Source organism: Aquarana catesbeiana, linkage group LG12, assembly GCF_042186555.1.
Source record: "Aquarana catesbeiana isolate 2022-GZ linkage group LG12, ASM4218655v1, whole genome shotgun sequence".
Lineage (NCBI taxonomy): Eukaryota > Metazoa > Chordata > Amphibia > Anura > Ranidae > Aquarana > Aquarana catesbeiana.
This window is the reverse complement of record NC_133335.1, coordinates 227,495,168-227,639,346: the sequence shown is the minus strand read 5'-3', so window position 1 is coordinate 227,639,346 and position 144,179 is coordinate 227,495,168. Positions and strand designations below refer to the sequence as shown.

The window sequence follows — 144,179 nt, the reverse complement described above, 5'->3', positions numbered from 1 at the left end:
TGCTTCAATGCAGCACCCTTCCACAACGCATGGCTCGGCATCGCACACGAACCCTGCTCTGCAGTCATCCTTGCTGTGTGCTGCCTTCCTCCTCTTCCCATATGCTGGGAGGTGGGGGGGGGAGCCGGTCATGTCCGTCCTCTTCCTCCTCCTTCTTGGAAGCCGAGGGCTTTAAGGGAAGATGAGAATTGTAATTTCTGGAAGTGCTGCAGAGGCAGTTCTACTCGACGCTCTCCATGTATCCGACCTTCCAATCTTAACCCTCCGCCAACCAATCGGGAGGGATCGAGGTGAAGCTGAACTCCCACACCCCAAAGGGTTAAATGCTTCTAGTCCAGATGGGCAGGAGGAAGGTGCATTGCCCTATTCCTGGCTCCGACAGAGATACTGCTGCTCTGGGGCGAGTAATACACCCTACCCCCGCACCCCCTAGACTAAATATATATACTGTCAGTATGTGTATAGATATTTATATATACACTCACCGGCCACTTTATTAGGTACACCTGTTCAATCGCTTGGTAACACAAATTGCTAATCAGCCAATCACATGGCAGCAACTCTATGCATTTAGGCATCTAGAGGTGGCAAAGACGACTTGCTGAAGTTCAAACCGAGCATCAGAATGGGGAAGATGAGGGATTGAAGTGACTGTGAACGTGGCATGGTTGTTGGTGCCGGACGGGCCGGTCTGAGTATTTCTGAGATTTTCACACACAACCATCTCTCGGGGTTTACAGAGAATGGTGGGAAAAAAGAGAAAATATCCAGTGAGCGGCGGTTGTGTGAAGAAAATTGCCTTGTTGAGGTCAGAGGAGAATGGGCAGACTGGTTCCAGATCATAGAAAGGCAACAGTAACTCAAATAACCACTCGTTACATCCAAGGTATGCAGAATACCATCTCTGAACACACAACACATCCAACCTTGAAGCAGATGGGCTACAGCAGCAGAAGACCACACCGGGTGCCACTCCTGTCAGCTAAGAACAGGAAACTGAGGCTACAATTGGCACAGATCACCAAAATTGGACAATAGAAGATTGGAAAAACATTGCCTGCTCTGATGAGTCTGGATTTCAGCTGCGACATTCAGATGGTGGGGTCAGAATTTGGCGCATGGATCCATCCTGCCTTGTATCTCCGGTTCAGGCTGGTGGTGGGGGTGTAATGGTGGGGGGGATATTTTCTTGGCACACTTTGGGCCCCTTAGTACCGATTGATCATGGTTTATACACCACGTCCTACCTGAGTATTGTTGCTGACCATGTCCATCCCTTTATGACTACAGTGTCCCCATCTTCTGATGGCTCCTTCCAGCAGGATAATGCTCCATGTCACAAAGCTCCAATCATCTCACCACTGGACAATGAGGTCCCTGTCCTCCAATGGCCTCCACACTCACCACATCTCATCCAATAGAGCACCTCACATTATGTATGTGCAGCCGACAAATCGGCAGCAACTGCGTGATGTTATCATGTCACTATGGAGCAAAATCTCTGAGGAACGTTTCCAACACCTTGTTGTATCTATGCCACCAAGAATGAAGGCAAAAGGAGGTCCAACCCGGTACTAGCAAGGTGTACCTAATAAAGTGGATAGTGAGTTGTATACGGTATATAAAATATAATGTACTATCATCCAATAATGTGGTGGTGGAGTTATTGGGTTGGCAGATTCTACACCAAAAGATTTCCACGGTCACCTTGGGTCATGATATGGATGAGAGAGTTGAGAATTGAAGCTTCAAACTGTAATTTTTCAAGTCCAGATACAAGTTTATTCCAATGGCAGTCAGTAAAGCCGATGCGTTTTGGGTCCATAACAGTGCTTGTAAAAAATGAAGCCATCTACACTATATTACCAAAAGTATTGGGACGCCTGCCTTTATACGCACATGAACTTTAATGGCCTCCCAGTCTTAGTCCGTAGGGTTCAATATTGAGTTGGCCCACCCTTTGCAGCTATAACAGCTTCAACTCTTCTGGGAAGGCCGTCCACAAGGTTTAGGAGTGTGTCTATGGGAATGTTTGACCATTCTTTCAGAAGCGCACTTGTGAGGTCAGGCACTGATGTTGGACGAGAAGGCCTGGCTCACAGTCTCCGCTCTAATTCATCCCAAAAGGTGTTCTATCGGGTTGAGGTCAGGACTCTGTGCAGGTCAGTCAAGTTCCCCACCCCAAACTCGCTCATCCTTGTCTTCATGGACCTTACTTTGTGCACTGGTGTGCAGTCATGTTGGAACAAGAAGAGGCCATCCCCAAACTGTTCCCACAAAGTTGGGAGTATGAAATTGTCCAAAATGTCTTGGTATGCTGACGCCTTAAGAGTTCCCTTCACTGGAACTAAGGGGCCAAGCCCAACCCCCCACCATAATCCCCCCTCCACCAAATGATTTGGAGGGGTGGCCCAGTACATTTTGGCAATATAGTTTGTCCCCATTCTATACAGTGCCTTGAAAAACTATTCATATCCCTTGAAAATTTCCCCATTTTGTCATGTTACAACCAAAAACGTAAATGTATTTTATTGGGATTTTATGTGATAGACCAACACAAAGTGGCACATAATTGTGAAGTGGAAGGAAAATGATAAATGGTTTTCAACATTTGTTACAAATGAATATCTGAAAAATGTGGGTGGCATTTGTATTCAGCCCCCTTTACTCTGATACCCCTAACTAAAATCTAGTGGAACCAATTGCCTTCAGAGGTCACCTAGCTAGTAAATAGAGTCCACCTGTGTGTAATTTAATCTCAGTATAAATACAGCTGTTCTGTGAAGCCTTCAGAGGTTTGTTAGAGAACCTTAGTGAACAAACGGTATCATGAAGGCCAAGAACACACCAGACAGGTCAGAGATAAAGTTGTGGAGAAGTATAAAGCAGGGTTAGGTTATAACAAAAAAAAATCTCCCAAGCTTTGAACATCTCACGGAGCTCTGTTCAATCCATCATCCGAATATGGAAAGAGTATGGCACAACTGCACACCTACCAAGACATGGCCATCCACCTAAACTGACCGGCCGGGCAAGGAGAGCATTCATCAGAGAAGAGCCAAGAGGTCCATGGTAACTCTGGAGGAGCTGCAGAGATCCACAGCTCAGGTGGTAGAATCTGTCCACAGGACAACTATTAGTCGTGTTCTCCACAAATCTGATCTTTATGGAAGAGTGACAAGAAGAAAGATATTGGTGAAAGAAAGTCATAAGAAGTCCTGTTTGTGAGAAGTCATGTGGAGGACACAGCAAACATGTGGAAGAAGGTGCTCTGGTCAGTTGGGACCAACATTGAACTTTTTGGCCTAAAAGCAAAACGCTATGTGTGGAGGAAAACTAACGCTGCACATCACCCTGAACACATCATCCCTACCGTGAAACATGGTGGTGGCAGCATCATGTGGTGGGAATGCTTTTCTTCAGCAGGGACAGGGAAGCTGGTCAGAGTTGATGGGAAGATGGATGGAGCCACATACAGGGGAATCTTAGAAGAAAATCTGTTAGAGTCTGCAAAAGACTTGAGACTGGGGCGGAGGTTCACCTTCCAGCAGGACAACGATCCGAAACATACATCCAGAGCTACAATGGAATGGTTTAGATCAAAGCATATTCATGTGTTAGAATGGCCCAGTCAAAGTCCAGACCTAAATCCAATTGAGAATCTGTGGCAAGACTTGAAAATTGCTGTTCACAGACGTTCTCCATCCAATCTGACAGAGCTTGAGATATTTGGCAAAGAAGAAAAATGGGCAAAAATGTCCCTCTCTAGATGTGCAAAGCTGGTAGAGACATCCCCAAAAAGACTTGCAGCTGTAATTGCAGAGAAAGGAGGTTCTACAAAGTATTGCCTCCGGGGGGCGCCATACAAATGTCCCCCCCACACTTTTCACATATTTATTTGTAAAAAATGTTGAAAACCATTTATCATTTTCCTTCCACTTCACAATTATGAGCCACTTTGTGTTGGTCTATCACATAAAATCCCAATAAAATACATTTACCTTTTTGGTTGTAACATGACAAAATGTGGAAAATTTCAAGGGGTATGAATACTTTTTCAAGGCACTGTAGGTGACTATTTTGTAAAAAAAAAAAAAAAATCTTCCATCATCATTGCTACCCCGTATTCCTCACCCCCCCCCCCCCTCATCATTACACGTGAATCTGAATTCTTCACGTTATTAGCGGGATATCTTCCCTCTCTGGCGCGGTTTTTGGCACTCCATGTCCCTGGAATGGCGGAACACACCGCTTTTTATCGCTCTCAACCATCCCATATAAAAGGCAAGATCCGCCATTTGATTATTCCGAGTTGTTTTGTTCCGCCGGAGAATTCCAGAAGCGCGGCGTATCGGAACGCCATCTTCCTCAGCGCCCGGATAGTAGATCAGCATCGCCCCGGCCTTCCCGCTTTGCTGCTTTGAAATGCAATTCGCAGTTAATCTAATGACTGCGCAGCGGCCCATCACCACATGGCGGTGGGATTAATCCCTTTTATCTGCCGACGCAGGAGGAACGTCGTCCGAGAGCAGATTCATGAACCCGACCCCCGTTCTGTGGGGGAGGGGAGCTGTCCGCGGTGCTGAAACCGAGCTGGGAGTGCGATGGAGGAACCCGGAGAGGAGATTCGAACGTGGACCCTGCATGACAAATCACATTAATTAGCAGGGCGCCGGTCTGGGGTCACAAAAAATTTGAAAAAAATAGTTTTTTTTTTTCTTATAAATCGTAAACAAATCCGCCTCCTTCGGGTGACTTAAAGGGTATATTCACTTTCGCAGCCGGTTTGGGATCACAGCGACTTCCTATCGGTTACCTCTTCCCATTCACAGAGCACAACTTCTAGAAAATATTACAAATATGATTAACAATAAATTGTATATAAAAGTGCCGCACTTATTATGACAAAACCTAATGTCTATAATATGAAAGAAATGTGAAACGAATGTGAGAGACTCCGTGGGGGGGGGGATTTACTAAAACTGTAGAGTGTAAAATCTGGGGCATCTCTGCATAGAAACCAATCCGCTACCAGGATTTAGCCGAAACACAGCTACAACGCGGGCTTACTTTGCCGGGAGGGTGTACATGGATGTCCTCCTGTGATCACGCTGACCCGTGGTACTCTTTGTGATCGAGTCCTTCAGACATGATCAGCTGTGTTCAATGACAGCTGATTATGATGTAAGCGCAAGCCAGTTATTGGCACTCCTTTCCCCACACTGACAGCGTGAGGAGAGGAGAGCCGATAACCGGCTTGTGTTAAAGGGACATCGGCACTGATTGTCAGTGCAGTCCCAACAGTACCCACCAATGAAGCCAATCAGTGCTGCCAATCAGTGTCCTGATTGTCAGTGCAGTCTCAACAGTGCCCACCAGTGCTGCCAATCTGTGTCCATCAGTGCCATCTCATCTGTCTCACCTATCAGTGCTGCCTATCAGAGCCTGCCAGTTCCAAGTTATCAGTGCAGCCTCATCAGTGCCCATCAGTGCTGCCAACCCATTTTAATCTGTGCTGTCTATCATTGCAGCCTCATCAGTGCTGCCAATCAATGTTCATCAGTGCCCTCTCATCTTTGCTGCCTACCAGTGCTGCCTATCAGTGCCCATCAGTGCAGCCTCATCAGTGCCTCCTCATCTGTGCTGCCTATCAGTGCTGCTTACCAGTGCCGTCTATCAAAGCCCATCAGTGCTGCCAACCCATGTTCATCTGTGCTGCCTACCAGTGCTGCCAATCAATGTCCATCAGTGCCTCCTCATCTGTGCTGCCTACCAGTGTTGCCTATCAGTGCCCATCAGTGCAGTCTCATCAGTGCTGCCAATCAATGTCCATCAGTGCCTCCTCATCTGTGCTGCCTACCAGTGTTGCCTATCAGTGCCCATCAGTGCAGCCTCATCAGTGCTGCCAATCAATGTCCATCAGTGCCTCCTCATCTGTGCTGCCTATCATGGTGATTACCAGTGCCGTCTATCAGAGCCCATCAGTGGCAGTTATCAGTGCCCATCAGTGCTGCCAACCCATGTTCATCTGTGCTGCCTTCCAGTGCTGCCAATCAATGTCCATCAGTGCCTCCTCATCTGTGCTGCCTATCAGTGCCTATCAGTGCCCATCAGTGCAGCCTCATAAGTGCTGCCAATCAATGTCCATCAGTGCCTCCACATCTGTGCTGCCTATCAGTGCTGCTTACTAATGCCTTCTATCAGAGCCCATAAGTGCCACCTATCAGTGCCCATCAGTGCAACAAAAAAAACACACAGGAGGGCGCAACCACCTGATGAATTACCATAGATAATTTTTATTGAATCCACATAGACATATGGATACTCACATGCGAACAAAAGATAACGAGCCAAACTGATCCACTCCAGCCAGAATACAATAGTGGTGTGTTCTGAATGCAAATGACTAAACAGCTGACGTGTTTCGGGGGTCATGCCTCCTTCCCTCAGAGCTCCATCAGTGCCGCCTCATCAGTGCTCATCAGTGAAGGAGAACAATTACCGGTTTGCAAAATTTTATAACAAACTATGAAAAATGTTGGGTTTTTTTTTTGTTTTTTTTTAAATATCTTTTTTTCGTTTTAGCAAAGAATAAAAACCCCAGCAGTGATTAAATACCACCAAAAGAAAGCTCTGTTGTGTGAACAAAATGGTAAAAATGTCATTTGGGCACCGTGTTGCATGACCGCGCAATTGTCATTCAAAGCGTGAAAGCGGAAAATTTGGTCTGGGCAGGAAGGGGGTAAAAGTGTCCCGTGGGCAAGTGGTTAATTGAACAAACTGAATTTAGAAGCTGATTGGCTCCCACGCACAGCTGCACCAGGTTCTGTACTCTGCAGTAACTCTCCCCCACATTGGTATGAAAGATAGATTGGGCTAAATTACCCCCCCACACCTCCCAGGTCACTAACAATGATGAATAAACAATGTAACAGTGTGATCAAAATTCTCAAACACACAAAATATCAATATTATCATCATGATGTTTTGCTTTGCAGCATTGACACTTTTATTTGATAATATTGATATTTTGTGTGTTTGAGAATTCTGATCACACCGTTACATTGTTTATTCATCATTGTTACTGGACACACAGGGGGAGATTTAGCCCTCGTTCATACCAATGTGATTTGACAGTTCAAAATTGCATGACAAGTGGCGCGCCGGTTCTTGGGAACGGGACTGTACAAATCATTGTGACTCAAGTCGCAGCAACTTTGTTAAAAAGTTGTGACTTCTGTTAAATGAACTCTCAAGACACAATGATATCGGAGATCCAAATCGCAGTGGCTCTGCTTTGATGACCTGACATCACTTCCGGTTTACCTGGATGTCAACGGCGCCAGTTTAAAAAACAAAAAAAAACAAAAGCATTTTGAAAGCTTTTAACCAATTACGGTCCGCCGCACACCGATATACGTCCTAACTTTGAAGAGGAATATCGTTGTTATGGCAGCAGCTAGCTGCCATAACCCCGGTATCCTCTTCTTCGGCCGGTGGTCCGCTTTCAGATAAAAGTGGTCTCTGCGGCAGGTTCACAGCGCGATCACTTTTAACGGTGGTGGGAGAGGGCACCCCCCCCCCCCAGCGCGCCACACTCCGGTGCCCTCTGCCGCTTACCGGAGCCGTCGGCAGAGGCGATCGGATGTTGCTCCTTCCTTGGCATGGAGCTGAGTGAGGGGGAGATGGCCCCCACCCGTCTACATACATTGCAGGGCAGAAGCGACATCAAAACGTCACTTCCGCCCATAGCTCTTAAAGGGCCATTTTTATTTTTTATTTTTTGTTGCATTGACATTTTTTATTTTTTAACCACTTCAGCCCCGGACCATTTGGCTGCCTAAAGACCAGAGGACTTTTTACAATTTGGCACTGCGCTGCTTTAACTGATGATTGCGCGGTCATGCAATGCTGTACCCAAATAAAATTTGCGTCCTTTTCTTCCCACAAATAGAGCTTTCTTTTGATGGTATTTGATCACCTCTGCCGTTTTTATTTTTTGCACTATAAACGGAAAAAGACCAAAAATTTTGAAAAAAAATGATATTTTCTACTTTTTGTTATAAAAAAATCCAATAAACTCAATTTTAGTCATACATTTAGGCCAAAATGTATTCGGCCACATGTCTTTAGTAAAAAAAAATGTCAATAAGCATATATTTATTGGTTTGCGCAAAAGTTATAGCTTCTACAAACTAGGGTACATTTTCTGGAATTTACACAGCTTTTAGTTTATGACTGCCTATGTAATTTCTTGAGGTGATAAAATGGCAGGGCAGTACAAACCCCCCCCCCAAATGACCCCATTTTGGAAAGTAGACATCCCAAGGAAATTGCTGAGAGGCATGTTGAGCCCATTGAATATTTTTTTTGTCCCAAGTGATTGAATAATGACAACAAAAAAAAAAAGAAAATTACAAAAAGTTGTCACTAAATGATATATTGCTCACACAGGCCATGGGCATATGTGGAATTGCACCCCAAAATATATTCAGCTGCTTCTCCTGAGTACGGGGATACTACATGTGTGGGACTTTTTGGGAGCCTAGCCGCGTACGGGACCCCGAAAACCAATCACCGCCTTCAGGATTTCTAAGGGTGTAAATTTTTGATTTCACTCTTCACTGCCTATCACAGTTTCGGAGGCCATGGAATGCCCAGGTGGCACAAAACCCCCCCAAATGACCCCATTTTGGAAAGTAGACACGCCAAGCTATTTGCTGAGAGGCATGGTGAGTATTTTGCAGCTCTCATTTGTTTTTGAAAATGAAGAAAGACAAGAAAAAAATTTTTTTTTCTTTTTTCAATTTTCAAAACTTTGTGACAAAAAGTGGGGTTTTATTATATTATATATTTTTTTAAAGCAAATGCCCTACAGATTAAAATGATGGGTGTTTCATTTTTTTTTTTTCACACAGTATTTGCGCAGCGATTTTTCAAACACATTTTTTGGGGAAAAAACACACTTTTTTAAATTTTAATGCACTAAAACACACTATATTGCCCAAATGTTTGATGAAATAAAAAAGATGATCTTAGGCCGAGTACATGGATACCAAACATGACATGCTTTAAAATTGTGCACAAACGTGCAGTGGCAACAAAATAAATACATTTTTTAAAAGCCTTTAAAAGCCTTTACAGGTTACCACTTTAGATTTACAGAGGAGGTCTACTGCTAAAATTACTGCCCTCGATCTGACCTTTGTGGTGATACCTCACATGCATGGTGCAATTGCTGTTTACATTTGACTCCAGACCGACGCTTCCGTTCGCCTTAGCGCGAGAGCAGGGGGGGACAGGGGTGCTTTTTTTTTTTTTTTTTTTTTTTTTTTTCTTTATTATTTTTTTGCTTTTTTATCTTATTTTTAAACTGTTCCTTTCATTTTTTTTTTTTTAAATCATTTTTATTGTTATCTCAGGGAATGTAAATATCCCCTATGATAGCAATAGGTAGTGACAGGTACTCTTTTCTGAAAAAATTGGGGTCTATTAGACCCTAGATCTCTCCTCTGCCCTCAAAGCATCTGACGACACCAAGATCAGTGTGATAAAATGCTTTCCCAATTTCCCAATGGCGCTGATTACATCCGGCGAAATCTAAGTCATGAAATGCTCGTAGCTTCCGGTTTCTTAGGCCATAGAGATGTTTGGAGCCACTCTGGTCTGTGATCAGCTCTATGGTCAGCTGGCTGAATCACCGGCTGCATTCTCAGGTTCCCTGTTGGGACAGGAGAGCCAGAGAAAAACACGGAAGACGATGGGGGGGGGGGGGGCATTCTCTCCCACTGCTTGTAAAAGCAGTTTAGAGGCTAATTAGCCGCTAGGATTGCTTTTACATGAAAGCCGACCGCTGACTGAAAAGAATGATACCAAGATGATACCTAAACCTGCAGGTTCTTGTATATTCTGGTATAACCACTCAAAGTCGTGAATGGCATACCTGAAGACAAAAAAATGGTTAACAATAAAGCACAGTAACCAGTAAAGTATAAAAAATTGCATACCTGAAAAGCAAACATGATAAAACATAATAACAATAAAACATTGCAGAATAGAATAGAAAAGAGCAGAACAATAGAGAGAGAATAGTGAGAGAGAACAATAAAACGACAACTATTTTTTTTTATTTTATATCTTTTTTTTTTTTTTTTTTTTGTTTTTTTTTTTTTTTTTTACACTGTTTTTGTAACTGTAACTTTTATAACCGTAACCAGTTCCAGGTTCGGGTCTCTCAAAATGCGATGGCATCTTGGGAGACCCTGTGAAAGTGTGCCTAGTCTGTGCAATGCTGTACCCTACGCTAATACTCAACTAGTGAATGGTAGCGTTGAAAACATTCACCAATGCAAAGACCGGGATTGTCAGGACAGGAGGGACAATAATATTGGGTGTCACGTCTATATCTGCGCTTGCTGCAGACACGACATCTTTTTTGGGGGGGTTCGTTGGGTAGGGGTACTTGGGAGGACATAAAGAAAATGCCTCTCATGCAGCCGACTGCATTTGGTTGGGGATGTGAATGGGGGAATTACGGGCGCTGCAGAAGTGGTGGGTTCCCAATTAGGATTGGCGAATGCAGCAGGAAGGGCACTATGGGCACGACAGGCCTGTGTTTGTCGTCTTCTTGGTGGCAGCGGGACACTACTTGTGCTTGCCACCTCACCAGCTTGAACTGCACTTATGGGACTCGCCACGTCACCAAGTGTTACTGCAGTGCTGGTTTGACTACGACCGGGGTGTACTAGGCCGCTGGTGCTTGCCAGTTCACCAAAATGCTACCAAAAAAACTGTTAGCGATCGCAGGGATCAGGCCTGACTCTGCGAACGCTGCAGTTATGCGTTTAGTGTTTTGTAAGTGACAGTGATCGATCGATACTGCACTTGGGTGGGCTGGGCCGGGCCGGGCTGAGGGGAAAAACGCAGGTGCTAGCAGGTATCTGGGCTGATCCCGCTAACACTGCGTTTTTGGGAACCCTAAACTGCTGGGGACGCTAGTATAGATCTGATCGGATCAGATATTGAACTGTACAGATACTACACCACTAAGGGAGGCGTATGCTGCGTGCGTGGGTGTTAGTGGTACTGGCGCTAATCTGACGCTGCCTGGGGCGACGCATATCACCGCCGGGCGATCAAGGGGCTAAACCTTTATTCGGTAATAAACGGCGGGTGCCCTGACACTATAAAAAATAAACGAACTAACCAGCGTCACCCGTAACGGTTATACGGTCATCAGTGGTGAAAGGGTTAACTAGGGGGCAATCAAGGGGTTAAAACATTTATTAGGTAGTATATGGGGGTCCCTGTCGCTATAAAACGCTGACGGCGAACCTAAATATTTACGTCCCTAACTAGCGTCACCAGCGACACTAATACAGCGATCAGAAAAATGATCGCTTAGTGACACTGGCAACAGGGGGTGATCAAGGGGTTAAAACTTTATTGGGGGTGGTTAGGGGGTATCCTAGACCTACAGGGGGCTAATACTAACTGCCCTAAAACACTAACTGTCACAAACTGACACCAATGCAGTAATCAGAAAAAAAAAAAAAACTGCTTGGTGTCAGTGTGATGGGGGGGGGGGGGGAGGGGTGATTGGGGGGTGATCGGGGGGTGTTATGTGTGCCTGGCATGTTCTACTGTATGTGTGTGTGTTTGTGCACTCACAGTGATGTCTTCTCTCCTTGGCGCCGGAACGGAAAATGCCGAGCCGAGGAGAGATGACATCACATCCCCTGCCTCTGTGTACTATACAGAGGCAGGGAAAGAATCTCATTGGCTGGGAGCGATCGCGAGGGGGGGGGGCACGATCGGATGGCCTCCCGCTCATCTCTGATCGCTGCCAGACCAAAGGCGACCGCCTCAGGCACCGGGGGGGGGGGGTCCGAGTGGACCCACCGCCCGCAGGAAGGCAATCACGTACCAGGTACATGATTTTGCCTGCCCGTGCCATTCTGTTGACGTATATCAGCATGAGGCGGTCGTCAACTGGTTAAATGACAAATTTTTTTTTTATTGCATTTTAGTGTAAATATGACATCTCAGGTCTTTTTGACCCCCCCAGATCTCATATTTAAGAGGTCCTGTCATGCTTTCTTTCTATTACAAGTAGAGCTGGGCGATTTTCTCAAAAAGAAAAAAAAATCTGGGATTTAAAAAAAAAAAAAAAAAAAAACTCGATTCACGATTCGAATCTAGTGTGTGTTTTTTATTTTTTATTTTTTGGACACCGCGCCGGTCCTGAGGCGCTTCGGGCAGCAGATTTTAGGTGAGGCCGCAGGTTCGGCCTAGTCCACGGCGTCCAGTCCTCGTGAAAAAAATCTAAAAAAATCGATTTGCTTAAATTTTGAATCGATTTGACCTCTCGATTCGATTCAAGATTCAAAACGATTTTTTTCCCCAGCCCTAATTACAAGGGATGTTTACATTCCTTGTAATAGGAATAAAAGTGACAGAATAGTTTTTTTTTTAAAGAACAGTGTAAAAATAAAAAGGTAAAATAAATAAGAAAACATTTTTTTTTAAACGCACCCCGTCCCGCCAAGCTCACGTGCATAAGCAAAGGCATATGTGAGTAGCGCCCGCTCATGAAAACGGTGCTCAAACCACACACGTGAGGTGTCACCGCGATTGGTAGAGCGAGAGCAATAATTCTCGCCCTAGACCTCCTCTGTAACTCAAAACTTGCAACCTGTAGAATTTAAACGTCGCCTACGGAGGGTAAAACTTTGTCGCCATTCCACGAGCGGGCGCAATTTTGAAGCGTGACATGTTGGGTATCAATATACTCGGCGTAACATTATCTTTCACGATATTAAAAAAAAATTGGACTAACTTTACTGTTGTCTTATTTTTTAATTCAAAAAAGTGTATTTTTCTCCAAAAAAAACTGAGCTTGTAAAAGTGAGCTTGTGAGCTGCGCGTGTGACAGAAAGTATTGCAACGACCGCCATTTTATTCTCTAGGGTGTTAGAAAAAAAATGTATAATGTTTGGGGGTTCTAAGTAATTTTCTAAGAAAAAAAAAACAGTTTTTTAACTTGCAAACAACAAATCTCAAAAAGAGGCTCCGTCCTTAAGTGTTTAAAGCGTGACATGCTTGGTATCTATTTACTCGGCGTTACATCATCTTTTATATTTTACAAAAAAATTGGGTTACGTATTGCTAATTTATTTTTTCCTAAAAAATAAAAATTGCGTTTGAAAAACCACTAGTGCCATTTCAAAGCCACACCAGTATGAACCAGGGCTTAAGCCCCATACACACTATTAGATTTTCTGCAGATTTTTGTCTTCAGATTTACCAAAACCATGTAGTGCAAGGGCCTGCCTGATTGCATACAAATTGAAACTCTTAAGGTTTGACCTCATATTATATGGTTTTGGTAAATCTGAAGACAAAAATCTGCAGAAAATCTAAGTGTGTATGGGGCTTTAGTGTGAATATGTATCAAGAGACAGTCAAAAGCTGGAGACACAGAAAACAACCTCCCCTGGTTGGCCGGCTGGCAGCACCCCCAACCATACACCCCCCCGCTTGCTGTTGGTCGGGTCACCCGCACCCAACCCCCCCCCCCCCTCCCCCAGGGGTTCTCGCAGTTGGTCATCCAGGCACTTACCCCATCTAGGTTGCGGGCAGGCAGAGCTCCTACGGGCGACGGGCAGCAGCTTCTATTGCGTCCTCCTCTTTCTCTGCATCACGGCAGCTTCTGCCATGCGTCTCTTCCCTCCTTCTCCTATGCGTCCAATAGGATCGCATGTCCTCTCAGCCAATCGAATGACGGGTCTCAGGACCCGCTTTCTGTTTGGAGGATCGGTGTGAATATTAATTCGCTATTAAAGCCTCTGGCTCTAATCACGTGCCTCAAACCCCCCCCCCATTTGGAATCCATGCGTCTGGCACCCTGCATGTAGATTAGGGGACCGGACGCATGCATGGGGGGGGGCGCGGTGCCGCCACTGGTCTGCAGGGGCCCAAAGGGCCACACACAAGGCGCCAGGGACATAAAAAAATTCTGAGTTTTAAGTGTTTGTTGATTTTATTATAACATTTACACAACAAGAAACTTTTAATGCGATTATTTGCAGTCTTGCTGTATCATATTTCAGGATTCAGTTTCATCTACAATTGTGTTGATTTTCCCTCCGGTAGATATCTGCGTGTCTGACATCATTAATAAAAAAAGTGATTGTTGTACATCCCGGCCATCGGTATGGATTTATGTTTTTATCCTTTTTCATTGTTTTAGACCCTTTCTACTATAATGCTGTGGAGAAAACAACGGACGCACACAGCTGCAGGGATTCGAATCCAGCATGCGTACAGTGAAGGCAGAATTTGCAGTTTTTTGGATTTGCCTTCGCTGAATTTTTTTTTCTTTTTTTTTGTTTTCTGTGATCCTTGTGGAGAAAACGAGGCGATTTGTGGGATTCCGGGGGGAATTATTGCTGCTTTGCTGGCTCGGTGTAATGTTCTAATAGGATTTGAGGAGGAATTCTTTCTGTTCATGTTGACGGATTTTTATGGCAAGCGATTAAACGTTAAAATAAATGTTCGGTCTGGAAGCCGTTACTTTGTATCCCCGAGCTACTAAAGGGTGTTTTGTCCCTTGTAGACGGATCCGCAACTCTGTGTTTATTAGTAGATTATTAAATTGATACTTTTTTTTTAATCCAAGCCATGTATGTATCTGAATGTGACCTGGTGGGAACCCCTCATAATGGGCACAGCAGGTGTACAGACCCAGGAACTCAGCACAGGGATGGTGGGAACCCCTCATAATGGGCACAGCAGATGTACAGACCTGGGAACTCAGCACAGGGATGGTGGGAACCTCTCATAATGGGCACAGCAGGTGAACAGACCTGGGAACTCAGCACAGGGATGGTGGGAACCCCTCATAATGGGAACAGCAGGTGAACAGACCCGGGAACTCAGCACAGGGATGGTGGGAACCCCTCATAATGGGAACAGCAGGTGAACAGACCCGGGAACTCAGCACAGGGATGGTGGGAACCCCTCATAATGGGAACAGCAGGTGAACAGACCTGGGAACTCAGCACAGGGATGGTGCAATCCCCTCATAATGGGCACAACAGGTGAACAGACCCGGGAACTCAGCACAGGGATGGTGAGAACCCCTAATGTCACAAGTGGGTGATATGGGTAGCTCGGTATCCATCACTCGCTCTCTCCAGCTGTAATGTCACACATTCTGTCACGCTCCTCGCTATCAATGCGCTCTTTCTTGGTGCGTGGTACAATAATCGCAGTACTTGTTCCTGTTCTGAGATGGTAATGACACAGCTGTAGAATGGAGACCCCCTCCTCCCCCTCCCCCCCAAATCCCATTCACTGCCATCTCTGGAGAGGTGGATTCTCATTTCGGAGTACAAAGGATGCTCAGATGTTCGGCAGCACAAGCATGCGACGGCTTCACCCACCAACGGGCGCATTTTTCCCATTCCAGCCTCGGTGTGCTCTCCAGCTCATCACACGGCTCTGCAGGGAGCAAAGATGGAGCGCAAACCACCCTGATCCAGATCCAGTGTGCTGGGCAGTCAGGACCACAGAAGATGATTGTGTTATATGCTACCCAGAAGAATCATCTCTGTTATAGGTGGAGTCCTGGGGGAGGAGTCATTGAATGGCCCCCATACTGTTCACAGCAGGTGTGCAGAGATCTCTCCTTTAGAATCAGGGAAAGGTAGGAGACTCCTGGGGCGTTTAATGGGCAGTTTAAAATTTCAGACATGAAATTTGAACAAACAGGTGTTTGCACAAGGTGTGCTGGTTGTGCCTGGGCACACCTTAATCACCCTGTGCATTGCCGATTCCCCCTGCTTCCGGTCTCCCCCCTGCAATGCTGCCAGCCTCCCTCCCCTCTCAGAAGCATGGAAGGGGCTGGTAAATATATAATTAAATGGCCCTTTCCTTTTCTAAATGAACACACTGGGTGATCTGTACCGATCGCTCCTGTCTTCATTCTTAACTGAAGTATGGTAAATGATGTTTACTGCAGAGAAAGGGACTGCGGAATCTCTGCCCTCAGTTTCTTTCTCTGCCTCCCTCAAAAGTGAGACGTCGGGGGTCTGTTTAGAGCCCTGATATTTCACCAAAGCCCCCCCCAAGTAAAAAAAAATATATATAGTAAAAAAATAAATAATAATAATAATATTGTAAAAAATAGTAAAAATAAAAAATTACTGACACCGTTCACTGCCCTGCTAACACCAATCTTTGCTCTACTGACACCGTCCACTGCTCTGCTGATATACACGCATATGTGTTTGTGCTCTGGGGTGCACACCCTAATGAAACCCCAATGTGAACAAAGCATATCCCTCTATAGTGTGTACTTGTCTCAGTCCAGAGCACTAAGTGTTATTTGTGTCTGCTGCCGCCTTCCTCTGCTATCTGCATGAGTCACTTCTGACACATTTTCCTGATGCCAAGAGAGCACAGTCTGTGATTGACAGCCTCGGCTCTCTTCCTGTGTGCTGTGTAAAAGGGGATGGGGGTGTCCCTTACCTTTCCTTCGCTTCCCTCCAATCAGCTCTGAGAGTTCTCCCTGAGTTCTGCAGAGTGTATTTTCAGCTCCCCGGCCCCTTTGTTTCTGACAACTCAGACAAGCTTTATTACTTCCATACATTGATTGTAGAGAAAAGAAGGCTGCAGATAAACAGGTACAACTTATGTAGGAGGATTTGTTTCATCTCTGTGTATCTCATGAGGCCAGTCACTTCACTGGGTATATAGAGGGCTTACCCTTCCAACTACAGCGGGGTGTGAAGAGGACCGTGCAATCCCAATAGGTACTTAAGGCTGGTTATAGATTTTTCAGATTTTCTGTCCTTCCACCGCTGGGTTGCATGAAAGAAAATCGCTAAATTCCCCGATTAATGGGGGGAATCCCTTCCACTGTGCTATTCTATTGTGAGAGTGGGAAATTTCTCCACCTTCAGAATACAATGATCACTGCTGACGGCTATAACCCCCGGGAGTGATCACATGAAAAGCAACTTGACAGTCTGGTTGTACTGAAGTCGATGGATTGATCAGCTTCCAGCCTGCCGATTGATGGATCAAAATTCTGCCGGTTCCTGCTGAATTGTCTGAACTTTGATTAATCTACAGCCGTTTAAATTAGATTTAATGCTCTCAGTAATTAGCACTGGCCTGACACGCCCACCTCTCTGCTCTGACATGCCCACCTCTCTGCTCTGACACGCCCACCTCTCTGGCCTGACCCGCCCGCCTCTCTGGCCTGACACACCCACCTGTCTGGCCTGACATGCCCTGACGCGCCCACTTCTCTGGGCTGACGCGCCCGACTCTCTGGCCTGACCTTTCCATCTCTCTGGCCTGACACGCCCACCTCTCTGGCCTGACCCTCCCATCTCTCTGGCCTGACCCTCCCATCTCTCTGGCCTGACCCTCCCATCTCTCTGGCCTGACCCTGATGCGTCCACACCTCTCTGGCCTGACACGCCCACCTCTCTGGCCTGACCCTCCCATCTCTCTGGTCTGACACACCCACCACTCTGACCTGACGCGCCCACCTCTCTGGTCTGATGCACCCACCTCTTTGGACTGACATGACCCCATTCTCTTTCTCCTGTGGGGTGTGGCCATTACTCAGCTCTGCCAGCACAGAGCACTGCAGTTGGATTGTAGGAAGCAGCCGTTTCATTGAGATAAAGTGGTATTTTTAAGGCATTTCCTAGCAAAAATCAGCCACAACTTGTAAAATAGAGGGGGGGGGGGGGGCTAGAGATGAAAAAAAAAACTGAGTTCAGCTGGTTGTATGTAGTGATTCCTCTTCTCAGGTGAACAAAACTTTGAAATGCCGTCTTGTCCTTTCTATAGAATTCCAGCGCACCCGTGTCTGTCCATGTGTGACCTCACCCGGATAAGAAGACGATAAACGCCCGTTAAATTATCGCTTGAAAATTGCAGCAGTTGCTCCAAACTTTGCCTGCCAGGACGGTAGCGTAATGCGCCCATATCGGCGTCTTGCTTGGCCTGTAGCCCGGCACGGGAAGAGTTAATCCCGGTGAAGATGGCTGACCAACCTTGTCTGGAAGGAGAATCAGAATATTTTTATCTTCTGGCATTTCCTCCATTACCCATCCCTAGGTCACACCCCCCTCTAGTGGTGACAAGTGTCTATTGCCATGACCCACTTACAAGTGCAGAAATCCTGGGAACATTGTGACATCACATCCAGAAAATGACACCTTTTTTATATATAAAAAAAATGGCTACATATAAAAATAGCGACATTTTTATTGCACCGTTCACATGAGAAGATGTAAAACCAATCGCCAAAATCTCAGGGAAATGTTAGTCTTCAAAACTCATTTTTAATCTTTCTTAAATCTGCAGATTTCATTATAATAGTTCTTGGTGATCCCACCATGATTGTCCCTGTTCAGGCATTTCCTGTTCTAGGGTGACAACACTCCTTTCCCATCTCCCAGTTGGGCCCCTGCGTTGTCACACTTTCACACGGGTCCTGTTGGAGACTTCCTGTTTACAATAATTATATAGCTAAGCTTGATAAAAATAAAGATCTAAATATAAACTGCTGTATGTGACCTCCCCTTATTGCTTTCCGTGTCCCAACCGGGGAGTGTCCCCCAGAGCAGGGAGTGAGCGTTGGTTGTCACCAGAACAGGACGTGAGCGTTGGTTGTCACCAGAACAGGACGTGAGCGTTGGTTGTCCTAAGAACAGGACATGAGCGTTGGTTGTCACCAGAACAGGACGTGAGCGTTGGTTGTCACCAGAACAGGAGGTGAGTGTTGGTTGTCACCAGCACAGGACGTGAGCGTTGGTTGTCACCAGCACAGGACGTGAGCGTTGGTTGTCACCAGAACAGGACATGAACGTTGATTGTCACCAGAACAGGACATGAGCGTTGGTTGTCACCAGAAAAGGACATGAACATTGATTGTCACCAGAACAGGACATGAACGTTGATTGTCACCAGAACAGGACGTGAGCGTTGGTTGTCACCAGAACAGGACGTGAGCGTTGGTTGCCCCCAGAACAGGACATGAGCGTTGGTTGTCACCAGAACAGGACATGAACATTGATTGTCACCAGAACAGGACGTGAACATTGATTGTCACCAGAACAGGACGTGAATGTTGGTTGTCACCAGAACAGGATGTGAATGTTGGTTGTCACCAGAACAGGACGTGAATGTTGGTTGTCACCAGAACAGGACGTGAGCGTTGGTTGTCACCAGAACAGGACGTGAGCGTTGGTTGTCACCAGAACAGGACGTGAGCGTTGGTTGTCACCAGAACAGGGCGTGAGCGTTGGTTGCCCCCAGAACAGGACATGAACGTTGATTGTCACCAGAACAGGACGTGAATGTTGGTTGTCACCAGAACAGGACGTGAATGTTGGTTGTCACCAGAACAGGGTGTGAGCGTTGGTTGCCCCCAGAACAGGACGTGAATGTTGGTTGTCACCAGAACAGGACGTGAGCTTTGGTTGTCACCAGAACAGGACATGAATGTTGATTGTCACCAGAACAGGACGTGAGCGTTGGTTGTCACCAGAACAGGACGTGAATGTTGGTTGTCCCCAGAACAGGACGTGAGCGTTTGGTGTCCCCAGAACAGGACGTGAGCGTTTGGTGTCCCCAGAACAGGACGTGAGCGTTGGTTGTCCCCAGAACAGGACGTGAGCATTGGTTGTCCCCAGAACAGGACGTGAGCGTTTGGTGTCCCCAGAACAGGACGTGAGCGTTTGGTGTCCCCAGAACAGGACGTGAGCGTTGGTTGTCCCCAGAACAGGACGTGAGCGTTGGTTGTCCCCAGAACAGGACGTGAGCGTTTGGTGTCCCCAGAACAGGACGTGAGCGTTTGGTGTCCCCAGAACAGGACGTGAGCGTTTGGTGTCCCCAGAACAGGACGTGAGCGTTTGGTGTCCCCAGAACAGGACGTGAGCGTTGGTTGTCCCCAGAACAGGACGTGAGCGTTGGTTGTTCCCAGAACAGGACGTGAGCGTTAGTTGTCACCAGAACAGGACGTGAGCGTTAGTTGTCACCAGAACAGGACATGAAGGTTGGTTGTCCCCAGAACTGAACGTGAGCGTTGGTTGTCCCCAGAACAGGACGTGAGCGTTGGTTGTCCCCAGAACAGGACGTGAGCGTTGGTTGTTCCCAGAACAGGACGTGAGCGTTGGTTGTTCCCAGAACAGGACGTGAGCGTTAGTTGTCACCAGAACAGGACGTGAGCGTTAGTTGTCACCAGAACAGGACATGAAGGTTGGTTGTCCCCAGAACTGAACGTGAGCGTTGGTTGTCCCCAGAACAGGACGTGAGCGTTGGTTGTCCCCAGAACAGGACGTGAGCGTTGGTTGTCCCCAGAACAGGACGTGAGCGTTGGTTGTCCCCAGAACAGGACGTGAGCGTTGGTTGTTCCCAGAACAGGACGTGAGCGTTAGTTGTCACCAGAACAGGACGTGAGCGTTAGTTGTCACCAGAACAGGACATGAAGGTTAGTTGTCCCCAGAACTGAACGTGAGCGTTGGTTGTCCCCAGAACAGGACGTGAGCGTTGGTTTTCCCCAGAACAGGACGTAAGCGTTGGTTGTCCCCAGAACAGGACGTGAGCGTTGGTTGTCACCAGAACAGGACGTGAGCGTTGGTTGTCACCAGAACAGGACGTGAGCGTTGGTTGTCCCCAGAACAGGACGTGAGCGTTGGTTGTCCCCAGAACAGGACGTGAGCGTTGGTTGTCCCCAGAACAGGACGTGAGTGTTGGTTGTCACTAGAACAGGAGGTGAGCGTTGGTTGTCGCCAGAACAGGACGTGAGCATTGGTTGTCCCCAGAACAGGACGTGAGCGTTTGGTGTCCCCAGAACAGGACGTGAGCGTTTGGTGTCCCCAGAACAGGACGTGAGCGTTTGGTGTCCCCAGAACAGGACGTGAGCGTTTGGTGTCCCCAGCACAGGACGTGAGCGTTGGTTGTCCCCAGCACAGGACGTGAGCGTTGGTTGTCCCCAGCACAGGACGTGAGCGTTGGTTGTCCCCAGCACAGGACGTGAGCGTTGGTTGTCCCCAGCACAGGACGTGAGCGTTGGTTGTCCCCAGCACAGGACGTGAGCGTTGGTTGTCACCAGAACAGGACGTGAGCGTTGGTTGTCGCCCGAACAGGACGTGAGCGTTGGTTGTCACCAGAACAGGACGTGAGCATTGGTTGTCCCCAGAACAGGACGTGAGCGTTTGGTGTCCCCAGAACAGGACGTGAGCGTTTGGTGTCCCCAGAACAGGACGTGAGCGTTTGGTGTCCCCAGAACAGGACGTGAGCGTTTGGTGTCCCCAGCACAGGACGTGAGCGTTGGTTGTCCCCAGCACAGGACGTGAGCGTTGGTTGTCCCCAGCACAGGACGTGAGCGTTGGTTGTCCCCAGCACAGGACGTGAGCGTTGGTTGTCCCCAGCACAGGACGTGAGCGTTGGTTGTCCCCAGCACAGGACGTGAGCGTTGGTTGTCACCAGAACAGGACGTGAGCGTTGGTTGTCGCCCGAACAGGACGTGAGCGTTGGTTGTCACCAGAACAGGAGGTGAGCGTTGGTTGTCACCAGAACAGGAGGTGAGTGTTGGTTGTCACCAGAATAGAAGGTGAGCGTTGGTTGTCACCAGAACAGAAGGTGAGCGTTGGTTGCCTAAAAAAAAAAACAAAAAAAAGCTATAAACCATGCGCTTCTCCAAAAAAGGCATAGATGTAAGCAGCTAACACAACAAATAGAAAATTTGTAATAAATCATATGTAACCAAGTGTAGCGCTAAAAAATGAGAAAGAGAATATTGCTATACCACATATAATAGCAAAATGAATTGTGAAAAGATAGTGTTTTGTATACTTTGTGAACATTCATACATATAGAACACTTATGTTATAAAGCCTTAGGGTCACCAAAAGTGATAACAGGATGTAAAAATGGCAATAAAGTCCAAAACTGAATGTGCAGGTACGATGAACATAAATTTTGCAATGGTGATAAATTCCAAAACATATACTCGTGAGAGATTTCTGTATGTAATCCAACATGTGCTGACAAACACTTGTGCGAAACCGCCACCTAGGATGACTGGAGGCTTACCAGAAAGTTGGGACCCACCTAGCATACGCTATATGGGTCAAACAGGCTTGGATTGCTCACTGGCAATGAAGGTAGGGAACCAAGGGCTGGTGAATGGTGAAGTTGTAACGTTGCTATCCCAAAGAGGTCTTCTTCATATGGAAGCTCGGACACCAACGGACATTACCCACCTGTACTGTGTAGTGAAAATGGAGATGTGAGCGTTGGTTGCCCCCAGAACAGGACGTGAGCGTTGGTTGCCCCCAGAACAGGACGTGAGCGTTGGTTGCCCCCAGAACAGGACGTGAGCGTTGGTTGCCCCCAGAACAGGACGTGAGCGTTGGTTGTCCCCAGAACAGGACGTGAGCGTTGGTTGTCACCAGAACAGGACGTGAAGGTTGGTTTTCCCCAGAACTGAACGTGAGCGTTGGTTGTCCCCAGAACAGGACGTGAAGGTTGGTTTTCCCCAGAACTGAACGAGAGCGTTGGTTGTCCCCAGAACAGGACGTGAGCGTTGGTTTTCCCCAGAACAGGACGTGAGCGTTGGTTTTCCCCAGAACAGGACGTGAGCGTTGGTTGTCCCCAGAACAGGACGTGAGCGTTGGTTGTCCCCAGAACAGGACGTGAGCATTGGTTGTCCCCAGAACAGGACATGAGCGTTGGTTGCCCCCAGAACAGGACGTGAGCGTTGGTTTTCCCCAGAACAGGACGTGAGCGTTGGTTGTCCCCAGAACAGGACGTGAGCGTTGGTTGTCCCCAGAACAGGACGTGAGCGCTGGTTGTGACCAGAAAAGGAAGTGAGTGTTGGTTGTCCCCAGAACAGGACGTGAGCGTTGGTTGTCCCCAGAACAGGACGTGAGCGCTGGTTGTGACCAGAAAAGGAAGTGAGCGTTGGTTGTCCCCAGAACAGGACGTGAGCGTTGGTTGTCCCCAGAACAGGACGTGAACGTTGGTTGTCCCCAGAACAGGACGTGAGCGTTGGTTGTCCCCAGAACAGGACGTGAGCGTTGGTTGTCCCCAGAACAGGACGTGAGCGCTGGTTGTCGCCAGAACAGGACGTGAGCGTTGGTTGTCGCCAGAACAGGACGTGAGCGTTGGTTGTCACCAGAACAGGAGGTGAGCGTTGGTTGTCACTAGAACAGGAGGTGAGTGTTGGTTGTCGCCAGCACAGGACGTGAGCATTGGTTGTCACCAGAACAGGAGGTGAGCGTTGGTTGTCACCAGAACAGAAGGTGAGCATTGGTTGTCACCAGAACAGAAGGTTAGCGTTGGTTGTCGCCAGAACAGGATGTGAGCGTTGGTTGCCCCCAGAACAGGACGTGAGCGTTGGTTGTCCCCAGAACAGGACGTGAGCGTTGGTTGTCAGCAGAACAGAAGAAGTGAGGAGAAATCCTCCAATGGGAACACTTGTACTGGTGACAGGTAATTTAGGCCCCTTTCACACGGTGATTGGATCAGTTCGGTCTGTCCGTTTTTCAGGCGGGTACGATCCAGTCTCCTTTATGGAGCAGAAGAAGTCACAGAGGACACACGTCCGCTGACACCCGCCGCCATCCGGACCCGATCCTCTCCTCTCTGCCAAAAACAGATGGAGATCCTATTTCTCCATCTGTCTGGCAGATCGGATCTGATGACCTCGGTTGGAGATGGAGGCGGTCCGTTTCCATCTGATTGCCCCATAGAGGAGAGCGGGCTCTGTCTGCATAGCGGTAGCAGACACGGACCTGTCACCTGATTGCTCAGATTCCCCGCTGAGCCAGCGGATTCCGCTTACCAGAGACGCCTGTGTGAAAGAGGCCTGGGAGAGGATTTCCTCCCGTTTCCTGTTGTGTCTACAGGGCAGGAAGTGAGGGGAATCCTCCTAATGAGATATAGAAAAAAAACACTTGAAGTTTGTCTGCACTTTACATTCTGGCCCGTGTAGCAATTCCGTTCTACTTTGATCATTTCCCTTAATAAATACAATCATTCAATCATCATAACGGCTCATTCACAGCACACCGAGCGAAACGCACCGCACAGAGCGCACATTCCGTGTGAACATGCGCTGTTGCTGCGTTTATTGAAAAAAAAAAAAAATCTTATTGCAGTGTGTGATTTTTTTTCTTTCCTTCTTCTTTTTTAGGTTCAGAGCTTTGCGTGTTGGGAACTTGCACAAAATCACACACTTTCCTGAAACACGCAGAGAAACGCGCTGCCACTTAGCAGACGCGTGGCGGCGCCTCGCGCACACATACAGTGTTTTGAAAAAAGTATTCATACCCCATTTGAAATTGTCCCCATTTTGTCACATTACAACCAAAAAACCTAAATGTATTTTATTGGGATTTTATGTGATAGACCAACACAAAGTGGCACATAATTGTGAAGTGGAAGGAAAATGATAAATGGTTTTCAACATTTTTTTACAAATAAATATGTGAAAAGTGCGGGAGGGGGTGGGGGGGGGCATTTGTATTTAGCCCCCCTTTACTCTGATGCCCCTAACTAAAAAGCACTGTATTTGGATCCTTTTTGGAAAAGAGTTGGGGATTTCTCCTCCGGGGTTTTTATTGAGATGAAAGGGCTGCCCTGAGCGCCCCTGTGCCCGGTCTCACCTGTAGGTGTCAGCCAAGCCTAAGTCTATCCGCTACACCACGTCAGCATGCATCGCACCATAATGCTAAATGTTCTTATTTGCAGCGCACACCAACACCCCCTGAGATAAAAGGAGGCAAATTGCCCGACTCTCCGCTTTGCCACTGTGGGTGTGAACGAGCACCGCTTTTATTATTTTCGTTTGTGCTTGTTGCCCCCATAGGCCTGCCATACACCATGCAATCTGATTGTACAATCCTCTTTAGATTAACGATGATCCGAACTACAATAGTAGCTAAATCTGTCAAATCAGAAATGCCCATTTTTTTTTTTTTTTTTGTGTTGTGCTGTTGATAGCGACGGTTGCTAGGGACTCGGTGGGTACCAGCACCTTCCGCTTCCTTAGGAACCATTGACACTGGTGGAGAGAATTCTTCTACATATGAAGCTCGGCACCCGCAGAACAGGAGCCTGAACAGCACAAAATGCTCTTCCTCTCACTTTAGACCTTTGTAGTGCAAGGCTCTGCTTGCTGGGATACACACCGATTGAATAGTTTAGGTTTGTCCTCGGATCACGTGGTTTATTGTATGTCAGATCAGGACTGGGACAAGGGGCGGGCAGAAAGGGGAAGCTGCCCTGGGCACTGTGCTGTGGGGTACGCCACAAGGAGATTGGGGGGAGGGGATTTGTGCTGGGAGGGAGTATTTGGGGGTGGCAGGGGGTAAGAATTGTTCTAGGAGGGGAAATTTGGGGTGTGTTCTAGGAGTGGTGATTGAGGGAGATTTGTGTTTGGAGGGAGAATTTGGGGATTGCAGGGGTAAGAATTGTTCTAGGAGGGGACATTGGGGGAGGGGGGGCTAGGAGTGGTGGTTTAGGGGTAATTGTGTTGGGAGGGAGAATTTGGGGGTGGCAGGGGGTAAGAATTGTTCTAGGAGGGGAAATTTGGGGGGTGTGCTGGGAGTGGTGTTTTAAGGGAATTTGTGTTGGAATGGGGGGAGAGGATTTGTGGTAAACGAGGTGATATGGTAGAGGGGGGAATTTTTTTTTGGGGGGGGGGGGCAGTGGGGGGGGGGATTTGGGCTTTTTAAGGATGATTGGGGGGTATTTGTGCTAGGAGGGAAAACATTTTTTTGGTGGGGGGGGGGGGGGGGTAGGAGTGGGTGGAGAGAGGATGTTGGGGCAGAAATTTGAGTTGTAGAGGATTTATGCTGGGGGGGGGGGGGGTTTATTTTATTTTTAGGGGCGGGGGGCATTTGTGTTGAGAGAATTTGGGGGCTAGGGAGGCAAAGATTTGTGCTGGGAGGGGGGATTTCAGCTGGGGGGGTGGATCTGTACTGGGAGGAGGGGGGATTTATGCTTGGGGGGGCAAGCGCTCAATTTCTTTTTTTTTTTTTTTTTTTTTGGTAGGGGGGGAGTTTGACACATAATGCTCCGGGGGGGGGGGGCAGTTGTATGTCCGCCCTGGGCTCTAGATGACCTTGTCCCGGCACTGGGTCAGATTGTAACGTGTATGGTGGACTGTAGATGTACCTCAACTTTGTAATAGGCAGGCAAACATACAAATTCCATGTAATTTGTATCCATTCAGGCCGGCCCTTGCACTACATCATTGATTGTACAATTTCCATCAGATTGTACAGTGTATGGTCAGCTCAGTCCCACTCCTGGTCCTCTGTATATCGATCGATATGATGTGCAATGTGCGCGGCTCCATTTCTTAGCTCTTTTTGAAGCGATGTGACAGGAAACTGAGTTATTAATAATCTCGCTCTATTTCTGGCGCAGCGGCGGGAAGACTCGCAGACTCGGTTGGCTGTGAACCTTCGGGAATATTTTTGTTGTTTGCAGATTTCTGGTGATAGAAGGACGGCGGAGACTTTGGCTTTAGGCTGAGCAGATATAAACCTGTAAAGGTTCTTCTAGATCGGGAGGCCTCCAAACTCTCTAAACAAAGGGCCATTTTATTGTCTTTCAGACCTTGGGGGGGGGGGTTGGACTGTGGTCATCAGGAGTGGAAATTTTTCTGGCATCATTGGTGTAAACATCCCCACGTTTGGTATTGGGGGAGGAATAGCGCCCCATTGTTGGTGTCCGTGGGAGAAATGGTGCCCCATTGTGGGCGTCAGTGGAAGGAATAGTGCCCCATTGCTGGTGGTGTTGGGAAAAATGGAGCCCCATCGTTGGTGTCATTGGGAGAATAGTGTCTCGTATTAGTGGGAAGAATAGTGCCCCAAGGGCTGGAAAAAGGCAAGCAAAGGGCAGCATCCGGCCCCCAGGCCCCAGTCTTTAGACCCCTGTTCTAGACGAACGATTTCCAAAATCTGATACAAAATAACTCCCAACTAGAGATGAGATGAGATCAGAAGAAAGCCGAACCCAAACCTCATTATAATCAATGGGAGACGAATCTGTCACATCAAGGGACGTTTTTGGGGGGATTTAGATTTTTTTTTTTTGTAAAGGATTTGTCAGATGTTGGGGTGTCTTTATTTCTGGTTACATTCTTTCTTTTTTTTTTTTTTTTTTGAACAAGTAGGGACACTATGTAGGGGGGAGGGGGCAATATCTGGGGGCCCTGTTATTACTAAAAGGGGGCTTCCAGATTCTTATAAGCTCCTCACCCGTAGACCCCCACAACCACTGACCAGGATTGTGGGAAAGAGGCCCTTTTTTGGGGGAATAATAAGCAGGTAAGTAATCCCGTTTGTCAAGGGGTATCTCTGTGAATGTCAATGCTGCTGCAGCACTTCCTGTAGGGAAAAAAGTTTTTAAAATTGCAGATAAATTATCTTTTTCTTGCCAGCACAGAGCATCCCCCCCAGAACCCAAATACACCCCAGACCCCCTCAGCCTGCCATGGATTATAGAGGGGTGCCTCCCCCAGGAAATCCATACCAGACCTTTAATTCAAGCATGCAGCCCAGCTGGCCAGGAAAGAAGGGGGAAATGAGCCCTCCCCCACCAAAGCACCTTGCCCTCATGTTGATGAGTGTAAGGGCCTCTTCCCCACAACCCTGGCTAGTGGTTGTGGGGGTCTGCAGATGAAGAGCTTATAAGAATCTGAAAGCCCCCTTTAATAATAAGGGGACCCCCAGATATCGCCCCCCCCACATAGTACCCCTACTCAAATAAAAAAGTGTAACCAGAAATAGACACCTCAACATCTGATAAATCCTTTACAAAAAAATATAAATTCCCCCCAAAATTTCCCTCGTGCGAGTCGATTATATATCACAATGCCTGCTACCTGACGACCCGGCACAGACCACCCAACCCAACAGGACCCCTCACCCAGTGACAGCTCCCTGAGCCAAGGGACGGGGATGGTGGTGACATCATTGGCCAACAATGGACATTCATGTGACTGCTACCCCCACCCAATACCATGAAACCTAGAAGTGTTAACTGTCTTGTAATTTGTAACATCTTACTATAAGATAATCTGCGGTGATCCTCATCACCCCCATCACCCTCATCACCCCCATGATTCCCATCATCCTCATCACCTCCATCTCTCTCATCACCTCCATCTCTCCTATCATCTTCATGACCCCCATTATCCTTATCACCCCCCATCACCTGCATCTTTCTGTTGACCCCCATCATCCCCATTGCCCCCCATTACCCGCATCATCCTCTTGACCCCCGTCACCCCCATCATCCCCATCTTCCCCATCACCCTCATCGCCCTAATGACCACCATCACCCCCATCTCCCCATTCATCCCCATGACCCCCATCATCCTCATCATTCCCATCTCCCCGCATCATCCTCTTGACCCCCGTCACTTTCACCATCCCCATCTCCCCCATCTCCCCCATCACCCTCATCTCCCCCATCTTCCCCATCTCCCCCATCATCCTCATGACCACCATCACCCCCATCTCCCCCATCATCCCCGTGACCCCCATCATCCTCATCATTCCCATCTCCCTGCATCATCCTCTTGACCCCCATCACCCCATCATCCCCATGACCCCCATCACCCCATCATCCCCATCATCCTTATCATCCCCATCTTCCCACATCATCCTCTTGACCCCCCATCACCCAATCATCCCCATCTTCCCCATCATCCTCATCATTCCTGTCACCCCCATCTTCCCCATCACCCTCATCATTCCCATCTCCCCCATCATCCTCATGACCACCATCACCCCCATCTCCCCCATCATCCCCGTGTGACCCCCATCATCCTCATCATTCCCATCTCCCCGCATCATCCTCTTGACCCCCATCACCCCATCATCCCCATTACCTTTAGCATCCTCATCATCCCCATCTCCCCCATCATCCTTATCATTCCCATCTTCCCACATCATCCTCTTGACCCCCCATCACCCCATCATCCCCATCTTCCCCATCATCCTCATCATTCCTATCACCCCCATCCTCCCCATCACCCTCATCATTCCCATCTCCCCCATCATCCTCATGACCACCATCACCCCCATCTCCCTGAGCCAAGGGACGGGGATGGTGGTGACATCATTGGCCAACAATGGACATTCATGTGACTGCTACCCCCACCCAATACCATGAAACCTAGAAGTGTTAACTGTCTTGTAATTTGTAACATCTTACTATAAGATAATCTGCGGTGATCCTCATCACCCCCATCACCCTCATCACCCCCATGATTCCCATCATCCTCATCACCTCCATCTCTCTCATCACCTCCATCTCTGCCATCATCTTCATGACCCCCATTATCCTTATCACCCCCCATCACCTGCATCTTTCTGTTGACCCCCATCATCCCCATTGCCCCCCATTACCCGCATCATCCTCTTGACCCCCGTCACCCCCATCATCCCCATCTCCCCCATCTTCCCCATCACCCTCATCGCCCTAATGACCACCATCACCCCCATCTCCCCATTCATCCCCATGACCCCCATCATCCTCATCATTCCCATCTCCCCGCATCATCCTCTTGACCCCCGTCACTTTCACCATCCCCATCTCCCCCATCTCCCCCATCACCCTCATCATCCCCATCTCCCCCATCTTCCCCATCTCCCCCATCATCCTCATGACCACCATCACCCCCATCTCCCCCATCATCCCCGTGACCCCCATCATCCTCATCATTCCCATCTCCCTGCATCATCCTCTTGACCCCCATCACCCCATCATCCCCATGACCCCCATCACCCCATCATCCCCATCATCCTTATCATCCCCATCTTCCCACATCATCCTCTTGACCCCCCATCACCCAATCATCCCCATCTTCCCCATCATCCTCATCATTCCTGTCACCCCCATCTTCCCCATCACCCTCATCATTCCCATCTCCCCCATCATCCTCATGACCACCATCACCCCCATCTCCCCCATCATCCCCGTGTGACCCCCATCATCCTCATCATTCCCATCTCCCCGCATCATCCTCTTGACCCCCATCACCCCATCATCCCCATTACCTTTAGCATCCTCATCATCCCCATCTCCCCCATCATCCTTATCATTCCCATCTTCCCACATCATCCTCTTGACCCCCCATCACCCCATCATCCCCATCTTCCCCATCATCCTCATCATTCCTATCACCCCCATCCTCCCCATCACCCTCATCATTCCCATCTCCCCCATCATCCTCATGACCACCATCACCCCCATCTCCCCCATCATCCCAGTGACCCCCATCATCCTCATCATTCCCATCTCCCCGCATCATCCTCTTGACCCCCATCACCCCATCATCCCCATGACCCTTAGCATCCTCATCATCCCCATCTCCCCCATCATCCTCATCATCCCCATCTTCCCACATCATCCTCTTGACCCCCCATCACCCAATCTTCCCCATCATCCTCATCACCCCCATCATTCTGATCTCCCCCATCATTCTTATCTGCTGCCTTTGCAACCTGGGGGGGGTGGGGGGGTGGTGAAAATGCCGACCAACTGCGTGCTTTTACCACCCCCAAACCACAAGTGTAAAGGAGACTCCGGGGTTCACACATTATTTACAGGAAACCTAGCAAGCCATCATCGATCTCCTTTGGGAAATGCTGGTTGCCTGGTTGTCTCTGGAGTCAAGTGTTTTGAGTCACAGGCAAGGAAGAAGCATGCAGGAGGTGAAATACAGCATTGCCTTCTCTTCCCAGTCATTCAAGACTTTGCATCAGCATTTTCCCAAGAAGGGGACCACAGGGGGCAATGTCTGCATGTCTATAATGATGGGACCTTCTGGGGTTCCTGGGGTTTTGGGGGGAGAAAGTGTGCCGGGCGAGTAACAGATGTGCAGATATCTGTCTGTCTATGTCCTGAGAACGATTCCTATTGGTTGAGGGAGGATTCCTCCTCTCCATTCACCTCTCTGCTCTCTTTACAGATGGCCCCCTGCTGAGTGAGCTGTCCTGGCCGTCCTCGCTGGCCGTGGTGGCCGTATCCTTCTCCGGACTCATCACCATCATCTTCCTCATGCTGGCCTGTCTGTGCTGCAAGAAGGGCGACATCGGATTTAAGGTGAGCCTCAAAATTCACCGGAGAAGGGGACCGAAAATTCCACACAGTACAAGAGACAGTCAGAGACTGCAGACATAGTAAGGAGATGGTCAGAGACTGCAGACATGGTACAGGAGATGGTCAGAGACTGCAGACATAGTACAGGAGATGGTCAGAGACTGCAGACATGATACAGGAGATGGTCAGAGACTGCAGACATAGTACAGGAGATGGTCAGAGACTGCAGACATAGTACAGGAGATGGTCAGAGACTGCAGACATGGTACAGGAGATGGTCAGAGATTGCAGACATGATACAGGAGATGGTCAGAGACTGCAGACATAGTACAGGAGATGGTCAGAAACTGCAGACATAGTACAGGAGATGGTCAGAGACTGCAGACATGATACAGGAGATGGTCAGAGACTGCAGACATAGTACAGGAGATGGTCAGAGACTGCAGACATAGTACAGGAGATGGTCAGAGACTGCAGACATAGTACAGGAGATGGTCAGAGACTGCAGACATAGTACAGGAGATGATCAGAGACTGCAGACATAGTACAGGAGAAGGTCAGAGACTGCAGACATAGTACAGGAGACGGTCAGAGACTGCAGACATAGTACAGGAGATGGTCAGAGACTGCAGACATAGTACAGGAGATGATCAGAGACTGCAGACATAGTACAGGAGACGGTCAGAGACTGCAGACATAGTACAGGAGATGGTCAGAGACTGCAGACATAGTACAGGAGACAGTCAGAGACATTTTTCCTCATTGCGTATGTAGGCACCTAGTTATAGGAAATGCAGGCTGCTGTCTACAGGGGGCGGTACAATATCTGTCACATGCAGCTGCTGGGCAAAGTTGGCCTCCTGGGATTGAAGGTCAGAGACGGGATGAAGTTTGTTCTCATTGGTAGAACAGATTATTTATTTTATATTTTTATTTATTTGTGCAGTGTTGTGTTGATCCTGTTTGTGATTTATGTTTTGTTTTTTGGGGATATTTCTTATTGTTGATGAATAAAACTGACCATAAACTATACAATCTGATTGTAAAATTTCCATTAGATCTCCCATCTACTTTCTAGTACAAGTGCCGGTCTGATTGGATGCAAATTGAATAACTTGTTTTTGTTTAGTTTTGGAAAATGGAAAAGCAAATGTACAATCCGATACAACTCGTGTGTCCATACACTGTACATTTTCCTGCCTTCATTATTATTTCATAACTTAATATTCACATGACTTTTTTATAAGTTGAACTTTTTGTTATTTATTTATTTTTTTCATATAAAATGAACATTTCATTTAACCCATCATTCCTCATTTGTGTGTTTTTTTTTTTTTTTTTTTATTTCCAGAGATATATTTTTTCTTATTTCTGTCCAAGGACAGTTCCTCTTCTGTTTCCTCCATAAATATCTCAGTTATAGAAGCTCCACCCCAAAGTGATTTAGGGTATAGGTAGGGAATGGTGGGTGAAGCCATATATGATTCCGATACTTAAATAGCAAGGTCGCCCTACCAAAACATCCGGACTCTCCACCAATCATTGTTTCTTCCAGCACAGGGATGGTGGGAACCCCTCATAATGGGCACAGCGGGCGTACAGACCCAGGAACTCAGCACAGGGATGGTGGGAACCCCTCATAATGGGCACAGCAAGTGTACAGACCCGGGAACTCAGCACAGGGATGTGGGAACCCCTCATAATGGGCACAGCGGGTGTACAGACCTGGGAACTCAGCACAGGGATGGTGAGAACCCCTCATAATGGGCACAGCGGGTTACAGACCCGGGAACTCAGCAAAGGGATGGTGAGAACCCCTCATAATGGACACAGCGGGTGTACAGACCCAGGAACTCAGCACAGGGATGGTGAGAACCCCTCATAATGGGCACAGCGGGTTACAGACCCGGGAACTCAGCACAGGGATGGTGGGAACCCCTCATAATGGGCACAGCAGGTGTACAGAACTGGGAAGAGATACTATAAAGGGGATGGGATGGGAGTCTGGGGACATTATCAGTGGTAATGTATAATATAACGGGGATAGGAGGGTAGTCCGGGGACATTATCGGGGGTAATGTATAATATAATGGGGATAGGAGGGTAGTCCGGGGACATTATCGGGGGTAATGTATAATATAACGGGGATAGGAGGGTAGTCCGGGGACATTATCAGGGGTAAGGGATAATATAAGGGGAGAGGAGGGTAGTCCGGGGAGATCAGCGTGTTCCCTGTGCATGTCCGTGCTCCTGTAGGCAGCATTAACCTCCTGCATCCCAGTAAGCCAACAGTGCCAGTGCATTGAATGGGCAGAGAATGGTGGCATTGTAAGAGCACGTGTTGTTGGGGGGGCGGGGGGGTGTACACAGAGTGGGCAGTAAATGGAATGTCACCACTATGTAAGAAAAAAAAAAAAAAAGTCAAAAAGACCCGCCTCCCCCTTTCCAGCACAGTCCCTGGATTCTGATTCGGAGGGCAGCTGAGCGTTGTTAATGTGCCAGGCAGAGACGGGGAAGCCTGGCAGAGCAGCGCAAGATGAATCGCAGGGACGTGTAATGGCAGCGCCAGTCGCCTCTGGGTCCCGGTCACCCCACTCAGGACATGCTGACCCTTTCCTACTTAATCGCCGGTGCAGCTTTTGGGATTAAAGGCTTTTCGTGGCTACATGGAGAGGTAGGCATGAGATCGATCACTGCGTGCCACAATGCTGTGTGTGCTGCCCAGCCTGCGGCCATTATCCTTCTGGGCACCGTATCTCTGCAAGGTCTGCGCCTTCATCTGTGTCAGCGATAACCCGCCTCCAAAAAAAATGTAACCCTTTTAAGTGAAGGGCGTCTCTAAGGTACCCATTGGCACTACGTACCTGTATGTTGCCTGGGATTTCCCATATGGTTGTACCTTCGTCTCCATGTGTGTGGCGTCCTCCGACAATTGCACCAAGGGTTGAGCATGGGGCCTTAGGAATGTTTTGTTTTTGAAGTGTTGCATGCAATGTTGGCTTTAAATAGTTACTGTCAATCTTTCTTGCCATTGGCTGACCAGAGAAGAGGGTTACGGAAAATAGTTTGAGGCCATTGGAGATACAGCAATGCCATCACATGACTCCATTATGTTTTTATTGCCCCTCTGGCCAGTTCTGCGATGTGTATAATAGTGAGATCCAAATTTTTCATGCGTCATTTTTTTATGGTTAGTTATGCGTGTTGTTGTGTTCGATTTTTTGCAGTGTTGGGCAATTTCGGTGGCATGTGTATGAAATAACCTTTTGAGAGGTCTTCCCTCTTCAGTCGGTGGATCCTTTGACCTGTCTCTAGAGTATTCATCCATCCTTTGTGACCTAATTTTCCCAGAGGGAACAGCCCTTTTTGTGGGTATGCATCTGAAGGGTTACTAGTTCTCTATTGGTTGAAGACCATTCTCGGAGTGCAACTAAGTATCTGATTACATGTTTTTGGGTTTTGGGCTACTTTTTGAGAGGACATTTGGTCATCTGGGTGGCTTCAGGACTTGCATTGGAAACTACTTCTGGAAACCCTCAACACAGTTGACAGTTTGACTTCTGGGGGCCCCAGTGCTGTGCCAATGTATAATTGGCTATCCAAGCACCAAGACCATTCAAGAATACTCTTATATAGCTGAGGGATCATTTAGTATGATAGAATATTGGGCTGGCTGTTAACGTGAAGTTAAAAGCAAAGGTGGTGGTAGGTGCTGTGAGATGATTGTGCCATGTAAGGAATGTCTAGAGCACTGGTTCCCGACCTTAGTCCTTAAGTACCCCCAACAGGTCTTGTTTTTAGGATTTCCTTCACCTTGCACTGTTGCTTTGAATCCATATCAATGGTTTGGTACCTATGACCGCCATTTTTTATCTAAGGGAAATTCCCAAGCTATGGCCTCCCGGGGCTACTTGATTATACCTTGTAGGCATTGCCTTGAGCAATGGTCTAGAACAGTGATGGCGAACCTTGGCACCCCAGATGTTTTGGAGCTACATTTTCCATGATGCTCCACTGCAATGCAAAGTGCAGGAGCATCATGGGAAATTTAGTTCCAAAACATCTGTGGTGCCAAGGTTAGCCATCACTGGTCTAGAACCTCAGTCCTCAAATACCCCCAACAGGTCATGTTTTCAGGATTTCCTTCACCTTGCATGGGTGCTTTTGAAAAAAATGTAATGGTTTGGTACTTGTGAAAGCTGTTTTTATCTAAGGGAAATGTCCAAACCATGGCCTGCTGATTTTTTGTTTTTGTTTTATTGGTTGAACTAGATGGACTTTTGTCTTTTTTCAACCTGACTAACTATGTAATTATATGTACTTGATTGTACCATGTAGGTATTACCTACAGCAGCAATTCCCAACCTAAGGTACCCCCCAGCAGGTCATGTTTTCAGGTTTTGCGTCACCTTGCCAAGGTGCTGTATATCATGGTCAATGGCTTGGTATTCATGAGAGGCATTTTGTCTAAGGGCAATTCCCAAAACTTGGCCAGTTAGTGTTATTTAAGGACTGAGGAAACCCTGCCCTAGGGACCAGCAACAAGGCCATCCAAGTATTGGTGGAGCTCATGTTCACCAGCAGAGACTTGCTGATAGTTTGGGAGATTTTCTTTGTATGATAACGGATCCCACCACCCTTCTGTTTGTAGGGAAGGGAATGGTTGCTTTCCACTGTTCATGTGTCACATTGTAAGGCCATTCCCCCGCCAGCAGAGTTCTGAGGGCCATTTCTCCCATTTGAACCACCATCAGTCCTGCTTGGTGAGAAGTTTGTCTCCTCTCACCATCTATGGGGCTTTTGCAGACCGGGTGTCCGGTGTACAGAAATTGGCTGTTGCTTTGCATTGCACTCGAGTCCCTTCGTGAATAGAGGGGCAGTAAAATCTATTGCTGCTAACCGTGCCAACGCATCTGCTATTGAGACTGAAGAAGTAGTCTGTATGGTTCAGTTACAGGTGGAGTCTGGTGGGCTGATTGTAGCTTCTTACACTTGGGCCTCTTTGCACAGGACGGGGGAGGGTGGGGTGGTCTTTTGCGCTGAGGAAACTCAGACAGGAGAAGGGAATATGCAAACAAGGGGCTGGATTTATAGAGTGTTGGGGTTACAGGGAAGGGTTTCTGCTAGGGATATGGAGAGGTTTGGTTTTGGGGGGTTACATGAAGGGTCAGTGTGAGGGTTACATGCTAGGGTTACAGCAAGGGGGGAAGGGTTAGTATTAGGGTTCCAGGGTGGTTATGATATTAGGGTTACAGGGTGGGTTAGTGTTACGGAATAGGTACTTTTAGGATTACAGGAGGCTTGTTTTAGGGTTACTGGGAGGATTAGTGTTAGGGTTATAGGATGGATTGGTGTTACAGAATAGGTCAGTGTTAGGGTTACAGGGAGGGTTAGGGTTTTACTGGAGGTTTAGTTTTAGGGCTATATGGAAGATTAGTTATAGGGGGTACAAGGTGGTTTAATAGAAGGGTTACAGGAAGGGTCGGTGTGAAGGATAAAGGGAAGCTTAGTTTCGGGGTTATAGGGAGATGGCATGGGTCACTTTTAGGATTACAGAACAGGTCAGTGTTAGGGTTATAGGGAAAGGGAGGGTTAGTGTTGTAGGGAGGGGGAAGGTTAGTCTTAAGGTAATAGGGGAGGGGGGGGTTAGCATTAGGGTTACAGGGTGGTATGATATTAGGCTTCCAGGGAGGGGGTAGGTTTAGTGATAGGGGGTACAAGGTGGTTTAATATGAGAGTTACAGGAAGGGTCCCTGTGAAGGATAAAGGGAAGCTTAGTGTTGAAGGTTATGGGGGGGGGGAGGGGGGTGGCAGGGGTCACTTTTAGGATTACAGAACAGGTCAGTGTTAGGGTTATAGGGGGGGAAGGTTAGTGTTAGGGTAATAGGGAGGTGTTGGGGTTAGTGATAGGGGTACAAGATGGTTTAATATGAGGGTTACAGGAAGGGTCGGTGTGAAGGATAAAGGGAGGTGTTGGGGTTACAAGGGGGGAGCGGCGGTTAAGATTATACATTGTGAAGGTTACAGGAAGGGTCAAATAAATAGAAGCTTAGTGTTGGGGTTACGGAGGGGGGCAGGGATCATTGTTAGGATTACAGAACAGGTCAGTGTTAGGGTTATATGGAGGGGGAGGGTCAGTGTTAGGGTTATAAGAAGGGTGTTAGGGCTATAGGGGGGGAAAGGGTTAATATTAGGGTTAGAGGGTGGTTTAGTATAAGGGTAACATGAAGGGTCAGTGTAAGGATAAAGGGAGGCTTAGTGTTGAGGTTGGGGGGGGTGCTGTTAGGACCTGGGGGACATTGTGAAGGTTACAGGAAGGGTCAGTGTAAGGATAAAGGGAGGCTTAGTGTTGAAGTTATGTGGGGGGTGGGGGTGGGGGGTGCTGTTAGGACCTGGGGGTCATTGCAAAGGTTACAGGAAGGGTCAGTGTGAAGGATAAATAGAAGCTTAGTGTTGGGGTTAAGGAGGGGGGCAGGGATCACTGTTGGGATTACAGAACAGGTCGGGTCAGTGTTAGGGTTACATGGAGGGGGGGTCAGTGTTAGGGTTATATTGAGGAGGAAGGGTCAGTGTTAGGGTTATATGGAGAGGGGAGGGTCAGTGTTGGGGTTATAGGGAGAGTGTTGGGGCTATAGGGAGGGGGAAGGGTTAATATTAGGGTTAGAGGGTGATTTAGTATAGGGGTAACAGGACGGGTCAGTGTAAGGATAAAGGGAGGCTTAGTGTTGAGGTTATGGTTGGGGGGGGTGCTGTTAGGACCTGGGGGTCATTGTGAAGGTTACAGGAAGGGTCAGTGTGAAGGATAAAGGGAGGTGTTGGGGTTACGGGAGGTGGGCTGTTGGGATTATACATTGTGAAGGTTAGAGGAAGGGTCAGTGTTGGGGTTCCAGTGTGAGTTTGGGGGGGATCATCGTACATCTCACTGCTCCCACATCATACGATCTATAATCTTTCTGTCTATGTGAGTTCACCTTGCATTGCTTATCTCCGGTGGCAGAAATGTGCTGATTGGTTACCCTGGGGCGCTGATTTTCTTGCACGCCACATTTTGCCCTATTTATGAAGCATCTCTAGGCTGTGCATGCTGAGATCTGCGTGTCTTCCCGCGTCGGTGCACAGATCATCTTTGGGGGGGGGGGGGGGACCTGATGCTTGTGGAGGATTTTTGGGTGGAAATAGCGGATGATGTCATCGCTCTGTGCGCGGTACCTATCTGTGGTTATATAATCAGGCGGAATGCTGCAGTTCAGACAAGCGGAGGGGTTAAACCCCGGACAATGTTATATAATGGCGTAGCCGCATTGAGCTCTGCGGAGCTTTGCGTGCAGCGAATGGCCAACGGCCGCCGAGGGAATTGGACGCATTTGAAATCTGTTGATATCATTTTATTTTCACCCTTGGCTCCAGCTGAGGCTTGCTGATGAGTTGTTGGCACCCCCCTGGTGATCTGTATTTGGCACCCCCCTGGTGATCTGTGTTTGGCACCCCCCTGGTGATCTGTGTTTGGCACCCCCCTGGTGATCTGTATTTGGCACCCCCCTGGTGATCTGTATTTGGCACTCCCTGGTGATCTGTGTTTGGCACCCCCCTGGTGATCTGTATTTGGCACCCCCCTGGTGATCTGTTTTGGCACCCCCCTGGTGATCTGTATTTGGCACCCCCCTGGTGATCTGTATTTGGCACCCCCCATGGTGATCTGTATTTGGCACCCCCCATGGTGATCTGTATTTGGCACCCCCCATGGTGATCTGTATTTGGCACCCCCCATGGTGATCTGTATTTGGCACCCCCCATGGTGATCTGTATTTGGCACCCCCCATGGTGATCTGTATTTGGCACCCCCATAGTGATCTGTATTTGGCACCCCCAGTCTGCAGCTGAAGGGTGCTTTACGCTGCTAGGCATCTCACTGTCATGCTGATTCCCTTGCTTCAGAGTCGCTAATGCGTAACAAGCCTGGGGTTTCAGCAATGCTGACTTTACTGGCTAAATTATTACAAAGCGATGATGTCACACACAGCCAGGCAACTAGCATTTTTGGAAGCAATGGCTCTACTTCTCCTGCAGACTCTATATAACTTAGATAGGTCAGTGAATAAAGGGAGATGGTCAGCAGCCAATGTATGAATATATGTACAGCCACCTGTAGAGTGGAAGTGCAGCACAGACAGTCCGCGTTGCAGTCTCGTTCAGAAAAATAACTGTTGTCATTGATTTCAGATGGGGATGTGTACGCTCCCGTGGAACGTCTGTTCACATCTAAGATGACATGATTGCCCTGAGATGAAGGGGGGGGGCCCTCTGGGAGGGCACAGAGTACCCGGAGGGGGAGCAGGCCGCAGTTCAGGGGATGCCAGGGGGCATGCGTGTGCCACTCCTGCTCAGTAAACAAGGCAGCAGCTGGCATCTCTCATACTCTGAGCTGGGTAAGCCCTGTGCCAGCTGTAATGCCACAGAAAGTCACGCATGACTAATTTTATCATTGTGACTCCTGAACCGTGTTTTCTGTGCCAGTTCCCTGAGCTCTGGAGGGCTCACCGGGCAAATTTAACCCTTCCACCAAAAATAGTGGGGTCAACCGGGTACAGGGCCCCCCATTTGTGAATGTTGTGGATGGAGGAGCCAGAAGGGAAAAAAGTCATCTGACGCACATAGAAGTTAAACGGTTTTCACTTCTTAGATCTGTTTTATTCAGAAAAATACTACTTTCCAAAAAATCTATGTGGACTGCAGAAAATACATCTATATATCCCCCTCCCCCACCCCTTCTCTCTCTTCATTACTTTCTTTCTTTCTCTTCTCTTACTCTCTCCCTTCTCTCCCCCCCCCCCCCCCCCCTTTGTTGATGTGCCTTCCCTTTTCTTTTCCTTTTCTTTCTTTTCCTTCTTTACTCTTTTCTTTACTCTTTTTTGCTCCTGTTTCTCTCGTTTCTCTCTTTTCTTCTTTCTGTCTTTCTCTTTTTTCCCTCCATTTCTTTCCCATGCTCTTTATATCTCTCTCCCTCCCTCTATTTTCTCTTCCATCCCTTCTCTCTTTCGTTTTCTCGTTCTCTTCATTCTCTTACCTGGCAGTTTTTTTCACTCTCACTTTTTCTCCTAGTTCTTTCTCTCTTTGCTCCTCTTCTTCTCTCTTTGCCCTTCTCTTCTCTCTTCTCTACTCGTCTCTTTTCCCTTCTCTCCTCTCTTTTTTCCCTTCTTCTCCCTTCTGTCTTTTCCTTTCTTTTCTCTTGTCTCTTTTCCCTTCTATCTCTTCTCCTCTTCCTGCTCCTCTTCTCTCTTCTTCTCATCTTCTCTCTTCTCATCTTCTCTCTTCTCACCATCTCTCGTCTCACCATCTCTCGTCTCACCTTCTCTCGTCTCACCTTCTCTCGTCTCACCTTCTCTCCTTCGCTCTTCTCATCTTCGCTCTTCTCATCTTCGCTCTTCTCATCTTCACTCTTCTCATCTTCGCTCTTCTCATCTTCGCTCTTCTCATCTTCGCTCTTCTCATCTTCGCTCTTCTCTTCTTCTCTCTTCTCTTCTTCTCTCTTCTTTTCTCTCTTGTTCCCTCTCTCCTCTCTTCTTCTCTCTTTTCCCTTACTTTTTCCCTTCTATCCCTTCTCTTCTTCTCTCTTCTCCTCTTCTTCTCTTCTCTTCTTTTCTGCTCTTCTTTTCCCTATCACTCTTCTCTTCCCTTTCCCCTTTCCCTTCTCTTCTCTTCTTTTATCTTTTTCCTTCTTCTCTCTTTTCCCTTCTCTTCTTCTCTCTTTTCTTCTCTCTTTTCCCTTCTCTGCTCTCTTTTTCCCCTTCTCTTCTTCTCTCCTCTTTTCTCCTTTTCTTCCTTCATCTCTCTCTCTCTTAGCTCTCTTCTGTCTCTTCTCTTCTTCTCTCTTCTCCTTTCTCCCTTCATTTCTCTCTCCTTTTTTTCCTCTCTCTTTACTCTTTTCTCTCTTCTCTTCTCTTCCTTTCTCTTCTCTTCTCTTCCTCTCTCTTCTCTTCCTCTCTCTTCTCTTTTCTTTTCTGTCTCTGTTCTTCTTTCCTCTCTTCTTCGCTCCTCTCTTCTTCGCTCCTCTCTTCTTCTCTCCTCTCTTCTTCTCTCCTCTCTTCTTCTCTTCTTCTCTTCTCTCCCCCCCCCCTTTTTTTCTCTCTCTCTCTCTCTCCTTCTTTTGTCTGTAGAACTATAAACCAGACACTTTCCTCACACTGTAAGTGGACGTCCCCTTTAAATTCTGTTCCACATAACGCACCCAGGCACAATACGCAGACACATTTTATCCCATCGCTCACGTCATTGGAGTATTCTCAGCTCTCTTTTCCTCCATAGTTCCATTTCATATTGGGACATTGTGGGGTGATGGGTTCACATGTTGCTCCGGGCCCCCAGAGAACCTTCTCTTTCATGAAAGGTCAGGTTGGTTCATATTTCTGCTGACGCCCTTTCCCCAAGTCTGTGGCTGAAGGGGTTAAATGTTTTGGGTGGTGACTATGTGTTCATCCCACTTCATCTGTTATAATGGATGTCCCTTTGCTGACCGCAGGAGCTGGACAATGTGGAAGGAGAAGATTACACCACCGAGTTCTCTGTCCAGAGTTCCCCGGCGCCCCAGAATGGACCCGAGGTTTACGTCCTGCCGCTTACCGAGGTCTCTGTGCCGATGTCCAAGCAGCCCGGGAGATCAGGTAGGTCCGCTTCCTCCGAGAAATACGGGGACCTTGAAACAGAGGAGGCAACCAACCCACTAGATGACTCTAGATTGCCTTCTCAGTAGACATCATTATTGGGGGATTTTGTAGAACAGAACAGGCTTAGAACTGATCAGCAAAGGATTTCTGGGGGGCTCCTGGTGATCCAGAAGATCCCAGATCAGCCCAACTGCTGGTTCTCCAACATTTGGTAATCTCTAGGCTCTGACATGATGAGCTCCGTCTATAATAAAGACATATTGGGGTTGGTTTACTGACCATACACACATAGATTGTCCTTCCAACGTTTGTACAGAAATTCTGAAAAAATTGTCGGAACATTCATTCTTGGCATTGAGTCAATGAATTTTGTCCAAAAGCCCTTAAAATTTTGGCCTGACCTGCTATTTGAAATGAATCTCCGATGTAATAAACAGACATTGTTACAATATGTTAACAAAAACCACAAAAAAAATGTATCCTACTACTTCGAATTTTATCACCACTCCGGTCGAAAATGAACATCATTTTCACCCAGCTAAAGCCGACCATACACTATAAGAATTTTCCATCTTAAGAACATTCGTTTGATTTTCTAAGTTAGGTGAAATTGATGTCCATTTCCAACTGCAGAGACAAGAAAATTCGAAGAATCAGGATGGAAAATTATTTCTCCAACAAATTTCAACAAATTGGGAAAGTCCATTAATTTAAAAAACAAAAACATTAAAAGCAAAGGAAATCCTGAAGACTTTGGCCGTCAAGTCCTCGAATGTACTGAGAATATTCGTCCGAATTTTCAGAACATTTTTCAAAAATCTATTCATGTATTGCCAGCTTAACCATTAAAATAATTGAAAAGACATTCTGAAAAACAAAAACTGTTGAGAAAAAAAAAAAAATCTACTATTTTTGGCAAAGAGAATGTTGGCAAATAAAACGAATTTGTGTTTTAATGTATAAAATCTGTAATCTTTTGTAGGATGAAAAAGAAAAAGATTTTTGTTACCTAGTTAGTCAGGTTGAAAAAAGACACAAGTCCATCCAGTTCAACCAATAGAAGAAAAATATATATATAAATAAATAAACGTGAAAAAAAAACCAACAGAAAAAATAATATATATATATTTAAAAAAAATAAAATAAAATATATATTATATATATAGATAGATCTATATATATATAATATTTCTCTCTCTCTCTCTCTCTCTCTCTATAATATTTATATATATATATATATATATAGATAGATAGATAGATAGATAGATATTTTATTCACACAATCACATACCCACAGTTGATCCCGGGGAAGGCAGAAAACCACAATAAAGAAAAAAACTAAGAAAATTCCTTCCTGATCCCCCAAGAGGCAATCAGTTGGCATGTAATCGGTTGATTGAACTAGACCCAGCTTAGCCGTTATGTACGAAGTTCACTGAACATTCACTTAAAGTGAACACCCCCTACCAGTTGAAGCGGTGTCGGGATGCCAATTAGGTCTGTGTATGCCTCCCACACAGATCTGATTGGATGCCCAACGCTGCTACTAATTGGAAGGTGGTGACTGAGCGTTGTCAGCATGAAACGGGAAGTGCTGTCCCTGGCAGGATCTCCAGGAAAGAAACTTTGTAACATTCACAAAAGATGATTAATAAGGGGACTCCAAAATTTCCAAGCAAAGGGCCAGTTTGGTGTCCTTCAGGATTTGGGGGAGGGGGGGGGCGCAGACTGTGCCCAGTGGGAGTAGAAAATGCCCCGGCATCAGTGCCTCATCATTGGTTTTAATTTGAGGAATAGTGCCCCATTGATGGTATCAGGAAGGGTAAAGGTAATCATTGATGTGCGTTGGTGGAATAATGCTCCAAGGGCCAGATAAGGGCAAACAAAAGGCCACATCTGGCCCTCAGGCTGCGGTTTGGAGACCACTGCTCTACAGAGAGGAACAATACCGAATATACCGAAAAATAAGTTTTAGGTTTGCATGTAAGTGAAGGGCTTGTTGGCGCCAGGACGATTTTGCGCACGGAAGCATGCTGACTTTTGCAGATGCATATAATTCTTAAAGGCAGCCCCAGGTAGCTAGCAAACGTGGATGCATTTGCGCCCACCAAAATGCATTTAGTACCGTCCGTTTTGGTGCAGCAAGATTTAATTATTTTCTTTTGTGTTTGACGCACATAGGACAGCTGAAATGAACTCCCTAAAACACGACGCATGGGAACGTGCAAAAAAAAAAAAAAAATGGCACGTGTGTTCGGACGTACCTCCTGAGCCCTCAATGTTCTTAATGTTCGTGTTTAATTATTCTAGTGGCCTTAGGCTCACCGCACACATTATGGTGGCCACACACACTCCACTTGCCATACCTTCCATCCAAATAAATTTAGACTCAATTTCGATTGGGTCCTATGATTGGCCAGAGTGGAGAATTAGGGATCGTTTTGTATCAATCACTCTGTTCATGAATACGATCATATCCTCCCTGTGTGTGGCGTATCAATCAAATAGGTTGACTATAGATTAATTATTCCTGTTGAAGTGTGTTTGGCCACCATTGCCATCTCACCATACAATCTTTGTACAATCAACATTATGGTGGAGATATACACTTTGAAAAATGATCGATTTCTTTTGCAATCAATCTCTACTTATTTGAATAAGCAATCTCAAGTCGATTTATATACCACAACACAGGGAAGTGATTTTTGTTTGATCGTTGGAAGATATGATTGGTGGCTGTGCTGGTAACAAGTCCCCTTTAAATAGTGCAACTGTACAGGTGACAGGTCCCCATTAAATATAATGGCTGTGCTGGTGACCGGTCACCCCTTTAAATATAACGGCTGTGGTGGTGACAGGCCCCCTTTAAATATAAGGGCTGTGCTGGTGACAGGTCCCCTTTAAATATAAGGGCTGTGCTGGTGACAGGTCCCCTTTAAATATAAGGGTTGTGCTGGTGATAGGTCCCCTTTAAATATAAGGGCTGTGCTGGTAACTGGTCCCCTTTAAATATAACGGTTGTGCTGGTGACAGATCCCCTTTAAATATAACGATTGTGCAGGTGATAGGTCCCCTTTAAATATAAAGTCTGTGCTGGTAACTGGTCCCCTTTAAATATAAGGGCTGCGCAGGTGACAGGTCCCCATTAAATATTGCGGCTGTGCCAGCATTGACACAGAGTCCTGGCAGCGTTGGGCTGTATTTTTTATATTAAGGTTAATATCATTCCCTCTACTTCTCCACCATTAATAATTTACAGTCCTTCCAAGGACGACTCATCCTCAGCCGGTGTACGCTGGATGAACTACTCACCCCCCCCACCCTGCAGTCTTCTTCCTCCTGCTGAATTCCTCATAGCGGAAGGAATGAGACCTCTGGTGACGGCTGCAGTTGGGGGGAGACGAGGCCCCGGCACAGCATCAGTTATGTAAATGGTCTGCGGCATCCAATCAGAAGTCAGCGCAGGGGGGCACTGTGGAGGCTGAGAGCTCTCAGGGGGCTCTAGGGGAGTTTTTTTTTGGGGGTGGGCGCATTGTCAGGGCTGATCCCCTCAGTGGGGGACTGTGGGCCTCTAGGGGAGGTTAGGGGGCACTGTGGGAGCTGAGAGCTCTCAGGGGGGCTCTAGGGGAGCTTGGGGGGGGGGCACTGTGGGGGCTGAGAGCTTTCAGGGGGCTCTAAGGGAGTTTGGGGGACACCATGGGGGCTGGGAGCTCTCGGGGTTCTAGGGGAGTCGGGGGGGGGGGCACTGTGGGGGCTGGGAGCTTTCAGGGGGCTCTAAGGGAGTTTGGGGGGCATCATAGGGGCTGGGAGCTCTCAGGGGGTTCTAGTGGAGTCTGGGGGGGGGGCACTGTGGTGGCTGGGAGCTCTCAGGGGGCACTATCAAGGGCTGAAGACTCTGCAGTAAACTGTGTGTGGGGGGGGGGGGGTGTGAAGACTGAGGCCTCCTAGTGGGTCTAAGGGGACTGTGGGCCTATAGGGGAGGTTGAGGGGCACTGTGGAGGCTGAGAGCCCTCGGGGTGCCTCTAGGGGAGTTACAGGGGGGCACTGTGAAGGCTGACAGCCCTCGGGGGGCCTCTAGGGGAGTTCAGGGGGGCATGTGGAGGCTGAGAGCTCTTGGGGGGCCTCTAGGGGAGTTTGGGGGGGGCACTGTGGGGGCTGAGAGCTTTCAGGGGGCTTTAAGGGAGTTTGGGGGGGCATCATAGGGGCTGAGAGCTCTCAGGGGGTTCTAGGGGAGTCTGGGGGCTGGGAGCTCTCGGGGTTCTAGGGGAGTTGGGGGGGGCACTGTGGGGGCTGGGAGCTTTCATAGGGCTCTAAGGGAGTTTGGGGGGCATCATAGGGGCTGGGAGCTCTCAGGGGGTTCTAGTGGAGTCTGGGGGGGGGGCACTGTGGGGGCTGGGAGCTCTCAGGGGGCACTATCAAGGACTCTGCAGTAAACTGGGGGGGGTGTAAAGACTGAGGCCTTCTAGTGGGTCTAAGGGGACTGTGGGCCTCTAGGGGAGTTTGGGGGGGCACTGTGGAGGCTGAGAGCCCTCGGGGGGCCTCTAGGGGAGTTCGGGGGGGGCACTGGAGGCTGAGAGCCCTCGGGGGGCCTCTAGGGGAGTTTGGGGGGGCACTGTGGAGGCTGAGAGCTCTCGGGGGCCTCTAGGGGAGTTTGGGGGGGCACTGTGGGGGCTGAGCCCCCTCAGTGGGTCTAAGGGGACTGTGGGCCTCTAGGGGAGGTTAGGGGGCACTGTGTGAGCTGGGAGGATGGGGGCACTATGGAGAACTGGAGGCTCTGCAGTAGACTGGTGGACACTGTGGAGGCTAAGAGCCCTCAGGGGTCCTCTGGGGGAGTTTTTTTTTGGGGGGGGGGGCACTGGGGATGGCTGGAGGCTTTCAGGGGGCCTAGGGGGGACAGTAGCCACTATGGGAGGTTAGGGGGGATACTGTGCGCGGTTATGGGACCTGCAGCTGGCCTGGCTGTGGGCAATCTCTAAGTTTACCATCGGGCTTATAATTACTTAGGAGAAATGTTCAGATTTTTGCACAAAGCAGAACTTTTGTATATTGTGGATAGAGTAAGAGAGGGTTATAACCCCTGTCAGCTTTATTTGTTGCCATCTGTGTCCCATTGGGGAGATTTCCCTTCAATTCCTGGCCAAGCAGGAAGTGAGAGGACATCCTTCCAAAATGAGGGAATCCCAGAACTAGTGTCCCCATTGGAAGATTTCCCCTCTGTTCCTGTTCTGGTGGCAACTCAGAATTTGGGATTTTCTTTCACTCTCAGTGATGATGGTAAACAGGAGAAATATAGCGGTTGAATCACCCTGCTGGGAGTTATAACCTGTCTCCTGTGGTAGTCGGGTCCATCTAGTGGCCACGATGCTTTTTGTTTTTTTTGTTTTTTTTTGGGGGGGGGGGGGGGGGGGGGAGTTATTTCAGGAAAGTACCACATTATGGCCACTAGAGGGAGCTAAGGATCATTGGAGGTATTAGATATTACAAATTACAAAAATCTTACAATGTAGCAAACATTGATGGTGCCGGTCGGAATGGTGAAGCCGTTGGCGTGTTCTATTGATGAACACTTTGTATCTAGTTATGGATTCTGGTGATCTCCATCAGGACATGGATTTCTCGAGAGTTCAGGGTGAAGTTGTTGGCTGTAGACATCGCCCCGCGTTGGGCGCGTCATTGCGCCGTGCGTTGGGGTCTCGGTAGGTGTAGTCGGTGGGATTCCAGATATGAATTGGATGGACAATGGTTGCTGGCGATTTTTACCCTCCGGCGTGTAGGACTGGAATCTTCCCGGAATTCAGATTGTGATGAGAAGTCTCGGAGTCACAAAGGCCCTTCAGCCCTTCCCGGGGACAATGGGGCCTTTTCATGGGGGGGCCCCCTTGGAGTGGCGCTACAGAGCGGCAGCAGTGTCCAGCTTGGAGAAGGCGTGCTGGCCTGTGCCAGGCTCTGGACAATGGCGCCCTTTGTTGGTGGCCGGGGATTGGTATTCACCTCTGGAATTCAAGGGGCAGCCTGGTGGGCCGGGGGGCATGGGAGCCAGGAGGGGCCATAAAATGTCACACGAAGGAGGTGGGCGCCGTGGCGTCGCAAAGTGCGGCATGGTGGGCACCCGGAATCTTCCATCATGTCATGTGTGGAAGGATGGGACTGGATGTTCTCAGAGGGCCCCATTGTCAGGGGCCAAGAAAGAAGTCTTAGTCTGTGTTGCAGCCAATGATTGATCTCCCAGGAAAGGCGGAGTTACTTGTTATCACAATTGTCCGAATCGCTCCCGAAGCAGATCCAGATACTGAATTTCATTGTCAAAATACACTTTTCAATCGATGTCCAGCAACCAATCAGATTCTTCCTTGCAGTTAGATGCATCATAATGGATTCTGATTGGTTGCTTGTGACCACGGCATGTTCCTGTCCCCTTAAAGCAAATTATGGTGAATCTAAAGCCAAAATGTCTATCATTGGATGGTAAAAGGTGGTCCCCATAACTTCTCCTTTCCCTGAAATGTGAGATGAGAACTCTCCAAAGTGAGGGACACGTGTCCCCATTGGAGGATTTCCTCTCTTCCTGTTCTGATGACATCATAAAGCTGTACTAAACCCAAAAGCAAACCTTTCTCATATTACAGATTACCAACCCTTATATGGGACGGCTGCATTCATTTTCTTTCCCTCATTTTCACCTGGTGATCCTGCCAGTAAGTCTGTTGTTTTTCAACAGATCAGGCTGTCCTGCAGATGTATCAGTGAGAGGGTTGAGGCAAACCATTTACCACTGACAGGGGTGCTTACAGTGATCAGAAGGTGTGTTGCTGGCCAGATCACCAGGTAAAAACAGGCGTAAAAAAAGCCTAAAAAAAACAATGCACCCGCCACATCTATTGATTAAGCTGCAATATATTACGTTTCTGGTTTAATATCGCTTTAATGTGTTCTTTTTACTGAAGATCTGCGCTTGGGAAACTGTTACTCTAATATCGCGCGACATAAAAAAGTTGAACCCCCTGCCATTTTGTTCTCCAGGATCTCTCCTTTCAGAAAATATATCATATTTGGGGGTTTAAACTAATCTTCAGGCCTAAAATTATTTTTTAACCACTTTAATATCATGCTATAGCCTACACTGATAATCAGTGCAGCCTCATCAGTGCAGCCTCATCAGTGCAGGTTATCAGTGCCCATCAGCGCAGCCTCATCAGTGCAGGTTATCAGTGCCCATCGGTGTTCATCAGTGCAGGTTCAGTGCCCATCAGCGCAGCCTCATGAGTGCCTATCTGTGCAGCCTCATCAGTGCCCATCAGGGCAGCCTCATGAGTTCCCATCAGTGCAGGTTATCAGTGCCCATCAGCACAGCCTCATCAGTGCCCATTGGCGTTGATAAGTACAGGTTCAATGCCCATCAGCGCAGCCTCATGAGTGCCCATCAGTGCCCATCAGTGTAGCCTCATCAGTGCAGATTATCATTGCCCATCAGTGTAGCCTCATCAGTGCAGATTATCATTGCCCATCAGTGTAGCCTCATCAGTGCAGATTATCATTGCCCATCAGTGTAGCCTCATCAGTGCAGATTATCAGTGCCCATCATTTGCAGCCTCATCAGTGCAGATTATCATTGCCCATCAGTGTAGCCTCATCAGTGCAGATTATCAGTGCCCATCATTGCAGCCTCATCAGTGCAGATTATCATTGCCCATCAGTGTAGCCTCATCAGTGCAGATTATCATTGCCCATCAGTGTAGCCTCATCAGTGCAGATTATCATTGCCCATCAGTGTAGCTTCATCAGTGCAGATTTTCAGTGCCCATCAGTGTAGCCTCATCAGTGCAGATTATCAGTGCCCATCAGGGCAGCCTCATCAGTTCCCATCAGTGCAGGTTATCAGTGCCCATCAGCGCAGCCTCATGAGTACCCATCAGTGCAACCTTATCCGTACCCATCAGTGCAGCCTTATTGGTGCCCATCGGTACAGCCTCATCACAGCCCATCTATGAAGAAGAAAAATTACTTCTTTGCAAAATGTTATCACAGAAACTAAGAAAAGCTCTGTGTGAAAAAATAAAAAATAAAAATGTAATATGAGTACAGTGTTACAAGACCGTGCAATTGTCATTCAAAGTGTGACAGCTCTGAAAGCTGAAAATTGTCCTGGGCAAGCAGGAAGGGGGGGGGGCAGTATGGAAGAGGTTAAGGAGTGCAAAAAAACGCAAATAAGGGCTCTGGCAGTGAGAGGGTTGGAGGGGTTGGAGAGTGCCCAATGACATGGAGAAGGGAAGCCCAGAGAAGGGGGGGGGGGGGGCAGCACAGAAGAAGTCCTAAAGGCTGAGAGTGTAATGAGGAGCGTAGATCGGGGGGTTAAAGGGACTGTCAGAGTGTGAGGAGGAGGAGGAGGCGAGGGCCACAATGTATCATCATTTTTTCTTTTCTTTCCTCGCAGTGCAACTTCTCAAATCCACCGACCTGGGAAGACAGAGCTTGCTGTACCTGAAGGAGATTGGCCGAGGCTGGTTTGGCAAGGTGAGTGCGTATTTTGGGTGTTGCAGAGAGTTGATAATATTCCTGCCTCATCCGTCTCGCCCAATTTACTGGAATCGTTTCTTTTTCTGAAGCTCCTGGCAAAAATGAATATAAATAATAATGAATCCAATAATAAAATTGTTCCCCAGATTTACAGATCCAGTTGTCTTTGCTCAAGTTTTGTTTCGTGGGTCAGCGCCCCCCCCCATACAGAGGAGAAAATATATCGGTCGCTATTGTAACCATCGATTACTTTTTGCTGTAAATGTTTAAATTTTACCTGCAAACCAGAAGTAATTCCATCCAATTACAGGGGGAGCTCCACCAATAGTGCCATTGCAGTTATAGGTGGAATATGGGGGGGCGGAGTCACTTTTTCTGGCTTTTTGGAACACAGAGAGATCTCCCTATAATAGTTCTTTCCAAACCTACAGTATTCCAGCTCCTCCCACTACACCTTTGTTTATATTCTATATATACACTGTGTATTTATACTGTATGTATGTATGTGTGTGTGTGTGTGTGTATGTATGTATGTGTGTATGTGTGTGTGTGTATATATATATATATACACAGTATCTCACAAAAGTGAGTACACCCCTCACATTTCTGTAAATATTTTCTTCTATCTTTTCATGTGACAACACTGAAGAAATGACACTTTGCTACAATGTAAAGTAGTGAGTGTACAGCTTGTATAACAGTGTAAATTTGTTGTCCCCTCAAAATAACTCAACACACAGCCATTAATGTCTAAACCGCTGGCAACAAAAGTGAGTACACCCCTAAATGAAAATGTCCAAATTGGGCCCAAAGTGTCAATATTTTGTGTGGCCACCATTATTTTCCAGCACGGCCTTAACCCTCTTGGGTATGGAGATCACCAGAGCTTCACAGGTTGTCACTGGAGTCCTCTTCCCCTCCTCCATGATGACATCACAGAGCTGGTGGATGTTAGAGACCTTGCGCTCCTCCACCTTCCATTTGAGGATGTCCCACAGATGATCAATAGGGTTTAGGTCTGGAGACATGCTTGGCCAGTCCATCACCTTTACCCTCAGCTTCTTTAGCAAGGCAGTGGTCATCTTGGAGGTGTGTTTGGGGTCATTATCATGTTGGAATACTGCCCTGCGGCCCAGTCTCTGAAGGGAGGGGATCATGCTCTGCTTCAGTATGTCACAGGACATGTTGGCATTCATGGTTTCCTCAATGATCTGTAGCTCCCCAGTGCCGGCAGCACTCATGCAGCCCCAGACCATGACACTCCCACCACCATGCTTGACTGTAGGCAAAACACACTTGTCTTTGTCCTCCTCACCTGGTTGCCGCCACACACGCCTGACACCATCTGAACCAAATAAGTTTATCTTGGTCTCATCAGACCACAGGACATGGTTCCAGTAATCCATGTCCTTAGTCTGCTTGTCTTCAGCAAACTATTTGCGGGCTTTCTTGTACATCATCTTTAGAAGAGGCTTCCTTCTGGGATGACAGCCATGCAGACCAATTTGATGCAGTGTGCGGCGTATGGTCTGAGCACTGACAGGCTGACCCCCCCCCACCCCTACAACCTCTGCAGCAATGCTGGCAGCACTCATACGTCTATTTCCCAAAGACAACCTCTGGATATGACGCTGAGCACGTGCACTCCACTTCTTTGGTGGACCATGGCGAGGCCTGTTCTGAGTGGAACCTGTCCTGTTATACCTCTGTATGGTCTTGGCCACCGTGCTTCAGCTCAGTTTCAGGGTCTTGGCAATCTTCTTATAGCCTAGGCCATCTTTATGTAGAGCAACAATTCTTTTTTTCAGATCCTCAGAGAGTTCTTTGCCATGAGGTGCCATGTTGAACTTCCAGTGACCAGTATGAGAGAGTGAGAGCGATAACACCAAATTTAACACACCTGCTCCCCATTCACACCTGAGACCTTGTAACACTAACGAGTCACATGACACCGGGGAGGGAAAATGGCTAATTGGGCCCAATTTGGACATTTTCACTTAGGGGTGTACTCACTTTTGTTGCCAGCGGTTTAGACATTGATGGCTGTGTGTTGAGTTATTTTGAGGGGACAGCAAATTTACACTGTTATACAAGCTGTACACTCACTACTTTACATTGTAGCAAAGTGTCATTTCTTCAGTGTTGTCACATGAAAAGATAGAAGAAAATATTTAAAAAATGTGAAGGGTGTACTTACTTTTGTGAGATACTTTGTGTGTGTGTGTGTGTGTGTATATATATGTATATGGTGGGGAAAATTTATATATATATACATGTGTGTGTGTGTGTATATATATATATATATATATATATATTTTATTTTATTTATTTATTTCAGGTACTTATATAGCGCCGTCAATTTACGCAGCGCTTTACATACACATTTTACATTCACATCAGTCCCTACCCTCAAGGAGCTTACAATCTAAGGTCCCTAACTCACATTCATACATACTAGGGACAATTTAGACAGGATCCAATTAACCTACCAGCATGTCTTTGGAGTGTGGGAGGAAACCGGAGTACCCGGAGGAAACCCACGCAGGCACAGGGAGAACATGCAAACTCCAGGCAGGTAGTGTCGTGGTTGGGATTCGAACCAGCAACCCTTCTTACTGCTAGGCGAGAGTGCTACCACTACACCACTGTGTGTATATATATATATATATATATATATATATATATATATATATATATATATATATATATATATATATATATATATATATATATATATATATATATATATATATATATATATATATATATATATATATATATATATATATATACACACACACATTTTTTTTTTCCCCCACCAACTGTACACACATAGATGCGAGCGCTGGGTGGTGGGCTTTAAGGCCAATCAGCTGTATATATGCATCTATATAATTATTATTATTATACAGGATTTATATAGCGGCAATAATTTACACAGGGTTTTTATCTATAGGGACTGTCTTTCTGTGCTGGGAGCGCGCTCACTGTGCGCTCCCAGCACAACAAGTAAAAGCTGCAGATGCATACTTGCCATTAGAAGCTTGTGATTATTTAAACGCTGTGACAGCCAATCACAGTGGTCACATGATTGTAATGCCCGCCTCCACCCCCTGGTATTTAAATTCTATTAAAGAGCCAGGGGCGGAGGTGGCGGGAAGGTGTTAATATATGTAAGGAGAGTAAGCACTGAAACTTGTTATCAGCCTCTTGCAATCCCTATACAGCAGAGCTCTGACAGGGAGAGGGAGCAGCAGCACAAGAAACCAGTTGGTTTACAAGGGACATGCTGATAGGAGGAGAGAGCAGAGTGACACAGTGACTAGTTTTTGCTTTTACTGTCCAATCACAGACGGAGAGAGGGAGGACACCTGTAAGTGTTAAGGCTTGTTCAGGGGCAGTAAAGGCAGGCTGCTGAGCTGTGATTTTACTGCCCCTCTGACCACACACCTAAACACAAGAATGCAGCAACTCAGGGCTTTACATGGCTAAAGCAATACATCACAGGCGTGATAAAAATTAAACCGTCACATTCAGCAGGTGGTACCACCAAACGCCACCAATTCAAGTAAATGGGGCCACGCTGCAACCATTCTCAGCATTTTTTTGTGTGAACAAACCCTTACTGATCTGCAGCAGGGACAAATCAGGTCTCCTGTCTTTGCTAGGTGGGGTTGCGCTGTCTGGCAGAGCAGTGTAAATCTCAGGACTGGATGGACAGAATTGCAAATCTATGGGAGGTAAAACATATTCCAAGATAAGGGTCTGGTATAAACTTTTAAGGGGGACCCATACAAAAAGTCATTTGGGTAAGCCCAACAGACCCCCCCCCAGCACCAGGCCAGGATTGTGTGGAAGAGGCCCTTGGGAGTGACCCCCCCCCCAGTCCCCAGAAAACCTTTGTAAACCTTCATGTTTACCGCTTTCTATGTCTCTCTGCTGTGCAGGTGCTGCTGGGGGAGGTAAATTCGGGGCTCGCCAGCACCCAGGTGGTGGTGAAGGAGCTGAAAGTCAGTGCCAGCGTCCAGGAGCAGATGCTGTTCCTAGAGGAGACTCAGCCCTACCGGTAAGTAGGCAGTGTTTCCTTCCCATAATCCTCTGCAGTTTCCACCTTTCTGCGTACTCCGCTCCATCCTATGAATTGTTGTGACCTGACGTGTGTTATGTAACCCGCTGTAAAGTAATACATTGTAATAAGTGAGATGGAGACGTCCAGGTTCGGGCAGGTCAACAACAAATTCCTGACGCATTACCATGTTTTTGTTTTCACTCCTCCCCTCGATCTCCGCCTTGGCTGCGGGTGAAAATTTCCAGGTTTGCAGCGTGAAAATCACGATTATAGACAAACAGTCCTGATGGGGTAATAGGACCCAGACACCAAATATTACAGCCGTGTTCCTGCTTGTAGTATTGCATCACCTAAAGAGGACCTATCCCCTTTAAAGAACATTGACTAACTGCCTTACCTTCGGTCTTTTACTACCAGAAGTCCACCCAGAAGGATTCAGTATGTGGTGGGGTGGAGTCCTCTCCTCTTTTGTTGGGTGGAGTCTTCTCCTCTTTTTTGGATGGAGTCCTCTCCTCTATTGTTGGGTGGAGCCCCCTCCTCTATTGTTGGGTGGAGCCCCCTCCTCTATTGTTGGGTGGAGCCCCCTCCTCTATTGTTGGGTGGAGCCCCCTCCTCTATTGTTGGGTGGAGCCCCCTCCTCTATTGTTGGGTGGAGCCCCCTCCTCTATTGTTGGGTGGAGCCCCCTCCTCTATTGTTGGGTGGAGCCCCCTCCTCTATTGTTGGGTGGACCCCCCTCCTCTATTGTTGGGTGGACCACCCTCCTCTATTGTTGGGTGGATCCCCCTTCTCTATTGTTGGATGGAGCCCTCTCCCCTATTGTTGGGTGGAGCCCTCTCCCTTATTGTTGGGTGGAGCCCTCTCCCCTATTGTTGGATGGATCCCCCTCTTCTATTGGATGGAGCCCTCTCTCCTCTATTGTTGGATGGAGCCCTCTCCCCTATTGTTGGGTGGAGCCCCCTCCTCTATTGTTGGGTGGAGCCCCCTCCTCTATTGTTGGGTGGAGCCCCCTCCTCTATTGTTGGGTGGAGCCCCCTCCTCTATTGTTGGGTGGAGCCCCCTCCTCTATTGTTGGGTGGAGCCCCCTCCTCTATTGTTGGGTGGACCCCCCTCCTCTATTGTTGGGTGGACCCCCCTCCTCTATTGTTGGGTGGACCCCCCTCCTCTATTGTTGGGTGGACCCCCCTCCTCTATTGTTGGGTGGACCACCCTCCTCTATTGTTGGGTGGACCATCCTCCTCTATTGTTGCTCTATTGTTGGGTTGACCCCCCTCCTCTATTGTTGGATGGAGCCCTCTTCTCTATTGTTGGATGGATCCCCCTCTTCTATTGTTGGGTGGAGCCCCCTCCTCTATTGTTGGGTGGAGCCCCCTCCTCTATTGTTGGGTGGACCCCCCTCCTCTATTGTTGGGTGGACCCCCCTCCTCTATTGTTGGGTGGACCCCCCTCCTCTATTGTTGGGTGGACCCCCCTCCTCTATTGTTGGGTGGACCACCCTCCTCTATTGTTGGGTGGACCATCCTCCTCTATTGTTGCTCTATTGTTGGGTTGACCCCCCTCCTCTATTGTTGGATGGAGCCCTCTTCTCTATTGTTGGATGGATCCCCCTCTTCTATTGGGTGGAGCCCTCTCTCCTCTATTGTTGGATGGAGCCCTCTCCCCTATTGTTGGGGGGAGCCCTCTCCTCTATTGTTGGGTGGACCCCCCTCCTTTATTGTTGGGTGGACCCCCCTCCTCTATTGTTGGGTGGACCACCCTCCTCTATTGTTGGGTGGACCATCCTCCTCTATTGTTGCTCTATTGTTGGGTTGACCCCCCTCCTCTATTGTTGGATGGAGCCCTCTTCTCTATTGTTGGATGGATCCCCCTCTTCTATTGGGTGGAGCCCTCTCTCCTCTATTGTTGGATGGAGCCCTCTCCCCTATTGTTGGGGGGAGCCCTCTCCTCTATTGTTGGGTGGAGCCCCCTCCTCTATTGTTGGGTGGAGCCCCCTCCTCTATTGTTGGGTGGAGCCCCCTCCTCTATTGTTGGGTGGAGCCCCCTCCTCTATTGTTGGGTGGAGCCCCCTCCTCTATTGTTGGGTGGAGCCCCCTCCTCTGTTGGTGGATGGAGCCCTCTCCTCTGTTGTTGGGTGGAGCCCTCTCCTCTACTGTTGGGTGGATCGGAGCCCTCTTCTCTATGGTTGGGTGGAGCCCTCTTCTCTATGGTTGGGTGGAGCCCTCTCCTCTCCTTGCAATTGGCACACCCTATAACACGCTACACATCTGGGCTGCATCATCTGTTGGGAAGAGCCTCCAGAAAGAGAGGAAATAATTCACTCTCACTTGAGCTGCAGAGAGTCATCCGACTCCTCTCCATAGCCTCAGAAACATATAGGTCATCCACACCAAGCATGCTCCAAAGAAGCTTGCAATCTAATCTCCCAGCTGCAGTCATGCACATGCCAGGGACATTTTAGTGGAGCTTGAGAAAAGAACACAAACCAACCCATTGCTGTGCAGCCAGGGCTGCTGGTGAAAAATTAGAAAATTGAGAACTCAAGACCTGAAAGGCAGGGATGTAACTGCTAATCAGGTTGTCCCATATTTACAGTGTAGGATATAACTATTTTCCACCCTGCCACAGAACAAATACTGTGGCATGGTGCCATATGCAGGCACAGTCGTGTACAGGTACATCATTGTGCCCTCTTAGGTTTGGGGTTCAGCAGCCAGGGGTTCATGTGATCGCTATGCAAATTCATTCATAACCGCTCTGCTTCCTTTAGCAGTGAGCTGTGATTGGCCCACAGCTATCACATAGTACCTGGGCCAATCACAGCACCCTGTACCATGTGATTAGCTGTAGCCATGGCACTGGACTATGCTGATGAAAGTATTAAAAAAAACTGCACAAAAAGTTAAAAAAAAGATAAAAAATTTTATATAATTTTTACATTTTTTTTTTTTTTTTTAGGATTTCTTTTTTACAACCTATCACCAGTCAGTGTCCCTGATCACTCCCACACCAGGCATTTGATGACGCTGTTACAGTATGAAAAAAAAAAAAATTGTTACAAAAAATTACAACTTCAGAAAACTCACCATGCCTTCTACTAAATACCTCGGACTGTCTACTTTGCAAAAGGGGGTCATTTGGGGGTTATTTGTACTGTCCTGGCATTTTCAGGCCTCAAGAAATGAGATCAGCCATCAGTACATCAGGATTGATCGATTTTCAGATATTTAGATTTTTTAGATAGATTTTTTACAGTTTTTTTTTTTTTTTTTAATTGGATGTTTTTATAGCAGAAAGTAAAAAATATTGTTTTTTTTTTCTTCCAAATTTTTGGTCTTTTTTCCTTTATATAATAAAAAACAAACACCCCAGTGGTGATCAAATACCCCCCAAAAAAAGCTTGATTTGTGTGAAAAAAATGATATAAATTTCATTTGGGTGCAGCATTGTATGACCGCGCAATTACCAGTTAAACTAGCGCAGTGCTGATACGCCAGGGCACAGGTGGCTGCTTGTCTCCTACCAACCAAAGACGTTTGTGGTCCGAACGAGGGGGCGGTAATAGTGACACCCTATTTAGTTCACCCGAACACCCACCAGAATCTTGGGCAGCCACAAGCCCCACCTCTAGTGTCCAAAGAGGATGACACTCGATGTCTACTGGACCCCAATGTGAATTTATAGGGATGGAGCATTTGGCCCTCCTTGAACCCTGTAGTAATCAATGATCCTCTATACTCGTTCCTGTGGACGGACTCGCTCTCTCCTGGCTGGATGATGGCAGCTCTGACCCAGACTGGACTGCCCTCTGTGGAGTCTCTGCCCCAGGTTGGGTATTTTCGGTTCCTGCCCTGCAGACTCTGATCCTGACTATCTGCATAGTTTAGAATAATAGGCGCATACCAGACGGCGAGACGCGTCACCTCCCCCGCTCTGTGTTTATAAGGCTGCAGGTTATAGAAAGCAGAGACAGGTAAAGGTGAGGGAATCCCTGAGACTCATGACTGACCTGTCAGTGACTGAAAACAACAACTGGCATTGTGCGCAGACTGCAACCTGATTCAACAGCACAGACTACCTACCAACCTACCTACCTTATATGTCAGTGCTTGCTGGAGGATTAAACCCCCAACAGTCTCTTTTGCAACTTCCAGGGTCTGTACATCTGCTGTGCCCATTATGAGAGGTTCCCACCATCCCTGTGCTGAGTTCCTGTCTATGTACATTTGGGGTGCCCATTATGAGGGGTTCCCACCATCCCTTTGCTGAGTTCCGAGGTCTGTACACCTGCTGTGCCCATTATGAGGGGTTCCTACCATCTCTGTGCTGAGTTGCCGGGTCTGTACACCTGCTGTGCCCATTATGAGGGGTTCCCACCATCCCTGTGCTGAATTCCCGGGTCTGTACACCCGCTGTTCCCATTATGAGGGGTTCCCACCATCCCTGTGTGAAGTTCCCAGGTCTGTACCCCAACTATGCCCAATATGAGGAGTTCCCACCATCCCTGTTTGGAGTTCGCAGGTCTGTACCCTAACTGTGCCCATTATGAGGGGTTCCCACCATCCATGCACTGAGTTCCTGGGTATGTACACCTGCTGTGCCCATTATGAGGGGTTCCCACCATCCCTGTGTGAAGTTCCCAGGTCTGTACCCCAACTATGCCCAATATGAGGAGTTCCCACCATCCCTGTTTGGAGTTCGCAGGTCTGTACCCTAACTGTGCCCATTATGAGGGGTTCCCACCATCCATGCACTGAGTTCCTGGGTATGTACACCTGCTGTGCCCATTATGAGGGGTTCTCACCATCCCTGTGCTGAGTTCCCAGGTCTGTACCCCAACTGTGCCTATTATGAGGGGTTCTCACCATCCCTGTGCTGAGTTCCTGGGTCTGTACACCTGCTGTGCCCATTATGAGGGGTTCCCACCATCCCTGTGCTGAGTTCCCAGGTCTGTACCCCAACTGTGCCTATTATGAGGGGTTCCCACCATCTCTCTGCCGAGTTCCTGGATCTGTAATCCACTGTGCCCATTATGAGGGGTTCCCACCATCCATGCACTGAGTTCCCGGGTCTGTACACCCGCTGTGCCCATTATGAGGGGTTCCCACCATCCTTCTTGAATACCCAAAGCTTGAGGTGGAGGGGCGGAGTCAGACGTTGTGGCCAGGACATCTTGCTGTTGGAGTATCTGGGGCTCCACCTATAAATTATCACTTTTTGGTGGAGCGATCCTTTAATAAAAAAAAATACAATTTCTCTTAGGGGAACCATTTACACATTTCGATGCATTAACGTGCTGCGTTCGGCGGCCTTTAAAAAATTAACGCAATGTACACCGACGTTAAAAAAATAGGTGTGGTTTTCATTGCTCGAAGTAACATGCGTTGTGCGCTCCGATGCACAGAATGAGTTGCCGTTCGTTTAGCTCGCGTTACCGCAGCGCCAGTGATGTGAATGAGCCCCAATTATGGATCGGTTTTATATAAATTGTATCTTTTCTGTCCTCAGAGTCCTCCAGCACCCCAACCTTGTTCAGTGCCTGGTGCAATGTACGGAGATCACCCCCTACCTGCTGGTGATGGAGTTCTGCCCCCTGGTAAGTGGCGAGCACCCATTGGTGAAGAGACCTAGGCGCCGATATACAGGTAAAAGCCAGTAAATTAGAATATTTTGAAAAACTTGATTTATTTCAGTAATTGCATTCAAAAGGTGTAACTTGTACATTATATTTATTCATTGCACACAGACTGATGCATTCAAATGTTTATTTCATTTAATTTTGATGATTTGAAGTGGCAACAAATGAAAATCCAAAATTCCGTGTGTCACAAAATTAGAATATTACTTAAGGCTAATACAAAAAAGGGATTTTTTAGAAATGTTGGCCAACTGAAAAGTATGAAAATGAAAAATATGAGCATGTACAATACTCAATACTTGGTTGGAGCTCCTTTTGCCTCAATTACTGCATTAATGCGGCGTGGCATGGAGTCGATGAGTTTCTGGCACTGCTCAGGTGTTATGAGAGCCCAGGTTGCTCTGATAGTGGCCTTCAACTCTTCTGCGTTGTTGGGTCTGGCATTCTGCATCTTCCTTTTCACAATACCCCACAGATTTTCTATGGGGCTAAGGTCAGGGGAGTTGGCTGGCCAATTTAGAACAGAAATACCATGGTCCGTAAACCAGGCACGGGTAGATTTTGCGCTGTGTGCAGGCGCCAAGTCCTGTTGGAACCTGAAATCTCCATCTCCATAGAGCAGGTCAGCAGCAGGAAGCATGAAGTGCTCTAAAACTTGCTGGTAGACGGCTGCGTTGACCCTGGATCTCAGGAAACAGAGTGGACCGACACCAGCAGATGACATGGCACCCCAAACCATCACTGATGGTGGAAACTTTACACTAGACTTCAGGCAACGTGGATCCTGTGCCTCTCCTGTCTTCCTCCAGACTCTGGGACCTCGATTTCCAAAGGAAATGCAAAATTTGCTTTCGTCAGAAAACATGACTTTGGACCACTCAGCAGCAGTCCAGCTCTTTTTTTCCTTAGCCCAGGTGAGACGCTTTTCGCGCTGTTTCTTGGTCAACAGTGGCTTGACACGAGGTATGCGGCAGTTGAAACCCATGTCTTTCAAGCGTCTCTTGGTGGTGGATCTTGAAGCACTGACTCCAGCAGCTGTCCACTCCTTGTGAATCTCCCCCACATTTTTGAATGGGTTTTTTTTCACAATCTTGACCCTTACACAATATTTTGTGACACACGGAATTTTGGATTTTCATTTGTTGCCACTTCAAATCATGAAAATTAAATGAAATAAACATTTGAATGCATCAGTCTGTGTGCAATGAATAAATATAATGTACAAGTTACACCTTTTGAATGCAATTACTGAAATAAATCAAGTTTTTCAAAATATTCTAATTTACTGGCTTTTACCTGTAGTCACATCTGCCCCTGAACCTAAGCTCCGCCCACCTTCGATTGTCTAATATATTGATAGCAGTGGTGCTGAGAATTGATCATCCAGTGCTGTTCCTTAAAGGGACAGTAACACAATATTATTTAGTACTGGTTGTAGCCAGTTTTTTTTTTTTTTTTTTTTTCTGTGCAGTGTATCCACGTATTTGGGGCACTAAGTGGGCGGAGCTTCAGAGATCTGGTCCCCCCGCCGTGCCAACTACCCCGCAGCTTTCCCATCACCTGCAACGGCATTCATAGACTTACACTAGTCTTCTTATTTCCAGGGGGACCTGAAGGAATATCTGCAGAGCTGTGCGGCCTCCGAGTCCACCGTGCCGGACCCCCTGACTCTGCAGAGGATAGGCTGCGAAGTGTGCTGTGGGCTGCTCCACCTGCACAAGAATAACTTCACACACAGGTCAGAAGGAGGAGGCTCAGGGTTATGCCGCTTACCGGCGGCAAATTATGTTCATGGTTATCTTATTTAATCTCATTTGATCTTCTTTGTTTTTGTATCTTCCTTTTCTTTTGCCTTTTCTACTAAATTATTTTTTTTTTCCTTTACGTCATTTTTAATTTTATTTTTAAATGAATTATCTTGTTATTATGATTATTATTATTGTATACATTTTTTTTCTACCACTGTACTTTTTCAACTATCCCTTCTCCTATTTCCCCATGTTTCTTTTTTTTTTCATGTCTTTCCCATTTTTACACTAATTTCTTCATAATTTTTTTTTTTCATTTTTATTTTTTTGTAATTTTATCATTTTTATTATTTTTGTGTAATGTAAAAGAATCCCTTGTATTTTTATAGTATTATTTTATATAATATATATATATATATATATATATATACATATACATATAATATAATTTTTACATAGAAGTATAAGCAAATATTATTGTTATACTATTTTTATTTATACTATTATTAATAATGATAATATATACAAATGATGATAATAATATTTATTTCTATATTACGCGGGGGTAATACAAGAATCCCTTGTATTTTTATAGTATTATTTTATATAATATATTTTAAAGTATAATATATATATATAGATATATATATATATATAGATATATATATATATATCTATATATATATATATATAATATAATATAATATAATATAATTTTTACATAGAAGTATAAGCAAATATTATTATTATACTATTTTTATTTATTATTATTAATAATGATAATATATACAAATAATGATAATAATATTTATTTCTATATTACGCTGGGGTCTTCAAAAAGTTTCCACACTTTTATACTTTCGTTGGAAACAGTGAAGGCGGGAGGAGTTTTGCTAATGGCATTAAAAAGTTGGTATGATGCTGGGAATAATGCATCGCAAAGGAAGGCAACTATGAAGAAAATTGGTGTAATTTTGTTTTTGAAATTCTTAATAAAAAAGTGTGGGAATGTTTTGAAGAACCCTATTATTATTTATCTTTATACATTATTTTTATCATTATTATTATTATTTGTATACATTTACTGTTTTTTTTTTTTTTATTAATATAAACAAATTCCAGTATTTTGTTTCATGCTCCTTTTTTCTTCAATTATTCTCTCCTCTTCTATCGCCATCCTTTTTTAATTCTCCCTTCTTTTTCCTCATTTCATCTTTTTTCCATGTCTCATGTGATCTTTTTTTTTTTTTTTTTTCTTTCTCTTACATAACATTTTTTTATATATATATATTTTTTTTTCTTTTTTAGAACTTCTTTCATAACATATTTTATTTTTTTCCTTTTTTCTCTTTTTTATATAACTTTTTTATGTCCATTCAATTTATAAAAGATCCCAAACATTGAGTTTCTTGTTCCAGAACCCCACCCTCTCCCCCACCCCCCTCCTCGCCGCTATCATAGATCTGATATTATACAGTTGCTTGTGTATTATTAGGTTGTGTTAGCCTTTCTTTTTCCTCTTCCACCTCCCTTCCCTCGTATATATCTCTTCCCAACAATGGGCGCTCTCCCACCACAGCCGGCGTTCCCCAGCACATCTCTGGACGCCTCTCTCGGTTTGTCCCCTGGAACAATATCCTGATGCTGACTGAGTGGGACATGCAGGCTCCAGCATCAGTGATTTTGTTGCAGGCGGCATTCAAAGCTCCTGGCCGTCGGACCGCAATGTGACTCTTTCTACACGTCTCTATTATTACCGAGTGACATCAGAGCAGTAATCGGCTTATTAACATTAGTAGCCTACCCGAAGCGCTAATACCTCCACTACACACGTAAAGAAGAACATCAGTTTAATGGAAGAGATTTGTTCTGCTGATGAAATAACCAATTAGCACTCATCATGTCCTCTTCAAAGGAGGGAAGGTGAACAAAGTTACACTATATGGCTACAGATGTGATGGGGTTCAGGTGTTTCCAGTGAAGGGTCCTGGTACTCCTCTGTCATACAAAGACATTTTAGACAATCGTGCTCTTCCAACCTTGTGAAAACAGTTTAGTGAAGACCCTTTTCTGTTCCCCCATGACTGTGCCCCCCCCCCGTGAACAAAGCTAGACATGGTGTGACCAGTTTGGTGTGGAGGAACTGGAGTGTCCTGCACAGAGCCCTCACAAACATAAGCTTAAAACACGCTATGAAAAAGAAGGCCAGTCCTTCGAAATGCATCAGCCTGAAGGGTCTTATTCTGGACTCCCCACTCCCAAGTTTTGGTGATTCGAGCAGCAGATGAGAGGCTGTCACTTGTGTGGCCAGATGAGTGTTTTTAGCTTGTTTGTGAGTAGACATCTTCCCATTCAACTCCATGACCATGATGAACCATTCCTGAGGATGTCTTTATGGAGCTGGCTTTGTACACGGGGGGGCACAGTCATGGTGGAACAGAAAAAGGTCTTCACCAAACTGTTACCACAAGGATGGAAGAACACAAATGTTTACAATGTTTTGGTATGATGTTGGATTACCAGGATCCTTCACTGGAGACACCTGACCTCCGTCATTTGGAGGGGTTCACATAATTTTGGATGTATAGTTTCATTAGTGACATTCAGGTGTCCACATAATTTTAGCCATATTATGTATTTGGGCAATTGGGGTCCACTGGCTTTATCTTGTGCATCTAGTGACCCACAAGCTTAAGCCTCCACTATCCTTTAAGTACCCAATGATATGACGGCTACCTAATAGCATTTGATGACCTCATGAAGGTACCTGATGCTACAAGCCAACTGGTCCTGTTCAGGAAATGGTGTTCATTCTCGTTTCCTCCGATGATAAGCCACCAGCAGACATTGGCTTCACCCTTACCTCTCCATCGCCTAAACATGCAGACACGGCCCCACCAAGCATGCATGTTCCTGGAACCATTGGCAGAGATGCATCCCAGATGTTGCCTGAACAGTTCCTGTACATCCTAGCACCTAGGGCCCATGGGTGCTCAACCTGTGGCCCTCCAGCTGTTGTGGAACTACAAGTCCTATCATGCCTCTGCCTTTGGGAGTCACGCTTGTAATTGTCTGCAGCTTGCAATGCCTCATGGCATTTGTAGTTGTGCAACAGCTAGAAGGCCGCAGGTTGAGCACCCCTGGACCCTCTGATGGTCCACATTCTGAAGGACAGTCTCTGGGTTCCCGGGTTCCAAGCCCTATGTAGATTTCCTAGAGAAAGGTTGCATTGCACAGTCATGTGATGGAAGCCCCAACCCCTGGGAAGTACTGGGAAAAGTCTGCTTGACCAGTTGCAATCTTGTGCTTCGATTAAACATGAATAAAGTTATGGAGTGTTTTATAAAAAAATATATATATATATATATATATATATATATATATATATATATTTGTTTTTTTTTTTTGTTTTTTTGAATGTTTTTCATTTAACTAAAATGGAAAAGACAGACTTTTGCCACTAGATGGTGCTGCGTATTGTTGAAAATTCCAGTAACACTTTGCACCATCTAGTGGCCACATGCATTTTAAATCAATGAAAAACATTCGAAATTGCCTAATAGCAATTGTTATTTGCCCCATTCAGACAGGAGGGAATGTACATGGACTGTCACTGGCCAAATGGCTTTGCCAATTTTTTTTTTTTATAAACGCACCCCTATGACAGGTGAAGTGTTTTGTGAATTGCGGTCCCTGCCACAGCACTGACTTGCCGGGGAGGGGGGGGGGATCTCCTTTGCGGTGGGGTGTACAGCACAGAAAGGCCTTGTATAGAGTTCTGCTTGTCTCATACAGTCTTCCTTCCTTCCAATACTCAGCGACCTCGCCCTGCGGAACTGTCTCCTGACCGCCGATATGATGGTGAAAATCGGTGACTACGGGGTGGCCCATTCCAAATATCGGGTAAGCAGGAATGTATCTATTAAATAGCAGCCACTATTCACCAATCCAGAGCTTAGTTTAAAGTGGGCTAAAAAATGGCGGCTGCTGGGGGGTTAGTGCCCCCGACCTCATTGCCTAAGCCTCTATCTTTATAGACGCTTTACACTCTCTGTGAATCAAACCAGAGAACCAATTAAACCATACAAATATTATAATAGCAGCTGCCGTTCAAATTAAATAAATGGTATGTAAACGTGCCCAACCTATTGTGCAAACAGCGCTTGCCAACCCCCAAAATTATAATAATAAAAGTATATATATAAAAATGGAAAGCTGATGCACGTGGCCAGCGGCCGCGATGTCCGCCGGCCACCCGCGATCGCCACCCGGAATAAAAATGCCATAAATCTGGCCCCTATTTTGTAGACGTGATAACTTTTGCACAAACCAATCAATATACGCTTATTGCAATATATTTTTTTTTTTTTTTATCAAAAATATGTAGAAGAATACATATTGGCCTAAACTGATAAAGAAATTAGTTTTTTACATTTTTATTTTGGATATTTATTATAGCAAAAAGTAAAAAAATATTGTTTTTCTTTTCAAAATTGTCAGTCTTTTTTTGTTTGTAGCGCAAAAAAAAAAAGCAGAGGTGATCAAATACCACCAAAAGAAAGCTCTATTTGTGGGGGGAAAAAAGAACGACATAAATTTCGTTTGAGTACAGCGTCGCACGACCGCGCAATTGTCAGTTAAAGCGACGCAGTGAAGTATCGCATAAAATAGCCTGGTCGTTAAGGGGGCAAATCCTTTCTAGTCCTTAAGTGGTTAAACATAATCCTCTGATATCCTCCTCCTCGGGATGGAACGGGGCTCCAAACAGGATATCACCAAGGGCGGAGGAGTATTTTATTAAAAGCCTCATTGGCTAAAAATGCAAGTAAAACAGTAAAACAATGTATCCTCCTTTGCGAACCCACCGCAATAAGACAGACGGAGGCGATGGAAGCCGCAAGACCCACAGTACAGTCAGCGTGCGTTCCACCAAGACGAGACGCAGCGCAACGTGCGCTCCAGCCTTACGCGTTTCGTTGGCTAACATGAAGTCATCAGAGACGCAGCGCAACATGTGCTCCAGACTTACGCGTTTCGTCGTTTAACGTGACGTCGTCAGAACCGCTTTACACTCTCTAATGGCATGAAACACCCGCAATGCCGGTATTTGATGGAGTGATATAGGCCATCTTGAAACATAAATATGTGAAACCTTGTGAGCTACTATGTTAATCTAATTAAAGCTGCCAGCGCGAAACGCACTTCCTAAACGTGTGAATAATCAAACTGCAATCAAAATAAGTGCAGCGCTAAATACTAAGTATCCCCGGAGGGATATATAGTATATTCAATAAACGATATATATAAATTGATTGGCACGATTTTTTCAACATCGATTGATTTTTAATTTTTTTTACACTATATGGACAACATTTGCACGTTGCACTTTTATCATATTGTTTGATTTATATAAGAACACATTTTGCATATTGCACTTGATATATATATTGTTTATTGAATGTACTATATATCCTTCGGGCACCTCAGCAGAATAAGGACCTTCAGGTAGTGAGAAAGGACATTTAAAATAGATTTAAAGCCAAACTTTATTTTGTAATGGATCATCCAGGAAAAGGGTACGACCCCTATTTTTGTAGTCCTGTGTCCCAATACTGAGAGATGTTCTCATTTCCTGTACCGGTGACACAACAGGAAACAAAAGAAAATCTCTCCTAGTTGTCACCAGAACAGATGTCCCCGTTTAAAAGATTTCCACACTTTGCCTGTTCTGGGGACAGCTAGGAAACGTTGGATATATCATTCATTGTCGCGTTTTTTATGCTGCGTAGTATACAGGTCCACTCAGAATTGCGGCAGGGACCGCCGCTCCTCTGAAAAGTGATCCGCTGTTTGACAGCTTTTCAGCGGTGTTTGACAGAGGGTAACGAGATATGTTGCCTCCTCACCTCCTGATTTAACCCTCTAATTGCTGTACTATTGCACTGCAATCGCATGCGTGGTGTGACCCCCTGCCATTCGGCGGCGGCACCGTTTGCTAAAATCGTCATGCTGGTTACGTTTTGCCACGGCCGTGAAGCACGCCACCCCCCGTGTGTGCAGCTGTGGGCGGTTGTATGTGTTCATGCGTGGCGGTGAAACCGCAGCTCAACCGCTTGGTTTTACTGCCCCCCCCGGTCACATGTGTGAACTAAGCCTTAGAGGTGCAGTTGTTTTTTTTTTTTTAACACCCCCCCCCCCCCCCCCCGAGGTTGTATGGCAGTGGATGGGGGGTATTCATATGTGATCGGTGGCAAGCCTGCTGGATGTGACCCATTCAAACAAATGGGGAGGTGCTGCAAACAGGCACCACATTGTCCCTGCACCACCTGTCAATCGCCTCTAAAAAGCAATCAGAACGCAGATTGCTTTTTAAATGCTCTCTGAAGAGCGAGAACCTGCACTGGATTCGCGAACTGCTGCGGGTGTCAATACAAAGTTAACGACACCCCCAGATCGGTTCGCAGATCGCAGTGCGAAATGTCAATTCGGACAGGAATCGGATCGAATTTGCGTGAATTACGCTATGCGATCCGATTCTGGTGTGGACCGAAAAAAGAGTCCTGCGCGATTTTGGTCCGAATGCGATGCAAATTCAGCCATACAATCTTTATGACTGATTTTGCATCGCACAGCGCGGTGCCAATCGCGCAGTGTGAACCGGCCCCTCATGCTCCGTTCACACGAATTCTGCCCAGAATTGCGGCAAAACAACGGGGATGTGTTTGCAATGCCATTCTTTCTCAATGGCACCCTAAACGCGGTGCGTTTTTTGCTGTGATTGTGGAGAAACAAAACACACAAAAAATCGCAACACAAAACGCTCCTGGCTCTGCGCCAAGATTTGGGGCATGAGCGTCTTACGAGCGAAACGCTGCTTTCACACTACAGAGTTTTGAATCGCGGGCAGATTTGCACCGGATCTGCCTACGATTTGACAGCGCCGAGGTGTGAATGCCAAATCGCGGGACTCGCATTTGAGATGCCACTCGTTTGAATGACACCTCAAATCGTGGTGCGGGTCTGCCGCGATTGTCGCTGGAATTGCGGCGATCCGCATCGCGGGAAGCACGTCCCCCCAAAAAGTTCACGAGCTACTTTGGGGTGACATGCTTCCCGCGATGCGGATTGCCGCGATTGCAGCGCGAAATATCGCACGACAATCGCATCAGACCCGCAACGTGATTTCAGGTGTCCTTCAAAATGAACGGCATCTCAAATGCAAGTCCCGCGATTCGCCATTCACACCTCGGCGCTGTCAAATCGCAGGCAGATCTGCTGCAAATCTGCCCGCGATTCAAAACGCTGTAGTGTAAATGCAGCCTAATAAATGGCGCCCCCCTACAAAAAAAAAAAGCGAAAAAAAAAAAAAAGAGAAACGCGGTGCAGCAGCTGTCGCTGCATTACGCTCAGGTGTGAACGAAGCCTTAAAACGACCACGCAACAATGTATCCCTAAACACTATACTGCATGCATTTTTTAAGAGCGTCTCATGCATGCAAAAAACGCAAATAGGCACCCACATAAAATGCGCAATAAAAAGCCAAAAAAAAAAAAAAAGCTGTAACCGATTTGCAACCCTATAAAAAGCTACCAGGTCCCTGGAGATCGCTGCACGCCAGGCCAGCCCCCCACCCTTGTTGTCACCGTCTCAGACATTCCCGTTACTATGTTGCACGCCTCCCGTGTTCCGTAACCAAACACCCTGGCGCGGCGCCAGCTTGTCCCCCGGCTTGTGCCAGCAGAGGCACCAAGCTGGCCGGATTAAGGAAAGGGGAGGGGATGAGGCACTGTTCCATCACAGAGCACGTCTCTGCCCCAAAGGGGAGGAGGGGACTCGGCGTTAACCTCTATCAGGGTGAGTCAGACGTCGGCTGATCCTCCAGGAGGAGGAGGAGGAGGAGGAGGAGGAGGTTTGGTGGTGGTGGTGGGGGCTGAGTAGGAAGCAGCACAGGAAGGCTTGTCAGTGTTGTCTGAGTCTCTGTGTTTTGCAGGATGATTACCTGGTGACGTCCGACCAACTGTGGGTCCCTCTGCGCTGGATCGCGCCGGAGCTCATTGATGAAGTACATGGGAACCTCCTGGTGGTGGACCAGACCAAGACCAGCAACATCTGGTAGGACGTCCGCCTGTCTCTGCCTTGTTTTGTCACTGGCCCCAAACCGTGCCCTGGGTGGAGCCCGGAGCCCAGCATGTTTTTTTTTTTTTTTTTTTCTGTCCGCGGGCGCCACCAGCTCGCCTCGGTTTCCACCTTTTCGGCAGGACCGGGGTGGCCGGAATGTCCACCGGCATCCAGGGGAACTTCTAGGAGACGTCCCTGAATTTTATCTTTCATGGTTGATAAACGTAATCCCGATCCCAATTCATTCTAGAAAGTGGAGGGTTCTGTTCCTTGGAGGTCTTCTGTGATTGGTTGAACTCCATGGGCCTGTAACTTTTTTTTTTTTTTACCGAATTATGTAACTATTTTCAAATTGTTACTTTTTTTTTTATTATGTGTTTATTGTTTGCCAAAACAAAGCACAAAATGTTGCCGGTGGTAAACGTGGTAAACGAGCGCCTGGCGTTTTTTTTTTTTTTTTTTTTAGTTTTAGTGGCCTGCCGCGGCTTCGGGGGTTGTCAGAGAACGTGCGGTGGATAAAAAGGGTTTTGCAATCCATTTTGATGAAATTTGCCGCCGTGGCGTTGCCGCGATCTGACCGTTTAGGTGCGCTGTGTACAAATACAATGTTGACATCTATGTAAGCTATGTTACCAGAAGTATTGGGACGCCTGCCTTTACGCGCACATGAAATTTAATGGCATCCCAGTCTTGGTCTGTAGGGTTCAATATTGAGTTGGCCCACCCTTTGCCGCTATAACAGCTTCAACTCTTCTGGGAAGGCCGTCCACAAGGTTTAGGAGTGTGTCTATGGGAAGGTTTGACCATTCTTCCAGAAACGCATTTGTGAGGTCAGGCACTGATGTTGGATGAGAAGGCCTGGCTCGCAGTCTCCACTCTAATTTATCCCAAAGGTGTTCTATCGGGTTGAGGTGCAGGCCAGTTAAGTTCCTCTACCCCAAACCCGCCCATCTATGTCTTTATGGACCTTGCTTTGTACACTGGTGCGCAGTCACGTTGGAACAGAATGGGGCCATCCCCAAACTGTTCCCACAAAGTTGGGAGCATGAAATTGTCCATAATGTCTTGGTATGCTTCCCTTCACTGGAACTAAGGGGCCAAGCCCAACCCCTGAAAAACAACCCTACACCATAATCCCCCCTCCACCAAATGGTTTGGACCAGTGCACAAAGCAAGGTCCATAAAGACATGGATGAGCGAGTTTGGGGTGGAGGAACTTGACTGGCCTGCACAGAGTCCTGACCCCAACCCAATAGAACACCTTTGGGATAAATTAGAGCGGAGACTGCGAGCCAGGCCTTCTCTGACTTCACAAATGCGCTTCTGGAAGAATGGTCAAACATTCCCATAGACACACTCCTAAACCTTGTGGACGGCCTTCCCTGAAGAGTTGAAGCTGTTATAGCTGCAAAGGGTGGACCAACTCAATATTGAACCCTACAGACTAAGACTGGGATGCCATTAAAGATCATGTGCGTGTAAAGGCAGGCGTCCCAATACTTTTGGTAATATAGTGTATCTGTCTTGCGTAGTTGGCAACATTTTATATCCCTTTCCAGGGACACATTGCTGCTGAATCGAAGCACCGAAGCAGCTGAGTCGCCAATGACCGCGGCTCACCACCATCGCGCCAATTTTAAAAAATTTTATTAAAATGTATTGTTGTGATGCATTTGTAAAGAGAATGGAACAGAGCGGGGTTCCCGTCTACTGTTGTCAGTTACAATGTTGACTTCTAGATGTCTGTCTTGGTGTTGTTAGTTAGTTGGCAACATTTAAAAACTGTTTCCAGAGACACATTGCTGCTGAATGAACGCGGCTCTCCACCATTGCTGAGAATTTACACAAATACATTTCTTAGTGATGCATTTATAAAGAGGACGGAACACACCTGGGTATTGCATGAATCTTCATATCTCAGTGTTTCATTGTCGTCATTCTAAAAGCTTACCATTGAGAGATCGATTTTTGAACTTTCATCTCTTGTCAGCTTGAGAGTCGGAGGTCGGAGGTCACCTGCTGCTGTCAGCTCCCCGACTTCACACACTGTCCCCCAGCTCTAGAGAGTGCAGAACAGCCCCAAATGACACACCATGTAGATGTTTGCACCCCCATTCTTAGATCGTGGATTATAAAACAATTTGGTGTGCCCACTGTGATACCCTCCACACTCCTCTCCTGTACATACTGCCCACTGTGATACCCTCCACACTCCTCTCCTGTACATACTGCCCACTGTCATACCCTCCACACTCCTCTCCTGTACATACTGCTCACTGTCATACCCTCCACACTCCTCTCCTGTACATACTGCCCTCTGTCATACCCTCCACACTCCTCTCCTGTACATAGTGCCCACTGTCATACCCTCCACACTCCTCTCCTGTACATACTGCTCACTGTCATACCCTCCACACTCCTCTCCTGTACATACTGCCCACTGTCATACCCTCGACACTCCTTTCCTGTACATACTGCCCACTGTCATACCCTCCACACTCCTCTCCTGTACATACTGCCCCCTGTCATACCCCCCACACTCCTTTCCTGTACATACTGCCCCGTGTCATACCCCCCACACTCCTTTCCTGTACATACTTGCCCACTGTCATACCCTCAACACACCTCTCCTGTACATACCGCCCACTGTCATACCCTCCACACTCCTCTCCTGTACATACTGCTCACTATCATACCCTCCACACTCCTCTCCTGTACATACTGCTCACTATCATACCCTCCACACTCCTCTTCTGTACATACTGCTCACTTTCATACCCTCCACACTCCTCTCCTGTACATACTGCCCACTGTCATACCCTCCACACTCCTCTCCTGTACATACTGCTCACTATCATACCCTCCACACTCCTCTCCTGTACATACTGCTCACTATCATACCCTCCACACTCCTCTTCTGTACATACTGCTCACTTTCATACCCTCCACACTCCTCTCCTGTACATACTGCCCACTGTCATACCCTCCACACTCCTCTCCTGTACATACTGTCCACTGTCATACCCTCTACACTCCTCTCCTGTACATACTGCTCACTGTCATACCCTCCACACTCCTTTCCTGTACATACTGCCCACTGTCATACCCCCCACGTTCCTCTCCTTTACATACTGCTCACTGTCATACCCTCCACACTCCTCTCCTGTACATACTGCCCACTGTCATACCCTCCACACTCCTCTCCTGTACATACTGCCCCCTGTCATACCCTCCACACTCCTCTCCTGTACATACTGCCCCCTGTCATACCCTCAACACACCTCTCCTGTACATACCGCCCACTGTCATACCCTCCACACTCCTCTACTGTACATAATGCCCACTGTGATACCCTCCACACTCCTCTCCTGTACATACCGCCCACTGTTATACCCTCCTCACTCCTCTCCTGTACATACCGCTAACTGTAAAAACCCTCCACACTTCTCTCCTGTACATACTGCCCCCTGTCATATCCCCCACACTCCTCTCCTGTACATACTACCCACTGTTATACCCTCCACACTCCTCTCCTGTACATACCGCCCACTGTCATACCCTCCACACTCCTCTCCTGTACATACCGCCCACTGTCATACCCTCCACACTCCTCTCCTGTACATACTGCCCCCTGTCATACCCCTCACACTCCTCTCCTGTACATACTGCCCACTGTCATACCCTCCACACTCCTCTCCTGTACATACCGCTCACTGTCATACCCTCGACACTCCTCTCCTGTACGTACTGCCCACTGTCATACCCACCACACTCCTCTCCTGTACATAGCATAGCTTCAGCATTGCCGGTTGTGCCAGGAGCACAGTTTTCTCAGGCTTAGATACGGAACGGAGAGGAGTGTGGTCTCTATATAGAACGGAGAGGAGTGTGGTCTGTATATGGAGAGGAGTGTAGTCTGTATATGGAGAGGAGTGTGGTCTGTATGTGGAATGGAGAGGAGTGTGGTCTGTATGTGGAATGGAGAGGAGTGTGGTCTGTATGTGGAATGGAGAGGAGTGTGGTCTGTATGTGGAATGGAGAGGAGTGTGGTCTGTATGTGGAATGGAGAGGAGTGTGGTCTGTATGTGGAATGGAGAGGAGTGTGGTCTGTATGTGGAATGGAGAGGAGTGTGGTCTGTATGTGGAATGGAGAGGAGTGTGATCTGTATGTGGAATGGAGAGGAGTGTGATCTGTATGTGGAATGGAGAGGAGTGTGGTCTGTATGTGGAATGGAGAGGAGTGTGGTCTGTATGTGGAATGGAGAGGAGTGTGGTCTGTATGTGGAATGGAGAGGAGTGTGATCTGTATGTGGAATGGAGAGGAGTGTGGTCTGTATGTGGAATGGAGAGGAGTGTGGTCTGTATGTGGAATGGAGAGGAGTGTGGTCTCCATATGGTCCATTCCTCTGTGTCCTCCTATTTGGTTGGGTGGAAGGGGGACAATGAGCGGCGTTGTGTTGGGGTGGGGGGGGGGTTGTGTAGAGCGGGTTGGGTGCGGATACTGGCACAGGCCTTGTCTTCTGGTAATTACAAGTTCTATGGGAGACAGCGAGTGAGTCGGAGTTCACAAAGTAAATAAACAAGTGCAGACAAAGGAGCTCAGTGTGCCGGGCCGGGGGGGCCGGGGGGGGGGCCAATGAAAAGAGAATAGAATGATCGCTCCCGGCGTGTGTGACGGCGTTGCTGTCTGGCGGCAGGTGCAGCATCACAATGTTCTGGTCTTTCGGTGGTTCGGGTTCTCGATGCATCATTGTACATTCCAGCATTCTGTAACATTCCACTAACTACATGGGGAGACTTCTGATGCAGCGGGGGGAGTGAGACTTCTGATGCAGCAAGGGGAAAGAAACTTGTGGTGCAGAAGATAAGGGGAGACTTAAGATGTAGTTGAGGGAGGCCTCTGATGCAGCAGGAGTTGGGGGGAGACCTTTTATGCAGCAGAGTAAGACCTTATGCAGCAGGAGTGAAGGAAACTTCTAATGCAGCAGAGGGAGTGAGACTTTCTTGTAGCAGGATAAGTGAGACCTCTGATGCAGCAGAAAGGTTGAAATTTTTGGTGCAGTTGAGGTAGACCACCATCTCCTGCTGCATCAGAAGTCTCCCTTCACTTGCTGCATCAGAGGTTTCCCTACCCTTGTTACATTAGAGCAGGTGTAGGCAACCCCGGCCCTCCAGCTGTGCTGAAACTACAAATCCCATCATGCCTCTGCCTCTAGGAGTCATGCCTGTGATTGTCAGGGTCTTGCAATGTCTTATGGGACTTGTAGTTTCAAAACCGCTAGAGAGCCGATGTTGCCTACCCCTGCATCGGAGGTCTCCCTTCCCTTGCTGCATCGGAGGTCTCCCTTCCCTTGCTGCATCGGAGGTCTCCCTTCCCTTGCTGCATCGGAGGTCTCCCTTCCCTTGCTGCATCGGAGGTCTCCCTTCCCTTGCTGCATCGGAGGTCTCCCTTCCCTTGCTGCATCGGAGGTCTCCCTTCCCTTGCTGCATCGGAGGTCTCCCTTCCCTTGCTGCATCGGAGGTCTCCCTTCCCTTGCTGCATCGGAGGTCTCCCTTCCCTTGCTGCATCGGAGGTCTCCCTTGCCTTGCTGCATCGGAGGTCTCCCTTGCCTTGCTGCATCGGAGGTCTCCCTTGCCTTGCTGCATCGGAGGTCTCCCTTGCCTTGCTGCATCGGAGGTCTCCCTTGCCTTGCTGCATCGGAGGTCTCCCTTGCCTTGCTGCATCGGAGGTCTCCCTTCCCTTGCTGCATTGGAGGTCTCCCTTCCCTTGCTGCATCGGAGGTCTCCCTTGCCTTGCTGCATCGGAGGTCTTCCTCCCCTTGCTGCATCAGACGTATCCCCCACCCCCCAACCAGAAATCTTATCCCGGAGGTCTCCACCAACAACTGCTGCATCAGACGAGGCTTCCAGTATACAAGTGAAGAGTTGGAAAGGGGAGTGAGACCCCTGATGCAGCAACGGGAGTGAGACCCCTGATCTAGCAAGGGGAATGAGACCTCCAAAACACTGATGAAAGGTTGACTTCTAATGCAGCAAAAGGAGTGAGACGTCTAAGGTTTTATGAATGTAATTAGCATGTTGCATGGGGTGGGGGGGAGGGGTGGCTTGGTCCAAGGAAGGTAAAATATAAAAATGTAATCAAATTTGGCTTTATTACAAACCACAACTCCACATAGCACTTTATCAATGTGCGGTTTATTCGTTGTGCACGATCGCTCTCCTCCTCCCCTCCAGCAGGTGACACGTTGCCTCGTTTTCCCCCCCATACAGGTCCCTGGGAGTCGCACTGTGGGAGCTCTTTGAATTGGGCCGCCAGCCCTACGAGACGTATTCCGACCGCCAGGTCCTCAGCTATGTCATCAAGGAGCAGCAACTCAAACTACCGAAGCCGCAGCTCAAGCAACTGCAGTCAGACCGCTGGTAAGAGACGCACAACGATGGCACCGCCGGGGTCAGTGCCGATCTGATGGGGACGAGGAATTGGGCCCCCCTGAGGATGGCCAGAACCTTACAAAAGTTTCTTTCCCCTATCTAGGACCTGTTCTTGTGACCCCTCATTAGCCTCATTATTTTATTTTTATAATAAAAAAAAAAAAAGAAAAGTGAAGAAATTTTATATGTAATGAACACAAAATGAAAAGATAAACAAACCTAAATACACCCCCTAAAAAAATACCCCGTAAAGAAAGAAAAAGTTCCAGTTTAGCGAAATCAGTGGTATCTGCTCATGCGGCATTATACAGGTATATACAGATAGGGGATCCATTACCCAGAAAGGGGATACCAATACCAATAGGGGATCCATTACCAGCAAAGTAGAGACCAATACCAATAGGGGATCCATTGCCCAGAAAGGAGAGACCAATACCGATAGGGGATCCATTCCCTGCAAAGGGGATACCAATAGGGGATTTATTATCCGTAAAGGAGAGACCGATACCAATAGGGATCCATTACCCATAAAGGAGAGACCAATACCGATAGGGGATCGGATACCCAGAAAAAAGAGACTGATACCTATAGGGGGTCCATTACCTGGAAAAGGGATACCGATAGGGAATCCATTACCCGGAAAGGGGATGCCGATAGGGGATCCATTCCCCAGGAAAGGGTATACCGATAGGGAATCCATTACCCGGAAAGGGCATACCAATAGGGGATCCATTCCCCAGGAAAGGGGATACCGATAGGGGAAAGGGGATACCGATAGGGGATCCAATACTTGGAAAGGGGATACCAATAGGGGATCCAATACCTGGAGAGGGGATACCGATAGGGGGTCTTATTAAAGGCCGTATCCACCCACAAGTGATATTCCAGTATTGCGTAGTTGCTGGTGTCTTGTGTCTCTGGGGAGTCCATTGATGTCACCCCAACCGAATTCCCAGCTCAGCCCAAGTGATGGTGTCACACTCACCCAGTGGAAATTGTAGATTGCAGAACTGGGAGGCCCATCTGGTAGAGTGACACCAGCACTGGGGGGGGGGGGGGGGAGCAGATTTGCACCAGGGCAATCCCACGTTTGGAGAATCCAGAGGCCTCTGAATTACTATGACATCATGAGCACTTTGGATGATGTTTGCAAACTTTCTATACTGAGGACTCTTCTTCTGGGATGGAAAGGCTGAGAAGCACGCAACAGGGAAAACAGGAACATACAGTGAGCGCATCATCATGGAAACTTATATTCACCAGGGAAATTAGCAGCACGCGGTAGGCATGGATGTGTCACTAGAGAACAGATCCATCCTATTAAACACTATAGAAACTGGCAGAGCTCAGTCAACGTTCTTCCAGATCCACGTCCAAGAACATTGCGTAGTCACTGATTCCACACAGGAGGGGAGGATAAAACACTGATGTACGATAGAGGTGCAGAGATCTCCCAAGGGGTCTGTTCACCCAGATGGGATGGGGATTCCTGGGTCCATCCACCCAGATGATTGGGGATTCCTGGGCCCGGCCACCCAGATGATTGGGGATTCCTGGGCCCGGCCACCCAGATGATTGGGGATTCCTGGGCCCGGCCACCCAGATGATTGGGGATTCCTGGGCCCGGCCACCCAGATGATTGGGGATTCCTGGGCCCGGCCACCCAGATCATTGGGGATTCCTGGGCCCGGCCACCCAGATCATTGGGGATTCCTGGACCTGACCACCTTGATGATTGGGGATTCCTGAGCCCGGCCACCTAGATGGGATTGGGATTCCTGGGCCTGGCCACCCAGATGGGATGGGGATTCCTGGATCTGGCCACCCAAAAGCTGGTGGGAAATCCAATGGTAAGACGTGATGGGGTTCTTGTTCTCCTTCTGCCCCCTGAGATGTACTGGGCCTTCTGCCCATGACTGAGCATTGACGTGTCTTCTGGTTCTTTCTCCAGGAGGGAAATAGGAGTCCTATTCTATTGGTCATAACAGATCTCACTGTTGGGGTCCATGGAAGATATGAGAAACCATTAGGTAGTTCAGCTTTTCACCACCCAAAAAGAAATTGTACCCCACACCCCGGATATGAAGTACATTGTACAGACTCAGATTGCCCACTGTACAGTATATCATTTGTCCTTGGCAAACATATGAATGGAATATTCATAGGGGTCACATGTATAGTATTAGCTCAATTTGATCCTATTTGCAACAGACTGAGCAATCCCTTTTTAGAAGGTTAGAAGTATATTGCCCAGCCCCTGGTGATCCGCCATATACTATGTTATCCAGACTTGTGTATTATTGTCTATGTAAACTAATAGATATAAGACTAACTGACTGACATTTACTTTGCTGATCTCCTGCATCTCTTTTTCAGCCACTTCTGTCTACATCAGGGGTCTCCAAACTTTTTAAAGAAAGGGCCAGTTTACTGTCCTTCAAACTTTAGGGGGCCGGTCTGTGGTCAGTGGAAGATGAAAATTTCCTGGCATCAGTGGGAGGAATAGTGCCCCATCATTGGTGTCATTGGTGTCAGTGGGAGGAATAGTGCCCCATTGTTGGTATTAGGGAGCGTAATAGTGTCCCACCCCATTGTGTACTTAAAAGTGGGGTATACCTGTATATGTAGATACATACACATGCACGTGTGTTTGAGCTTAAGGGTGCACACCCTAATGCATTAGGCTGCGCACACCTATGAATAGTACAATTGGGAGGCAAGGACAAAGCATTGCCACCCTATAGGAGGAAATTGGTTGGATTAATAGGAATGATTTTAATGAGAGCTGCAGATTTAAAAATGTGCAAACTTCATTTAAGTAGTCGTCAATGGCCCAATATATTCAGAATAATTGCCAAGTCTTCATGGTGCTTTGTTGCTCAGTGTACAGGATATTGCCCAGCCTTCCACCGGCCGAGTTAACAATCTATTGCTTTGCCTGCTGGGAGACACAATAAAAGGAGGACCATTAAAGGATTAGGATTATGTAGGAGGAGACCTCGCACATTATTGTACCCACCCAGCCTTGAAGCAACATTTCGCTAGCATTACCCAAAGCCTTGACCGAACCCGTACGCCATAGTAAAAGTCTTATCTAAGTGCCGGTACCCCAAGATGTCTGCTATTATTTTTGTTTGCCAAAAAAGCCTCTTCTGTGCCACTCTCTGATTTTGTTTTACTTTGATCCTGGGGCTTGACTTCATGTCCAAACCCTGTCAATTGCAACTGTCCTGCCCATTGGGACTGCCTCATTGACCAATAAGGCCACTTTCATTGGGCAGGGAGATGGTAGTTGGTGGAACATCGCCGTTAGGCTATCGAATGCTGGGCCCTTATAATAAAGTGAAACTCATAGAGGGGCACAGAAGAGGATTTTGACGTTTAAACTTTCGAGTACAGCGTTACTTTTGGGCACAGCAGGGAAAAATTCTTCATTAAATTCCTAATCAATGTCCCACTCATGCTGTTTATTTTCTCTTAGGTATGAGGTGATGCAGTTTTGCTGGCTGCAGCCTGATCAGAGACCAACCGTGGAAGAGGTCCATCTACTACTTTCATACCTGACTGTGAAGGGATCTGGCGAGCTGGAGGAAGAGTTTGAGAAGCGTTGGAACTCTATGAAACCCAATGGTGGAACAGATGGCGGGTTTCACCATGAGCCCGAGCTGTCCTCTTACCCTCTGCTGGAGCACTTTACTTCGGATGGGTTCCACTCAGATGGAGATGATGTGCTGACAGTGACTCAGACCAGCCAAGGGCTTAACTTTGAATACAAATGGGAGCGTGGGCGGCATGAGCAATATCCACTGAGCCCTGGGTGCCAGCCTTACCAAGATATGTACTATACAACCAGTGCTGGTGAAAGACTCAGTCTTGGAGTGTCACCATCTGGCTACGATGACAAGGACTGCAACCCAAACTCACGCCCGCTTGAGCTGGTGCCCGTTCTAAGTGCTCGTAGCCCTTCAGTGGCAGGAGACTACTATATTCGTATTGAAGAACCTTTGGGGAGCAACATTGAACAGGACTATAGCCCACAGCATGAAGAACACAGCGTAAAACAAAAGCAGGAACTTTCAACAGAGGACCAACCATGTGGCGATAGTCCTATAAGCCTTTCCATGGAGCCCTTGCTGGAAGTTGTCTGTTCTGCCAGGGATGATAGCTCAGTCAATCAGGCCAAAAACCAATGCTCCAGCCCCTCCTATGGAGGTGAGGCAAAGGAGAAGAACGTGCTTGACTGTTCAAAAGAGGACAGTAATGACTCCAGTGTATTTAATGACCCCCTTGGGTCTTCTCCAGCTTATAATCAGCTTGGCATAAATGAGGCAGAAAAGATGGCTGCGCCAGAGAATGAGGACTGTAGTTTCACCTGTAGAGACACTTTAGATTTGGCTGCAGTGAAGTGTGAAGGTGAAGATGTAGAGCAGGTGGGCTTTCAGGAGGACCTGTCATCAAAGACCTCTTGTCCTGTTGCATTCTCTCCACACTGGGCATCCAACATCTCCTCAAATAATAATGTCTCCAGTGAACCGCAACAGGTGCCTGGCATTTGGTTAAATCCACGCTCGGAGGACTCCCAGACTGGTGAGACTGAACCATTTGGTCCAGAATCGTGGCAGATTGCAGAGTCTGGGGAGGGGGACAATGTCACTTCTTCAACAACAGTGGAGGATCAGTTTTACGATGCTGAGGAGTTTGCAATGCACGACTGTTCGGTGGAAGCAGTTTCCGGAGACTCACACCTCCAGTTCTCTTCTCCTGTGTCAGAAACATCTGATATTAAATTCTCAACATTGCAGTCGGATGAAATCCGCCATCCTCTAGCATCCACAGACAGTGAAGAAGTGACCCCTGAATTAGAAATGGATCCTCTCGGAGTTTGTTTTATAGAACATTCTGAGCCTCCTACACGCGACCTTCACATAACAGAGGAGGACATATCTGTCGCTGGATCTCAAGGGGCTTCCCTACAAAGCTTATCAGATGAACACTGTCATCTCAGCAAAGATAAAGAAAACCCAGAGAGACTGTTTAACAAAGACTTTTACCAAACTCCCAGTGACAGCGATGATGAAGACACCATGGAGCTGACTTCAGGGGTCTTCACAGACCTGTCTAGTGAGAGAGGAGACACAGCCCCGTCTTTCAGATCCCTACAGAAACAGGTAGGGACCCCAGATTCACTGGACTCCCTGGACATGCCATCAACTGCTAGCTCCTGTGATGCCTTCAGCCTTGGAACCTATGCACCTTCTGCACAACATAAAGCACTGGACAGTGGTTATGACACAGAAAATTATGAGTCTCCAGAATTTGTTTTAAAAGAACCACAAGAGAGCCGGGAGACTGAGGGATATTATCAGCTGAGCCAACCTTCAGAACAGAGCCTGGAACCTGGAGACATGCCAATGTCCCGCTCGGTCAGCAGTGACTTACAAGGTCTGGATGCCAAGAACCCCTACAGAGACTCTGCATATTTCTCAGACTATGACTCTTTTAATCGGGAGGAAGAGGAGGAAGGAGACCGAGGTGAAGAAAGGGAAGAGGAAGGAGCCACAAAGACTTCTCACTGTGTAGATCTAAACTTGGAACCCATAGCACCTAAGCTAATAGAAAGTACTGAGAACCTAAATGATGACCAAGGACAATGCCCGGCCACTGTAGAGACTGATAAACCTCCTTCCCCTCTGCCTGCATTACCTTCATCACACTCCCTGCTTCAGCTGCCTCTCATCATAAGAGAAGAGTCTGTAGATGAGGGCTTGGGCTTAGAATGTTCTAAAGACTCTTCTCTTGATAAGCAACCCATCACAAGTTCCACCATCAAGTCGTCCTCGCACAGAACCTTTACCCTGTCCCCTGTCCAGCTTTGTCTCACCAAAGCATGCACTGTAAAGCAGGGCTCAGCCGGAAGCATCACTTTGACCACTGGACTTCAGCCAGAAGAGAAGACGACTTCCAACAGGGAATCATCGGGGGCGTGCCCCCTGCCCAAATGCCTCTCCCCACCTCTTATCCGAAAGGAGGGCAGAGTGGGCGATTCCACCGATGATGACGAAGAGGAGGAAGAAAGTGAGGACAGCGATGAATCCGACGAGGAACTCCGCTGCTACAACATCCAGGAGCACAGCGAAGAGAGCGAAGAGGAACATTCCGCCATCCCCATTGTTATCACTGATAACGCCAGCGCTAGTCACTTGCGAAGTCTTCTAAAGACGCCAAACTTCTTGCCCCAGACTGCCTCCGAGGATTCCGATCGGAAGAAGAAGGCTGTATCTTTCTACGATGATGTTACTGTCTATCTATTTGATCAGGTATGTGGGTGTGGAAGTGCACCTTCATTGTGTGGGTCATCGTTTAAAAAATGATGAAGTCCAGGTTAGCCCAGTTGGGTGTCCCCATTGCCTAGCTACCCAACAAGCCTAGACCTCCCTCATAGGTGCTATGCTGTAGCCTGGCTTCTTTTTTTGCAATATTTTTTATTGTTTTATCAAAATAAGAATGTACAAACTGGGATCAAGAAGATGAAATCCGATACAAGTTACAAATGAGGCCTAAATTCCCAGTCCATAGGCAACATATTGGGGTAGAGCATAGTCCTCACATGTCCTGTGGTCTGAGTAGTAGCCTGGCTGCTATGGTAGCCTGTGTGCGGTCATTACCCAAAAACCTACAAGTTCATTTTAGTGAACAAAAAAGTAAATCCCAAAAAGAGGTGACCCCGACCTTTTGTTCAGGGGTGCCGCCTGGCAACGGTCCATTCTTTTCATACAGCAGATTGGCTGTTCGATTGATGAGACCTTTCTATGTGGCGTAGATTCTGCATGAAATAGAGTTGACTAAATAGCGAGAGCCATAGCAGACTAGCAATGTCTTTTTTTTTTTTCTACACCAGGGGTCTCCAAACCTTATAAATAAAGGGGTCAGTTTACTATTCTTAATACTTTAGGGGGACTGGACTCCCACTAGTAAAAGTAAGCAATCCACCATATTTGGTGTCAATGGGAGGAATAGTGCCCCCTATCATTGGTGTCAGTGGGAGGAAAAGTGCCCCGTCATTGGTGTTAGTAGGATAAATAGTGCAAAAGGGCTAAATAAAAGCGAACAATTGGCTGCAGTTTGGAGACCCCTGTTCTACACGGTAACTGCTGTGGTGGTAAAACGGAACCCCTGCCAGACCATACTGACCAGCACTTTAGGTTTTTTCCATTTTCGTGGCTAAAGTGGAAACACCCTTTTACAATAGTGTGTGATGTATAATGGGTCAACAGGGAGTCATCTAAAATGAACAAATCTGGGGTGTTCCCCATAAAGCACACATCTCAGGTTCTTATTACAAGACTTACCCTTAAAGTGGTTGTTAAAGTGGGGTTCCGCCCAAAAATGGAACTTCCGCTTTAAGTGCAGGCGACCCCCTTGATATGCCTCATTTGGCATGTCATTTTTTTTTTTTGGGGGGGGGGGGGGGGGGGTTACCCTGTTTTTAGAGGCACCCAGCTCCCACTTCCTCCCCTGGCGCCGCAGCACCGGAAGGAAGATCACCCCCCTCCCTCCCTCCCTGCAATCTTCTGGGACACGTCACAGGTCCCAGAAGATTGTCCGGCCATTTGCAGTGCGCCCCCGGCTGTGAAGCCACAGCCGGGTGCCCACAATTAGAACGCGCTGCGGAGAGGAGGGGGAGAGGAACGGGGCTTCGTATGCCGCATGGCTGGACCGTGAGACAGGTGGGTGTCCGATTATTAAAGGTCAGCAGCTACACTTTTTGTAGCTGCTGACTTTTAAATGGGCGGAACTCCGCTTTAAGCCACTCTAACCTGTATACACCATCAGCACTGCCTCCTATTGTAGTTTCCCCCTCTGTGTGTGATTTATAAAAATAAATGCTGCAAATACCTAATTTCATTGCCGAGATTGCGATCACATGACTGGCCAGCTTTCTCCTTTTCTCCTCTGAGAGATGCAGTGGGCGGGGCTGAGATTTTCCTGCTGATGTCAGTCTGGAGGGGAGGAGGAGAGAGCTGGCTGGTCATGTGATCGGAATCTCAGCTCTTAAATTAGGTTTTTACAGCATTTTATATTTATAAATCATTCACAGAGGGGGACACCGCAATAGGAGGCAGTGATGATGGTGTATACAGGTTAGTGTTATGAGAGCAGCAGGAGGGGGGAGGGGCGGCTCACACACAGACAGAGAGGGGAGGGGGGAGGAGGACACAGGAGCAGAGAGGAGAGCAGATAGCAGGCTGCTGATGACAGAGGCACGTAAACTGACCACGGTGTCAGGGCTCAGCAGCCATGATACACCGTGGTCAGTTTACAGAGGGGTGGGGAGAAACTGGCAGGATCAGCCAGGTTTTTTAGGTGTTACAGGGGGCCAAATGACACAGGACAAGCACTGTGTCATATAACATGCTTTAAAGGAGCGGAATCCTTTTTTTTTTTTTGGGTTAACAAACGTGCCCTGTTTGGACACCCCCCCCCCCCCCCCAGGGGGGTGGTCAGCTGCTTTGTAACGGTATAAAGGAATATCTGAATCTACCATGCATGCGCCCCCTGCTTCCATTGCAGCTAATGATGCAGGAAATGCGGTGGCAGGTAGTTCCACCGACGGGTGGGGCTCAGTGTGGGGTGGCCGCAATCATTCAGAATTGGATCTTGCTGAAAGCGGAAAGTCCCTTTAACTGGTGATAGCTTTGTATATGTATTACATTGCAGTGGAAGCCTTTATTCAGACTTGTCTTTTTGTGGGTTTTAGGAGAGTCCAACACTGGATGGGGCAGATCAGGAGATCCCAGAACTGCCATCTCTGCTGCAGGAGGTCCAGCAGATAACCTATAAGGAGTCCTCCAACCACCTCTTAGGTAAAGCAAGGGCAATGCAGATCATTTAACCTGAACTCCAGGCAAACCACTAAATACCTGGATGGAACACATAAAGAGGAGTTGCTTTAGCTGCCAGAGGGTTTCTATTCCTGTCCATCCAGTCCTGAGATTTACACAGCTCTGCCACACTGCAAAAACCTGTCTAACATGAACCATCCCTCACCCAGCCTGTGACTGTACCGTGAAAGAAGAAGCAGCAGACTGATGAGTTCATCTCTCTGTCACTCTGCTCTCTCTTCCTATCAGCATGCTAATTATTAGCACATGAGCACTCCACTGGTTGACTCCTTATGCTGCTCCCCTTCTACATTTATCAATGTATTATTGATTATAGAGCTGTGATCATTTTTGTCTTTCATATCTGCCTGGAGTTCAGCTTTAAATCTGATTCTTTTGTCCTGGAAAAACTTAAACTCTTCTTTATGGACAGTGGGATGTCCAGGGACAGTCCAGTCTATGGCTCATTATGTTTTTTTTTTTTGTAAATGGTATTTATCTTTTTTAACCTCTTTGCACCGACCGCCTCCCGGCCCTATAAGAGTTCTAAAAGCCGGGCATTTGGGTCATGTGGCCACTGCAATCTCAAGTGCGCTCTCAGCGCAGTAAGTTGTAAACACAGGGCCGCATATGTGCAACCGCTCTGCGTCGGGGCCCGACCGCTGAGAGGCCACATATATGTGTATGGAGGATGGTGCCAAGGGGTTATAATAAGGGCTGATAATTTTATTTTGAACCATTATTGTATAAATAAACATCTAATGCAGGATTCTTCCATGATTTAATGATTTAATGTGTGGGGTGGAATAGAAAGCCTAGTACTGGCACTGTGGGCTAGAAAGCCTAGTACTGGCACTGTGGGCTAGAAAGCCTAGCACTGGCAATGTGGGCTAGAAAGCTTAGCACTGGTGCTGTGGGCTAGAAAGCCTGGCACTGTGGGCTAGAACGCCTAGCACTGGCGCTGTGGGCTAGAAAGCCTAGCGCTGTGGGCTAGAAAGCCTAGCACTAGCGCTGTGGGCTAGAAAGCCTAGCACTGGCGCTGTGGGCTAGAAAGCCTAGCACTGGCGCTGTGGGCTAGAAAGCCTAGCACTGGCACTGTGGGCTAGAAAGCCTAGCACTGGCGCTTTGGGCTAGAAAGCCTAGCACTGTGGACTAGAAAGCCTAGCACTGGCACTGAGCTAGAAAGCCTAGCACTGGCACTGTGGGCTAGAAAGCCTAGCACTAGCTCTGCACTTCTTGGTAGATCCTGTACAGTGAAAACCTACACTGCACTGTCCGTGCCTGGTGAGTAGGGGGGGAGGTTTGCATTCAGGCCTATGTTTTCCTATTTGGACCACAATGTGAGAGGTTATAGTCGCTCGTTCTTTCTCATGTCATACCTGTGTACATATCATCACCTGTTTTGCGGCAGGTCACAAGCTCACTATATTTTTTCCCCTGACAGATGGCAGCTTTGGATGGGACGGCGAGTTGCATGTTAAACCTGTGAAAAGCTCTTTTGTCACCTCGCTCCCACCAGTGATGTTGAACACGGAAGTGAACAGAACCCCTGAGCCCGTCCAGAAGCCGGCGCTGCCCGTTCAACTCTCCAGGTTCAGCGTGTCTCCCACTGCCGTGTCCCGGTTCTCCATAACGCAGGTGGCGGATAATGCCACGGGGCCACTGGAAGGTGAGAGACAACTTTACATCTTCTGGAGATCAGGAATTGTAGGATGAGTGCAGACCGAGCTACTGGATAACCCTTCCATGACTTACCTTCCTCTGTAGGTTCCAGCACCAGCTCTTACGTTTTAAGTCATTGTGTATTATTCTAGTTAGCTGGACACTATGGTATTGGAAGCGTTGTGGGTTCATAGATAATACTTAGGGATGGACATGTGTGCAGACTCTACTGAGACCTATAAGGCCATTATTACTATACGATTACTATATTGCATCTACCTACCTACACTATATAGCCACAAGTTCCTGGATACCCAACCATCACACCTGTACGAGTTTGTTAAACAACCCATTGTAAAACCATGGACATGGGGGGAGGGGGGACAGAAAAGGGACAGAAAAATAGTCTAAAATGTCTTTGTATGATGGAGGATTAATAGTATTCCTCAGGTACTGATGTTGGATGAGAAGACATGGCTCATGTGTTCTAACTCATCCCAAAGGTGATCAGTAGGGATGAGGTCAGGGATCTGACACTCACGTTCCTCCATGACCTCAAACCTACTAAACACCTTTGGAATGGGAAGACTTTATCCCAAAGGTGTTCCTTAGGATTAAGGGGAGGTACTGATATTGGATGAGAAGACATTATACAAAAGGTCTTCCAAAAGTAAGGATGAGGTTGAGTCCCTTCACACATCACACCTATAAGAGCTTGATGGACACCTATTCCAAAACCATGGCCGTTAATATAGAGTTAAAACCCTCTTTGTGGCTATATTAACGGCCAATTCCCACAGACATCCTCCAAAATCTTGAGGAAAGTCTTCCCAGAAGAGTGGAAGATTATCTGTGAAGACTTTCCTCAAGATTTTGGAGGATGTCTGTGGGAATTTGTGCCCGTTTGTGAGGTCAGGTTCTGATGGTGGATGAGAAGACATTGGCTCACCATCGGTGTTTCAATTCATCCCAAAGGTGTTCAGGAGGGATGATGTCAGAATGTTTGATTTCCTCCACTCTTCTAGGAGAGATTTCCACAAGATCGTGGAGTGTGTCTGGGAATTTGTGCCCATTTTATGAGGTCAGGTGATCGGTAGGGATGAGGTCAGGGCTCTGTACAGGACATGGGAGTTCCTCCACACCAAACAGGTCATTATGGAGATGTTGGTTGAGAAGACCTGGCTCATTCAAGATTGTTGAGTATATCTGAGAATTTGTACCCAATCTATGAGGTCAGGTAATTGGTAGCGTTTAGGTCAGGACTCTGCACACCATGTCTGGTCACGCCATGTCTTTATGGAGCTGGTTTTGTACGGGGGGGGGGGGGGGGGGTCATGCTTTGTACACAGGGGGGGGGACACTCATGGGAAAACAGAAAGGGTCTTTCCCAAACTGGACCACAAGGCTGGAGGAGCAGGATTGTCTCCAATGTCTTTGTATGATGGAGGATTACCAGGACCCTTCACTGGAGACACCTGAACCCCATCATTTGAAGGGGGGTCACATACTTTTTGCCATGTAGTGTATCTATCTGATCTGTTATCCATCTGGTTGATTTAGAAGTGTATCAGAAGTTTAAACCTAGGAATACATTTATTTAGTGGTGAGATGGCCCACACTCATGGGGGGTAAAGACGCGGACATTACATCTTTTATCTTTGATGAATGCATTAAAGCTGAATTCAACCCAAAAGCAAACATTTCTCATATTGCAGATTACCAATCATTAGATGTGATGGCTGCATTCGTTTTTCATTTTTTTTTTCGGTTTTCTTTCTTCTATTTTCACCTGGTGATCCTGCCACTAAGTCTGTTGTTTTTCAGCAGAACAGGCTGTCCTGCAGAATGTATCAGTTAGACGGATGAGACAAACCATTTACCACTGATGGGGGGTGCTTACAATGATTGGCTTTTATTTATTGATGTCAAATCTTTATCCCAAAAGGAAGAAAACTGTCACTCTAACAGATTATAAAGTGTGATCTGGAGTTTGGCTTCAATGTGTTAGTGTATCTAAATCTGCTAGTCCATCTAATACCCCCCCCCCCAGACTGGCAATGCTGCCCCCTGTGCTCCTTCCTCCAGAGTGGGGGGCGCTCTAATGCAGGAGGTGTGTTACTGGGCAGATCACCAGGTGAAAATAGAGCCTAAAAAACAAAAAAAAAACGAATGCAGTCGCCACATATAATGATTGGTAGGCTGCAACATATTCTAATTCCCAACCAAAGCTGAGAGAACAGGCGGAGTCGCCCTTTAGGAATTGCCTGTGTTTCCTCTCACCCTCCTCGAATAATTGTCGAGTCCTCTATGTGTAGTCGGACGGAATGTTTGTTTGCTGTGAGGAAGTGAGAGGAGACTCGGGCTGGGCGCGGCTGCCTTTGTGGTTTTTTACATTTGTAGAAAACAGACTCGCCAGCAACTCACACGGTATGGAATGCATCACTGCGGGATGGCGAGCGTCACCGACACGCGTCACACGGCGGCTTTCCTAACATCCATTCCATGGAGGAGACCTATCACACATTACACAGCATGGACAGTTTTATTATTGTTATCCGCAGCATTGGGTCCGGCCATGCAAGGCAGCCATCAGAAATTGTGGGGCCCCTTACAAAGCTTTAGGCCTGGGTCTGACCCCTTTACAACAGAGTTTACCCTTTTCATTAGGATCCACAATGTTCCCCCCCTTACATCAGAGTCCCCCCCCCCCCCTTTTGTCATCAGTGTCCCCAGAGTCATTCATCGTTTACATCAGGGTCCCTATAGCCCCTCTTACTTCAGGGTCCCCCAGAGCCCCTCTCCTTTAATTGGGGTCCCCCGGAGCCCCTCTCCTTAAATCAGGGTCCCCAGAGTCCCCCCCTTTTTGTCATCAATGTCCCCAGAGTCATTCATCGTGTACATTAGGGTCCCCCAGAGCCCCTCTCCTTTAATCAGGGTCCCCCGGAGCCCCTCTCCTTTAATCAGGGTCCCCAGAGTCCCCCCGCCCTTTTTGTCATTCATCGTTTACATCAGGGTCCCCATAGCCCCTCTTACTTCAGGGTCTCCCAGAGCCCCTCTCCTTTAATCAGGGTCCCCAGAGTCCCCCCCCTTTTTGTCATCCGTGTCCCCAGAGTCATTCATCGTTTACATCAGGGTCCCCATAGCCCTTCTTACTTCAGGGTCTCCCAGAGCCCCTCTCCTTTAATCAGGGTTTCCCAGAGCTCCTCTCCTTTAATTAGGGTCCCCATAGCCCCTCTTACTTCAGGGTCCCCCAGAGCCCCTCTCCTTTAATTAGGGTCCCCATAGTCTCCCCTCCTTAAATCAGGGACCCTAGAATTCCCCCTTACATCAGAGTCCCCCTATCATTAGGGTCCCCAAAGTCACCCCCTTACATCAGGATCCCTAAAGCCCCCTGTACATCAGGGTCCTCGAAACCTCCTTAAATCATGGTACCCAGAGCCCATTCCCTTTCAATAGGGTCCCCAAAGTTAGAAGGGAAGAGCAGAGTTGGGTAAGGAGAGCGGAGAGGTTTAAGAGAATAGTTTGGGGTAGTGGAAGGGGAGGAGGGAGTATTGTGAAGACCCCATTGCTTACATCAGGATCCGTTCCTCTTCATTGGAGCAATCGGCTACAGGACAGGTGGAAGCTGGAAGGCTGAGCACCCAGCAACAACTGATTGTTTGAGGCCTGGGCCCCTTGGGATGCCCAGGCCCCTTACATGTGTATGGGCTCCCCCCCCCCCCCCCCCCCGTGGTGGCCCTGCAGCCATAGGACAACTTTATTATTGTTATCTGCAGCATTAGGTCCGGCCATGGGACAGCTTTATTATTTTTATCTGCAGCATTGGGTCCGGCCATGGGACAGCTTTATTATTGTTATCTGCAGCATTAGGTCCGGCCATGGGACAGCTTTATTATTGTTATCTGCAGCATTGGGTCCAGCCATGGGACACCTTTATTATTGTTATCTGCAGCATTGGGTCTGGCCATGGGACAGCTTTATTATTATTGTCTGCAGCATTGGGTCCAACCATGGGACAGCTTTATTATTATTTGCAGCATTAGGTCCGGCCATGGGACAGCTTTATTATTGTTATCTGCAGCACTGGGTCCAGCCATGGCTCCCTCAATCTGTGTAGGGATGGGTGTAACACACAAATTGTGCGTTGTTTTGTTTTTTTCCAACACCTTTACATGCGTCTACAGCGCATGGATTTTATTATTAGTCTAATATTCTTATTCCATCACATGGGCAGCTGCCACCCCCCTACATTGAGTCCAGAGGCTTTAAAAACGAAAAAAGGAAATGGAACATGTTCAAGTCATTTTCAATATTCTGAAATCTGCATCTTCCATTAAAATAACCGATGGAGATCCCGCCATACTTGTCTTTATTCAGGCACTTCCTGTTATAGGGCTGACAACTCTGTCCTGGTCTTCTAGTGTGCTCCTGGGTTGTCAACCTTAGGGACTATGGCTCCATTCGCACCTGGGCGATTTTGAATTAGCGGGCGGAATCGCCGCCATTTTGCTTGCGATTCTGGAATTGCGGCAATACGCATTCGCGATTTGCCATTTATTTCTTAATGGCGCCCCAAACGCGGTACAATTTTGCTGCGATTATCAAAAAAAACGTCGGCGGCAAAAATCGCACCGCCAAAAGATTTGGTACGTAAGCTCCTTTGTAGTGTTTTTTGAGTGTAAGGGAGACCCGCTCTAATGAATGGTGCCGCTCCAAAAAAACGATCCACTGAAAAACACAAAAACGTGCTGCAGCAGCTGTCGCTGTGTTACGCTCAGGTGGGAATGGAGCCAAAAAAAAAAAAAAAAAGCATCGTGCTGACACACATTACACCGGGGTGGTCCTGAGAAATGCCAGGCCGCCATCGCTGTGCGCATGTGGACAGGAAGATGATCAGCGCTGGGATATAACAGAAGGGGGCGATAAAGAGGTGAAAATGGGATTTTGTTAATAAAAGGGCGATTGTTTATGACACGCCCGTGCTTCTGCATGCACACAGTGGCTCAGTGGTTAGCACTTCCTGCCCTGCAGCACTGGTTTAAATCTAGATATGTGCAATTCGTCTCCAATTCGTTTTATTAACGGTTTTTGACAAATCCGTTAATTCAGAAATATCCGAATTAACGAATATCCGTTTTAACAAATTTTTCTGAATATTCGTAAATTCAAAAATCTGAAATAATAACTAACTAATAATCACTTAACTATTACTAACTATTAAATTATAGGTATTGGAAATTCCTTTCAAATTTGGCTGTTAGTGAACGTAACGAATACGAATTTATCCGAAGTTACGAATTATCCGAAATAACGAATGCCGCATCTAAACAAATGGAACGTAAGGAATCAATAAATAATAATAATAATAATAATAAAAACTTATTATTATTATTAATTTGTTCCATTGCATTTGTTTAGATGCGGCATTCGTTATTTCGGATAATTCGTAACTTCGGATAAATTCGTATTCGTTACGTTCACTAACAGCCAAATTTGAAAGGAATTTCCAATACCTATAATTTAATAGTTATTATTTTTAGTTAGTTATTCTTTAGCATTGGATTTTCTTTCTTATTTTCGAATTTACGAATTTTCAAATTTTACGAATTGCAATCATAACGAATGACCCGAAAAACAAACAAAAAAAAAAACGTATTTTCCGGCAGTGCACATGTCTATTTAAATCCCAGGCAGCATAGAGTTTGCATGTTCTCCCTGTACCTGTGTAGATTTCCTCCGGATACTCCAGTTTCCTCCCACACTCCGAAGACATGCTGGCGGGAGAGCCCCTAGACATTGATGTAACCCATATATGAGGAAGTGGCTTTTCTTCCATTTTGCTGCACAGATCCATGGGTGCTCAACCTGGGGCCCTACAGCTGTTGCGGAACTACAAGTCCCATCATGCCTCTGCCTGTGAGAGTCATGCTTGTAACTGTCAGCCTTGCAATGCCTCATGGGATTTGTAGTTCTTCAACAGCTGGAGGGCCACAGGTTGAACACCCATGGGCCCCCTTGGACCACTCCTGATCTCATATTATTGATCAAGAGTTGGGAGGACCCCCTCCCAGTCATGTGATCACTGTAATAACCAATGGGAACCCACCCCTGAACAGTTTCTCTTCTCCAAGGAAGAAAAGATACATTTTATTAATAATGCTCACTAGACTAGAGGCAACATTTGTATTTAATAAAATCATTAAAAAGATAAAATGGCAAATCTGAGTGAGTTGTAGAAGCAGAATTCTTGGTGTCTAAGAACACCCCCCCCAAGGTTGCCACCTGTCCGGGATTCACCCGGACAGTCCAGGGTTTTGAAACATATGTCCAGGTTTTAGGTCGACTGAAACCCAGACACATTATTCAGACCGGGCTGTTTCTCCCCAAGTAACCAACATAGTCACCCACAAATCTTTTGCTGCCCGGGGGCTGTGGGCGGCTGTCTGGTAGCAGGTTTGGCATCACTGGGGCGTGGGGGGGGGGGGCAGGGCGATGATGTCAGCGAGACATGTGCAGTTTGTTTCGTTCTGAATTAGAATAGTACCGAATTTTAAATGAATCCAAAATAAAAAAAAAAATTTGGACGAAATTCGAATAGGTTTTAAATACTTTTCGAATTCAAATAGTTTTCCAATTTCTAGAGAGAAGAAAATAGAATAGAAAAAAAAGGAATAGAATAAAAAAATACATTTTTTTTTTCTATTCTATTCCTTTATTTTCTATTCTATTTTTATTCTTTTTGGAAATTGGAAAAACGATTCGAATTCGAAAACTTTTCGAATGTGAAAACTATTCTAAATTGATTCGAAAACTTTTTAAATCGATTCGAAAACGAATTCCGAAAAAGAATTAAACGAATTTATGTAAATGAGGAATTGAAATGATACAAATTTTTTCATTCTGCACATGTCTAATGCCAGCAAGAGCAATTTGACGACACCCACAGTTCGCTGCGGCACACTCTGCGCACTGCATTACTACTCTCCTTGGGGCACCCAAAGGCCACTAAAGTGTGCAGTTTGGCTTAAAGAATAGGAGGCAACACCCCCCCCCCCCCCCCCCCATTTCCTTTTTTTTTTCATTCTTACTCCTCCTCTCCCTCTTTCTTTTCTTTTCCTCCAATCTTGTATTGTTTTTTATTTTGGAAGTTATACAGTGGGGGAAATAATTATTTGATCCCCTACAGATTGTGTAGGTTTGCCCACTTACAAAGAAATGAAGGGTCTATATTTTTTATCATAGGTGTATTTTATGATAGAGACAGAAAATCAACCAAAAATCCAGAAAAAACACAATACAAATGTTATAAATTGAGTTGCAGTTCAGTGATTAAAATAAGTATTTGACCCCCTACCAACCAACTATAATTGTGGCTCCCACAGACTGCCTGTAGTAGGTGCTCATGTGGTACACAGATTAGTCCTGTCAATGTAAGGCTGGCCATACACTATTGAATTTTCCTGTTCAACTTTCCTTTAGATTTACCAAAACCATATAATAGGAGGTCAAACCTAAACACTTTCAATTTGGATGCAATCAGGCAGGCCCTTGTACTACATAGTTGAAGGTAAATCTAAAGAAAATTGAACAGGAAAATTGTATGGTGTATGGCCAGCTTTAGAAGGTTCTCCTAACGACAACTCGTTATGTGTATAAAAGACACCTGTCCACAGAATCTCTTTCTTCCAAACCTCACCATCATGGGCAAGACCAAAGAGCTGTCAAAGGACATCAGGGACAAGATTGTAGACCTGCACAAGGCTGGAATGGGCTACAAGACCTTCAGCAAGAAGCTTGGTGAGGAGGAGACAACTGTTGGCGCGATTATTCGCAAATGGAAGAAATACAAAATAACCATCAATCGCCCTTGGCCTGGAGCTCCATACAAGATTTTGCCTCATGGTGTGAGGATGATCGTGAGAAAAGTGAGGAATCAGCCCAGAACTACACTTGAGGAACTTGTGAATGATCTCAAGGCAGTTGGGACCACATTCACCAAACAAACCATTGGTAACACAATACGCCGCCATGGATTGAAATCCTGCAGGGCCTGCAAGGCCCCCCTCCTCAAGAAGACACTTGTACAGGCCCATCTGATGTTTGCCAATGAACATCTAAATGATTCAGAGAAGGATTGGGAGAAAGTGCTGTGGTCAGATGAGACCGAAATTGAGCTCTTTGGCATTACCTCGGCTTGCCGTCTTTGGAGGAAGAAAAATTCTGACTATGACCCTAAGAACACCATCCCTACAGTCAAGCACAGAGGTGGAAACATTATGCTTCAGGGCTGTTTACCTGCTAAAGGTACAGGCAGACTTTGCCACATTGAGGGGCCAATGGACGGGGCCATGTAGTGTAAAATTCCCTCAGCCAGAACACCAACGATGGGTCGTGGATGGGTCTTCCAGCATGACAATGACCCAAAACATACCACCAAGGCAACAAAGGAGTGGCTCAAGAAGAAGCACATCAAGGTCATGGAGTGGCCTAGTCAGTCTCCAGACCTTTAATCCTATAGAAAATTTATGGAGGGAGCTGAAACTTCGAGTTGCCAAGAAACCTTAAGGATTTAGAGAAGATCGGTAAAGAAGAGTGGACCAAAATCCCTCCTGAGATGTGTGCAAACCTGGTCACCAGCTACAAGAAATGTCTGACCTCTGTGCTTGCCAACAAGGGTTTCTCCACCAACTACTAAGTCATGTTTTGCTTGGGGATCAAATATTTATTTTACTCACTGGACTGCAACTCCATTTAAAACATTTGTATCATGTGTTTTTTCTGGATTTCTGGTTGATATTCTGTCTCGATCATATAAAATACACCTATGATAAAAATTATAGACCCTTAATTTCTTTGTAAGTGGGCAAATTTACACAATCTGCAGGGGATCCAATCATTATGTTCCCCACTGTACATTGCAGGGAATGTAACAAACTTTGTTGCAGATTCCCACCTGATGTTGCTCTGAGAAATAGCTGTTTGCCCCCCATGTCCTGTGCAAACTGATTCTGAATAAGAGGGTCTGGCTCATTATAATCACCTGATGCACGCTGTGTTCTGGAGAAGAAAGTGGCCAGGTCTGCATCCCTGTAGAAATGGTTAACCCTTAGGGGAGTATCTCGCCAAAACTGAAATTCCTATTGCAGGGAATGCCTAAAATTTTACTTCCGATCTCAGGAGCAGGATATGACATTTCTGGGGTTGTGTGATGGGAATACATTGATTGGCTGATTGATTAATGAGTTTTGTGTCCCGTTTCCTCAACAGATAAGGCGCAACCCGCAGAGAAGATCTGAAGTTTCTGGAAGGATTCGGGATTTCTCAGGACAGGAGGACGTGTGCTGCAGATCTGGAGGTCATGGAGAACCTTTATACTGTTACTTCTCTGCCGCGGGCCCGGAAACCCCCGACACGAGCGCCGACCGCCGAGGGTGTGCGCCGGGCGGGACTGACACCGCAGCCTCTCAATGGGACTTTCTTTTGTTTTTTGTGATTTGCACTCGAGGAAATCTTTGGACTTGACCTGAAGTGTCTACAGGTTTGAGTGTTTTCCTGTGAGCATTCGTTGGTGTGGGAGGGTCCTTTGAGCGTTCGTTGGTGTGGGAGGGTCCTATGAGCGTTCGTTGGTGTGGGAGGGTCCTATGAATGTTGGTTGGCGTGGGAGGGTCCTATGTATGGATGTATATAGGCACATCTGTAAAATGTATGCGTGTGGTTTGTGAATGGATTAGTTACTCCGTGTATATAGCTATATATATATATAATGAATTTATAAAGGCATTACTCTTAGAAAGACAGTTAAAGTGTACCTGTCAACAGAGCTGTATTGTGGCCACAGGGCATTATGAAATTGCTCAATTTTAATTTTCGGGGCAGTCTGTTACCTCGTTCTCTCCACCCGTCCCCCAGTGTCCTATCTTTAGAAGCAAGTGGTAGGTCAAGGGATGTGTGGGGCCTGAACCCCTCACTCTGCAGCTCACACAATGGGAGGCCAAGGGCTGTATGAGGCCCTGGACCCCTCTGCAACTCACATGTGATGGGAGGTCAAGGGCTGTATGAGTCCCTGGGCCCCTCTGCAACTCACATTTGATGGGAGGCCAAGGGCTGTATGAGGCCCTGGACCCCTCTGCAGCTCACATATGATGGGAGGCAAAGGGCTGTATGAGTCCCTGGGCCCCTCAATCTGCAACTAACATGTGATGGAAGACCAAGGGCTGTATGAGTCCCTGAACCCCTCAATCTGCAACTCACGTGTGATGGGAGGCCAAGGGCTGTATGAGTCCCTGAACCCCTCAATCTGCAACTCACATGTGATAGAAGGTCAAAGGCTGTATGAGTCCCTGGGCCCCTCACTTTGCAGCTCATGTGTGTTGGGAGGCCAAGGGCTGTGCTCAGCCTGGACCCCTCACTCCTGCAGCTCGCATGTGATTGGAGGGTCAGGGGCTATGAGAGGTCTAGGGCTGTGCTCAGCCTGGACCCCTCATTTGTGATTGGAGTGTCAGGGGCTGTGAGAGGTCTAGGGCTGTGCTCGGCCTGGACCCCTCACTCCTGCAGCTCACATGTGATTGGAGGGTCAGGGGCTGTGAGAGGTCTAGGGCTGTGAGAGGTCTAGGGCTGTGCTGGACCTGGACCCCTTGCTCTGCAGCTCACTTGTGATGGGAGGCCAAGGGCTGTGCTCGGCTTGGACCCCCTCAATCTGTAACTCACTTGTGATGGAAGGACCTTCAATCCTCCCAAGAAAGCGATGAACTCCCTTCACTGATGGGTGCAGGGGCTCCTGAACGATCTGGCGCTCTCAGCTCATTGACTCAAATTGGTGAGCTGTGCTGTGTGAAGTCCACATGCGGACTGAGATGGACCGGTGGATCGGGGAGATGCTGCTATAGACGGCTGGTCAGTATAAGATGTGGGACTGATCAAAGCTTTCTTTTTTTTTTTTTTAAAGAAAAGGGCTCTGACCTCACAAAGCCCTCTTCACCCAATAGAAATGAATGAGCTGAGATCCAAAGAATATATGTTGTTTTTTTTTTTTTTAACCTACTTTCCTTGCCTTGGGCCCCAAAAACCTTACAAGGGCCCATCCCGGGGTCACCCCTTTGTCATATAGGTTAGGAGCAAGTAAAGAAAAGGTCCCCCCCTCCCCCTCTAAACTTGCCTAGCTGAGGAGTTGCCATGCGGTGGAGCGAAGGTTCATACCTGTGCACATGTGCTTGGCAGTTAGAGGCACTCATGACAGGTACACTTTATAATAGCTCTCACCCGGCTCCGCGGGGGCGGGTCTTAACTGATGCACTGGGGAAACCTTTTAATTGTTTTTACACTGAAGACAAAACTTTTTCTCGTTAATCGTCTCGGGCACAGGGCCACTCCTGCCAACGCCGGATGCACCTCCGCTGTACACTGAATGGGCCAGCCCAGCCCCCCCTGCACTTAAAGATTTGAGGTGACTTCATCATGGACGAATTTCCTTTCCGGCTTCTGTGGCGTGGAATGCGCTTGCTTGGGGGCCACCCTCCCACTGTATTCCGATTGGTTGGACTGGGGACACAATATGCCACTTTTAATGTACTTCGCCCCCCCCTTGTGCCCTCAGAGGAAACCCCTCGGGGGGGGGGGGGGGGTCGGTAGACACGTCACATGACCTGTGGACAACCGTCGCCCTCTACAGGGCTGGAGGTGAAACCGCCAATCGCCTGAAAGGGGGCGGATCCTGTCGGAGGATGTTGTTATTCTCCATATTACCTGCTGATGTTATTGCTCGCTGTGTCTATCCATAGAATCTATAGAGGTGGATGAGAAATATTTATATTTTGTAACAGATGATAAATGAACTCTTTACAAAGCCGATGCTGGTGGTGGGTCACTGCAGCGTGTATGTACATAACTATATCCTGTATATTCCCAGTGAGCGTTCTAGGGGCTGTTGCATAAATGATTTATTTTTTATGATAACCGCCATATGATTGGTGCAAGTTGTTTTGTGTATAAAAGGAAAAACACATGTGGGCTATTGAGGTCATAGGGGGGGCATTTATACCAAATTGTCTTTTATAGTTGTTTTTTTTTTTTTTTATGTGCAGGGGGGTTTGAACCTCTGACAGGTTCTTATTGCTGGATTTTCCCTCACTTCCTGTGCAGGGGACCCAACAGGAAGTCAGAGGAAACTCTTATGATATTTTTGTGTTGGAGAGAGCAGGGGAGGGATCACAGCTCTAACTCCTCCCTGTTTTATCCTAAAAATTTAAAATTAGGGGAAGAAAACCGGCTTTGGTTCACAACAGTGCGGCTTTGAAATCGTGTGATTTACCTTCGATTTCATTAAGGCTTGCCACTTCATTTAACAGAAGTCAATGGAAGTCTCAATGAAATCGCAGTAGTAATGCAGGAGCCTTTTTTTTTTTTAAAGTCGCTGCAACAATTTGAACGGTGCCGTTGGCGGCAATGGGGTGTGACTCGTCATGCGATTTTTTTTTTTTTTGGTCAAACTGTCAAATCGCATGACAAATCACACTGGTGTGAACCGGGGCTAAAGCTGAACTCCAGACTAAAGAAATATTATCCAAATGCATTGGCCAGGTGTCTCCTTCTAGAATCTTCTTCCAGATCTGTGCAGTAATCCAGGGGGGAATTTGGGGTGCGGCTTTGTTATTGTTAGTATTGTTTTTGGGAGGGGGCGATGCGAAGAGTGGTGATTTAGGGGGATTTGTGTTGGGAGGAGGGATGGGGGAAAAAGATTTTTGCTAGGGGGAGGAAATTAGTGCTGGGAGGGGGGAAAAAGATTTGTGCTGGGGGGATATTTGTGCTGGGAGGGGGAGTTTGGAGTGGGGGAGAAGATGTTTACTCAGAGGGGAAATTTTAGGGGTAGAGGATTTGTGCTAGGAGGGGTGATTTTTTTTTTTTAGGGGGGGTGTATTTGTGATAGAGGATTTGGGGGGGGTCAAAGATTTTTTCTAGGAGGGGGGATGGGGCGGGGGGGACATTTGTGCTTGGGGATATTTGTGCTTGGGGATTTGGAGTGGGGGAGAAGTTGTGTACTCTGGGGGGGAAATGTTTAGGGGTATAGGATTTGTGCTAGGGGTGTTTTTTTTTTAGGTGGGGGGGGGCATTTATGATGGGGGGTAAAAGATTTGTACTGGGAGGGGGGATGCCAGCAGGAGGGTGGATTTTTACTGAGAGGAGGGGGAAATTATGCTTGAGCGATAAGCATGCAGATCAGTGCCTACTTTCTTTGGGGGGGGGGGATTTCTGACACATAATCCTCCTACATCTTTGGGGGGGGGGGGGCGGTGCAGTTTGGTATGTTTGCCCCCCCCGGGGCTCTAGATGACCTTGTCCTGACACTGGTTCTGCTGGGCCCCTCCCACAGCTCTGCTCTCTCCTTGTGCAGGGGGACTGGTCTTGTTTCCGCCCCCTCCTGTAGTGGGCAGAGCCTGACGGGCCCCTCCCACAGCTCTGCTCTATGTACAGCACAGTGATGTCACATTACTTAATCTGAGTAATCTGGGTAATATCTGAGTTGGCCTCTTGTGCCTGGAGTTCAGGTTTAAAGGAAGCCTTTAGTGAGAGAAATATAGAGGCAAACCTCCATCTGAAAATACCAGTTGTCTGGCTACCCCATAGCTCCGCCTCTAATATTCTTTCAGGAAAGGTCTTCACCCAATAAACAGCAACGTTGGTGAAATGTCAGGAATGGTCATGTATGAGGTTTTCTTCATGTCCCCCATCCGGGTGCAGCACCTGAGTTGACAATGGTGGGATTACCAGGCATGTATAATGTGAGGACCTGTCATTCAGACACAGGACCCGTGTCTATTGAAGGTGTTGATGTCCCCCCAAGAAAATTATAAGTTGCTATTTATTTCCTGATGGAATGACTGGAAGACGGGTTGCTGGTGGCAGCAAAAACACTTTTGTTTCCTTCTAGAATCTTTATGGTGTAAAGGAAGGCCGCCATTGTGGAAGGTAGACCAATGCCGGAGGCTACGCGGAGGAAGAACGGCTAGGTGGCGCTGGAGCTCATACCGGGCATTGACTGGAGGGAGAGGAGCGCCTGTCGGCCACAGCAGCCAATCGGAGCCAGTAAAGTGATGTGGGTGGGTGATGTCATACGCTGGGTGATGTCATAGACATGACCCCTCCATATCCTGTCCTCTATGGAGCGTATTCCCGCTACTGGCCCATGGCTGGCCGACCCCTCAGCTGGGGACTGTGAGTATTCCTGTTATTCTGTAATTCTATCACCTTCTGTCTGTACATGGAGGGATGTGTGAAGCCCAACGTTGGCGAAACATTATTTCCACTGGATAAGGTAAGGGTTGGAGCCCCAGACGGGTTTTAATTGTGCCGTCTCACATGGAGAGATCCAACCTGACAGCCAGGACAGGAGATCTCTCCAGTGGAGACACATCATCCATTAAGGCGTACAGGAAGTCATATACAGTCACTTAGAGGAGGATTGGACACCATGACTGGAGCTGCGTTCTGATAGGACGGGGGCGGTTCCTTCTACATTACGGGATTCTGGGTCCAGATAGTGAGGGACAATATCTGTGTACTGCTGTGTCTTCACCTCCTTCCTATGGCAGGTCCTTAGTCTTACCAATGATGATCCTTACGGGCAATCCCCGGGTTACAGTTCTTACCAAGTGGTGGCTTCTAGATGTGGAGGAGAGGTTCATGCACTATAGGTGTCCAAACCCCAAGTTACAGGTAGCGGTAGAGGGGCACTGGCCGTGGATTGTCACAGGGTGTCCAAAAGGTGGACAAAATCATTACTTGAGCCTGATTGGCCTGTATTCAGCAGCTCACCACAAAGACTAGGACTTTAAGTTTTAGGCAGGATTATACATATTTTATTTATTATGCATCATAGACATTAGACCAGGGGTCTTTAAACTATGGCCATCCAGTTGTTCAGGAACTACAGTTCCCATCATGCCTAGTCATGTCAGAGTTTTACAATGCCTCATGGGATGTGTAGTGCCGCAACAGCTGGAGGGCCGTAGTTTGAAGATCCCTGCATTAAGACTATCACCTGCTGTGCACACCTTTATTTTTTACATATTACAGCAGATGGCCACTAGAGGGAGCACCTACATATCTGATGATAAAATAGAAGTATAAAAAATTGGAACAGCAGGAATGTCAAATGGTCAAATGGTTAAAGGTCTGGTAGGTTGTAAACACTGTATGTATGAAAATTATAAATTATATTTAAACAATTTTTTATATATAAAAAGTTGGTAGGTGCAGTTCCCGATTTACAAGCTTGTTGCAGCTCAGTGGCTCACAAGGTGGCGAAGTCAGGATCAGAATGACCAAAACAAGTCACCAATGGCAGAGCCCCCCACCCCACCCCTGAATCCTGACGGGTGAGATGAGACTCCCATTGATTGTTGCAGCCAGATTCCTAGAAATTTTGCCAGATCCAAGCACTCTATACTACCCTGCAGTGATACCCCCAATATAGACCCAGCACTTGCATGTGGGTGATGGCGCCCCTCTACTGGATGGGGCAGCTTTAATCCCACACAGATTGCCACTCATCTTGACAGGTCAGTTCCACCCAAAACCATTTCAATTCTACATGGAAGATGACAGACTGAACAGCACCCAGCTTCTTTGCACCCTGTCCTAGTTCTGTGGACTCCCAATGCTGAGATCTCATGAAATTCTAGTTTTGTCCAATGGCCTCACCCAGTACCAAGCCATAGGATAGTGTGGTGACCCCGTTATGGCCTTATGGGTGGATTGGGGGACACACAAACTACCACAGGGGAATATCAGCAGAGGGAGACTGAGCACCCACCCAGGGGCCAGCCTTCAGTACCCGCCCTTCAGTACCCACCCCAGAGCTGCCTTCAGTGCCCCCCCCGCCGGCCTTCAGTACCCCTCTGAGCTGCCTTCAGTGCCCGCCCCCCCCAGAGCCGGGTTTCAGTACCCACCCAGAGCTGCCTTCAGTACCCCCCCTGAGCTGCCTTCAGTGTCCACCCCACCAGAGCCGGGCTTCAGTACCCACCCAGAGCTGCCTTCAGTACCCCCCCCCCCCCCCCGAGTTGCCTTCAGTGTCCACCTCGCCAGAGCCAGGCTTCAGTACCCACCCCAGAGCTGCCTTCAGTACCCCCCCCAGAGCTGCCTTCAGTGCCCCCCCAGAGCCGGGCTTCAGTACCCACCCAAGAGCTGCCTTCAGTACCCACCCCCCCTAGCCGGCCTTCAGAACCCCCCCCCAGAGCCAGGCTTCAGTACCCACCCCAGAGCTGCCTTCAGTACCCCCCCCGAGCTGCCTTCAGTGCCCGCCCCCCCAGAGCCGGGCTTCAGTATCCACCCAGAGCTGCCTTCAGTGTCCACCCCGCCAGAGCCGGGCTTCAGTACCCACCCAGAGCTGCCTTCAGCCCCCCCCCCCCCGAGCTGCCTTCAGTGTCCACCTCGCCAGAGCCGGCCTTCAGTACCCACCCCAGAGCTGCCTTCAGTGCCCCCCCTGCTGACCTTCAGTACCCCCCCCCCCCCGAGCTGCCTTCAGTACCCACCCCCCCTAGCCGGCCTTCAGAACCCAACCCAGAGCTGCCTTCAGTACCCCCCCCCGAGCTGCCTTCAGTACCCACCCCCCCAGCCGGCCTTCAGAACCCACCCCAGAGCTGCCTTCAGTACCCCCCCCCCCCGAGCTGCCTTCAGTGCCCGCCCCCCCAGAGCCGGGCTTCAGTATCCACCCAGAGCTGCCTTCAGTACCCCCCCTGAGCTGCCTTCATTGTCCACCCCGCCAGAGCCGGGCTTCAGTATCCACCCATAGCTGCCTTCAGTACCCCCCCTGAGCTGCCTTCATTGTCCACCCCGCCAGAGCCGGGATTCAGTACCCACCCAGAGCTGCCTTCAGTGTCCCCCCCCCCCCCCCCCCCGAGCTGCCTTCAGTGTCCACCTCGCCAGAGCCAGGCTTCAGTACCCACCCCAGAGCTGCCTTCAGTACCCACCCCCCCTAGCCGGCCTTCAGAACCCCCCCCCCCCAGAGCCGGGCTTCAGTACCCCCCCCCAGAGCTGCCTTCAGTGTCCACCCCGCCAGAGCCGGGGTTCAGTACCCACCCAGAGCTGCCTTCATTGCCCCCCCCCCCCCCCCCTCTAACCGGCCTTCAGTGCCCGCCCCCCCAGAGCCAGCCTTTGATACCCACCCCAGAGTTGCCTTCAGACCTGGAAGAGAAGTTTGGATTATTCTTGAAGTGATTTGAAGTAAAAAAGACAAATGAACCTTTTTTTTTAATACATTAAGATAATTTATTTAAAATTTACAATATACATAAAATATATTCACCGATTCAATCCAGGAAAGCCCTGGAGCCGCCGTACCCTGGTGACCCCGGAGGTCCGGTAACCCCATTTGGCGCTCCAATCGCTTTCAGTTTTACAGACAAACATTGTGCAGGCTTAATATTTGGCAGGTTACAGCAGATCAGACCTAGAATTCTCTATACACAAAATAGATCGATAAAAGGCTAAAAATCGTCAAGACGGCCCGATGCCCCTTCATTGATCGGGGGGGGAGGAGAGCAGCAGCCACATTCGGTAAGATCTGCAGAGGTCTATCCGCCTTCACAAAGCATGGGGGATACAGGCAAATGGGGCTGCTGAGCCAAGGCCAGACTTTTTATTTTGGATGGAGCAGAGAAGGGTTAGAGCCTCTGTCGTCATTTATTGCTTGGTGTCCATGCTGGGGAGATTTTCCTTCTCTAACACAACATACATTTTAGCATTGTGGGATAATGTTATCGTCAACATTGTGTGCCCCTTGTAGAATGATCTCGCTTTATTTCCTGTCCCCTCATAGAATGATCTCTCTTTATTTTCTGTCCTTGTGACATTTGTATCCAGTGTGGGGCGTATTTATATATATAAAAAAAAAAATATCTGAGTTCTATGTCCACAAATATTAGGCTATTTTTCTCTCCAGGTCGAATGTACCACATTATGTCCACTAGCTGGAGTGGATGATCATAGGAAATATACTGTATGCTTATTTACTATCGGCTCCATCTAGTGGCTATAATGTGGTATTTTCCTAAAGCACTCTATTCTGTGTGAAGAATATTTGGGAAATGTTAGGCTATTTTCTCTACAGGTCAGTTTGTCCCGTGTAACTGCATGTTCATTTTTTTTTTTTTTTTTTTTTTTTTACAAACTGATCTGTAAACTGTTTATAAATCCTCCCCTGGGAAAGGAAGTGAAGGGAAACTGAAAGGCGGTAAGTAAAGTGGAACTAAAAGTGCTGACAGTTTTTTTTTTTTTTTGAATGAGAGAAGAGACTGTGTGCGTCTGTCAGATGATTCTAGCTGCCTGTCAGCAGTTTCTTCTGTACGCTGAGCCGCAAGTTCTGTGCCAGGACTACATACTGTGCGTGTGATCCTGGCCACTAGAGATGGCCAAAGACTCCATAAGTGGAAGGCTGGGAGGGATCACTTGGGGAATAAGTCTGCCCTAAAAGGATAAGTTCACCTTTCTCACCATGTTACACCTGTATTCAGGGTGTAACATGATGAGCATCCACCCTCTCCCTGTGACAGTAGGCAGGGGATCCTCTCCCCACACCTGCTGTCACAATTTGAAAACAGTACAAGAATGCAGGCTCCACCCACATAGTTGTGTCGTTCATCTGCTAATCATAGTTGCAATACTTCAACCCCTAGGCGCCGGCGGCAGGCAAATGGGCGGGCCTTGGCGCAGAGAGGCCACTTATAGGCATACCAATTTGTAGACACAGCTGTGCTGAGAGCATTTGCCCGGCGCGCTCCTGGTGGCTAACGGAAAGCTCCCGATCACTTCTTGCAATCGGGAGCTTTCAGGTCGTGGGACAGCCAATCATGGCAGCCACATGATTATAAACCCCGTCATCTGAAACCCCTTAAAGGTCTGGGAGGCGCCAGCAGAGAGGTGTTAAAGGATAAGTTCACCTTTAAAATAAACAAATGAATGCACTTTTTTTTTGTTCTTGGGATCCTGTAATGCCCACCTCCCAGGTTCATTCCACGGTCAGGCTCCATGCACACAGAAGGTTTGTCCGCCTTTGCCCCTGACAGCAGCGCTCAGTTGTGAATTAATTTCATTGGCCAGAATAATAGTTTATTCTGGCCAATGAAATGAATGAATGCTTAAGCAATTGATGCGCCGCGTCATGTTAACATGCGTTTAGCCAAAATGTTGCTGCTCTCTGGACGCGCTGGCATTTTTATTCCTTGCCTCTAAACACCTAGGTGTTCATAGACAACACAGGCCATGGAGGGAAAAAAAAACCCACCAGACACCTCTGAAAGCAGCATTTTTAACACTCTGTGTGCATGAAGCCAAGCTGGTCCAAACTATTTCCATTACTAACAAATGCATCCCCTGTCAGCTCCATCCAGTATACAGCGCTGTGTTCTGGTAAGCGGTATAGGAACTTTGCATCTTGTTCCCAGAACAAAATCAAGTTGGGCTCAGCGTTGGTCATCCATTCACAGAAAGCTTTGTTTTTTTTTTTTTTTTTTTAATGAATACAAGCCCCACTGTGATTGGCTGAAGTAGAGAGGTGGATGGATGATGCCACAATCTCCACCTCTGCGCAACCATTCACAGGAAGCTTTGTATTTTATGGATGAATACAAGGCCTCCTCTGGCTGGGCTGGAGATTGTGAGATCATCCATCCACCTCTCTGCTTCAGCCAATCGGAGGAAGGCTTGTATTCATTCATAAAATACAAAGCTTCCTGTGAATGATTGAGCAGAGGTGGAGATTGTGGCATCATCCATCCACCTCTCTACTTCAGCCAATCTCCACCTCTGCTCAACCATTCACAGGAAGGTTTGTATTTTATGAATGAATACAAGGCCTCCTGTGATTGGCTGAAGCAGAGAGGTCGATGGATGATGTTCACAACCTCCAACCCAGCCAGAGGAAGCCTTGCATTCATTCATAAAATACAAAGCTTCCTGTGAATGGCTGAGCAGAGGTGGAGATTGTGACATCATCCATCCACCTCTCTGCTTCAGCCAATCACAGGTGGCCTTGCATTTATTCATAAAATACAAAGCTTCCTGTGAATGGCCGAGCAAAGGTGGAGATTGTGACAGCATCCATCCACCTCTCTGCTTCAGCCAATCACAGGTGGCCTTGCATTCATTCATAAAATACAAAGCTTCCTGTGAATGGCCGAGCAAAGGTGGAGATTGTGACATCATCCATCCACCTCTCTGCTTCAGCCAATCACAGGTGGCCTTGCATTCATTCATACAATACAAAGCTTCCTGTGAATGACTGAGCAGAGGTGGAGATTGTGACATCATTCATCCACCTCTCTGCTTCAGCCAATCACAGGAGGCCTTATATTCATTCATAAAATACAAAGCTTCCTGTGAATGGCTGAGCAGAGCTCAAGGATTGATCGGGATGGGGGTCCCTGTACTGCTACCAGAACACAGCGCTGTATACTGGATGTAGACGATGTCACGTACAGTGCATACAGCAATGACAGCAGCCACACAAGTTAGTGAAGGAAATAGTTTGGAGCAGCTTGGCTCAAACGCGCTAATCTGCTGTGTCCACTTTACATTACCGTATAAAGTAGAGATACAGTAGAGATACAGGTACCTGATAAGTACAAGTACCAATACTTTTGGTCAAGTACTCGCCTATACGGAGAACCAACACCTTTGTTGTGCGAACTGAGCCCATGGAAAATGAATGGGCTCAAATTTCTCTCTAAAGAATTGCATGCAATCCCGTGCTATTCCTGTCCGAATCGTATGTGGCTTCTCGCACTGCTCCTGTGTTATCCTGGGCTGAAGTCACTATGACAAGCGTGGAATCACACAGGAGCTGTGAGATTCGGACAGGAATGGCACGTGATCGCATGAAGTTCATTGCAGTGTGATTTGAGCCTATTCGTTTTGTATGGGTTCAAATTGCACTGCAAAAGCTATCAGTTTCAGGAGCCTTTTGTACGAGTACTTGTGCAAATGCTCAGTATGGGCATGGATAGCGCCATCAATGCAACCCTATATAAAGCTCCTGGGGGGGGCCCAAAACTCTTCATTGAGTCTGATGATTTATTTCCACTTTAAAGCTGGATACACATTATACAATTTTTGTTGCTCAATTTCCTTGAGGTTGGGTTCACACCATCACCGCATCCGTCTCACAGCAAGGGGTCCGGTGCGTCCTGGTTCAACGTTTCGGGTCCGATTTCAGCCCGAATTTTAGAGTGAATTCGGACCTGAAACGGACCAAAGGATGCACAGCGTTTTTGTGTAAAACGCACCGGACCTGCTGTGGAGATGTGTGAAGTGGCTCCATAGAGAGCCGGTCAAAATCTCCTGCTATTACGAATTGTTTGGGAGAAATTTGCAATGGTGTGAACCCAGCCTTAAGCCTCGTACACACGGTACGATTGTTGGCAGGAGATTGTCTGACAGACTGTTGTCCTAAAATCTGACCGTTAGTGCGCTCCTTTTTGACAATTATTGTCCAACTTTCAGCCAACAAATGTTGGATGACATGCTAGTAAATTTTCGGCGGACAACGGCTTGACGTCAGATCTTCGTAGGGTCAGTACACAAAAGTCCAAAGTACAAAACACGCATGCTCGGAATCAATGCTCACCAAACACGAAATTAGCAGAAGGGGCCCAAAGGGTGGCGCCCAAGAGCTGAAATTCCCCGTAGTACGTCACTACGTTCGTGTTTGTGGCGCGACAATTGTGTACCGTTTGTATGCAAGACAAGATCCTGGCACACACCCTTCGGACAAAAATCAGACGCTCGGTTGGCCAACAATCGCATCGTGTGTACGAGGCTTTAGATTTACCTTCAATCATGTAGTGCAAGGGCCGTCTGATTGCATACAAATTGAAAGTGTTTAGGTTTGACCTCGTATTATATGGTTTTCGGTAAATCTACAAGAAAATTGTATAAAGATTGTATAGTGAGCGACATTAGCTTATATCATACACATTACAGAAGAACTCCATGTATGGCGATTGTTACATTGTTCCGGCTATGTATATACCAGACCTGTGGGATCCCCCTAGAAGCCGGATATCACTGTAGACACCGCTACTACACGCCTTCTACACCTCTACTACACCGATCTCCACCAGCTTCTGGGTCCTGTGCTGAGCAGTTGGCCTGCTGCATTGTAAACACAGGATGTCAGCCGATCGGCACGGGTGCCATTCAGAGAATGCTTTACATTTTCTGAATGAAAGCAGAGTGTTTTATTATTGGACGTGGTGGAGAGCGTGATGTCATCACCTCACCTCGTCCAATCAGAAAATGCAAAGTGTTCTCTAAATAGCGCCCATGCCGAGTGTCTGACCTCCTGATTTCAGAATGCAGCAGACCAGCCGTTGGGCACATTACCCGGAAGCTAGTGGAGCGGTACCGGTGCTCAGGGGTGGGCAGGAGGGGCGTTTGCCCTGTGCACTGTGGTATCATGTCATGTGGGGGAGGGGGGGTGCGTCACAAGAAGATTGGGAGGGGATTTGTATTGGAAGGGGGCATTTGGGGGATGGCAGGAGGTAAGTATTGTTCTAGGAGATGAACTTTGGGGAGGGGGGGAGTGCTTACAGTAGTGATTTAGGGGGATTTGTGTTATGGGGAGGAAGACGATTTGTGCTAGGAGGGGGAATTTGTGTTGGTAGGTGGAAATTTGAAGTGTACGGGGGGAGAAGATGTGTACTAGGAGGGGGAATTGTGCTAGGAGGGGTGATTTTTTTTTTGGGGGGGGGGGGGGGCATTTGAGTGAGAGGGGAGAATTTCAGCAGGGGAGCGGATTTGTACTGGGGGGGGGGGTAAGCATGCAGATTAGTGGTCAGTGTTCTTGTGGGGTGGGTCCTGAGGACAGGAGTTGAGAACCACTGTTCTGGAGCAGTGGTTCTCAACCTCCGTCCTCAAGTACCCCCAACAGGCCATCTTTGCAGGTTTTCCTTTGTCTTGCACAGGTGCTTTTAAATCAGAGTCGATGGCTTGGTATTTTGGACAGCTATTTTATCTAAGAGAAAATTCACAAAACATGGCCTGTTGAGGACTGAGGTTAAGAACTATTGTTCTAAAGCCATGTTTCTCAACTCTAGTCCTCGAATACCCCCCAACAGGTCACGTTTTCAGGATTTCCCTGAAACAGTTGTGGTAATTACTAAGGCAGTGAAACTGATCAAATCACCTGTGCAACATAATGGAGAGCCTGAAAACATGACCTGTTGGGGGGGGGGGGGGGGGGTACTTGAGGACTGGAGTTGAGAAACATTGTTTTGGAGGATCCCACAGGTCTGGTATATACATGATTGGTCTAAGCTGGAACAATGTAATTACGTATAATACCTAAAATAATTGTTTGTTTAATTTATAAAAGTTGGGGCTTCTTCCACTTCTATGTCTTTCTTTTTTCATATAATTTCTTTCTATTCTCTAGGTAAGAAGTGGAAGGCATAGAAAATATCTGGTGATCCCGCCAATCCTGTTCATAAAGAAGCTCTTCCTGTTCTCTGAACACATTAGGACTGGCCATACATTATACAATTTTTCTTTAGATTTACCAAAACTGTATAAAATGGAGGTCACAACTAAACACTTTCAGTTTATATCCAATCAGGAAGATCCTTGTACTACAAAGTTGAAGGTAAATCTAAAGGAGATTGAATAAGAAGGGTTGTATAACGTATGGCCGGCTTTACACAGACACGTCTCGGCACATCGATGGCCGGCGCTATCACACATGAATGTTTTTTTGGGGCATATTTTTCAAAACTTAAAAATGTTACATTATGAAAAGTACACTTCGATGTGTGCAAATGTGATTGGTGGGGATTTACACTGCACACAGCCTTTTCTATAAGGCATCTCAATGGCCAAAAGCACACTGCAGGGGCCCCAAGAAGTGCATTCTGCTCTATACTCCCTGTGGCAGAGCCTTTGATTCCCGGTAAGTTTCTCGGCACACTGGATACAAATGGTTACCAGGACAGGAAGTGACGGCACATCTGCCCAATAGGGACGCAACACACAGAGGTTCCAATACAAGGAAATTCTGAATAGACCTTAACCCGAACCCCTCTGTGGGACCTTGGTGAGCACATCTCCTCAGGGGAGACTCACTGACCACGTCATTCAGCAATGGGTCAGCTCAGGACCAACATCTGCAGATACTTACTACATGCTAATAGTGAATGGCTGCTCAATGCTTATTAAAAATACAGCTAGCATTCCCGCTAAAATCTGCCCAGTGCGCTCAAAGCCAGGAGCACCGTTCACCAGAACCATCCAGAATGATTATTGTACGAGCAGAAGATTTCAGCTCTGGTTATTATATTTGGCTGTAAAAGTTTCTCATTAAAGGGTCGTGAAGGAAGATAAGAAGCCGGCGGTGTCCAGATACTCCACTTCATCCTCCCAGCATGCTCCAGGGGGACGAGCGCAGGACTGGCCGGCGCCAATATCAGCTCCTCCTCCAGAAGGCCAGCAAATAAATGCAAATTCTATTTGTGAAAAAATTCTAAAAACTTCTGCAATAAAGATGAGGGACTAAACACCCCCCCCTTTTATTCCGCAGGGGCCGGCCCCTGGAACAGAGGGGGAGGGGTCAAAAGGATTTAACCAAAACCTATGCAGGCACACAGTACATGCTGCAATGTATAACCACCTCAGGTCATAACCGCCATCTTCCCATTCATCCCCCCACTGCATTATTTTTTTATTAAATAGACTTTATATACAAATTTATTAGAAAATAAACATATTTTCGCTTATAAATTAAAAAGTGTAAAGATTTGAAGAGAATCTGTTCTGACATCTAGGAAGGTTTATTTATACTCTTGCCTAGTACAGCCGTTCATAGGATGTGTCCATGTGACGTCATTAGCGACGTCATCCGTTCCTAACGGAGTGACAACATTCCGATTTATGATTGGCCGTTCTTACAGAGTGCAAGATAGCCACAGCTAAGTGAATGCCATTATATGTTCTCAGCAAGCCGATTTTTACAGTTTTCTAACAAAAAAAAAAAAAAAAATGGCAGCAGCTGACGATAAAATACATAACAACCCCCCATCAAAAGGATCTTGCAATATTCCAGCATTTATACCCAGGAGAGGGGCAAAAGCAAGCTGGGTATATATATTAAAGCTTTTTAAACTCTGCATGGCTTAATGATTTTCCCCTTTAGGGCGGGGCAGAAAAATGATTGGGTGTTCTGCACCCACAAAGCCCACCCTGCAAGGAGCAATAGAAAGCAATCAGCAAATATAGGGATCACCATGAGAAGATTCTCTGATTGGTTGTTGGGATTTCTATACTACGCTCCTTGCCTTAGAGACCCGGTAGTTCTGTGTGAGAAACTAAACCGATTAGGTGAATGGATGTGCAAAGGCATGAAGTTACAAGAAGATAAATTAGTAAAAATAAATAGGTGCAATTCAATACAGAGCAAATTGGATTGTCACTCTTCATACCCATCCAGGTTGCCTGCGCATAGAGCTAAACAAGTGGCTGTATAGTGCCTGCATAAGCTGTGGGGAGAAGATAAGACAAGGGGGTAGAGTTCACTCATCTGTCATCTCTCCCGGCTCCATTTGCCGGCATACAAGGGCACAGAGGCAAATATTCACGGCTCCTGCGGAGGGTAGTCAGCGTCAATTCATGTGGGGAGCCGATCGGTCATTTGTCATCGTGGGCTTCAACCGGACTTCCATAAAGGGGTTTCTGTTGGGAAATAAGAGGCAAGTTGTACTTTTACCAACAGGTGGGACACTCAAGGAAAAAAAAAAAATAGAACTTAGTCATCCCAAAGGACCAGCTGGCCCAAAAAGTGACATTTCACTTCTAGTTGGAGTCCATTGGCTGTGGCAGCATCCTTGGATCCCCGGGGGGGGGATTCTCTCCATCACGCCCCCTGCTGCCATAAGGGTGTTCCATCTTGGTTTGATACATCCTCTGTAATATAAAATAAATACAAGTTCTGGCCACCAGAAACCCGGCCCAAGATTTATTGTGAAGGCCATCATTGCCCAGTTTAGGAACGCAGGGTCAAGGAAAAGCTAAGCCGGCCACTGTGGAGACCCAGAACAATTTTATTTCATTCCATATCAAAGCTGTGGGAGAGATTGGTGGTAAACGCTAACAAAATCTGCTACAGATAAGATATGGAAACATTAAAAAAAAAAAAAAAAAAAGTACATTTGAATTCCATATGCAAAGTGTTTTAAGGAAATATACTGCATGGCCCGAGAGACAGCTGAGTCTATGGAATTTTCCAAAATCTCTGCTCACTTAGACACCCCACGCCTGTGCTCCTTGGGCACCGCTCACCTCCATGGACCAGAAACCAAATGGTTGCCACTAAAAGCTCCATCTGGGTCTTCTTCTGTGCTACACCGCTGAGAGTACTGGTAAGGACAGAGCTCATCCCAGCCCCATTAATACAAGAAAGAACAAAAAAAAAAAAAGTCCTATGCGCGTCACGACCCTGTAAAAGTGTGAATGACAGCCTCAGCCAAGCCACGTCCCCAACGTGCTTCACTTCGCCCCCTGATGATTAAGCTTCAGAGGTAGAGCGAAACACATTGAAGGGGCTTGGCTTGGCTGGAGCCCAGGCTGAGGTTGTCATTAACACGGTCTTGCAGCAATGTGTGGCAGATAGGACTTTTTTGTTCTTATGTGCTCCATACACACAGCAGTAAGCAGAATCTGAGATCCCTCACCTCATTGTGTACTTTCAGAAGCTACAAGCTTCAGGGACTAAGATTACAATCTTATAATATGAAGTTGGCAAGTTGGGTTATTTGCCCCGGACATGGCAGTATGTGATCTAGCTATGCTCTTAGGGTGGGGGAGTACTGGGACCTACTGATCAAACTCTTCTGGTGCACATTGAGGGATCGGCAGGTCACGGTATGACCACAGCAGATACTAAAGAACCAAATCCGGTATACTTCTCTATCGTGAGATACAAAAGCACCAGCATTGGACAGACAAAGGGCTTCCATGCAAGCCCAAACTTGGTGCCCTCCAGCTGATAAGGCGGAGGTCACATTCTGGACCCTACGGGAACTCATCCACCTTGTGGCTGGAACATTACTGTACAATGACCACAATAGACTTTCTTAGGTTACTTCATTTCTCATTCCTGTATAATTGTCTCCATATTGACACGTAGACTAAACTGTTCAACAAAAGGGACAGTGACGGGAAAAGGGACCGACCATAAGACTGCTGGGGGTGCAGAAGGCAACATTTAAAAAAAATACCAGTATGATTGTCCACCTAATACCAAATCAGGTACCCATACGTTGCTGGACTTCAAGTGGTTGTACAGGGGATATGGCTGCAGCTATCAAGCCAGGGCTGTTTTTTTTAAACTGCCGGCCAGATTTCATGTAAAAGCCATCTAGCGGCCAATTAGCCCACTGCCTCTCCTGGATCTCCTGTCCCTGCAGCAAGCCTGGAATAAAAGTAATTCCACCGGCTTGCCACAAAGATCATGGAGGACCAGAAGGTGATCTCTGTAGTTCAGGAAACAGGCAGCGACATCACTTCCGGTTTTTCCTGGTGCCAAATTTTTTTAAATGGGCAAAGCATCTAAAACACAGTCACACCGATCTTGGCGTGACCAGAGGCATTTAGGGCAGAGGAGACATCTGAGGTCTAATAGACTCCAGATCCCTCCATAAAGAGTACCTGCCACTGCCTATTGCTGTCATAAGTTTACATTCCTTATAACAGCAATAAAAGTCCAAAAAAATGTAATGAAAATGTCAAAATAAATATAATTTTTTTTTAAAGTACCCCGTCTCCCGTGCACAAAAGGCGAACGCACACTTTGGTCCCGCACGCATATGTAAACAGCAATTGCACCACACATGTGCAATGTCACTGCGAACATCAAAGTGAAAGCAATATTTCTAGCACCGGACCTCCTGTGTAACTCTAAACCAGTAACTGTAAAGGCTTCTACATCATCGCCAATGTTGACATAGTTTGGCGCCATTCCACAAGCATAGGCAATTTTAAAGCGTGACTTTTTTAGGTATCCATTTACTTGGCGTAACATATTTTATGTTTTACCAACAAACTGGGTATTATATTGGGTTTTTATGAATTGTAATGCACACAAAAGTATTTTTTTCCCCAAAAAAATTTTGTTTGAAAAACTGCTGCGCAAATACCGTGTGACAAAAATATGCAAAACCCACCATTTTAATCTCTAGGGCCCCTGCCAAAAAAATATCTGATATATATATAATGTTTGCGGGTTGTAAGTCATTTTCTAGCAAAAAATAGGTTTTTTTTAATGTAATAAAAAATTCAGGAAAAGGCCAGGTCAGCAAGTGGTTACACCATGTAATAAGTGATGGTTGTATCACCACCTCGAGAAGTCCTATGGTTTGGTCCAACCACTGATAAACTGTCACTATTGTGAGGAAGTTTAAATCTGCATTTAAAATGTGGAGAACAGTATAAACATCATCACATGAATTAGGAAATACATAGAATTTTAGCATTTCGTACATTATTATTAGGTTATTGTAAAGGCAGGGGTTCAGTAGGGATCCAAGGGTGACAGAGTTTCCCACAGTTATAAGAATATTTTTGCAATAGTCATTCTTTCTGCAGAAGGGGGTGCCTAGTATTCCCCCCCCGCCCCCCACAACCTATGAGGACCCCCAATCTCAAGGGAAGAACAGATGGCATATAATGGGTCGAGCCTGTATAAGGGGGTCCACTCTCACCCTGACTATAATGGGGGCTCAAAGAACAAGCAACACACAAACGGTATTTCCTGCAAAATGATCAGAACTGAAATGCCCGGGTGGTCTACGATACCACAACCCACCAGACTCCACCAATAACTGAAGGGCTGAAATTTTTGCACATTCCAGTTTTTTAACATTGGGACACATTGAAGCATTAAATCACAGAGACAATTCTACATCTCAGGTACTGATTTAAAACCAAGTCTAGCCAAAGTATTTTCTTTGGATAAAGCATGGAGGGTTCGTGTGATTGAATCCCTCCAATGGGAATGCAGGTGACTGAGTCCCGTCCAGTGACAGCTGCTTCCTCATTTCCTGTAGGTGTCACAGGACAGGAAGTGAGGGAAAATCTACCCAATGTAGACAAATAAAAACCTGACACAAGTTTTACCTTTTTTTGTTCTCCTATAAACAAAACAACATTGTGTGTAGCTTTAAAGTAGAACTATTGGCAAAACGTTTTTTTTCCTTTTTCCCCGTGTTGGATGGAGTAAGGAGAAGAGGGGGGGGGGGATTAGACCCCTGGTCAGATAGTGTCCAACTGGGGAGATTTCCCTTCACTTCCTGTCCCATAGCCAAACAGGAAGTGAGAGGAAATCCCTGCAAATTAAAAGGAGTTCCTTGGGGACCCTCAGGTCACCAGAACTAGTGTCCCCATTGGAAGATTTCCCCTCTCCCTGCTTTTGTGGGGACAACCCAAAATGTAGGATTTACTTTCAATGATAATGGTTAACAGGACAAACAGAGGGTGGATCTCCCTAATGTGGACACAGAGAGCAATACAAACTAACGGGGTCTAATCCACCTCCACTCCATCTAACACTAAAAAAAGCTGTGCCTTTAGTTATACTTTAAGAATATCAGTTACTTGAGATAGGCAGGAAAGCCTCAGGTGGACCTACCTGTACACTGGAATATCCCTGTGGCATCCACATTTCAGAATACAAGTCTAGTTTAGCAAAAGGAGAAAGAGGAAAGAAATGACCTTCAGCTTCTTACATAATGACTATCCGCATTGCCTGAGACTAACCAATCAGAATTGTGCTTACTTCCAGCACTTCCCTAAGCTCTATAGCAGTGGTTCTCACTCCTGTCCTCAGGACCCACTAACAGGCCAGATTTTAAGTATTACCTTGGGGAGATGCAGACTAGATTACTGTAATCACTGAGCAGCAAATGATATCACCTGTGATGTATTTCAGTTATTTTGCAAACCTGGCCTGTTAGTGGGCCCTGAGGACAGGAACTGAGAACCGCTGGTCTATAGGGAACATCTGTAAATGTGTTCAACCACAAAATCCCCAATATTTCCAACTAATAATCTGGAGGACCACTACTATAGAATAATATTCTCGGGGGTGGGGGGCACTACTATAGAATAATAATCCTGGGGGACATTACTATAGGAAACATCTACATATATTATATTACCAAAATATGAAAGGGTGTGCAGCACTACTTTCATTGCTCCAGCACGCTGCATTACATATGACTGAATGAGCAATAAAGTGAGCTCACTGTGCTGGAACCCCTTCCTTTTGTTTATTTTGGTAGTCACTGGAAACATGTCATGTTGCATGCATAGAGGTTTTAGGTGTAGAGTGATCATCACCATTTTCAAAGTAATAAGAATAACAGTAAGCTAAACTTTATTAGCAGTACAACTAAGACTGGTGCACATACATAACATGTTTATATTCAAACCTCAGCCCAGCACCAATGCATGTACCTTAAAAACTCAGCCCAGCACCAATGCATGTACCTTAAAAACGCAGCCCAGCACCAATGCATGCACCCTCAGACCTCAGTTCAGCGCCAATGCATGCACCTTCAAACCTCAGCCCCACTCCAATGCATGCACCTTCAGACCTCAGCCCCACTCCAATGCATGCACCTTCAGAACTCAGCCCAGCGCCAATGCATGCACCTTCAGACCTCAACCCCACTCCAATGCATGCACCTTCAAACCTCAGCCCAGCGCCAATGCATGCACCTTCAAACCCCAGCCCAGCATGAATGCATGTGCCGTCAAAACCTCAGCCCAGCTCCAATGCATGCTCCTTCAAACCTCAGCACAGTGCCAATGCATGCACATTCAAACCTCAACCCATCATGAATGCATGTGCCGTCAAAATCTCAGCCCAGCACCAATGCATGCACCCTCAAACCTCAGCCCAGCACAAATACATGCACCTTCAAACCACAGCCCAGCGCCAATGCATGTTCCTTTAAACCTCAATCCAGCGCCAATGCATGCACCTTCAAACCTCAGCCCAGCGTGAATGAATGCACCTTCAAACCTCAGCCCAACTCCAATGCATGCACCTTCAAACCTCAGCCCAGTGCCAATGCATGCACATTCAAACCTCAACCCATCATGAATGCATGTGCCGTCAAAATCTCAGCCCAGCACCAATGCATGCACCCTCAAACCTCAGCCCAGCACAAATGCATGCACCTTCAAACCTCAGCCCAGCACCAATGCATGCCCCTTTAAACCTCAATCCAGCGCCAATGCATGCACCTTCAAACCTCAGTCCAGCACCAATACATGTACCTTCAAACTTCAGCCCAGCGCCAATGCATGCACCTTCAAACCTCAGCCCAGTACCAATGCATGCCCCTTTAAACCTCAGCCCAGCGCCAATGCATGCACATTCAGACCTCATGACAGGTCCAATGCATGCACCTTCAAACCTCAGATCTGCCTCAAGCCCTGTGCAGATTTAAATCATATTGGTTGATCTGGGATAATGCATGCAGTTCATATTAAAGACACTCTGATAAATAAAAGGCCAAATGTAGACTGACAAAACCCAACAAAGAGGCACAATACATAGAGACAAAGACTAGAACATGACAACAGAAGGATGCTCCTGCAATCTTCTAGTGCAGCTTCTCTCAACTGGGGTTCCTCCAGAGGTTGCTAGGCCTGGAGCAATTTCCACCTCTCAGATAAGTTCCCACTGACACCATTCATCTGCTTAGCTATGTGGGGAGGGGGCAGCACACAGCCAGACCACCAGCAGCATTGGAAATTACATTATCCAGGGCAGGTCCAAAGAGAAACCCTACTTTATAGATCAAATAAATCAGATGTTCCTTGGGTAAATTCTCATGTCCCTGGTACAGTCAAAGTGCCACAAACATCTGCACAGACATCCCTCCACCCAGGATACACGTCTACATGTCCTTGTGATAGAGGGGAACACATTAAGGAATTTGACCCTAAATGACAAATCAAAGTCACCACCAACAGATAATGTGCAGGTGTCCCCAGGATAGGTCACTCCCCTCCAAACTCAGGAGCACATACAAGACCAACCTCTCTTCTCCTTTAGGTTAAAACACTACGATTATGCTCCACTATGGGGGTGCAACATGTCAGGAGAAGGAGGGGGTTAGAGCCTCAGTGTTTATGCTGAAACGTTAACTATTGTTTTTAGCCTGAAGGAGGACAGCGCTTGGCCTTGCCTGAAGGACGTCCGCGCTTGGCCTTGCCTGAAGGACGTCCGCGCTTGGCCTTGCCTGAAGGACGTCGGCGCTTGGCCTTGCATGATGGACGTCGGCGCTTGGTCTTGCATGATGGACGTCGGCGCTTGGTCTTGCATGTGTGTGGCTTAAGGTGTATGAACAATGCATCTACAGTGGGCAGAGATCACTTAGTAATAGGTTTCCTTGCAAAGGGGAGGCAGCCATGATGCTAGAGGTGGTTCCCAGTCCTTGTAGAGGATTGTACAGAATTTTCTGGGAAGGGGTTTGTAGCCATAAGGCCTCTAATAGACCTGGAGCCTGGAAGAGCGGGCTGAACCCATAATGCAGATAAAAACACGCGGCCCCTATCAGGGTGGAGACTTGCTTACATACAGTCTCTCCGAGATTAGATGGAGGACTCTGAATCAGGTGGTAATCGGGGCCTCAGGCACGCTTGGAGATGGAGGCCCAGTAGACTCAACATTGCCTCGACTGTGGATGATGCATTCAGTGTCTCTGCAAGTAGATTTCTCTAATAAATTGTGCAAAAACCAACAAAAAAATCCAAATTGGACATAAAAGAGGACACAAACGGTCTCACCCAACAGAGCTACAGAAGGCACTAATGAGAAGGACTCCATAACAATCCCACGGATCTGTTCCCTCAGCAGATATTAAAGAATCCCCCATCTGAGCAATAGAGGAGGATGGGATACTGTACTGTGTCCTCTGTGTGTCTCTGAGAAGACAGGCGATTCACTTACTAACCCAAATAGCCGGTGCTGATGAGGGTTACAGGTGGGTAACTTACAACAGGTGGAATGAGACTGGATGATCCACCAGGTGCTTCAGAAGCAGGAGCAGTACAGGGATGGTGCTTCCTCTAGCTCAGATAAGATATGGCCCTTTGCTTGCCTTTATCAACAATGGTGCACTATTCCCCCCCTAAAACAAATGATGGGGCACTATTCCTGCAACTGACGCCAACACTGGGGCACTATTTCTTCCACTGACACCAATGATGGGGCACTATTCCTCCCACTGATAACAATGATGGGGCACTTCTCCTTCCACTGATGCCAATAATGGGGCACTACTCCTCCCGCTGACACCATTGATGGGGCACTATTCCTCCCACTGACACCAATGATGGGGCACTATTCCTCCCACTGACACCAATGATGGGGCATTATTCCTCCCACTGATGCCAATGATGGGGCACAATTCCTCCCACTGATACCAATGATGGGGCACTATTCCTCCCACTGATGGGGCAATATTCCTTTTACGAACACCATTGATGGGGCACTATTCCTCCCACTGACACCAATGATGGGGCACTATTCCTTTCAGGAACAAAATATTTGGGGGCACACTCTAAAAGATGCATTAAAGATGTGCCCCCCAAATATTTTGTTTGTCTATTGTATGGATTCTGACCAAATCCTTTTGGGCTGGAGAGCCCCACTCCCTCATCATTGCCTCTCAGTGTCCACCTGTGTTATAGGAGGAGTACTTTAGTTCTCCCATATAGTGAAGTGTATTTCTCCCATGGTTCAGAGAAGGATCTTCCATTCTAGTGTAGGACCCACTAATAATCATGGGGTACTTTGTTGCAGTAAGTGGGCTTAAGCACCATATATGGTATGACCAAATCCCAATATATTTTGAAAATGTTCAGGCGTTTTAAATAGCCTTGCAGGAGGTAAATGTCATTTTTTGCACTTGTGCGCTGTAATATTTTGTTCTGTTCTTTTTTTTTCTATTACTTCCACTGACACCAATGATGGGGCACTATTCCTTCCACTGACACCAATGATGGGGCACTATTCCTTCCACTGACACCAATGATGGGGCACTATTCCTTCCTCTGATACAAATGATGGGGCACTATTCCTCCCGCTGACACCAATGATGGGGCACTACTCCTCCCGCTGACACCAATGATGGGGCACTACTCCTCCCGCTGACACCAATGATGGGGCACTACTCCTCCCGCTGACACCAATGATGGGGCACTACTCCTCCCGCTGACACCAATGATGGGGCACTATTCCTTCCTCTGATACAAATGATGGGGCACTATTCCTCCTGCTGACACCAATGATGAGACACTATTCCTCCCGCTAACACCAATGATGGGGCACTACTCCTCCCGCTGAAACCAATGATGGGGCACTATTCCTTCTGCTGACACCAATGATGGGGCACTACTCCTCCCGCTGACACCAATGATAGGGCACTACTGATCCCGCTGACACCAATGATGGGGCACTACTCCTCCCGCTGACACCAATGATGGGGCACTATTCCTTCCTCTGATACAAATGATGGGGCACTATTCCTCCCTCTGATACAAATGATGGGGCACTATTCCTCCCACTGACACCAATGATGAGACACTATTCCTCCCGCTGACACCAATGATGGGGCACTACTCCTCCCGCTGACACCAATGATGGGGCACTATTCCTTCTGCTGACACCAATGATGGGGCACTACTCCTCCCGCTGACACCAATGATAGGGCACTACTGATCCCGCTGACACCAATGATGGGGCACTACTCCTCCCGCTGACACCAATGATGGGGCACTATTCCTTCCTCTGATACAAATGATGGGGCACTATTCCTTCCTCTGATACAAATGATGGGGCACTATTCCTCCCACTGACACCAATGATGAGACACTATTCCTCCCGCTGACACCAATGATGGGGCACTACTCCTCCCGCTGACACCAATGATGGGACACTACTCCTCCCGTTGAAACCAATGATGGGGCACTACTCCTCCCGCTGAAACCAATGATGGGGCACTATTCCTTCTGCTGACACCAATGATGGGGCACTACTCCTCCCGCTGACACCAATGATAGGGCACTACTGATCCCGCTGACACCAATGATGGGGCACTACTCCTCCCGCTGACACCAATGATGGGGCACTATTCCTTCCTCTGATACAAATGATGGGGCACTATTCCTTCCTCTGATACAAATGATGGGGCACTATTCCTCCCACTGACACCAATGATGAGACACTATTCCTCCTGCTGACACCAATGACGGGGCACTACTCCTCCCGCTGAAACCAATGATGGGGCACTACTCCTCCCGCTGACACCAATGATGGGGCACTACTCCTCCCGCTGAAACCAATGATGGGGCACTATTCCGTCCGCTGACACCAATGATGGGGCACTACTCCTCCCGCTGACACCAATGATGGGGCACTACTCCTCCCGCTGACACCAATGATGGGGCACTACTCCTCCAGCTGAAACCAATGATGGGCACTACTCCTCCCGCTGACACCAATGATGGGGCACTACTCCTCCCGCTGACACCAATGATGGGGCACTACTCCTCCCGCTGACACCAATGATGGGGCACTACTCCTCCCGCTGACACCAATGATGGGGCACTATTACTTCCGCTGATACCAATGATGGGGCACGGTTCCTGTAAACTGGAGCCAATTAATCTCCAGGACTTACCGCAGAAAACCAATGATGGGGCACTATTCTTCCCACTGATCCTAAAGATGGGGCACTATTCCTTTCACTGATAGCAATGATGGGGCACGGTTCCTGTAAACTGGAGCCAATTAATCCTCAGGACTTAAAGTGTTTGTTACCCCAAAACTTCATACTCCTGATATGTGGCTGCTGAGAAATGGTGGTGGTGAGTAGACCTTTAATTTACATATCCTGCCTGGAGCCTTTATATTGAATATAGGGGGAAATTATAACCCTCATAATGGTCTATACGTATATATTCAAGGTAGATGTTAATATTACCACATAGAGATAGAACGTTGATTTTTATATACAATGGCATTGACCTCATCCTATAGGTATACCTGTTATGGTCATTTACATACTTTTTACGATTTACAATAAGGGTTAAAGGGGTTGTAAACCCTCAATGTTTTTCACCTTAATGCATTCCAACTCCAAGAGGAGGTTCGGGGCCACTCTGTGCAAAACCAACTGCACAGTGGAGGTAAGATGGACAAGTTTTTTTTTTTTTAAACAAGGCTTTACCACGCCTTTAAGTTTTAGTTAGGTGGCCCTTTTGGTGCACAGGGAAATGCACCCTCATCTAGTTTTAGTCTAATTTTTGCCACAGTTAAGTGTTATCGACATCACAGGCTTTTGTATATATGGAAGCTGAGAAATGGATTCGATATTTATCATTCACAGAATAGTATTAAACATCAACGCGTTTCGTGCCACTACACCACCCACTTCCTCAGGATATTTATTATTATAAAGCTTGTGAGTGATCACATTTCTACAATTCACGTGGAAGTTTAGAGAATTACTTATAATGTATATTATTATTACACTGGTCTACAAATTTTGGGAAATGACCGACCTTCCGACATAACATGTGGCAGTTCTTACATATTGTGATTGGATGAATTAGAAAACAGGTGATAAAAGGTGCTGGTTGGCTAAAGTTTTGAAGATATCTCACAATAGAGATTTATACACAGGAGAGTATATTTGCCTACAAAGGAAGGAGGTGGCTGATGATCATGACGTCTCAGAACTTCTCCACAAAGTATGGTAGAAGAATGGAAATGGACCACAGAAATGTATACATTTATCTTCACTTTGAGACTAAAGATTATCTCCGGTCATTTATCGTTCTTTTAATCGCAAGGTACATTTGTCTTGGTCAGATCTTCACATCATACAGTTACATCTGGTGGCTTGTGAAAGAGTCATTACCCAACATTTCCAAGGAACAGTTGCGTAATATTTTCACTCAGAAGCCAAGATGCCTCGGAAATGTGTAACCAACACAAATAGCTTCTGCTACATTTGGTAAGGGCAGTAGGACGGTAGTGGTAAGGGCAGTAGGACGGTAGTGGTAAGGTGAGGGCAGTGGTAAGGGCAGTAGGACGGTAGTGGTAAGGTGACGGCAGTGGTAAGGGCAGTAGGCCGGTAGTGGTAAGGTGAGGGCGGTAGGGCGGTAGGACGGTAGTGGTAAGGTGAGGGCAGTGGTAAGGGCAGTAGGACGGTAGTGGTAAGGTGAGGGCAGTGGTAAGGGCAGCAGGACGGTAGTGGTAAGGTGAGGGCAGTGGTAAGGGCAGTAGGACGGTAGTGGTAAGGTGACGGCAGTGGTAAGGGCAGTAGGACGGTAGTGGTAAGGTGACGGCAGTGGTAAGGGCAGTAGGACGGTAGTGGTAAGGTGAGGGCAGTGGTAAGGGCAGTAGGACGGTAGTGGTAAGGTGACGGCAGTGGTAAGGGCAGTAGGACGGTAGTGGTAAGGTGACGGTAGTGGTAAGGTCAGTAGGACAGCAAGGGTAAGGTGACGGTAGTGGTAAGGGCAGTAGGACGGTAGTGGTAAGGTGACGGTAGAGGTAAGGGCAGTAGGACAGTAGTGGTAAGGTGACGGTAGAGGTAAGGTGACGGTAGTGGTAAGCGCAGTAGGACGGTAGTGGTAAGGTGGCATACCATCTACATTTTGGATGCAAAATAGGGGGATCAGGACAAGAGTTGAGCCCCTCGTAGTTGCATTACTATTGCAACTTCCTTTCTGGTCTGGTCCTCAACCCCATGAGACCTACCTTGGGCTCCAAAATATGAGCTTTAGGGTATGGGACTCCTATCAGTATGGCTATAACTTTTGTTTTTAAATTTGTATCATGTGACTGTAATCACAATTTTATTATGCTTGAATAAAATGCTTAGTTTTTTTACTTTTACTGTACTCTTATTACCTGGTCGCTAACGGCCTCTAAAGTCCCCCTGGGGCTCTTCTCTTTGTTCTACAATGGTGTGGAGGGAGCATGAAAAACCAATAAAAGAATGGAAAGTTATGTTATTGGTATCAATAAAAAGATACATTTTAAAATGATTGGTGAGGCACCATTCCCATTGCTATATCCCTCTCATAATTTTAAATTATTTGGATGCAATTTTGACCTGAAGCCGTATCTTTGTAAACTGGAGCCAATTAATCCTCGTGACTTCAAGTGTTTGTTACCCCAACACTTCATACTCCTGATATGTGGCTGCTGTACCATGTACTGTTATGAAGAAGTCTCCTGTTCTCTTTGTATTGCTTCCTTTATGTGAAATCCCTGGTGATCCTGCCCGTCCCTCTGCTTTCTTATTAAAAACTGACCACAATAAGCAGGAGAGCACACCGTGGTCAGTTATCTCCTCCGATGATATGACACCACCACCCCCCCGCTACACAGCCATTCACTGGGAAGCTCAGTGTGCTGCTGTTTCACCTCCCCCAGTTAATATGCAGCTGAGAATGCAGAGGGAATGTGATCATTTTTTTCACACAAATAGAGCTTTCTTTTGGTGGTATTTAATCACTACTGGGTTTTTTTTTTTTTTTTTTTGCTAAACAAAAAAGGACTGAAAATTAAAAAAAAAAAAAAAAAAAAGAAGAAGAAGTTTTCATAGTTGGTTATAACATTTTGCAAACAAATAATTTTTCTCCTTCATTGATGTGCGCTGATGAGGCTGCACTGATGGGCACTAATAGGTGGCACTGAAAGGTAGCACTGATGGGCACTGGTATGTAACACTGACAGGCAGCACTGGTGGGCATTGTTAGGTGGCACTGTTGTGCACTGCTAAGTGGCACTGGTGGGCACAGATGAGGCGGCGGCTTTCCATGTTCAGGATCGATGTCCCTCTGTCAGAAGCCGGTGATTTTTTTTTTTTTTTTTCTCACGCCGTCAGTGCCGATTAATGGCTCTGTTCACATCACGTGATCTCATTGGCTGACAACTGATCACTTAGTAGGGGGTTGGGATCGGCTGATCACTTGGTAAGGGGTTGGGATTGGCTGATCACTTGGTAAGGGGTTGGGGTCGACTGATCACAGGGGGGCGCGGAGGCAGCTCATGCACAGGAGGACATACATGGACCCCCTCCCAGCAATTTAGGGCCCCGCTGTAGCCGTCTTTCAGCTATAGCGCAGGCGGGAAGGGGTTAAACTGAATGGGTCGTTTTACAAGGTGATCGTTTACAATCACTTTAATTTTCCTTTATTAGTGACACCAATTCTGGGAAGAGCTACTTTCATTTCTCCTTGTAGACCAGTGTGATTATTAGATAACCTTTTGGACATTTGTCAAATTGTTCTTCTTCGTGAATTCTTCTATCGTGAACTTACGGAATATTATGGAGGTTTGATGGCGTGGATTTGTATACATGTAATCTCTTACATTGGTTATATGTCATATGATATGCAATGCGGTTTAGTAGATTAGTTAGGTGTCAATTAAAAAAAAAAACATTAGCATTCATATTAAAAAAAAAATTACTTGAAATTCATATAAAACAAACAATAAAACACAACAGGAAAATAAAGATTTGAGAGACCTGTGAGCAGGAGAGAGCAGAGTGCCGGAAACAGGAACTCGGAGAGAGCCGATGTTTCGTCAGATTCGGCGACCTGTCTGAATTTGTAACCAGAAGTGATGTTCTGATGCCACCATCTTGCTACATTGTAACGGAAGTGACGTTCTGTTGCCACCATCTTGCTACACCCCTCCACAGTAAGGATACAGTGAGAAGGCGGTGAGCGGACATCTTGTTACACCCACCGGAGTCTTGCATTTCACGCTTATTTATTTTTACCACTAAACGGAGCTTATATAGTGAAATACAGGATTTGGAAATCCATCTGACTGTTTTGATGTTGAATTATAAAACTCAGCGGCAAACCTGCTGATCTGACAGGTTTGCTAATCTGACAGAACACCGCTGCTTTTTACAATTCAACATCAAAACAGTCAGACTGATTTCCAAAAAATAAGTGTGAAATGCCAGACACCAGTGGGTGTAACAAGACGTTCGCTTGCCGTCTTCTCACCGTATCCCTACTGTGGACGAGTGCGGGGGGTGTAGCAAGATGGCGGCGACTGAACCTCATTTCCGTTTCAAAATCCGACGGGTCGTCTAATCTGATGAAACACCGGCGCGATGAGACAGACATGGAGCCGCCATCCGTCTTCAGAATAGGAAGACGGGGAGGTCTGTGAGGGGATGGGGGGGGGGGGGGGGGGACAAGAAGCACAGCAGTTAGTCAGCCATTTTGTTGTAGACAAAGACCAGAGAGGAGAGGAGTTAGTGTGACTGTTGTTGCCCAAGAAAAGTTAAAGAAGCCAAAATGATGTCCCCAGAAGTGGGATATTAGCGGGGCTGTGAGTGTTCTGTGCTCTGCTACAACCGCCCAGTCATCATTATCAATAGAAGACAATGTTTATGAATACCTGCAGTGCAACTTTATATAAAATATACTGACTGTATACTATGGGGTGCATTTATTTTTAAAAAAAAGCATAGCAATTCACACAGTTGGAAGTACATTAGTACTGTGCGAATGGGCAAATAAACTAACTTTATTAGGCTATTTTTGTTATGCTGGTCAAATATTTTTTTTTTATTAATAATGGAAAATACTGCATTTGATCACTAGATGGCGCTAAGTATCATAGGAATTTCCTAGTTGCCAAAGAATGTAGTTTCCCATCAAAATTATTATTTTATTCATTATTTATTTATGTTGTGTTCTAATAGGGGAATGGCGCTGTTCACAGACAATAGAAAAATCAGAAAAAACAACAAAACAAAACCCACCAAAAAATGAGAATGAGAAAATGTGGATGAAAGAATGTGAAAAATATTGGGAAAAAAAAATGAACAATAAATGTGCAGTGTGCACCAAAGTCCACAACAAACTATGTGAGAGATTCTGGCTAAAATCCTGTAGGTTAATCCACTACGTATATTACATGGGATGTGAATGTGCAAGTCACTACCATTAGTGAAAAAAAAATGCAAAATCATACATGATACAAGATGAATGAAAGTGACATAAAAAATTATATCAGCATTTGAAAATCCCACTCACGTGCCCAATAACATAAACAATACATAAAAAATACATGTAAATGGGCCAAATAAACATCTGTGATCCCTCTGACATAAATGGTAAAAAAAATGTTGATAGAAAATGTGTATGTTTTTAGGTGAATTAATCAAAAAATGAAATAATGAATATGTGCGATCAAACAAGATATAAATAAATTAATGTATGTGATACAAAAAAAATCGTCCAATGTAAATTGTCCAATGAAGGTATATCAAACAGATATTGAAAATTCGCTGGGGATTACATAATAGTGTGTCCGTGTTTGGCAGGCCCCCTCTTGTGCCCTCACTCACCAGAAAGCCCAACCCCTGCAGGGGTGAAGGGCATGAATAGATCCTGTGGCCGGAATCCTGGAGACCCGGAATCCCCCTCTCAGGTTCAGTGAGCCCCTTCCACCTAGATCCACGTTGTTCTTTTGTTATTCTGAAGAAATCTATGTGTGTTTCTCTGTGCCTCTGTCAAACACACATAGATTTCTTCAGAATAACAAAAGAACAACGTGGATCTAGGTGGAAGGGGCTCGCTGAACCTGAGAGGGGGATTCCGGGTCTCCAGGATTCCGGCTACAGGATCTATTCATGCCCTTCACCCCTGCAGGGGTTGGGCTTTCTGGTGAGTGAGGGCACAAGAGGGGGCCTGCCAAACACGGACACACTATTATTGAAAATTCGCTGGGGATTACATATCTGTTTGATATACCTTCATTGGACAATTTACATTGGACGATTTTTTTTGTATCACATACATTAATTTATTTATATCTTGTTTGATCGCACATATTCATTATTTCATTTTTTGATTAATTCACCTAAAAACATACACATTTTCTATCAACATTTTTTTACCATTTATGTCAGAGGGATCACAGATGTTTATTTGGCCCATTTACATGTATTGTATGTTATTGGGCACGTGAGTGGGATTTTCAAATGCTGATATAATTTTTTATGTCACTTTCATTCATCTTGTATCATGTATGATTTTGCATTTTTTTCACTAATGGTAGTGACTTGCACATTCACATCCCATGTAATATACGTAGTGGATTAACCTACAGGATTTTAGCCAGAATCTCTCACATAGTTTGTTGTGGACTTTGGTGCACACTGCACATTTATTGTTCATTTTTTTCCCAATATTTTTCACATTTTTTCATCCACATTTTCTCATTCTCATTTTTTGGTGGGTTTTGTTTTGTTGTTTTTTTCTGATTTTTCTATTGTCTGAACAGCGCCATTCCCCTATTAGAACACATTGTATTATGCGGATTTCACTTTGGTGTTTCCAGTTTGCTTGGGGCGCGGCAGTTCCTTGTTAATACTGATCCTAAGCGCGGAATATTCGATTTCCATCTTATTTATTTATGTGCCAACTAATCTTATTGTGAGCTGGGGAGCTTCTGCATTTCTTTTTTCTTTCATCTATAGTTAGATTTTATTTCTTTTTACCATTGTAAAAAAAAAAAAAAAAAAAATATATATATATATATATATATATATATATATATATATATATATATATATATATATATATATATATATATATATATATATATATATATATATATATATATATATATACACATACACATACACATAGACATTATAAATATTATTATATATATATATATATATATATATATATATATATATATACACACACACATACACATAGACATTATAAATATTATTATATATATATATATATATATATATATATATATATATATATATACACACATACACATAGACATTATAAATATTATTATATATATATATATATATATATATATATATATATATATATATATATACACACACACACACACACACATACATATATATATGTGTGTGTGTGTGTGTGTAATATATATATATATATATATATATATGACACACACACAGTTGTGCTCATAAGTTTACATGAATTTATGATTTTTTGCCCATTTTTCAGAGAATATGAATAACACAAAAACTTTTCTTTCATTCATGGTTAGCGTTTGGCTGAAGCCATTTATTATCAATCAACTGTGTTTACTCTTTTTAAATCGTAATCACAACAGAAACTACCCAAATGACCCTGATCAAAAGTTTACATACCCTGGTGATTTTGGCCTGATAACATGCACACAAGTTGACACAAAGGGATTTGAATGGCTATTAAAGGTAACCATCCTCACCTGTGATCTGTTTGCTTGTAATTAGTGTGTATAAAACGTCAATGAGTTTCTGGACTCCCGACAGACCCTTGCATCTTTCATCCAGAGCTGCACTGACGTTTCTAGATTCTGAGTCATGGGGAAAGCAAAAGAATTGTGAAAGAATTGTGAAAGGTTTTGCGGGAAAAGGTAGTTGAACTGTATAAAACAGGAAAGGGATATGAAAAGATATTCAAAGAATTGAGAATGCCAATCAGCAGTGTTCAAACTCTAATCAAGAAGTGGAAAATGAGGGGTTCTGCTTGAAACCAAACCACGGTCAGGTAGACCAACTAAAATTTCAGCCACAACTGCCAGGAAAATTGTTCTGTATGAAAGAAAAACCCACAAATAACTTCAGGTGAAATACAGGACTCTCTGAAAACATGTGGTGTGGCTGTTTCAAGATGCACAATAAGGAGGCACTTGAAGAAAGATGGGCTGCATGGTCAAGTCTCCAGAAGAAAGCCATTGCTATGCAAATGCCTCAAAGTATCCCGCTTACAATACGCCAAACAGCACAGAGACAAGCCTCAAACCTTCTGGCACAAAGTAATTTGGAGTGATGAGACCAAAATTGAGCTTTTTGGCCACAACCATAAACACTACATTTGGAGAGGAGTCAACAAGGCCTATGATGAAAGGTCCACCATTCCTACTGTGAAACACGGAGGTGGATCTCTGATGTTTTGGGGATGTGTGAGCTACAAAGGCACAGGAAATTTGGTCAAAACTGATGACATGATGAATACAGTATGTTATCAAAAAATACTGGAGGAACATTTGCATTCATCAGCCAGGAAGCTGCACATGGGACGTACTTGGACATTCCAACATGACAATGATCCAAAACACAAGGCCAAGCTGACCAGTCATTGGCTACAGCAGAATAAAGTGAAGGTTCTGGAGGGGCCATCTCAGTCTCCTGACCTCAATATCATTGAGCCACTCAAACGTGCCGTTCATGCAAGACAGCCCAAGAATTTACAGGAACTGGAGGCTTTCTGCCAAGAGGAATGGGCAGCTTTACCATCTGAGAAGATAAAGAGCCTCATCCACAAATACCACAAAAGACTTCAAGCTGTCATTGATGTTAAAGGGGGCAATACACGGTATTAAGAACTGGGGTATGTAAACTTTTGATCAGGGTCATTTGGGTAGTTTCTGTTGCGATTATGATTTAAAAAGAGTAAACACAGTTGGTTGATAATAAATGGCTTCAGCCAAACACTAACCATGAGTGAAAGAAAAGTTTTTGTGTTATCATTCATATTCTCTGAAAAATGGCCAAGAAATCATAAATTCTGCCAGGGTATGTAAACTTATGAGCACAACTGTATGTAAAAAAAATGTAAATATATATATATATATATATATATATATATATATATATATATATATATATATATATATATATAGTTTTTGTGTTTTTTTTTTTTTTGTGCAGACTAGGCTTATCACGTGCTAGAGAATGTTTGAATTGTTTTAATCTAAAGCCTTTTTTTTTGTTATTTATGTACGAAGCAGAGGAGCTTTTGCATTAATTTTATTCATATTTATTTTATATTCTTTCTTTCTTTTTTTTTGTGCTGGAGGAACTTGTGTGTTATTCCAATCTATACATTTTTAGTTCAATATTTATTGTAATAGTAATAATAATAATAAAAACATTATATTATGGTTTTAAATAACAGGAAATAATAATTATATTAATATTACTATTTTTATTATCATTGCATGGACTAGATTTGCATGCTGGGAAACTTGTGTATTGTTCTAATCTATACATTTATAGTTCTAGATTTTGTTTACATTGTTCTAATCTATACATTTATAGCTATGGGTTTTGATTATATTGTTCTAATCTATACATTTAAATGACTTTTATTATTTTAATTGATATTAAGATTAATCATATTATTGGTTTTAAATAATTATTATATTTATGATTACCTTAATTATTATCATTGCACTGACTAGTCGTCTTATATGCTGGGAAACATGTTTTGTTCTAATAAAATATAGAACTATAAATGTAGAATTTAATTTTTAATAACAATAATATTAATACATATTAGTATTATTGTAATAATAATAATAATAATTAATAATTTATTATTACTTTATTAATTATCATTGCACTGACTAGTCATATGTGCTGGAAAACTTGTGTATTGTTCCAATGTGTACATTTATAGATTTTTATTTTACATTAAATAATTTTTATTATTAGATTTAGTATTACTGTAATTATGAACTATTATCATTGTACAGACTAGTAGTTGGGAATGTTTTTTATTCTCTCCTCTATACATCTACAGATATACATATTATGCTGCGGCGCGCCTGTACAGAGATGCACACAATGGACCTTTTTAGTGACCACAATACAACTCTAATATTATTTTATACATTTATCAGGTATTGTAATATATTGTAATATTACCACCTTCCGCTGTCCCTATAATCACCCAACACCAAACCATGTTTTGATTGGCCAATAGAAAGGGATCGCTCCCCCACCCCCCACCCCCCCACCTCTGGCTATCGCCCTATGCTAGGTTCTCCCGGACGGTTGTAGCAGATCACAGAAGAAGGGGTTAAAAGTACGAATTTTTTTTTCAAAAACACATAAAAAACTTACTAAGCGCTGAGACCTCTCAAAATCTCGCCACTTCAGCTTCCAAGCTGCAATATAAAGACAAGTTTTAGCTGCAGGAGATGGGGGATGTGTACAGTTGTTATATGCGGAGCCCCCCCCATAGGGCCCTGTGTGCTCCGGTGATTGACTCGGTATTGTTCTACCGGGAGTCGCAGTTTATTGTCTGGGAGAGGAAAATCTCTGCAGAGGAATTATACAATCTACACTCTGTACATCTAGGTGGGGGGATGGGGAATCGATTATTGTTCACACTCCATTCATTGTGCCTACATACGAGCATCTTCTGCACCCCAGAGGATCTCCACAGTTTCCTTGGTTTGTAGTGCAAAACAGCAAGAAGAATTATTGAAGGATCGAACCACAATAGTCCAGTTACAGATTTAACACCAGCGATGGTCAAAGAGGGGAACCCTCCCCCCCCCCCCCCCCCCCAGGCCTTTTCTGACACTTTATGTTCACATGTAACAATCAGTATTTTTTTGCTAGAAAATTACTTAGAACCCCCAAACATTATATATATATTTTTTTTTTTAAAGCAAAGGCTCTAGAGAATAAATTTGTTGATGTCACACGATATTTGCAAAGAGGTTTTTCAAACACTATTTTTTGGGAAAAAAAAATAAAAAATTTTGAATTTTGATGAAAAAAAAAAAAAAAAAAAAACACAATAGGCAACACATTTTTATTGTAAAATATAACAGATGAAGTTATGGTGAGTAAATAGAAAAACAACAACATGTTGCGCTATAAAATTACGCAAGCCCGTGCAATGGCAACAAACTATGTACATTTTACTTTCCATAGGCGATTAAAAGCCTTTACAGGTTACCACTTACACAGAGAAGGTCTGATGCTTGAATTATTGGCCATGATCTGACGTTTGCGATAATACCTCACATGTGCAGGACGATCGCTGTTTGCGTGCGCGCGGGACAGATGCACATGTTTGCATTTGCATGCTAGCACGAAAGGACAGGGGCACTTTACTTTTTTTTTTAATTCTGAATTTTTTCAATTTTTTTTTTATTCTGATTTTTTTTTATTGATTTTTTTTTTTCTAAAATTTTTTTTTTTTTTTTATTGATTTTTTTTTTTACACTGTTGCTTTAAAGCGGAGTTCCACCCAAAAGTTGAACTTCCGCTTATTCATCTCCCCCCCCCGTGCCACAATTGGCACCTCTCAGGGGGGAGGGGGGCCAATGGGGACCGTTTTTGACAGGTGCCTTTCCCCACTTTCGGGTCGTGGCGAAGTACGTCAGCAGCTCGGCCCCCCTCCTCCTCCCTCCCATTCTGCTGGGCCAGTGAGAGAGCACAGCACGCTTACTTATGCGCAGTAGGGACCCGGCCAGGATGCCGAAAGGCTACACCGCCGGGTCCTCTTACCAGCAATGGCGGCACCTGACCAGCCGATGGGAACATCAGCTGCGGTGCCGACGTCGCTGGACAGGACAGGTAAGTGTCCTAATGTTAAAAGTCAGCAGCTGTAGTATGTGTAGCTGCTGACTTTTAATTTTTAAAGGGGCGGGTGGACATGTGACAGGTCCTCTTTATGGAGAGATCTGGGGGTCTATAAGACACTATAAGACACCAAATCCCTCCAAGATCGGCGTTTCTGAATGTTTTTGATTTTCAAATAAATGCAGCAGATGGTTTATGAGTAAAGCGGAAGTGATGTCATGTCATCGCTTTCATCTACTATTACTAACAGCCAATGAAAGGCGATCGTGCCGGCTGGTCGCTCAGGTCTCCCGGTGGGACAGAAGAGCCGTGGAAGGCAGCGGGAATGGGGAGGAGTACCTTCCCCCTGCTTGTAATAGCATTCGAGTGGCTGGTGATCCGCTCAGATTGCCATTACAAGACAGCCGACCGCTGACTCTAATAAACGGTCTTGGGGTGATGCCTGCAGCTGCATATCCTCCCGCGATAGCCACTGAAAATCCAGCGTTCCATAGTATAGTAAACAAATGGTTCCCCACCCCTCCCTTCCTTATCCACCTTTAATCGCCCGACCTTCACCGACCTCCTCACCCAAATCAGTACCCTAGAAACCCCCTTCCCCTATTTTTTGGCTCCCGGAAACATGTTGGCTACTTTATTGTCACTACTGGACTAAAATGATATCTGGACTACTGAATGGTAGTTTGGAGCTTCAAACTTAATGTTTTGTTACCACAAATGAAAAAAAAAAACATTGACGGTGGAGATCCTCTGAGGTGGAGAAGCTGCCACCTAGTAACTAGGTTACCTACCAGAACATCATTACAATACTACTAGGCTGCCTCTGTCAGGTCTGACGAGAAGACCACCTTAGGAAAGATGGAGCTGAACCCACAAAGTTGGCCAGTTGGTGCTGCTGTCCAGTAGTATTGTACGGATGATGGAATAGGTGACTAGGCAGGCGGATTCTACACCCCAGAGGATCTCCAAAGATCTATTGGTTTGTAGTGCAGAAGAGCAAGAAGAAGAATTGAGGCATCACACCCACCGTTCATCTCCTTCTTCAGGGCTTGCAATAGGAAACAAGGTATCAGGACTTAAACACTGGACCTTGAATAGAATTGTATCCACTTTGATTATACGTACAGATTTCACCAGCAGCCTCAATAAAAGTTGTATCTGGGCTATTGGAATGGTGGGTTAGACGCTTCAATTTCTCTTGCAGTTTCACGCTACAAAGCAAGGACACTGGTAGCAATTGGCTTCTTACACCACCAGCTTGTCAGGTTAAGAGAGAAGTGACGAGGGATGTGAATAGAGGAGTGAAAAGAGATGTGACGTTAGAAGTGACAAGGGATGGGACATCGCTTCACCTGATAAGCTGGCGGTGTGCAGTGTCTTTTCGTTCTTCTATGCTCCCCTGCTTTCTGGATGAAGCTTTTGATTGCATGTGAGACACCTGACCTGCCCATCATCTGAACACCTTTATCGGGACTAGAAGATATGGTATGCTATGGTGACTATTGGGCTCCTTGTCAGGTCAGGTCAGGTGTCAGCAATAAGACAACCTTAGGAAGTGGAGGGACGGAGGCAATTGTTTAGTTGGTGCCACCTATTCCATCACCATCACAATAGTTTTGGACAGCAACACCAACTGGACAACCTTGTGGGTTCATCTTTTCCTAAGATCATCTTTGTGAGGACAGGCACGCCAATGGCCAATTGAAGCAGCATACACGGGGAGAGGACAATGTAGCTGCCGATTGGGAGGTGATGTCGATACCGGCAGGTAACTCTGCAACAGAGCAAAGAGAAGAGAGCAGTATACAGCGCAGCATGAGGACAAACGTACTATACAAGATTCTGGGTTTACATTCAATTTAAATATCCTGGGTCCAGTCATCACTAAGCAATGCCCCGTCGCTATCCGCCATTACTGGTCAGTGTGGAGCCATGATAACTAATAGCAGCCAAATGGGTCAGATCCCAACTTCAGCTCAGATTTCGATTTTTGTTTTTTGATACAGTGGGGATTACGACTAACATTTCCTTATGACCCCACTGGGAAGGGTGGCCTTATCCTGGGGACATAGATCTTACTATGGAAACCCTGGGAGATTAGATTGGGGGAGAGTTGGGTGCAATTCAAGGCCGTCAGGATCTGTAACACTTCCTTCTCCAGCTTCCGCTCTGGCACCCATTGTACCCAACTCTCCAATGACTCAACTCCCCACCCCCCCCGACATTGCAACCTTCCGACATCACCACCAAACATCGCAACCTAACATCACAACGGCCCGACATCACCACCCAACACTGCAACCTAACCTCCCGCCATCACCACCCAACATCGCAACCTACCTCCCGACATCACCACCCTACATCGCAACCTACCTCCCGACATCTCAACCTAACCTCTCGACATCCCAACCTAACCTCTCGACATCCCAACCTAACCTCTCGACATCCCAACCTAACCTCCCGACATCACCACTCAACTTCCTGACATCTCAACCTAACATCACAAACAGATACAAGACTAAAGAAGGAATTCAAATCTTTAACACTTTGCAAGAAAACAAGTGAAGTATAGAAGGATTAGTACCAGTCCAAGAGATTTCCCTTCACTTCCTGTCACATGACAATCCAGACAGGAAGTGAGGAAATCTCTGCAACAAAGACGCCAACAGTGAAATAAAATCCTAAAACTCCTCACGACACTTTACAGATCATACCGGACCAAGGATCCGATTGAATCCGGGGGACTGTGATTGGAGGGTATTGACCTATCGGATGCAGTTGAAATGAGGGAGTTTATATTCTATATATAGAATGGGCTAGAATGTTTACTTCTAATGGAAATGAAGACTTCCAATTATACAGTGTAGATTGGTGAAGTTTGTGTTCAAAAGGGTCACTTAGGAGTGGAGCAATAAGAAGCTCCAGCCCCCTCCCCCACTCAAACTATATTAGAAAATTTATATATATATATATATTCAGTGTTGTATTGAACCGCATCAGGTTATTAATGTTTGGTAATATGCTGACATCTAGTGGTGGTTTTCAGCCACTACACCTCAGTTACATATGTGATTTGGTATCTACCTCTATCGCCCCCCCCCATCTAGACCCTCCCTGTTTCCTCAGTCAACGTTAGTACTTTGCAGAGAGAGGGCTTAGGAAAGCCATTGTCATCTTACACCTTTATTATCTGAAGAAAAAAATTGCATTTGATTCAACTTCTGTGTCTTTTTGAGGAGTTAAGCTGCCTGTGGGAGGTGTGAAGTCAGCAGGTGACCATACTGTCCGAACAGACTGAGTCTAAGGAGGAATGTCAAGGCATAAAGCGCCATTGGATACAGATTATATATACACACCTATATCTATGTCATTGCAGTTTGTGGAAAGTTAAAGAAATTCTATAAGAGCGACATTAGGTGAGCAGAAGTCACAGATAACAGTAAAAACTAACAGGGGTTCTAAAATCCTGTTTATTCAGAGCTAAAAAATAAAAAAAAATAAAAAGGAGGTTTGGCTGGGCGTAAGGAAACGGTTCCCGCAGCGGTCTGCAGCCCCGCCTCTCCTCAAGTAGAAAGTTAATTAACTAGTATAATGTATTAGAATGATTAATTGTTGTATAACTTTATACTGATGGAAAGCTAGATAGTTTATTCTTTATTAATTATGAAGAAGGGGCGGGATTAAGGCGAAGTTCCAGTTCCCCCCAATTCATTATTTTTTTTAAATACTCCGCTGTAATTGCGTCCACTTCAACTGCATTATTTGATAATGTCATTATTGTGTTTTTTTTTCAATTTTGTGTTTAAAAACTAACCTGCTCTCGGAAGCAGGAAGTATCCATCTCTGCTGTGGGCATCTGAAGCCCTCGTCATCGTTTCCAGGATTCGGTGCAGCTGGCTACCCAGCATGCACCTCCCGATCTCGCACCTGCGCAGTAATTCCACTGCACGGCGCTGTTTAAGTATTAGGTGATTCCCATGGACTCCTGGAATAGAGGACGCCGATATCCCAGGAGTCCACGCGAATCGCCTGACGAAATCGCCTAGGCGGCCGAAAATAATTGCAAATAAGGTATATAAAAAAAATATATAAAATTAAATAAATATTGCCATTTATAACAGCATTCTGGATGGGCGTGACAATGATTGGACATCTAAAATATGGGTGGAACTCCGCTTTAAATTAAGCTGCTACTACTTCCTAACTCCTTTTCAGATCTCAAAACCAAAATGATTTTGTTTCTTTTACAGTTTTATGTTTGTTTTGTGCGACTATTACTGTAGGATTACTTTGCGATTCCATCTTTAAGCCCCTTTCACGCGAACGTGCCGATCGGGTCCGCCCGTCAGTTTTTCAGGTGGACCCGAACGGACCACCCATTTTTTCTCTAGGGAGCGGCAGATGTCAGCAGACACCCGCCGGGCATTCGATCCGATAAAAACAGACAGATGGGCCCCATCTGTCCGATTCCGTCCAACCGCCCCATAGAGGGGATCAACGGAGAGCAGGGTGGATAAAAATCAATGATTTTTGAAAAAAAAAAAATTTTGATTTAAAGCGGAGGGCCACCCTAAAGTAAAAAATAACATTAACATTCTCAAAAAAAAAAAAAAAAAAAAAATTGTAAAAAAAAAAAAAAAATTATTTTTACTTACCAGAAACCCTTGTTGCTAGGCAGTCTTCCTAATCTGGCTCTTCCTATTCTGCGGCGCTTCCTCCTCTTCGGTGAGCGGCCCCGTTGCCTTCTGGGACATGTGTGTGTGTCCCAGTAAACAACAGGGCCATTCGCAAAGCGCCGCGCGATAGGAAACGGGCAGTGAAGCCGCAAGGCTCCACTGCCTGTTTCCCTTAGTTAGGATGGCGGCGCCGGCACCCGATCAGATGGACGGATCGGCCTCGGGGGGCAGGCATCGCGGGCTCGCTGAACAGGTAAGTGTCCTTATTAAAAGTCAGCAGCTACAGGGTTTGTAGCTGCTGACTTTAAAAAATAAATAAATAAAATCGCGGCTGGAACACACTTTAAATCAGATTTTTTTTTTTTTTTTTATTTAAAATCAGATTTTTTTTTAATTTTTACCATATAAAATGCTTTTGGAGTAAAAATCTATCTAAATATAGTTTTCTATTTGAGATGCATGAATAATTTAGTTTATTCAGCATGAAATGGAGCTTAGTTATGTAGCATGAGGCTGTATATTCTACAATATTTACACTTTTGGTAAACTCATTCAATGAATCCAAGCTCTGCAAGCTGAGAGAACATGCACTGCATTGATGCATTCACACAATTTCACAGTAACCATTAGATAAAAAAAAAAGTTCAGGAATATTCCTTTATCCAATTGCTTTGCAAATCTATGTACACTACAAACTGTATGATTGAATTGGTCCCGATATTGCAGTTTTACTAACCTGACCGCTTATTATTCTAAATAGGAAACCTTCATTTTGTTTGCAAATATTAAAGATTCTAACTACCAACTATGAGTCCTTACATTTAAAGAGCACATGTCATTTCAGATCCATCATTGCAGCACCCTTTAGCGGGCATCCACTCACCTGCTGCTGCCACGTCCCTCACCTGGTTGTGTCACTGCCGCATCACCAGCCATCCCATTAAAGTAAATGGGACTGACGGTGAGTTAACAGCGGGTCAGAGGAGGAGCCAACAGCGGGTCAGAGGAGGAGCCAACAGCGGGTCAGAGGAGGAGCCAACAGCGGGTCAGAGGAGGAGCCAACAGCGGGTCAGAGGAGGAGCCAACAGCGGGTCAGAGGAGGAGCCAACAGCGGGTCAGAGGAGGAGCCAACAGCGGGTCAGAGGAGGAGCCAACAGCGGGTCAGAGGAGGAGCCAACAGCGGGTCAGAGGAGGAGCCAACAGCGGGTCAGAGGAGGAGCCAACAGCGGGTCAGAGGAGGAGCCAACAGCGGGTCAGAGGAGGAGCCAACAGCGGGTCAGAGGAGGAGCCAACAGCGGGTCAGAGGAGGAGCCAACAGCGGGTCAGAGGAGGAGCCAACAGCGGGTCAGAGGAGGAGCCAACAGCGGGTCAGAGGAGGAGCCAACAGCGGGTCAGAGGAGGAGCCAACAGCGGGTCAGAGGAGGAGCCAACAGCGGGTCAGAGGAAGAGCCAACAGCGGGTCAGAGGAAGAGCCAACAGCAGGTCAGAGGAAGAGCCAACAGCGGGTCAGAGGAAGAGCCAAAGAGCCAACAGCGGGTCAGAGGAAGAGCCAACAGCAGGTCAGAGGAAGAACCAACAGCGGGTCAAAGGAGTAGACAACAGCGGGTCAGAGGAGGAGCCAACAGCGGGTCAAAGGAGGAGACAACAGCGGGTCACAGGAGGAGCCAACAGCAGGTCAGAGGAGGAGCCAACAGCGGGTCAGAGGAAGAGCCAACAGCGGGTCAGAGGAAGAGCCAACAGCAGGTCAGAGGAAGAGCCAACAGCAGGTCAGAGGAAGAGCCAACAGCGGGTCAGAGGAAGAGCCAACAGCAGGTCAGAGGAAGAACCAACAGCGGGTCAAAGGAAGAACCAACAGCGGGTCAAAGGAGTAGACAACAGCCGGTCAGAGGAGGAGCCAACAGCGGGTCAAAGGAGGAGACAACAGCGGGTCACAGGAGGAGCCAACAGCAGGTCAGAGGAGGAGCCAACAGCGGGACAGAGGAGGAGCCAACAGCGGGACAGAGATGACAGTTGCTCTTTAAAAATTCTGATTTAAAATAGACTTGATTTAAATCAAATCCACCCTGGTGATCAGGCGGATCTGTAAAGGGCCTTATCTTTAAATTTTTTTACTACTAACCTCCGCTCCCCAAACAAGACAGCTGCAGATCGCTGTGTGACCACGCCCCTTCCTTTATTAAAAACAACGCAGATCCTTCCAGCAAGGGAGGGGAAAGTGAGAGATCATTTATTGGTTGGCAGATGAAAAGTGTGCAGAGAAATGACGCTGAAGGCACAGAAGTATAAAAAAAAAAAAAATATGGAAATAAAGGCAGATTGTATAAAATGTTTATTAGCCTCGTATGGTACAGCCGCTCAAAAGATCAAAATCACAGTTAGCATGTCACCGAGAACCATTTCCCCCAGAAAGAAAAAAAAAAAAAAAAAAAGTAACGATTAAGAAAAAAAAATATATATATAAGATTTATAATGAGAGAAACAAGTCCAAGAAGCAAGCAAGGCCAATATCCAATGATAAAAAAAGATCCCCCATATTGCCCCATTTAAATGCAATAAATAAAAATTCATACAAGAACATCATTACAGGGCACGGTTTATTTTTTTTCTTAACAAAAAAAAAAAAAAAAAAAAGAAGGGAGTATGAAGCACTGTACATTCTTTATACAAGATTCTACATTCTGTCCATCACTGAACCAAATTAAAAAAAATTAAAGAAAAATAAATGCACAGCGGGAAGCAATAACTTTATGAATAAAATGACAGGATTTATAAAAAAAAAAAAAAAGAGCGATCGTTCCAGCAATGTAGGGAATGGCCTTTTCTAGTGTCCAGTTTTATTCTGTTTACTGATGAGAAGTCCAATCCACATTATACATCCCACATGAAGCTCTATAGACCTACAGACTGACATCATTCAGGGCTGTCTGTTCTTGTGGGTTTAAAAAAAAAAAAAAAAAAAAAATTAAATACAATAAAATTTTAAAAAACGTGCAGCAGTTTTTGCCGACGTAACACACCATAATGCACTGTAGAGCTCTGCCATGTCTCGCATTGCACAGACTGCAAAATGTGTTAGAGCTGTGCCCACTTTGAGGTGCAGCTGAAAGTGAATGGCACCATAGAGTGCATGGTTTGAGCAAAACTGCTAAAAAAAAAAAAAAAAAAAAAAAAAGAAACAAAATACATACATTTTTAAAGGTGTTTTTTTTTTTTTTTTTTGTTTGTTTGGTTTTTTGTTTGTTTTTTTTAGATAAAACGTTGGGCAGATTTGTTGTGTGTATTTTATGCATTTTTTTTTCTTAACATGCTGAGAACATTTTTTACTGCTTTTGACATTTAAATTTGACATAAAATAGAGCTACAAATATGAAAAGTAGCAAAAACATTCTCAGAATGCCAAAAAATAAATAAATCGGTTTATTCTTTTTCTAATTATTTTTAGGGTTGAAATGAAATGTTGAAAGGAGCAAGTAATTTTAATAACATGTTAACAAAAAAATAAAAAAATTGCAGTACAGTGAGGGGGGAAAAAAAAAAAAAGTGTTTGACCCCCTGCTGATTTTGTACGTTTGCCCCACTGACGAAGAAACGATCAGTCTATAATTTTAATGGTCGGTTTATTTTAACAGTGAGAGACAGAACAACAAAAATATCCAGAAAAACGCATTTCAAAAAAGTTATAAATTGATTTGCATTTTAATGAGTGAAATAAGTATTTGACCCCTTCGCAAAACATGACTTAGTAGTTGGTGGCAAAACCCTTGTTGGCAATCACAGAGGTCAGACATTTCTTGTAGTTGGCCACCAGGTTTGCACACATCTCAGGAGGGATTTTGTCCTCTTTGCAGATCATCTCCAAATCATTACGTTTTCGAGGCGGACGTTTGGCAACTCGAACCTTCAGCTCCCTCTATACATTTTCTATAGGATTAAGGTCTGCAGACTGGCTAGGCCACTCCAGGACCTTAATGTGCTTCTTCTTGAGCCACTCCTATGTGTTGCCTTGGCCGTGTGTTTTGGGTCATTGTCATGCTGGAATACCCATCCACGACCCATTTTCAATACCCTGGCTGAGGGAAGGAGGTTCTGACCCAAGATTTGAAGGTACATGGCCCCGTTCATTGTTCCTTTGATACGGTGAGGATGTCCTGTCCCCTTAGCAGAAGAACACCCCCAAAGCATAATGTTTCAACCTCCGTGTTTGATGGTGGGGACGGTGTTCTTGGGGTCATAGGCAGCACTCCTTCTCCTCCAGACACGGCAAGTTGAGTTGATGCCAAAGAGCTCAATTTTGGTCTCCTCTGACCACAACTCTTTCCCCCAGTTCTCCTCTGAATCATTCAGATGTCCATTAGCAAACTTCAGATGGTCCTGTACATGTTCTTTCCTGAGCAGGGGGACCTTGTGGGGGCTGCAGGATTTCAGTCCTTCACGGCGTAGTGGGTCACCAAATGTTTTCTTGGTGACTATGGTCCCAGCTGCCTTGAGATCATTGACAAGATTCTCCCGTGTAGTTCTGGGCTGATTCCTCACCGTTCTCATTGAAACTCCAGGAGGTGAGATCTTGCATGGAGCCCCAGACCGAGAGAGATTAACAGTTTTGTGTTTCTTCCATTTGCGAATAAATCGCACCAACTGTTGTCACCATCTCACTGCTTTGGCGATGGTCTTGTAGACCATTCCAGCCTTGTGTAGGTCTACAATCTTCTCCCCAACATCCTTGGACAGCTCTTTGGCCTTGGCCATGGTGGAGAGATTGGAATCTGATTGCTTCTATGGACAGGTGTCTTTTATACAGGTAACAAGCTGCGATTAGGAGCACTCCCTTTAAGAGAGTGCTCCTAATCTCAGCTCGTTACCTGTATAGAAGACACCTGGGAGCCAGAAATCTTGCTGACTGATAGGGGATCAAATACTTATTTCACCAATTAAAATGAAAATCAATTTATAACTTTTTTGAAATGCGTTTTCCTGGATATTTTTGTTGTTATTCTGTCTCTCACTGTTGAAATAAACCGACCATTAAAATTATATACGGATCGGTTCTTTGTCAGTGGGGCAAACGTACAAAATCAGCAGGGGATCAAACACTCCCCCCCCCTCACTGTATACATTGTCCTTCCGCACATTAAATTTCACATGAACTGTAAATTCAGT

The 144,179-nt window shown here is 46.3% G+C and overlaps 2 protein-coding genes across 5 annotated transcripts in view; one reads left to right on the top strand and one right to left on the bottom strand.

The window, feature by feature from the left end:
- Positions 1 to 31,017: 31,017 nt before the first annotated feature.
- Positions 31,018 to 98,836, top strand: AATK (apoptosis associated tyrosine kinase). Of its 2 annotated transcripts, none has more exons than XM_073606852.1 (13): positions 31,018 to 31,161; positions 41,675 to 41,816; positions 50,251 to 50,330; positions 54,281 to 54,399; positions 59,906 to 59,993; positions 61,640 to 61,773; positions 65,602 to 65,686; positions 69,775 to 69,896; positions 76,173 to 76,322; positions 79,816 to 82,651; positions 85,093 to 85,198; positions 86,661 to 86,885; positions 96,146 to 98,836. In XM_073606852.1, exons 1-13 carry the CDS (start codon positions 31,117 to 31,119, stop codon positions 96,172 to 96,174), a joined length of 4,161 nt encoding a protein of 1,386 aa, XP_073462953.1. In that variant the 5' UTR covers positions 31,018 to 31,116; the 3' UTR covers positions 96,175 to 98,836. The 2 variants fall into 2 exon arrangements, with proteins under 2 accessions (XP_073462953.1, XP_073462952.1); XM_073606851.1 differs by lacking the exon at positions 31,018 to 31,161 and adding an exon at positions 33,601 to 33,832.
- Positions 98,837 to 104,115: 5,279 nt separating this feature from the next.
- BAIAP2 (BAR/IMD domain containing adaptor protein 2) overlaps positions 104,116 to 144,179 on the bottom strand; it is a 228,947-nt gene continuing 188,883 nt past the window's right edge. The window contains exons 14-16 of one of the 3 annotated variants that reach the window (XR_012236794.1): positions 132,871 to 132,914; positions 116,541 to 116,587; positions 104,116 to 112,588 (exon numbers count right to left, since the gene is read on the bottom strand). Coding sequence is in view for 2 of the 3 variants with exons in the window: in XM_073606847.1 (XP_073462948.1) it covers positions 112,519 to 112,588 (70 nt within the window). In the remaining variant the exon portion in view is untranslated. The remainder of the gene's footprint in view (positions 112,589 to 116,540; positions 116,588 to 132,870; positions 132,915 to 144,179) is intronic. The other 2 variants (XM_073606850.1, XM_073606847.1) reach the window with 2 other exon arrangements.

What these genes read in the sequence shown, in the direction of transcription:
- AATK (XM_073606851.1), top strand. Translation starts at nt 33,761, where the DNA reads ATGCTGACCCTTTCCTACTTAATCGCCGGTGCAGCTTTTGGGATTAAA. An exon ending in CAAGCAGCCCGGGAGATCAG is followed by an intron (nt 41,817 to 50,250) that starts GTAGGTCCGCTT and finishes CTTTCCTCGCAG; the next exon opens with TGCAACTTCTCAAATCCACC. An exon ending in GCCGAGGCTGGTTTGGCAAG is followed by an intron (nt 50,331 to 54,280) that starts GTGAGTGCGTAT and finishes TCTGCTGTGCAG; the next exon opens with GTGCTGCTGGGGGAGGTAAA.